Genomic DNA, 128,746 nt, shown 5'->3' with positions numbered 1-128,746 from the left:
GTGTGCACATTTGACTTTGCGGTGGCAGCGCATCAGCTCAGTCATTTGGCCTCAAGGAACTGCCACACCGTCCCACTCTTAACAAGCTGTTGACCTGCTTTTTCCCAGTGGAGATGCACAAAGCTGGGGCAGCGGGGAGGGAAGCACCTTGATATCCAAGGAGATCTTGAAAAAAGTTTACAAAACACACCCTAAAGCAGAAGGAAGACTGTAGGGAGATACTGTGTGGGAAGAAAGCACCTATCGTATTTGCATGCAGGCCTCTCAGATAAGGGCCACAAATCAAATACAGTGGGTTGGAGGAAGATCTGGAAGATTAGGTCAGCTAGGTTCTTTTATCCCCAGGTTTGGGAAGAGAGCATTGGATAATGGTGAAAACAGGAGAGGGAGATGGAAAGTCAGGGTGGAATCCCATGCATGTTTAGACAGAAAAAAGTCCTACAACTTCCAGCATTCCCCAGCCAGCCATGCTGCCTAAACATGCATAGGATTGCACCTTTTGTTGTCTTGCTGCCAAATTAGCAACGGGACAGAAGACCAACGAGGTCTCTCCTTACAAGCTTTCTCAAAGAATTCCTGCGTTCTATAACCCTTTTAGGGTGTAACACTACCATCTCTAACAGCAGCTTGACAGGCTGGACTTAACATGATGGGGCGGGGGGGGGGGGAGAGATTTAATTTGTATACTTCCTGCATGCAAGCTGTTGTTGAAAGCACAAAAGCAAGACCACTTTCAAACAAACAAATTAACAAACAGTAGGTAACCTTATTTGGGAGGTGAGTATGACGATGTAATTAGGACACCATCTCTGGGAGGGAAGCGATATACCAGGGCTGCAGAAATTCTTTCAGCCCGAGGGCCATGTAGTCCAGCATTCTGTTCACACAGTGGCCAACCAGCTGCCCGCGGGAAGCCCACAAGCAGGACATGATTGCAACAGCACCCTCCTGCCCATGTTCCCCAGCCACTGGTGTACATTGGCATCCTGCCTCTAGAACTGGAGGTAGCAAAGAGCCATCCGGACTAGCAGCCATTGATAGCCTTCTCCTCCCGCAATTTGTCTAACCCCCTTTTAAAGCCTTCCAAATTGGTGGCCATCACTACACCTTTTGGTAGAGAATGCCATAGTTTGAATATGTGCTGTGTGAAGAAGGACTTCCTTTATCTGTCCTGAATCTCCCACCAATCAGCTTCATAGGATGACCCCGGGTTCTAGTATTTTGAGAGAGGGAGAAAAATGTCTCGCTATCCACTTTCTCCACACCATGCATAATCTGGAGAAGCATTTCAGCCTTTTAGAATGGGAAAAACTGCACAAGGGTCATAAACCAACAAATGATCCATGGTTGGGGGAAAGAGAATGGAGCCAGGGGAAGGAAGCATGGGCTTCTGAGGAAGTCTGGAGGGCTGGATTTCCGACCCCCCAGCCTGCCCACCCCTGGATCTGAGGTTCTGCACCCCTGCAGTATGCAATGGTTAGAGCAGAAAGGAGTGACAATTCCTTGGACTGAATGCTCAGGTACAAGAGGGGAATGTGATGTATTGGTTAGCCTGGGCGGTAGTTGGGAAAATGTCATCCTGCGACTGGCTTTTCCAAAACTGCAGCTTTGATGACGCCTGCTGGGCATAGCCAGCACTGCAACATTTTGACAATCCTCTTTAAGATTTGGCAGAACATTAAAAGGTTCCTAAATAGAATTTCTAAAATCATGACTTCAAAATGCGCTACCTGCAATGCACATTTTTGGCATTTCCCTATCCTATGATAGGGCAGAAAAAAGATCTATTTCTTAAAAATAAAAATGATTAAAAATAGATTAAATCATATTTTAATGCAAAATATGTCAATGTTTATTTACACTTAACATCTCTTAAAACCCAATTATGACCATCCATCAACCAGACTGAATTAAAGGCTATTAACTCTCTATTTTAAAAAAAGAACCATGGGGGAAAATATCCAACTTCTGAGGTTTAAGCATTACAAATTACACTGTAAATCATGTGTTGGTTTTATTATTGTGGATTAGCAAGTCATCACAGGTGTGAAGATTCTGGAGACGCCAACTTGTATATCATTAGGATCACCCAGAGAGATTATATGGGGGATCCTGTCCTCTTGTTTTGTGCCTCTGACTACCTGAGCTCTGCAATATGCTCAGTTCTCAAATTATGAATATTTATGACTCCACTAACCAAACATAATGAATATTTACTTTCCATCTCATGGTAAACACATTGCCTAGAGCAGGAATGAGCAGAATTCAAGCTTGTGAGATCTACTTTGGTTCTCCCCCCCCCCTTGCTAGAATCCCAAGACCTACCAGCAAGGTGCACAATGGTGGATCATGGAGTGGAGTCGATTTCTTACTGCAGCCTTCCCCAGTGGTGCCATCCAGATGTGTGGGACTGCAACTCCCATAATTCCCAGCCAGCAAAGTGGGACCCACTTCCTGGCCACCTCTTCTTTAAGTGCCTTGAAAGGTTGCCATCTTTCTTCTCAAGAGAGAGGCTGTCAGTCCTTTAACAGCTATATGATGGATGCAAAATCAGTTGCTGGATTTCAATACTGGGAAAAGTTGTCCATCCTGAATTCTGGTCTGCCTTGCAGTGTCTCTTTCAGGTAGAATTCCTGCCTTTTGGGGCATTCATTTGAACCACCTGCTGCATCAACCAACTCAGTGCCCACAGAAAGCCAGCATGTCAGGGAGAAGAGTTAAAGTTTACTTTTCTTCCTGACATGCTACCTTTCTGTTTGCAAGGACTTTTTGACATGTCAGAACATTCAAAACATGCATTCAGAAGCAGAATAACCCTAGGAGGGTCATATCCGAACATATCGATCATCTCTGAGGGGACAGGTGTCTTATGATAATAAATATTTGATAGACTGACTGAGTGGGCAGACATCTTACCTTTCCTGGAAAAAGGTTCCCTTGCATCAAAATCTTCTATTGTTCCTCCCTTCACAACAGAAAGGTGCCTGAGACCCATTTGTTTTCTAGGGTCCATGGTTGGTTTCACCTTTTACTGTTTGTTTATTTTAAAATCTTCTATCCCACCGTTTATCCTAATGGATTCTAGCACAATATACAATTATAAAAATATCCTATGATAAAAACAACACATCAGCCTTCAAGTAACAATGAGACAAGAAGGCAACAATATCTAATAACAGTACTAAGCAAAACAGAAGCAACAAAATCAATTTAAAATGCCTGGGCAAATAAAAATATCTTAATCAAGCGCTGAAAGGTTTGTGGTGTCAGCGCCAGTCAAAGATCCTTAAGGAGGGTGTCCCAAAGTTGGGGAGCTACCACAGCAAAGGCCCTGCTCTTTGTACATACATAACATACCACACCAACTGACGGTACTCTGAGAAGGGGGTCAACCTGGGGATCTTAATGCACAGGCAGGATGGCATCAGATAAATATGATTACTGTGTGCAATTCTTGAATATTAGAGTCTGTAATTTACCAGCTATTATGATTAAAAATGAAGAATGGGAATGCAAAGTGAAAAACCATTACTGCTGCCATTGCTAGACTAATCAGGAACAGCTTAAAAGATAAGGATCAAGCCATTGGCATTTAGAATCAAGTAATGGTCATTTGAGGAGAGCAGGGAGAACAATATGTTAAGGGAATCTTCCCCAGCCATCCATAATGGGTTGTAAAACCTAGCCAGTCCACACAGAATTGGCCATATGCAGTCCATACATAATTGACCATGTACCATAGTGGCTAAAGGTTCAATACTGGCTGGGGAATGCTGGGAATTGTAGGACTTTTTTCTGTCTAAGCATGCATAGGGTTGTGCCCTAAGAGACTGAGCTATGTATTCAAATCTCACCTTCCTCATGAACTCAGTGAATGGCCTTTTGCAAACCATGCTCTCTCAGCTTCAGCATTCCCATCTGCAAAATAGTGATAATGATATTTGAATGAATGAATACTGATCTACCTTACATTATTTTTTCCAAGGGGCATAGCCACATTAGTCTGTTGCAGCAAAACCAACAAAGGGTCCTGTGGCATCTTAAAGATGAATACATTTATTTTTGCGCAAGCTTTCGAAAGCTTATGCCAGCATACATTTGTTTGTCTTCAAGGTGTCGCAAGATTCTTTGTTGTTTTGGCTCACCTTACCCTGCCACCCTTACAACAACCCTGTGTGTATGAAGCGCTTGGAATATGCAAAAGCCCAAAGATTGTTGTTAATTGGTTGGCAGATTCGGGTGGGGGGAGGTGGCAGGAAAGAGAACATAAGAAGAGACATGTAGGATCAGACCAAGGTCCATCTAGTCCAGCAGTCTGTTCACACGGTGGCCAACCAGCTGCTCACGGGAAACCCACAAGCAGGCATGAGTGCAACAGCACCCACCCGCCCATGTTCCCCAGCAATATTCCCCATTGATAGCCTTTATCTTCATGTCCCTTAACTAAGATTTATGCTGACTGTTCACACTAGTAGTCATTGATAGCCTGCTCCTCCAGGAATTTGTCCAACCCCCATTTAAAGTCATCCAAATTGGTGGCCATCACTATATCCTGTGGTAGCGAGTTCCATAGTTTAACTATGCTCTGTGTGAAGAAGTCCTTCCTTTTATCTATCCTGAATCTCCCACCAATCAGCTTCATGGGATGACTCCAGGTTCTAGTATTATGAGTGTGGCACAACATGATGGCATCAGGACACAGGGTAAGTTATACCTGCCTACCGCCAAGGGTGGTTAGTCTGGTGAGTACAAGGGTACAAGGAAGAGGACCTTCTCAGTAGTGGCCCCGCACCTCTGGAATCAATTTCCATCGAAGGTTCGTCAGGCACCTTCTTTGCTAGTTTTCAGGAAAGCTCTGAATTCCCACCTCTTTTTGATGGCCTTCCATTAAGTCAGGGTCATTGGTTTTTATTGATTAGTTTAGTTTTTAATTATTTTAATTGGCAATCTCTGTTTTTATGGATTTTATTGAAACATGTTTGATCCCTGGCATGTCCAGGTAGGGTTGAAAGAACTCCTGCCTGAAACCCTGGAGAGCCACTGCCCGTTAGTGTCGACAATATTGGGCTTAGATAGACCAATGTTCGGACATAGTAGAAGGCAGCTTCCTCTGTTCGGATTTTAACGATTGTATCCACTTCGCAAGGTTTTTGTCTTATACGCTGCCTTGGGAGTGTTCCACCTAGATAAAACATGCCACGGCATGGGAAGGGACCAAAGGAAACTGCTTTGTACCAGGTCACGCTATTCATCCATTTAGCCCAGTGTCATCTATGCTGCCTGGGGCGTAGGATCCTTTTCCACCTGCTTCCAGATCCTTTTCAACTGGAGAGGCGGGGAATTGAAACTGGGACCTTCTGCATGCAAAGCAGGATCTCTTCCCGAGATGGGATGAGAGAAACAGGGATGTTTGAGCCCGCCAAAATTCTCCAAATTTTATTTTGAAGCTTGGTTTAGCTCGTTCCCATTTTCATTTGTGATCTGTTTTTTGGTTTGTTCAAATGGGGAAAGTGTGCATTTCGAATGGAAAAAGTGCACATTTATGTATGCATTTTTCAAAAGTGCACACTTTCTCCCCATTGACTAAAGTGTGAAAGTGTGTATTTAAAAAAAGCTTTGAAATTCACATCTTCAAAAAAACCCTGCCTTTTCCAAACACGATTCCAAGTTCTGGAATGTGTGAATACTTTTCAGGAAAATGCGCTCGTGTTCGGGGTTGTGAATGGGGCATGTTCAGATGGTTTGTGAACTACAACAAAATTCTCATACATGAATTCTGTACTCCTTAGTTATGGTCTCTCACCGGGACAAACATGACACGGGACTGCTGTTTTCTGTGGCAGTGCTGTGTTCCTCTTAACCTGCCACTCCCCCTGAGATGCCAGCCCATTGCCGGTCCATTCAACTCTGCAAGTGCTCCCCCCCTTTCTAAAGAGACTGCCAAAGCTCAGCACACTTGGATGGTTCCATTCCTGGCATCCTTCCTGGGTCAGGGGGTTCTGGGAAGCACTAGAGACTTCCGGGACAGGCCTTGGCATCTGAGAATGGCAGAGCATCCTGTACTTTCACCCTCGATTGGGCTGAGTGGCAGGCACCCTGGGAGTCCCGTTGGCACAGCAAAGCCAGACGAGGGCTTGGGGTAGGTTGCTCAACGGCCTGGAAAAGGCCTTCCAGGTAGGAGCCAGCTTTCGGCCAAGCCGGGATCTGAAGCCAACCCCCCAGGATCCAAACCTGGGAGGAAGCTGTGGAGATCACAGGGCTCCAACAAGTCTGGAGACGGGAAACGCACACAGCTGAGGAAGCAGTTACTTTCTGAGGAAAGGCTTTGGGAGCTTTTCAGTTGGGGAGAGGAGAAGAAAGAAAACAGAAAACTTTCTTAAAAACAAGAAAGAAACCAGTGCTGGACAAATGGACAGAGAATAGATCTATCGATAGATGCGAGGCACTATGACAGGTATACGGACCCTCTGAATGACCTATGTTTCGAGCAAACATCTGGGGAATTGCTGTTTTCCCATCAGACTGTGCCTGTAAGCATCTCGGCTGCCACCGTTGGAAGAGGGACATTGGACTCAGTGGTCATTTGGTCTCATCCAGCAAAGCCAATCGTAAGACTAGATTAGAGCTGAAGCCTGTTACCCTAAGGCCCCCGTAACTTTTCCTTATGCCAGAGTTGGACAACCGTTTTTCAGTCGAGGCCTGCATTCCCTCTTGGGTATTTACTGGGGGCCGCATGTTGACAGCAAACAGGGCCGAAACCAGCAGTGGGCACAGCCAATGCCCAAAGTGGGTGGGTTGCCCTTTTCTCTCTCCGTTTGCCACCCCCTTTGCTCTTTTGTCCTGCCCAGTGGGCTACCAGGGAAGGGACAGGTCACTCTTGCCAGGTCTGAATGGATTACACATAAAGGGCTTTTGAATTTAGGCTGTTCCCACCCCACCCCCACGCCTGATGCTTCTCCTTGTTCTGACCATCAACTTCACACCCAGCCCACCCCATCATCCAACAACGTTCCAGGCAGAATTCATTGCCAACTACAGTTACAACATGCATGATTTAGGAGTGGGGTGAAATTGGAGCACTGGTCGGTCGGTTGCTCGTGGCAACTCGCAGGGGTGCACTGTCAGAATGCATTACGGCGGTGAAATAAGCAGTGTTCACATGCTGGCAGCAGGGGGGTGACCCTCTGCCCACCCCCACTTGCAGGTGGGTTTAATCCAAGCAGCTCCCTTTTGGCCAGGCTTACAGCCAGAAATCCAGCTGAGGCAGGAATGTCAGAAATGTCCTCTTTCATGGAAGGATGGCAGTTTTTTTGTGTTTTTTAACACCCAGCTTTGGAAATGCTCACAATTAATAGCTCACCATTTTCACAAGCCTTAGGCCACACAGAGCCAACATGGATTGTGTTTTATCCATGTGTCTGTTCACATGTGTTCACATGTGTTTTATCCATGTGTCTGTTCACATATAACAGGATACTATTGTTGCATATCGTCGTTGTTTTTCAAATTCTGATATTTTATACTATTTTAATATTATTGATTTAATTATATTTTTAACTTTTGTATGTTTTTATTTATATGTTTTAACTGTACAAGTTTTAAATGTTGTAAAGCCGCCTTGAGTCCCAGTATTGGGGAAAAGGCAGGATATAATAATAATAATAATAATAATAATAATAATAATAATAATATAAAATGAGCTGGGGGGGGTTGGTTGGTCCAGGAAGGGTCTCTCTCTCTCTCTCTCTCTCACTCACCCCCCCCCCCTTACCTCAGTATGCTTAGTTGCTTAAATCAGTTTCCTCATACCCTGCCTCACTTCCATAACTGGCACCGTCCTGAGAGAAAATTGCTTAAAATGACAGAGCACAGCAAGATAAAGCGTGGAAAGGGGCGAGTTTCACTTCCCCTCCTCCCTGCTCATTTTAATGGAAAGAATACACCATTCCCCACTTTATATGGGAATGGGCCAGTCCTGTGGACAGCTGCCCGTCACATCTACTTTGGTGTTAATTTGTGGCTTAAAAGGGAAAGTACCACCGACTTTTCCCTAAAACTTCCACGCCGGGTCGCCTGTTGGTGGCTCTTACTTGCCACAGACAACCAAGACACACACCAGCTCATGTGCCTCTTCATCCTCAGTGTGATACAGCAGGATGAGGCAATTTGAGTCCCAAGATAAGGAACAGACTGTACCACTTTGGACTGCAAGTGATGTTGGGGAATCACTTTTTGCAGAATGCTCAAAAAAAAAGTTCCTGTGAATGGAAAACTAGCATACCAGGGAGGGTGCTGGAGGAGAACCTCTTTTTCTGCTGTACAAAGATATTGTTGCTTTTTACTGGGCAATTGGATGCTACCATTTTAAATTTCTCATAAGGCTTATGGTGTAGTGTCAGCCCAGGGCATTGTGGGAAATCAAAGTGGTGGCTCTGAGACCCAGGCAGCCTGTGGTGATGTAGTGGAGCTCACAGGGGCGAAACACTGGGACTTTTTGATTAGCATGGACAATCACATCTTCTGCCACCTCCTTCAGACTTCCCTACTGCCTCTTCTTATTTATTTATTGCATTTATATCCCACCTTTTTTCCTCTTGCAAGGAACCCAAGGTGGCTTACATTATCCTCCTCCTCTCCATTTTATCGTCACAACAATCCTATGAGGTAGGTTGGTCTAAGAGTCTGTGGCTGGCCCAAAGACACACAGCGAGCTTCCGTGGCCGAGTGGGGACTAGAACCCAGATCTCCTGACTCCCAGTCCAGTACTCTCACCACTACACCACGCTGGCTCTCTGAGCTTAGCTGCAGTCCTCACACTAAGCGGTGGGAAAATGGATTTCCCCAGCAACAATATGTTATTGTGAGCTATCCCTGTTGTAATGCAAAGTATTTTGGGGTGGCATGGCCTTGAATGGGCAATTAAGCCCCATTTGCTTTACAAAAGACCTGCTCCTGGTGGAGATGAAAATTGCTAGAACTGGTTTGTTGGGATGGATCAACACAGCAGCCTGAATTCTTGGACACTTCTTGGGGGCGTGGCTCTGGGGACAGTCACGAGGAGCACCTGCACTTCATGGAATCATAGAATAGTAGGGTTGGAAGGGGCCTACAAGGCCATCGAGGCCAACCCCCTGCTCAGTGCAGGCTGTCCAGCCTCGTCTTGAAGGCCTCCAGTGTGGGAGAGCCCACCACCTCCCTAGGTAACTGGTTCCATTGTTGCATTGCTCTAACAGTCAGGAAGTTTTGTTCAGCCAGAATCTGGCTTCCTGTCACTTCAGCCCATTATTCCATGTCCTGCACTCTGGGATGAACAAGAAGAGATCCTGGCCTTCCTCTCTGTGACAACCTTTCAAGTACTTGAAGAGCGCTATCCTATCTCCCCTCAGTCTTGTCTTCTCAAGGCTAAACATGGCCAGTTCTTTCAGTCTCTCCTCATAGGCCTTTGTTTCCAGTCCCCTGATCATCTTCGTTGCCCTCCTCTGAACCCTCTCCAGTTTGTCTGCATCCTTCTTAAAGTGTGGTGCCCAGAACTGGACACAGGACTCAAGACGAGGCCTAACCAGTGCTGAGTAGAGGGGAACTAGGACTTCATGTGATTTGGAAGCTATACTTCTATTCATGTAACCCAAACTAGCATTTCCCTTTTTTGCAGCCACATCACGTTGTTGGCTCATATTTGGCTTGTGATCGAGAACAATTCCAAGATCCTTCTCACTTCAAAACGTACCACTACACCATTGGTGGCCTGGCACTGATTATAGAGCACTATTGCTCACAGTTGCTGCTAGGTAAGCCTGCCTGGTCCCCTCACCAGGGGGCACTTTGCTGAGCGTCTCCTCAAAGCTGGAGCCAGCCCTGGCTTAAAGGACAATGGTTCATCCTACATTCTGCTTTGTGCAATGGCTAGACCTAAAACGGCATGCATATCTGCTTGAGGCAGGCAGGCATTCACCCACCGACCCACCAAAACAGTGTTTTCATCCCCACAAGCACCACGCAAAAAACACTGGAGAAAACCAATTTAATGTAAACAAACAAAAACAATATTCTTTTCAGAAATAAAATGGGAGGGGCGTCCACTGCAGGGCACAAGCACTGGGAACAGGGGCCCTCTCTGGGCCAAGCGATCTGACCAAACTGTTCGGTAAAACTGCAAATCAAACCAGGAAGGAACTTGACAGCCCCCAAAGTTGGTGTACCCGTGTTGCTCATGGGGTCAGGAACACGATCGAACTGGATCCTTATCCTCCCTGCCAAATACCATTTGGCCCATTTTCTGGTCCCAGAACCAGGGATCAAACTCAGCAATTGTCAGCTCGTATATTCCGTACCTGAGCCACTGAGGCAACAGCGCTTGCCTTCCCTATAGCCGGGGAAGAGCAGCAAGGCCCCATTTGCCCATGTACTTGCCAATCAGGCCAGATGGAGCAGATGTCCTCCCCTCCCGTCTGGACATCGTGCTCCCGTCTGGACATTGTGCTCACGGCTGCCAAAGAAGCCTTTCCTTCCCATGTGACAAGGTTTGCGGTCCTTGGGCCAAGAAGGGTGGGGAGCCATACACCTCCCTGCCTCCTGGCCCTGTGAGGATGTCCGTCCCACCCTGGGGTGGCCCGGGACTCAGCACTCGACGCCGTAGCGGTCAAAGTTGCGGAGGAGGACGGCCAACTGGAGGTGGACGGTGCCCATGGCGCGGGTCTGCAGGCGGTAGCGGTCGGTGCCCGTGTAGATCAGGTCGCTGTTCAGCAGCTGGGGGCCCCCGCCCACAAAGAGCTGGGACAGCTGCTCCTGCCACGAGCCCAACGGGCACCAGGTCACGCACTCCAGCTGGTGGAAGCCCGGGCTGGAAGGCACATGGCAGAAGCCGTAGCCGTACAACTCGGTCCGGCCAAAGGCATCTTGATGCCACACCTGGACGTGGAGCTTGGGCCAACCTGGCAGAGAGAAGGAAAGGGGGGAGAAGAAGGAGGAGGGGGAGGCTTGTTAATATAGCACTTTTAAGCATGCAAAGCACTTCACATCATTCTCCCAGTAATAACAGCCATGTAAGGTATGACAGGGATTTAAGAACATAAGAACCTAAGAAGAGCCCTGCTGGATTAGACCAAGGGTCCATCTAGTCCAGCATTCTGTTCACACAGTAGCCAACCAGCTGTCAACCAGGAACCCACAAGCAGGACACGAGTGCAACACCCACCCATGTTCCCCAGCAACTGGGGTATATAGGCACACTGCCTCTGATACTGGAGGTAGCACAGGGCCATCCGGACTAGTAGCCATGGATAGCCTTGTCCTCCAGGAATCTGTCCAACTCCCTTTTAAAGCCATCCATATTGGTGGCCCTCACCACATCCTGTGGTAGTGAGTTCCATAGTTCAACTATGCACAGTGTGAAGGACTTCCTTTTATCTGTCCTGAATCTCCCACCAATCAGCTTCATGGGATGATCCCTTTGGATTCTAGTGTTTTAAGCGAGGGAGAAAAATGTGTCCCTATCCACATTCTCCACACCATGCATAATTTTGTGGACCTCTATCATGTCTCCCCTTAACCTCCTTTTTTCCAAGCAAAACAATCCCAGCTGTTGTAACCTTCTCTCATAGGGGAGATGCTCCAGCCCTTTGATCATTTCAGTTTCCCTTTTCTGCACTTTTTCCAGCTCTACAGTATCTTTTTTTAGGTGTGATGACCAGAACTGGTGTTTGGCCAGGACGGGTAATTGTAACATTGCTACATCTCCCATGTTCCCTCTGGTGTGGACTGAGAGAACAGGGGCTTGTCTCAGGCCATATAGCAAGCTCCCAGCTGAAGGAGAGGTTTGCTCCATCGGCCACAGGGTAACCAGTATTCCCTAGAGGCAAAGGGACTCCATCTTCAGGGATGAAAGTCTTTGATGCCAAAAATTAATAACTCAGACTCTGCATCCAGAAATTGGCAGGTTTCGCCCATGATTCCTCCAAGGTCTAGGTCTCCCTCCCTCAACACCGATGGGGCACTGGCCTTCTATTACATCAAAAGAGAAGGCCACCCTCTTCCATGGCCTAAGAAGCCCTCATCCCGAACAGGACACAACCTAAGCATGGGTAACTGCGCCTGTCTGTATTCTTCCCCGGCATCTCCTAGAATCATAGAGTTGGCAGGTACCTCAGAGATCATCTAGTCCAACCCCTGCCCAATGCAAGCTCTGCAATGCAGGATGCAGTGACAGCATCCCTGCCTGATGGCCATCTCACCTCTGCTTAAATACCTCTAGCAAAGAAGAAACAACCATCTCCAACAGCCAAACAGCCATTTTTAAGCAGGAATTAAAGAATCTACTATTCTGGCAGGCCTTCCCTTTTTAGAACTCTTGTTATTCTTCGTTGACTCTTGTACACAGTTTTTATACTGTGTTGTTCTTATTGTCAGACTTTTTGTTAAATTGTTTTTAACTTTGCACGACGCCTAGGGTATCTGTATATAGGCGGGTCATAAAATGAATAAATAATAATAATAAATAATCTCCAGAGGCAACCTGGTCCACTGTCAAACAGCTCTTACCACTAGGAAGCTTCTCCTAATGTTTAGCCAAAATCTACCTCCCTGCAATTTCCACCTATCAGTTCTAGCCCTGCCCTCTGGGGCAACGAAGAACAAGTCTGCTCATCTTCCACCTGACAGCCTTTCAGATATTTGAAGACCGCTATCATGTCTCCCCTTAATCTTCTCTTTTCCAGGCTAAACAGACCCAGCAATTTCAACTATTCCTCATAGGACTTTCTCGTCTCTCTAGCAGCCTTTCCCAACTTGTGTCTCTCTACATGTTTTGGACTTTATCTCCCATCATCCCAGCTAGCATGGCCAATGTCAGGTATGCCAGGAGTTGTAGTTCAAAACATCTGGAGGGCACCAGGTTGGGGAAAGCTGTTCTTTGGCTTCCCTTGCTGTAAAAATTCAGGTTTGTAAGCTCACTGAGGCAAGGAACTGTCTTTTTCTCTATAGATTTGTCAACTGAGAAGTCTTTATGCATCTCATCAAGTGGGCTCTAGTCCACAAAAGAATCTGTAAGTATAACGTTATCTGTCTTTAAGGTGCCGCTGAACAATTTGCTGTTTTTGCTGCAAATTTATTTTATTTATTTGAAATATTTTGATACCACCTTTAAAGATTTAAAACTTTCAAGGCAGTTTACCAAATAAAAACATGAAACAGTAAAATATTTATATAGTCATACGATTAATTAAAACAGCATCAAAATGCCATTCTAATACAAATAAAAAAGAAAAAGAACAGGAACAGGTTAAAACCATCACATGTAAAATATGAAATATGGGCCAGCGCTGATCAAAAGTGGACTGAAACATTTTAAAGGTCCATTTAAAAGCACTCGGGGAGGGAGCCAGGTATGCTTCTAAATGCATTGGGGGTAACTGGGGAGGAAAGGCATTCTGCACATGTTCAAAGGGCATTCCCCCTCCACATATTGGCTCAGTTCAGACATCACACCAAACCATGCTTTGTGCTTCCAGGCATACAACTGGCAAACCATGGTTTTGAGATGCTTGTCTGCTTTTATTTTCCATCTGCTAACACTCAGCTTCAGAAGTTCACTCCCGTCTGCACACTGCAGCTATCTTGAGGTGAAACAACAGCCCTGTGATTTATCAATGGTTTGAGAACTCAAAAGTAATGGGCACCACAGTGGTTTGCTTCAAACTGTGGGTTTGATACCCTGGTTTGGCAGCCCCTCATAAACCATGGCTTGTGGGCTGATGTAGGTTCAGACATAAAAACAAACCATGGATTGGTGTGACACCTGAATGCAGCCGTGATGTCCATTACCCTAAGATAGCCTTCCCCAACCTGGTGCCCTCCAGATGTGTTAAGACTACAACTTACATCATTCCCAGCCAGCAACTGGAGGGCGCCAGGTTGGGGAGGGCTGCCCTAGGAACAAGCCCAGAAATTCAAAAGCAGGTTTAAGGCTAAGACCAGACTCAGATTGAAATGCAGAATGTATTTATTCTGTGCAGAGCTATCCCCCAGCTAAAGAAATCTTGGGGCACAATCTTATGGATGTTTAGACAGAAAAATGTCTTCCCACCATTCCCCAGCCAGCAATTCTGGCTAGAATTATTGTTTTTGTTAATGGAAAGTATAGCACTGTAACACCATAACACTATAAAGCTTCTCTCTCTTTTAAAAATCCCTTTCTGGTCACCACCATAATGGGAAAAAAATGTTAAACCAAAATTAGGGTTACTGCATTAATGTGTGTTATAGCACTTTAACAGCATAATATAAAAATTAACACTTTAGCATTGTGGTAGTATAGCACTAGATCTTTCATTTAAAAAATCTAGCTGGAAAATATTTTTAGTGATAAAGAAAAGATTGAGTAAAACACAAAAATGGGGTTGCTCCCAGAGAAGGCTTTTAATGTGCCATCACCCTCCTTCATTCATGGAATTTTACAGGGGATCCAGATTGCATCATTGTCATCCACTTGTAATCCTCCTGGGTTTTCCCACCACTTCTTCCATCTTTTTTTCTTACTGCAGAAAATATGTTAAGGAAGAAAACAATATACTGCACAATGCCTTCTGACCAGTGGAAGCTGGTAGCTCTGATGTCAGTGGGGTGATGAGTCCGCTCCAGATTTCAGTCCGACCCAGGCAGAACTCTAAAGGAGCTATCCAAGGTGCTTTGCTTCTCACTGCTTCTGACTGATAGTGCTAGGAGCCCTCTGTCGGGAAGCACTCAGGGTCACAATGGCACCCAGCACAAAGGCTATAATGAACATGTGCCGAGTTGTCATAGGTTTGCTTTTCCAATACATCACGGCTCAGGTCCAAACCCCACCCTTTAAGAAGGACAGAAGAGTAGTGCAAAGGCATCTGCAACTGTGGAGATTCCAGTCTTCTTCAGATCTTATTTTTAAGAAGTCAGGCTTTCTATGGTCTAAGATGGAAGAACCATGGGGAAGACACAGAATGAGCACAATTGGATGACAGTGTCATGAGGACAACCTGCTAAAACAAGCACGCAAAGCACAGTAATTCCACACTAAGGCCCTTGTGTGGAAGCAGCCTAGAGTTGCAGTTCTCCCCATACCGATCTGGGAGTAGGGACTCATCACATCCAGTGGGACTTACTTGAGACTAAGCACATATAGGATTGTGCTGTGAACCAGTAAAAAGTCCCGGGTTCAAATTGCGCCTTTGCCATGAAACCACAAGAGAGCCTTCGCTTAAGCCTAATGCCAGGGCCTCTGAGCATGTGCAGAGTTCCCTTCCTCAACTGCTGGGGAACTGCAGCCAGTTTTCTTAGGGCATACCAACCCTACAAACTTATATTGTTTTCATTCCACTTTCATTAACTGTCATGGTTTCCTCTTCCACACATCCCAAGAATGCACTGTGCAAATAACAATACTGGCCTCCTTTACAGGGTTGTTAGGTAACACGTGAGATGTGTTTGAACACTCAAAAAGCACTATAAATACTAGATGTGATGTTGACCATGATGCTGCTGAAGACCAGGCCCCTCTCTCCCTCAGAGTCTGGCTCCCGCAAGCTCATCGCCGCTCCCCCCATCAATTTGGTAGTTCATATTTCATCATTAGCCAAAGATTGGCTATTTTTTGTTCATTTGGGTTTTTAAAAAACCTTTCTGCCTGAGCACTGTGTTCCCGGCAATAAAAGGGAACTGGGGAGGCATGATTTATTAATTATGTGGATTCTTGTTGGCCAGGAAGAAAAAAGGCGACAGCGGGAGTTTTTCTGCATCAATCCGCTCCTCACTCCCCTGCCACACATGCACGCGCCTTCCCCAGCCTTTTCTCGCCCCCCGCTTTCCGGTCCAGCCCAGCTTAGCCTGCAAAGAGGCAGTGGAGAAGCCCACGCAAAACAAACCAGCTTTGCAGAGCGCACAAAAGGCAGTGAGCTCCGGCAATTAATCCTCTGCTGTTCTGACCGGCTTCGCAAGGCCGGCTGGTTCCTGAGCTCTTTTGTCTGACGGAGTGTATGATATACATGGATTAATTTCCTTTTATATAGGCAGTTACCTCAACGGTAGTGAGGCAGGGGGTGTGGGGGAGAAGAGGAAGCAAGTGGGGAAATACAAGAAAATAGAACCCGATGGCCACAAAGGCTGGGAATACCAGAAGTGAAGAAGGGGCGGGAAAGAGGTATGAATGCCACGCCTAGATTCATCAATGGCTACGCAGCCTTCCCCAGCCTGGGGCCCTCCAGGTGTGTTGGACTACAACTCCCAGCATCCCCCACTGGGGGATGCTGGGAGTTGTATTCCAACACACCTGGAGGGCCCCAGATTGGGGAAGGCTGTGTGTCCTCAAAGTCATAGAATGAAAAAAGGGGAAGGGGAAGGCTGTGTGTCCTCAAAGTCATAGAATGAAAAAAAGATTAGACAAACTGATGGAGGACAGACCTTTCAACAGCTAGATAGGTCTTCCACATGCAGGAGCAATCTACCCCTGAAGACCAGGAAGGGCAACGAACACAGGGAGATGGCCGCCATTTTCGTTCTCTGTCTTGTGAGCTTCCAGGAGGCATCCAGCCTTCCACGGTTAGAAACCGGATGCAGGGCCAGATTAATCTTTGGTCCGGTCCAGCAATGGCAGGCTCCTTGTGAGAGGACTTTCACACTGTCTGATCATATGATTTGCTTGGGCATCATCCCCCGCCATTTCATGACCACAGGTCAGCTTCAATGAATAGTGCCTCTGGGTAAGTGCAGAGCGCCTTTTCTCAACTGTTGAAGACCTGTTGAAGACCTGCAGCCAGTCTGCAAGCCAATTTTCTCAACTGTTGAAGACCTGTTGAAGACCTGCAGCCAGTCTGCAAGCCAATTTTCTCAACTGTTGAAGACCTGTTGAAGACCTGCAGCCAGTCTGCAAGCCAATTTTCTCAACTGTTGAAGACCTGCAGCCAGTCTGCAAGCCAATTTTCTCAACTGTTGAAGACCTGCAGCCAGTCTGCAAGCCAATTTTCTCAACTGTTGAAGACCTGCAGCCAGTCTGCAAGCCAATTTTCTCAACTGTTGAAGACCTGCAGCCAGTCTGCAAGCCAATTTTCTCAACTGTTGAAGACCTGTTGAAGACCTGCAGCCAGTCTGCAAGCCAATTTTCTCAACTGTTGAAGACCTGTTGAAGACCTGCAGCCAGTCTGCAAGCCAATTTTCTCAACTGTTGAAAACCTGTTGAAGACCTGCAGCCAGTCTGCAAGCCAATTTTCTCAACTGTTGAAGACCTGTTGAAGACCTGGAAGAGCTTCTCCAAAATGGAATTTGGCTAAAGAAGGTTCAGCGCCCCTGCAATATTGGTTTCACACCCCATTCATCACTGTCACGGCCCCCACCCTGCCAAATAATCTCGGCAACTGCAGTCTGGTGGGGATGCTGAGGATTTCCTTAGCCCCACCTCCCAGGCACAATCCCCAGAATTCCCTGCAAAGAGGGAAAAGCGAAGTGTTAAACCTGTTTAAGTCTGGAAGCGTAGCTGCGCCCTCCGAACTAACAGACAGGGCTTCCAAAGACTGTCGGCGATTGCGCTGTGCAGCACTACGGACATGAATCAGGTGGGGATCTCAAATTTACAACACTGCAATAGCAAGGAGCCACGGAGGAAAGGAAAACTGGCGAGTGACTTCCACTCTCCCCGGTGCCAGGGCAGAGAGGGGCAGCCCCTTACCCTGTAAGCCTTTGGCGGCAAAGTGGACGTCGATGGGGTGGGACCAGTAAGCCACATCATCCAACTGGGGGTGGTCGACTTGCGTCTGCCCCTCCCGGAGCCCTGACAGCAGTTTCCAGGCACCACCTGGGAGAAGGAAGAAGAGAAGGAGTAGAAGGTGAAAACCTTTGGTTCGGAATATAGGAAGCTGACCCTTATGAAGAGCCTAGAGAACTGAAAGCCTGGAAGTAAACAGGAAAAAGAAAATGGGAGGGGAGATCCTGTTTCCCCCCAGCTTTTTCCCCCGAGTCTTCTCATCTCTACTTGAGACAGACCTTTAGGGCACAATCCCAGGCACATTTAGACTGGGAAATGTCCTACAGTTCCCAGCACTCTCCAGCCAGCTATGCTGTAGGATTTCTTTTCCGTCTAAACACGCATAGGATTGCGCTCTTAGTCTGTCACGTACCGATCAGTACCATGAGCTCTGACTAGGAGCAGCTTTTCAGGGCTGGGAAATATTGGAGGCCTCTGATACAAAAGCCTTATACAAATCTTTGGTGCAGCCACACTTGGAATACTGAGTACAGTTCTGGTTGTCACACTTAGAAAAGGATATTGTAGAGGTGGAAAAAGTGCAATAAAAGGGCCACCAAAATGATCAAAGAGCTGGAGCAACTCCCGAATGAGGAAAGGTTACATCTGGGACTGTTTAACTTTGGAAAAGGGCAAGTGAGGGGAGGCATGAGAGACGTGGACAAAATGACGCATAGTGTGGACAGAGTGGAGAGGGAGACATTTCTCTCCCTCTCTCATAATATTAGAACCCAGTGGGGCATCCCGTGAAGCTGATTGGGGGAGAGTCAGGACAGATAAAAAGAAGGACTTCTTCACACAGCGCAGTTAAATTCTCAAATTTGCTACCACAAGATGTAGCGATGGCCACCAACCTGGATGGCTTTAAAAGGGGATTAGAGAAATTCATGGCGGACAAGGCTATCAATGGTTATTAGCATGCTTCTGCATACCAGTTGTTGCGGGGAACCTGGGCGGGAGGGTGCTGTTGCGCTCATGCCCTACTTGTGGGTTCCTCGTCGACAGCTGGTTGGCCACTGTGTGAACAGAATGCTGGACTAGATTGGCCTTGGGTCTGCTCCAGCAGGGCTCTCCTTATGTTCTCCCTTGACCTGGAGATTCTCCAGTTCAACACAGTAGCCTCTGCATGCAGAGCAGGTGCTAGGAGCCCTCCTTTTGGGGGAGAAAGATAAGGAAAGCTTGCGGAACCCCGGAAGCTTAACTGTGACTCAATTTGTGCAAGCAAGAGATTCCGGGGGGGGGGGGGTAAATCTGAGCGGAAAGTCCTTGAACCACTTCTCTCCGCACACCGAATCCTAGATGTTGTGAAGCCTTGCAAGCCCTGAATCTGCACTTTCTGTTGACCTTTTGAAGGAACAGAGCCTAGAGAACAGGGGTGGGCAACTTGTGGCCCTCCAGATGTTTTGGCCTGCAACTCCCATCAGCCCTAGCCAGCAGAGACAATGGTGACGGTGGGAGAACCTGTAGCTCAAGACATTTGGGGGAAGGCAGTTTTAAACAGAGATGGCAAGGACTGAACCTGAGACTCTCTGCATATGCTGCTCTCTGAGCTGCAGCTCCTCCCCACCTGTCTCCACTCAAACCCACACAGTCCAGTTCCCCCTCCCAGGATGAAGGGCAAACCCCATGCCTCCCCCTCCCTGTTTCGACATGGCAAGGTACAGACCATAACTCTCCACCAACCTGTGTGGATCCCCCATTTGCAAAAAAGGCTGCTGCTGGGGAATCCGCTGGCTCCCACGATCTGGCCAATCACGTGGACTTCAGCCATGGACCTGCAGAGGGAAGAGAAGTTAAAGGGAAAAGAGACATTGAGCCGAGGGCCGCCTGATTCCAGATCACTTGACAGAGGCTTTGCTTTGCTAAGCCTTTAATTGTCCCGCTGATATTCATGAGTGGCTACTACGTCTCTAGCGTCAATCTTCTGTGCCAAGGGAAGCCAAGTTCAGTGTCCTGGAATAGTACGTTCTGTGACCTGCATGCACATTTGCCATTTGCGCCACAGGTGGACTACTTGTGGCCCTCCAAATGTTGCTGGACTGCAACTCCCATCATCCAGCACCACTGGCTATTTTGGCTAGGGCTGACGAAAATTGCTGCGTAACAACATCTGGAGGGCCACATAAGAACACAAGAAGAGCCCTGCTGGATCAGGCCAAGGGTCCAACTAGCCCAGCATTCTGTTCACACAGTGGCCAACCAGCTGCCCGCAGCAAACCCACAAGCGGGACACAAGCGCAACAGCACCCTCCCGCCCAGGTTCTTCAGCAACTGGTGTACACAACTTACTGCCCCTGATACTGGAGGGAGCATAGAGCCATCAGAACTAGCAGCCATTTGACAGCCTTCTCTTCCATGAATCTGTCCAATCCCACCCCTGACCTATTCAACGGACACCACCGGAGGCTCTGCTCGGTGCTCACACTCTCCCGAACTCTTCCTTGCTTGCACGCTACCCTGCCTTCTTTGCACACTCAGTATCGCGCCCACGCAAACGCACCACCTATCCCAGTCCTAACATGCTATTGGCTGAACCGTATCCTTCAGAACATAGCTGGCGGCGGGATCATGGGAGACGCAGTGCCACCCATCTTCCGGGCGCCAGGCCCGGGTTAGGCTGACCCAAAGGTCTGATTTCGCTAGCATTTCATTAGTTTTACTTCGCGTGGCTTATTAGCTATGGGCTGATGGACCTCTCCGGCTCATAGCCAGCTACGCTGGTGGCCATCACCACGTCTCGTGTCAGCCTCTGAACGAGGCTCCTTTGCACGCAGCCCAGCCATCCCCGGGCCTTTCTCCGTTTGCACGCTCGCCCTCGCACTCACGCACCACCAGACTTCAGTTTTCACACGTTCCGATGTGCATCGGTGAAAAAGGAGGGGGCTGGCGCTGCGGTGAGGCGAGGCGAGGCGAGGCGACGGCGCCCCCATGCGCACGTGCAAAGAACACGAGAACTCGTCCCTCACTCTGCGCACGCGCGTGGCCCGCCATCCGTTCCATTACCTGCGCCTCCGGGAATTCAGCGATGTGAAGTCTTCAGAACCCCACAACAGCGCCCTCACTGGCTTCTGGGCCCCGGTTGCCGCGGCAACCTGGAAGCCCCGCCCAACGCGATAACCTGATTGGTTAGTTGATAGAAAAGGAGGCTGTCCCAGCTGGGAAAAAAGTGCAAGGGAAAGAGGAAGGCCGGCGCTGCCATCTTCAGTAAGGCAACGAACGCACCATCTTGGATATAGAGACATGAAAAGTGTAGAGTCACACATCATCATAATCGTTATCGATACTTCTGGCTTAAAATCGCGTCACTTTTCCATGCCAATATCCAGTGCAAAGCACTTCAGATTTTCTCCAATGTGATGCCAGCGACACCATTTTGGGCCCGCAGAGAGTCATGGCCAATGGCGAGTGTCAATTTTGGCGGAAGGTTATGCTGTGCCGCTCTATACTTTTCCTGTCTCTATTTTCTTGGATGGCTGGGCTATTTGGGTAAGTGAGGTCAAAGAAGGGACTGATCAACAGTACGAGGCGAAGGGGGCCATATTGAGTGTGGCATGAGGGGACATAAATATGAAAGGCGGACGTGGCCCCCTTGCTTCGTGAACCGCCATGTTGAGCGGGCCTCAGAGAGCCGTTCTAGTGCAGCCATGTTGGGAAGGACGTTCCTTCCATGTTGCCTAGGCAACGAAGTCGAGACTTGAAGAGGCACGGGTTCAAATTCTACACAAATCCGGGGGGGGGGGGGGCTCGAGACAAGGCAGCTTAACAATATCAGTTCCATCTGTAAACTGGAGCATCAACTAGGGTTATTACTTTTTCCCTCATGAAAGTTGCTTCCTTTCCTTTAACACCTAGATGTAGGCAGAAACTAATGCAGGTTTTCATATTAAGTCACCTGAATGCTGATAAAAGCTACACCTCTTGAACATCTGCCTGTTGTGTAGTTGCTAAGGGATAAGAACCCTGCTGGCTAAATAAAGAGATAAGATTCTGTCTTAGGGTGGCCAGGTGCCCTATTTTACAGAGGACAGTCCTCTATTTGAAGGTGTCCCCCATTTGGTGGGCCGTCCAGTGCACATCTGGTTTAAAGTCAAAGACCTGTAAGGAGGAAGTTGAATGTGAGCACCTGGACAGCAGACTGAGCAGACAGAACCACAGCGTCTAGTCGATCTCTCCGCTATGGTGAGCTGGCTTGTATTTCTATTTAAAAAATAGTTATTATTTCTAAATTTGCACTGACACATATAAATTAGCATATGGAAATGTTGTGGCAATTGGTGTCCTCTTTTGGAGGGATGTGAAAACTGGCCAGCTTGTTCTGTAGTGATGATATGAAAATAAACACATCTTTTGCGCATTGTGCGGGCTGCTCATAAAGAGCAAGTGGCATGAACAAGATACTTCCAGAGGGTATGGTGGCTGGTAGCACCATCCCACAGCCTCCAGTGCCAATGAAATATCTTTCTCCAGCACCTAGGAAAATGTATTTTCTTACATGTAGATACCCGGAGTCAGTACATTTTTCAGTGTATCACCCAAAGCCAGCTTCTCAACACTATCCGATATACTAATTGTGAGCTCATTCTCTGAGTACTGATTCTTATGTAAGCAAAACAGCATGATCCATGCACAAGAGGGGAGGTATCAGCAGACTTGGGTGAACCCCACGATTTGCAGAAGTACAAAAAAATGTTAAGGGGGGGGGGGATCTCAACAACCCAAACCAGCCCAGTGAGGATTGAGTATGCTCAGTGCCCACAGAACAATGAAAAGAACAGAAAACTGGGTGGTGGTGGTGGAGGAGGAGGAATGGAATGGAACCCTGAACAGAAGCAATCTACACTGCAACATTCTGTTGCAGGTCTCACTAGTAAATTTCAGAATCTCATACTTACATACACATCGCTTGATCCATTTAAAAACGTATCCAGCCAATTAAATAGGCTCTTTTTGGAATATGCTCCAGTAAGAGGGATGCCAAGAACTAATGAGTTTGTTAAAATAGACACAGTACCTATTAAAGAGTAGAAAATAGAAGCATCCTATGCCTGTTTGAGCCCTTAAAAGGGATCTTTGAAGCAGAGAGAGAACTTTTTAAATAGGAATATTTTTGGAATACATTTCCTTAAAACAGGAACATCATATGCCTATTCGTGTCTGAGTAAGGATCTCTGAACTGGAGAGATAACTTGTTATTTCATGGCATTCATCTTTTCATGACAAAGCACAACCCCTGAAGTTAATTAATTGGAATGTTCCACCAAGAGGCGAGTATTAATGGTGTTTGCGGAAGGGTTTAGGAAAGGTCAAACTGTCTATGATGTAAGGCTGAGAGCCTGTACTTAGCCGAAATTGCTGATTGCAAGGCTGCTGCCATCCCAGTCAGCGGGGATTCCAAGTACAGCTCCACTTGGCCCAGGAATTGATAGAACTGGAAGGGCGATTTGTCCAACTTCCATCCCATTCGGTGTTTATTCTGAGAGCAGAAATGGCCTGCATGGGCAAGGATGTCTCACCTCTTGGGCAATTATATAGCGCATGCCAGCAAAAACAGCATCGTCCTCAATCCCTGCCCAGGGGAAGTCCTTTGTCAGAGGCTGGGTTCTGACAATCACAGAGGGAAAAGAAGCCGCCATGGCTTCTTTTCTCCGCCCCGTGTGTGCCAATTACGTGATCACCGTTTCCCTAATTACCCGCGTCGTGGGTTAGTGTGTCATCCGAACCCAGCGAGGTGTGCAGTAGGGGTGGCTTCTAAAGGTTGTGGGGTGGTTTAGAAACCATCCCCACCACACACCTCGTCTGGGTCAGACGATACGCTAACCCGCATCGTGGGTAATTAGGGAAATGGTGATTGTGCAAGCAGCACGTGCTGGGCATCATCTGAATCCGGCCAGAGGTACCGGCTATTTGCAGTGGCTCCTTGTGCACATATTGGCCCATCCAGCAATAAGTGTGTTCGTGTGAACGTGTAACTTAATTCCCACATCAAACATCACTGAAGCACCGACCCCTCTGCGCATACATTCTAGCACACTGCTAAAATCTCTTTTCCACTTGCAGTTTGTTGTAACATTTCTATGTTAAACACACACACAACTCCTTATTATGACTAGTTGAAGAACACACAATGCTACAAAATCCAGTGCACTACCTAATGCTCTACTATTTGTGCACATGCATTTACATACATGTGTACCAGAGATACACACACACACACACACGTAATCACACATTTGTTGTTGTTGTTCAGTCGTTCAGTCGTGTCCGACTCTTCGTGACCCCATGGACCATAGCATGCCAGGCCTTCCTGTCCTGCGCTCTCTCCCGGAGCCTGCTCAAGTTCATATTCATTGCATCCGTGATGCTATCTAGCCATCTCATCCTCTGCCGTCCCCTTCTCCTTTGGCCTTCAGTCTTTCCCAGCATCAGGGTCTTTTCCAGGGAGTTTTCTCTTCACATTAGGTGGCCAAAATATTGGAGCTTCAGCTTCATTATCTGTCCTTCCAATGAGCACTCAGGGTTGATTTCCTTTAGGATGGACTGATTTGACTTCCTTGCAGTCCAGGGCACTCGTAAGAGTCTTCTCCAGCACCACAGTTCGAAAGCATCAATTCTTCGGCGCTCAGCCTTCCTTATAGTCCAGCTCTCACAGCCATACATTACTACTGGGAAAACCATAGCTTTGATTAGACGGACCTTTGTCGGCAAGGTGATGTCTCTGCTTCTTACTATGCTGTCTAGGTTGGCCATAGCTTTCCTCCCAAGGAGCAAGCGTCTTTTAATTTCATGGCTACAGTCACCGTCTGCGGTGATCTTGGAGCCCAAGAAAGTAAAATCTGTCACTGCTTCCATTTCTTCCCCTTCTATATGCCAGGAAGTGATGGGGCCAGATGCCATGATCTTCGTTTTTTTAATGTTGAGTTTCAAACCAGCTTTTGCACTCTCCTCTTTCACCCTCAACAAGAGGCTCTTGAGATCCTCTTCGCTTTCTGCCATTAGGGTGGTATCGTCTGCATATCGGAGGTTGTTGATAATTCTCCCAGCAATCTTAATTCCGACCTCTGATTCATCCAACCCGGCATTTCTCATGATGTACTCTGCATATAAGTTAAATAAGCAGGGTGACAATATGCAGCCTTGTCGTACTCCTTTCCCAATTTTGAACCAATCGGTTGTTCCATGTCTGGTTCTTACTGTTGCTTCTTGACCCTCGTACAGGTTTCTCAGGAGACAGGTAAGGTGGTCTGGTACTCCCATCACTTTAAGAATTTGCCACAGTTTGTTGTGATCCACACAATCAAAGGCTTTAGCGTAGTCAATGAAGCAGAAATAGACGTTTTTCTGGAATTCTCTTGCTTTCTCCATGACACAGCGAATGTTGGCGATTTGATCTCTAGTTCCTCTGCCTCTTCGAAACCCAGCTTGTACTTCCGGTAGTTCTCGGTTCGCATACTGCTGAAGCCTAGCTTGTAGGATTTTGAGCATCACCTTGCTGGCATGTGAAATGAGCGCAATGGTGCGGTAGTTTGAACACTCTTTGGCATTGCCCTTCTTTGGAATTGGAATGTAAACTGACCTTTTCCAGTCTTGTGGCCACTGTTGTGTGTTCCAGATTTGTTGGCATATTGAATGCAGCACTTTAACAGCATCATCTTTTAGGATTTTAAATAGCTCGGCTGGAATACTGTCATCTCCGCTAGCTTTGTTGTTACTAATGCTTCCTAAGGCCCACTTGACTTCACTCTTGAGGATGTCCGGCTCAAGTTCAGTGACCGCACTATCATGGCTATCAGGGACATTCAGATCTTTCCTGTATAGTTCTTCTGTGTATTCTTGCCACCTCTTCTTAATCTCATCTGCTTCTGTTAGGTCCCTGCCTTCTTTGTCCTTTATCATGCCCGTCTTTGCACAAAACGTTCCCTTGAGATCTCCAATTTTCTTGAAGAGATCTCTAGTCTTTCCCATTCTGTTGTTTTCCTCGATTTCTTTGCATTGTTCATTTAAGAAGGCCTTCTTGTCTCTCCTTGCTATTCTCTGGAACTCTGCATTCAGTTGGATATGTCTTCCCCTTTCTCCCTTGCTTTTCGCTTCCCTTCTTTCGTGAGCTACTTGTAAAGCCTCATCAGACAGCCACTTTGCTTTCTTGCATTTCTTTTTCTTTGGGATGGATTTCGTTGCTGCCTCCTGAACAATGTTACGGACCTCCGTCCATAGTTCCTCAGGCACTCTGTCTATCAGGTCTAATCCCTGAAATCTATTCCTCACCTCCACTGTATATTCATCAGGGATATGATTGAGGTCATACCTGAACGGTTTAGTGGTTTTCCCGACGTTCTTCAATTTCAGCCGAAATTTTGCAAGAAGCAGCTCATGATCTGAGCCACAGTCAGCTCCAGGTCTTGTTTTTACTGATTGTATGGAGCTTCTCCATCTTTGGCTGCAAAGGACATAATCAATCTGATTTCGATATTGACCATCTGGTGACGTCCATGTGTAGAGTCGCCTCTTGTGCTGTTGGAAAAGAGTGTTTGCTATGATCAGCATGTTCTCTTGGCAAAACTCTATTAGCTTTTGTCCTGCTTCATTTTGTACACCAAGGCCATGCCTGCCTGTTATCCCGGTGATTTCTTGACTTCCTACTTTAGCATTCCAATCCCCTATGATGAAGAGGACATCTTTTTTTGGTGTTAGTTCTAGAAGGTGTTGTAGGTCTTCATAGAACCGATCAACCTCAGCTTCTTCGGCCTCAGTGGTTGGGGCATAGACTTGAATTACTGTGATGTTGAATGGTTTGCCTTGGATTCGTACTGAGATCATTCTATCATTTTTAAGATTGTACCCCAGTACTGCTTTTCCCACCCTTTTGTTGACTATGAGTGCTACTCCATTTCTTCTAAGGGATTCTTGCCCACGATAGTAGATATGATGGTCACCTGAATTAAATTCGCCCATGCCTGTCCATTTTAGTTCGCTGATTCCCAAGATGTCGATGTTCAATCGATGTGCTGAAATCCAAAGCATGCCAACCATTTCTTTAAAAGCATCCCCCAAAAAGGGACAGGGATTTCCGGAGTCAGGTAAATGAGGATGATTGGAGTATATGTGACACTGCATATGCACACACAAGGACATCCAGCAGCAAGGAGGGGCTCCGGTGCAAAAACCTCTCTGAGTGGCATAGTAAGGGGAAGAAACAACAGGAAGCCAAGAAGCAGAGTCACATTGCTGTGGTGCTTTCCCACTGATTTCATTGCCAGGGACAATTCTGTGCATCTGCTGCGTATGGCAGAGTGCTGGTTGTTGTATATCACAAACGCTAAACTTAAGTCATGTTCATGTGCACAAAAACATATGCAAATTTTGGATTTCCTGGGGAGATGTTCAGGATGTTCATGCAAGCATGTACAGGAATTTGTTCCTATTTTTACCCTACAAAAGGAAGACTGTGTTCAGTAAGGCCATAGCTACAAGTGGATAGTCAGAGCTTCCAGGTCCAGCATCAGGGGATGGCATAACTGCTGAAGCCTACACCCCAACAGGGAGCTCACTTAGCTCCCACAAGCCCTGGACTTGCTGCTCCATCTCTCTCCCTGCTTGTTCACCTGCCCTGCCTTGTTCACCTTGCCTTGTTCACCTGCCCTGCCCTCGCTGTGTAAGCGAGTAGGAACAGGGGCGAGGAGCAGCAGTAGCAGCCACCTGACTTGTCCTCTGGGTGGCGGCAGCATGGATTGGGCACCAAGGAAGAAGGCAAGCAAATGGGCAGCAATAACATCAGTGAGGAGCCGTCCCCCCCGCCGGGCTGAAGATTTTTGGCATGAGGGCTTATCACAACCTGGGGCTGGCCCTGAGAGATCCCCTCTTTTGCTTTCTATACATGAGGTACATTTTCCTCCTGTGATGAAGAAAAACATTCCAGAAAAGCGCTCTCCGCTGTGAACATTCCCAGGAACAATGCGTTTAGGAGTTTATCCTTCCATCTAAATGCAGTCCATCACTCTCCTGCTCAGCACAAGTCAGTTGCCACTTTTATGAAGACAAAAATAAAACAGTCCTAAAGAACAGATAATTAAATATTATTGAGCCATAGGCAGGAAAACAAAATCAATCGCAGATGAGAATGCCAGTAAAACAATGGCAGTTATACCAAGTTATTTTATTTTATTGTTGATTTGGTGTGTGTGTTTTTAATTGCAAACTGCCCCCGAAGGCATCTGCGAGTTGGGGTATATAAATTTAAAAAATGAAAAAGTAACTGTGAGCTTGGCTCATGTGACACATAAGTCAGGTCAAATTTGAATCTCTTGGTATAAGAACATAAGAACATAAGAGCCCTGCTGGATCAGACCAAAGGTCCATCTAGTCCAGCATTCTTTTCACACAGTGGCCAACCAGCTGTCAACTGGGAACCCACAAGCAGGGCATGAGCACAACAGCACCCTCCCACCCATGTTCCCCAGCAACTGGTGTACATAGGCTCACTGCCTCTGGTATTGGAGGTAGCACGTAGCCATCAACACTAGTAGCCACTGATAGCCTCCAGGAATTTGTCTAACCCCCTTTTAAAGCCATCCAAACTGGTGGCCATCACTACTTCCTGTGGTAGCAAATTCTCTATACTCCGCACAGGAAATCGTGTGACACCCCATCGCACATTTTGTGAGCAGAACAGCACAGTGGCTGCCCCCAGGAAGCACTGCCGATCCTCTGTCAGGAACAATTGCTTACCAAGTGATGGCAGTGAGGTCTGGAATTACTACAATATTGCACTGTGCTGTAGTAACTCCTCGCCTCCCGCCCTTTGAAGAGCCACAGGGCCACCCAGTCATCTTTACAGCTCAGCCGCACTCTGTACACTCTGAAACTTCCATCCGTTTACATGAGATCCAAATTGGCAGGAGATTAATAAATGGCTGTGGTTTGGTTCCCCACCCCCCAACTGTGAAATGCAGGGGGGAGGTCACCCTAGCTACATACCACCCCCAGTTGAAATGATGTATTGTCTGGAGCTGGAAGGAACAGCATCAACTTGAATACTTAATAAAAAATAGGAGGAGGGGGAAGGAAAGAAGCAGCCCACTGTCTGTATTAAAGGCCCCTGGTGTTGATTAAACTTTGCCTCCTGCTGTAGATTTCCAGCTCTTGCCACCTGCCTGGCATGGGTTGGCTGCTGGGGCTTTGATAAATGGCTTCTTAAGTGTCTCTCTCATCTCCTGCTAAAATGCTGCCAGGGGCGCTTTCCTGCAGAGCAGTTCCTCGACACAACAGACAGGATAAAAGAAGAGGGGGGAGGGGGGAAATGGAAGCAAGGAAGAGGTCTTTTCCTTCCCCTGTGCCTGTGGAAAGTGTCCAAAGCAGTGGGGGTAAAGGAGGCCAGGACCAGCCTTCCTGTACAATTAACCTGAGCGGTTGTCCAGCTTCGCAATATATTTAGGGGCACGCCAGCGTCCTATGTAACGCTGCAAACGGTTCTGGGACACAGTTGTCTAAGCAAAAGAGCCATGCGAGATCAGACCAAAGGGCATAAAAACATAAGAACACAAGAAGAGCCCTGCTGGATCAGGCCAAGGGTCCATCTAGTCCAGCATTCTGTTCTCACAGTGGCCAACCAGCTGCCTGAGGGAAGCCCACAAGCAGGACATGAGTGCCACAGCACCTTCCCACCCATGTTCCCCAGCAACTGTTGTGCATTAGCGTACTGCTTCTGGTACAGGAGGTAGCATAGAGCGGTCAGACTAGTAGCCATTGATAGCCTTCTCCTCCAGGAATTTGTCTAACTCCCTTTTAAAGTAGTTCCAAATTGGTGGCCCTCACTACGTCTTGTGGTAGCGAATTCCATAGAGTAGCTACTTGCTGTGTGAAGAGGTCCTTCCTTTTATCTGTCCTGAATCTCCCACCAATCAGCTTCATGGGATGACTCCACTGGGTTCTAGTATTATGAGAGAGGGAGAAAAATGTCTCCGTATCTATATGTCTCTCTTACATCGTTTTTAATATTTCTACTTTTTAGCATTACAGCATTTTAACCGAGGACATTCAGAAGAACATCAGAAGAGCCCTGCTGGATCAGACCAAGGGTCCATCTGGTCCAGCATTCTGTTCACACAGTGGCCAACTAGATGTCGGTCAGGAACCCACAAGCAGGCATGAGTGCAACAGCACCCTTCCGCCCAGGTTCCCCAGCAATGTTCCGCATTGATAGCCTTTTCCTTCATGTCCCTCGATTAAGATTTATGCTGACTGTTCACACTGGTAACCATGGACAGCCTTCTCCTCCAGGAATTTGTCTAACCCCCTCTTAAAGCCTTCCAAATTGGTGGCCATCACTACATCTTGTGGAGGTGAATTCCATAGTTTGCTATGTGAAGAAGTCCTTCCTTTTATCTGCCCTGAATCTGCCTCCAATCAGCTTCATGGGATGATCCCTTTGGATTCTAATATTATGGGAGAGGGAGAAAAATGGCTCCCTATGTTCATATGGTGGACATGCTGTCCAAAACATCCCCTTGAGTTGCGTGTTGCGGGAGACACCGGCCTAGGCCAGCCCTGTACACTAGGCCAGCCCTCACCTAATGTGGAACTGTGTGTGTGCGTGCGCGTTTGCACGCTAGTGAGAGGGGGGATGTGACAGGTAGGCAAAGAAATAGCAGGCAGCAGCACCCACAGTAGAGGGATAGAGCAAGCAATGGCTTCATCTCCCTGAACCCGACAGAGATATCCAAAGGATAGATGCTATAAACATTGCCCAATATCAACTGCCCCTGAATTGCACTATATTATAACAATAACTTACATGCTGTTTTGCAGAGCTACACAAGGAAAATAAATACTGCTCCTGCCTTAAGAAGGTTATAGGGCTCCTTCACACTGAGCTTTTATCCTGTGACTGAGATTGCTCCTTCATGGAAGTTTGCGGGCTCTTTACATGACGCCGTGATCATTCAAGGCCTCTCCTGCACTAAATGCCCTTTGTTCCGTTTTTAAATAGATCGCAGATAATGAGCTATCAAATTACCCTGTTGTGTTCCGCTTGAGTTCCCTCTATGAAAAGAGTAAAAGTGGGAAGAAGAGGAGTGAGATCAATGAAAGATAATGGAAGACTCGGATACGGGGAGAAGGAGCGGGAAAGGAAGCACGTGAAAAAGGGGGTCCTTGTGATCCTGCGTTTAAAATGGAAGCAGGAAATCCCGTTTTAAATACAGGATTTTAGGCCGGTGTAGAGATGCTCTCCATCTTCCATCAGAATCATGTCATCAAACCTGTGGGTCACTGACAACCAAGGAGGGAGAAGTCAGGATACCAGCTGGCTCCAATGTGAGCCTGCGCTTCTTTCCTTGGCCCGCCGGCAACGGAGGGGAAACCCCTTTCCAGGTGGCTGGTCCCCTAGGTGCATGTGGAGGTGGCCTCCATGAAAGCATCTTGGCTTCCTCACCCTTTATTCCTCAGTTCCAAGTGAATAGGGACCTCCCTGCCCTTGGATGTAATCTTGCCTGTGAAGCCTCCCCATCAGGCCCACCAAGGCCCTGGTGAAAGTCCCTCCTGCTTCCTGAAGCCCGCCCCACAGGGGTGGGAGTGGGGAATGAGAGATACAATCTAGGCAATGGAGGAAGAGAACTGGGCTCTTACTCTGCTGCCCAGATCCCACTTCTGTCTCTGCATATGGAGAAAAGGGCCTCTTATCTGGGCACGGAGAGGAGATCTGAGCTACGGTGTTTAGCTTAAGCGCACATTCCCAGTGGGGACCCAGGTTTGATTTGGAATGTGCAGATAACACACGAGTGTGTGCACATCCACACTCTCTCTTAGACAGGCAGAGCCAGGACTTCATCTTGGGTGCTAAGAAGGTGTGCCTAATTTCTAACTGGACTCTCTCCAGCCATGGGTTCTTGTTCCACCTTCCTGGGTTCAATTAAGAATGCCTCAAAGGAGCCGATGGCTTTTTTCTCCTTCATGGCGGTCCCTCACACACATGTAGTTAGTCACCGTTTCACTTTCTTGTAAGTGACCCAACTGCGCTTCTGGTGTGTTTCGTTCGAAGGAAGGGCCCTTCAGTGCTGAATTAGCCCAGTAGCTTGTGGTTGTGCCTTTGTAACACTTTTCTTCAGGGTCTCTAAAGGAACTCACAGCAAAGGCCTTGTACAGGGGCAATTAATATATGTCATTTTAATTTCTTAATTAAAAACAATAATAAAGCCCATGTAATAATTTTACATGCACAACAATACACTTATCACCAAAACAATAAAACAGAGCACAGCCCTCCCAAAGTTCTGTCTTTTTTTTAGCTTGAGTCCACAACAAAAATATAAATAAAACTTCACTCTGAAGCTTGATTTTTCTGCTGGCCAAAGAAAGAAAACAAGTCTCTACTCAGTTCACTCCAGCTCCATAGCATTCTTCTGAAAATGGATCAGGATCCAGCAACAGGAACAACTAACTAAACAGCCCTTTGTATAATATAAAAAAAACATAAACAACAAGGAACGCATAGTGTTTTGTAAAAACAAAACAAAAATATGACGCTTTAAAAAAAAATATTCAAAAGGAAACCTCCCTACTAACCTGCCTCAAGGGTTCAGGATCTTACAGAGAGGAGAAAGCAAGCTTCTTCCACACTGCATTTTGGTAACTGCCTAAAATGATGGCCACTGTCTATCTTACTCCTTTATTGAGCATGTGCAGGAATATTCCCACGCAGAATTCTTAAAGAAAAATATACCATTGGGTTACACCTTCCCTCGGTTTTTCAATATCCCATTAAGAAAAAATGCTCACCTTAGCTCAGGGGTGGGGAACCTCTTTCAATCTGAGGGCTGAATTCCGTTCCAGGGGCTTTCAGGGGCCGCATTCCAGTGGTGGGCAGGCCCAAAGGTAGAAGGGTGTGTGTGTTCTAGAATGGTGGGAAAAGGCAGAAAGCCACCCAACTATTGGTGTGTGTGTGCGGGGGTGGCCATCTAGGGAATTGGGATCTCAAGCCTGAGGTTCCCCACACCTGCCTTAGCTGGGATCTTTGGGTGTGACTGTGCATTTGTTTATTTATTTCATTTATTTCCCACATTTCTTCCACCATGGAACTCAAGGTGGCTACATGTGGTTCCCAGGTGGTCTCCCCTCCAAGCACTGACCAGACCCAGACCTGCTTGGCTTCAGCAAGGTGGCTGCCTCATGTGCCTTCAGACCATGTCTTTACAGGAAATAATTGTACTCCCACGTTAGACTCACACTGGTATGCCAATTTCAAATTTCTCACTTGTGTACCTGTATTTAAAAGAAAGTGTGTGCAATCATTACACGTGATGGTCTATAGGCGGCATGCCTGTTTTCCATCGCAGACACAATGCCACAATCGCTGCTTGTCAAGAGTTCCTGCCTGGACAACGATCTCCATCGCTGGTCCAGGAGCTTGCAAAAGGTATGAGTTTTTACCACACAGATGATGGTCAGAGATGGCTTTCTGTCAGGTGTGAGCATAGCAAAATGTGGCAGGAGGGTTATCAAAACTATATCAGCAATTTCCTACCAAAGGACTCTTTCTCGGAGTCTGCATAACAACATGTGATTTATCCAGCGTGATTGTCAGAAAAGGCTTTGTGGCCCACAATTTTTCTTCTGCAGTCCTGGGATATCAACACTCCATGACACTGGCATACCCCCTCCAGCCTACCTTTGCAGTGCTGAGGGCTAAAACCGTTATCTTTTTAAAAAAATCAGAGTTGTTATTCTTACACAGATGAACTCTCTCTCACATACACACACCCTGCTCCCATAATCATTTCTAGTCTTTAGTGCAGTCACAGGTGGTTGTCTGTTGTGTTGAAAATACACTCTCTGCACATGTTCAGGTACATTGTTCTTTATAGCTTCATCAATTTCCAGAGCTAAGCCCTGATGTTCAGAACGGGTTGCAGGACACAAATTAAGCTGCCTCCTTACTTATGCCTGAGGAAGAGTCCTGTGTAACTCACAAGTTTGCTTCTAGCCTCAATTGCTCCATCAGTGGTCTTGTCTGACTTGCTTTATGTTTCTTATTCTTTGGGAACTAACAACACAGTGATTCTAATTTCTCTTTGTTGTTGTTTATTCGGTCAGTCGCTTCCGACTCTTCGTGACTTCATGGATCAGCCCACGCCAGAGCTTCCTGTCGGCCGTCGCCACCCCCAGCTCCCCCAAGATTGAGTCTGTCACCTTCAGAATATCATCCATCCATCTTGCCCTTGGTCAGCCCCTCTTCCTTTTGCCTTCCGCTTTCCCTAGCATCAGCATCTTCTCCAGGGTGTCCTGTCTTCTCATTATGTGGCCAAAGTACTTCGGTTTTGCCTTTAATATCCTTCCCTCAAGTGAGCAGTCTGGCTTGATTTCCTGGAGGATGGACTGGTTTGATCTTCTTGCAGTTCAAGGCACTCTCAGAATTTTCCTCCAGCACCACAGTTCAAAAGCATCTATCTTCCTTCGCTCAGCCTTCCTTACGGTCCAGCTCTTGCAGCCATAGGTTACTACGGGGAATACCATTGCTTTAACTATGTGGACCTTTGTTGTCAGTGTGATGTCTCTGCTCTTCACTATTTTATCAAGGTTTGTCATTGCTCTCCTCCCAAGAAGTAAACGTCTTCTGATTTCCTGGCTGCAGTCAGCATCTGCAGTAATCTTTGCGCCTAGAAAGACAAAGTCTGTCACTGCCTCCACGTTTTCTCCCTCTATTTGCCAGTTATCAATCAAGCTGGTTGCCATAATCTTGGTTTTTTTGAGGTTGAACTGCAACCCAGCTTTTGCACTTTCTTCTTTCACCTTCGTCATGAGGTTCCTCAGCTCTTCCTCGCTTTCAGCCATCAAAGTGGTATAATCTGCATATCGGAGATTGTTAATGTTTCTTCCAGCAATTTTAACTCCAGCCGTGGCTTCATCAAGTCCAGCATGTCGCATGATGTGTTCTGCGTACAGGTTGAATAGGTAGGGTGAGAGTATACAACCCTGCCGTACTCCTTTCCCAATCTTAAACCAGTCCGTTGTTCCATCGTCTGTTCTTACCTTTGCTACTTGGTCGTTATACAGTTTCCTCAGGAGGCAGACAAAATGACTTGGTATCCCCATACCACCAAGAACTTGCCACAATTTGTGATGATCCACACAGTCAAAGGCTTTAGAATAGTCAATAAAACAGAAATAGATGTTTTTCTGAAACTCCCTGGCTTTCTCCATTGTCCAGCGGATATTGGCAATTTGGCCTCTAGTTCCTCTACCTTTTCTAAACCCAGCTTGTACATCTGGCAGTTCTCGTTCCATGAATTGCTGGAATCTACCTTGCAAGATCTTGAGCATTACCTTACTGGCATGTGAAATAAGTGCCACTGTTTGATAGTTTGATCATTCTTTGGTGCTTCCCTTTTTTGGTATGGGGATATAAGTTGATTTTTTCCAATCTGATGGCCATTCTTGTGTTTTCCAAATTTGCTGGCATATGGCATGCATCACCTTGACAGCATCATCTTGCAAGAGTTTAAACAGTTCAGCTGGGATACCGTCATCTCCTGCTGCCTTGTTATTAGCAATGCTTCTTAAGGCCCATTCAACCTCGCTCTTCAGGATGTCTGGCTCTAGCTCACTGACGACACCATCAAATCTATCCCCGATATTATTATCCTTCTATACAGATCTTCCGTATATTCTTGCCACCTTTTCTTGATCTCTTCTGCTTCTGTTAGGTCCTTGCCATCATTGTTTTTGATCATACTCATTTTTGCCTGGAATTTACCTCCGATGTTTCTAATTTTCTGGAAGAGGTCTCTTGTTCTTCCTATTCTATTATCTTCTTCTGCTTCCATGCATTGCTTGTTTAAAAATAATTCCTTATCTCTTCTGGCTAACCTCTGGAATTTTGCATTGAATTGGGCATATCTCCCCCTATCACTGTTGCCTTTTGCTTTCCTTCTTTCTTGGGCTGCTTGCAGTGTCTCAGCAGACAGCCATCTTGCCTTCTTGGTTTTCTTTTTCTTTGGGACATTTTTTGTTGCCACCTCCTGAACAATGTGGCGAACTTCTGTCCATAGTTCTTCCGAGACCCTATCTACTAAATCTAGTCCCTTAAATCTATTCTTCACCTCCACTGCATATTCATTAGGAATATTCGTGAGCTCATATCTAACTGATCTGTGGGTCTTTCCTATTCTCTTTAGTCTGATTCTAAATTGTGCAATAAGAAGTTCATGATCTGACCTACAATCAGCTCCAGGTCTTGTTTTTACCAACTGCATAGATGTCCGCCACCTTTGGCTACAAAGGATGTAGTCAATCTGATTTCGGTGTCGACCATCTGGTGAAGTCCATGTATAAAGTCGTCTCTTAGGTTGTTGGAAGAGAGTGTTTGTTATGCACAGTGAGTTGTCTTGGCAAAATTCTATCAGCCTATGTCCTACTTCATTTTATTCTCCCAGACCATGCTTGCCTGTAATTCCAGGTGTCATTTGACTACCCACCTTAGCATTCCAGTCTCCTGTAATGAAAATAACATCTTTTTTTGGCATACTATCCAGTAGGTGCTGCAGATCCTCATAGAACTGATCTACTTCTGCTTCTTCAGCATCTGTGGTTGGGGCGTATATTTGGATCACTGTGATGTTCAATGGCTTATCCTGAATTCGAATTGAGATCATTCTGTCATTTTTTGGATTGTATCCAAGCACTGCTTTAGCCACTTTATTATTAATTATGAAGGCTACTCCATTTCTTCTGTGGTCCTCTTGTCCACAGTAGTAGATCTGGTGGTCATCTGATGTGAAGTGGCCCATTCCAGTCCATTTCAGTTCACTGACACCCAAAATGTCTATGTTTAATCTTGACATCTCCCCAATAACCACATCCAATTTGCCCTGGCTCATAGAGCTTACATTCCAGGTTCCTATGGTGTGTTTATCTTTAGAACGTCGGATTCGTCGTTCACCACCAGCACCATCGGCTGCTAGCCATCCTTTCGGCTTTGAGCTAGCTGCGTCATCACATCTGGGGCTAGTTGAACTTATCCTCTGTTCCTCCCCAGTAGCATTTTGACCATCTTCTGACCTGGGAGTCCCATCTTCCGATGGTATGCCGACATATCTCTGGTTGTACTGATCCATTTAGTTTTCATGGCAAGAATACTGGGGTGGGTTGCCGTTTCCTTCCCCAGGGATCGTATTTAGTCTGACCTCTCTGCCATGACCTCCCCGTCTTGGGTGTCCCTTCACGGTTTAGCTCATGACATCATTGAGGTGCTCAAGCTCCAGCACCACGACAAGGTAATGATCTCCTTATAGTTACTCAAAATCATTAACAGCCCCAGAGTTGTGATGACTCCATGTTTTTTTGGATGGCAGCTTCCCGAACTGCGGCTTTGCTGGCCCAGATGCTGCAGTGGCACAACGCAGACACAGCCTTGTCAGCAAATTTACACTGGCTACATCTTTCAAAATTTACTGCTTTAAATTCCTTCTTACAGCAGCTGTGGGGAATGGCCCATACAAGCCCCTTGTTGCCTCTAGGGGGCAGTGTGCTGGCATGTCTAAAATCTGGCTGGCTGGAAAGGTTTGGGTTTTTTGCACGGGAAGGGGAAAAAGCTTAAGGTCATATCAGATAATCCCTTTGCAAGGTTTTATCTCCCCCAAAGCATCTTAAGGAACTTCACAGAGCTTCCCCCCACCCCCAGCTTCCAGGCAGAAAAGTAACATTACTTTTCTTTAGCAGCAGAGGAGGAAGATCAGACCACAAAGAAACTAACATCAGTGGGTCCAACTTAACATTGGACTGGGAGGATTTTGAAAGAGAACCCAGGAGTCCTGTCCGCATCCCGCCCTCGATTTGAGAAAAGCAAATCCTGAACCGTTGGCCCCAGGAGAACTGGTGTGGCAGGAAAAATATATCTATTAAACCAAAGCTACCTGCAGCCATCCATCCGTAGAGGAGGCTTCCAACTGCAACTCTGCATGAATGCTTGTTCTGGGTTTGTTGTCCCCTTTCCAGTCAGGGCTGGCACTGATGCAGAATCACGAGGGTGGAGGAGGATGGGAGGCAGGCGGACTCCTCCGAGATGGGAGGTAATTCTTACTCTTTCACATATTCAAAAGGAAAACAGTTTGTGTGTGTGTGTGTGCACATGAACTGTGCATTCAATTTTTATTTAAGAACAAATAATAATAAATATCCCCTTCATGGATCACTGCCTTGGCTAAGGGGCTTGCGTAACTCAGTGAAGCCATAAGCTATGCCATGCAGGGCCACCCAAGACAGACAGGTCATGGCGGAGAGTTCTGACAAAATGTGGGCCACTGGAGAAGGAAATGGCAACCCACTCCAGTATTCTTGCCAAGAAAACCCCATGGAACGTATCACAGGGCTAAAAGAGATGATGCCAGAAGGTGAGCCCCTCAGGTCGGAAGGTGTCCAATATACTACTGGGGAAGAGCAGAAGGAATTTCCAAGTAGCGCCAGAAAGAGTGAAGCGGCTGGGCCAAAGCCGAAAGGACACTCAGCTGTGGATGTGTCTGGTGGTGAAAAGATGAACTTAAGCACACTCTGGGAGAGAGCGGAGGACAGGAAGGCCTGGCGTGCTACGGTCCATGTGGTCACGAAGAGTCAGAGATGACTTAACGTCTGAACAACAACAAAATAATAAATATGCCCCCGCTAACTATGAGGTGTTTGGGAAAGTGTGCTGTAGAGCATGGGTGCTCTACAGCAGGGGTCCTCAACCCCTGGGCCGCGGACCGGTCCCGGTCCGTGGCCTGTTAGGAACCGGGCTGTAGGGGTGTGCGAAACCCCCTTACCTTGGGTCTGCGGGGGTCCGCGGGGGGGGATGTGATCCATCCCCCCCCCCCGAATCCTCGCTGGCCCTGGCCAGTTCCGCTCTGTGGCGAGTCCACAGAGCTGCCGGCCGGCTCTGGCCTCTGGCAGACTTCCGGCCACTGGGACGCAAATGGCGTCTGCATAGTGGACGCCATTTGCATCCCTGTTCTTCAAGTAATAGGCTACTGTTCTGCAAGTAATAGGCCATTTGTGTCCCAGTGGCCGGAAGTCCGCCAGCAAAACCATCCTCCCCTGGTCTGTGGAAAAATTGTCTTCCACGAAACCAGGCCCTGATGCCAAAAAGGTTGGGGACTGCTGTTCTACAGCACCTTGCATAGGATTGCACCCTTAGAATGAAAGGATTCTGAGCCTAGGGATTTGGCTGGAGCTCTGAATAGAGCTCACAGCCCATGCACCCCAAAATCCATACCTGGTTATCCTCAGCTTTCTTCATTTCAGCAGTATAACTGAGGGTGGGCGAAGTCATTTTGTTGTTCCCATTGATGAATACCTGGGAGTCAGAAATCCTTGCTAACTGCAAATCATCCAGAGATCTCCCAGGAGATCCCTCCTCTCCGCCCTTTCTGTAGAATGAGCGTCTGGATCCGATCCACCTCCTTGGAGAGTGACCAGATGCGAAGGAGAATGTTGCTCCTGTGCTTTTCATCGTTGTGCAGAAGAGGGAACTTTAGCCGGTGCAGCTTTCCTCCCCTTTCCCCCCTTCCCCCATCCTGCAGGGAGGGACAATAGCTTGGTAGTAGCGTTCATGCTTGGCACGCAGAAGGTCCTAGCCTCGATCCCTGGCACCGCCACTTAGAGAGCCGCTTACCAGCCAGAGCAAATGATGCAGCAGGTTCGTGTGACAAACTGCAGCCACTGATAAGCACTTTTTGAGTCAACTTAAATGCACGGGAGGGGGCCTGTCTGTTGCCTTGGTCTCTGGGTCATCCCACCTCCTTCCGCTAATCACCAGGGGGGGATAAAACACAGGAGTTCTGACTCCCAGTTTCCAGAAGGCCAGAGGGTGTTAGTCTACCACAGCAGAAACAACAAAGAGTCTTGTGGCACCTGAAAGCCACATACATTTAAATGGCATAAGCTTTTGTGGACTACAGCCCCCTACATTGGATGAGTGCAGGTGTATAGACACATGGGTGGGACGGCGGAATCGTAAACACTGAGTGAAGCCAGAGACAAATGAAGCGCAGAAAGTACAGACAGGTGAGGCTGTTCACACAAGACGCTAACCCACACTCAGTGGTTGAGTGTGGGTTGTTTTGAACCATGGGTTGTTTGTTGAACTGTGAGTTATTGTGTCATCTGAATGCAGCCAGGGTGGCTTGTTAACCATGCAGTGTGGCTTATTATTCTCGAACAAGCCACCTTGAGAACCCATGGTTTGTTATTGGGTTGTTCAGCATGGTTAACAAGCCACACTGCATGGTTAACAAGCCACCCTGGCTGGGTTCAGACAACATGATAACCCACCCTGCGGAAAACATGCTGCGTTCAGACAACATGCTAACCCACGGTTCTACACACAACCCATGGTTCAAAACAACCCACATTCAACCACTGAGTATGGGTAAGTGTCTTTTGTGAACTGCCCCAGTGATGTTACTAACAGTGACCATTCCCAAAACAGGTGTTGGTCATAACGCAAGCTTCCTGGCATTGGTAAGCTGGTTAACATCCATTCTTCCCCCTTCAGCCCAATAGATACTGGCCTGTGACAATGAAAGGTTCCTGTCTTCAAGTCTGTACTACGAACAAGCTTCTAGTCCTCTTGGTTGTAGGGAGGCTTGGAAAGGTGCAAAAAAAGAGGCTTGCTTGTTCTCAAGGGCTGTCTAAGGCCCAGCATTAATCAGTGGGGGGTGGGAGACATGCACACCCTCCAACATTTCTCAGATGAAAACAGGGAAATGCCGGCCACGCCACAATTTGCATCTCAAGGATTGTTGCCTGGGTGGCTGTCTGCAATTATCACACATTGCCAAAGGTTCTACTCTGCCTACTGTATGAATCTCCCCTGCAAGAGCCTGTATTCCACTGGGAATCGGTATTCCACTAATTTAAAACACTGTGACGGTGTTTGCTCTTTGTGTTCAAGGTCTAGCAGAAAAAACAGAATTGTAACACAATAGGTTAGCAGTAGTTCAAACTAGACCTTGGCAGCTGCTCTAGTTACTATTGCAGGCTGTGTTGTGTATGGTGCTGTACAAAACACACCTTTTTTGGAATGTACACAGTGGAGGCTGGTGGCTACGATGTCAGTGGGGCGGTGAATCCGCTCCAGGTTTCAGTCAGAACTCTAAAGGAACTATCCAAGATGCAGAAGCACCTTGGATAGCTCCTTTAGAGTTCTGACTGAAACCCAGGGCAGATTTACTGCCCCACTGACATTGGAGCCACCAGCCTCCACTGGTTCTCCCTTCAAATAGAGGACGGCCCTCTGCAAAGCAGGACACACGGCCTCCCCCCCAATCACTTTCAGCAAGCCATCTCATATTCCATTCAGCAGTGGCCCCCTCCCTCTCTGCCCCATTGAGGCTTATGCCTTTCTGCTTTTCCCACTGTATTTCCATCTTCCCTCTGATCACCTTGCCCGCTCTATGCTGGTGTTTTGTTTTAAATGTATATATGGTTCCAGGCTTTGGGGTTGGTGGGGTTTTGTTTGTTTTAGTTTTTGCAAAGTCCATCATTTAAACTAAATTCAAAAGCGAGACGCTGAGCTGAAACACAGAATTTGGGAGGGAAAAGAGCAAGCCAGGTGGGAAACACCATGTCACTGCTGGGGCGCTCTTGGGTCCTGCTGAATGCACCAAGCCCAGAAGGGACAGGGTGGGGTCGGGGGCTGCAGAGATCAACAGGGGTGGCATTTAGGGTGGGCAGCGGGGTGCTCACCCCCTTCCCTATTTTCTAGCCAGGTGGAATTCTTCCTCAGGAGCGCAGAGAGTTCTGAGCAGCTATGGTTATAAACAATTAAGGGTGCAATCCTATGCATGTTACGACAGAAGAAAGTCCTACAACTCCCAGCATTCTGCAGCCAGCCATGCTGGCCGTGGAATGCTGGGAGTTGTAGGACTTTCTTCTGTCGAAACATGCATAGGATTCCGCCCTAAAGTCACCATGGTTATCAACATACAATAGGCCTAGGTACTAGATGTGCATAGCAAAAGCACAAATCTCTTTGTCTTTCGAAAGAAGAGGCATTTGCGTTCTGCCTAACTCTGATCCTAAGCGCCCCACACTGGTTTTCTCCATGTCTCCCCTGGAGCCATGTGCGCCTGGTAACCTCTGCTATGGGCCATAGATAAAAAAAAAACAGCTATCTCAGTCTGTGCTTGTGTTGTGAGATGAAAGACCCAGGTTATCCTGCTAGTTTTCCATCCTTCCATGCCTTTCTCTCTCTCTTTTTCTGCCTGCAGGGGGGAAACATGCCCTTGAGCATGTGCAGTTTGCCCAGATTTCATGTGCAAGGTCAGCCGTCAAGCCCTCAGCCTAACCTACCTCACAGGGTTGTTCTGAGGATAATACAGGGAGTGCCACGTGCACTGCTCTGAGCTCCTTAAAAGTAGAAATGTAATAAATAAGTCAACTAAATCATATTGTGGCTGCCCAGCTCTGGAGCGCCCTCGCCTTTTCAGAAATTAAGTGCTGCAACTCAAGTCCCCTCCCCGCCACAAGTCAGCTCACTTGGTGGGCTGAAATTTCCCAGTGGGACTGGCAGAAAAGCAGCTGTCGCAATTAGCAGTAATTGGGCTGCGTTTCTGACAGCGTCTGCAGAAAAAACTCACCTCTGGGTCAGGATTGATTGGCAGAATGCAGCAGGCTGGGGGAGGGGAATTGAGGGGTAGCTTTTCCCTGCTGCCCCAAAGGACGCTGGGAGAGGCGGCCCCTGGGGACAGAAGGGCCCTGGAGAAATTGTAGGGAGACTGGTATAAACATAGCCCTCTTGATAATCGGCAGTTGTAGGCCGATTAATGGGGTCAGGAGGATTCAGGAGCAAAGGAAGGCAAAGCAGGGGACTCGTGCCCGTTTAGATCAGTCAATATGAGTATTGCATTAGGATGTCTTGAGTTCAAGTTCAGACAAAGATTCACTTGTAACCTTGGGTATGGCCTGGTGTATATATGCAGCAGGGAGAAGTGGTAGGGTCCGGAGCAGTAGAGTGGGCTATATCACTTCAGTTTCCAGGTGAGGGACTGAATTTTTGGAAATTTTCTTGCTTTTTAAAAAAAATCCATGCAGGTAGAAAGCTAGCACAGCAGGGAACAGGCTGAACTAGAACCTTTCCCTTCAATGTATTAGGTTTTTTTTTTTTTTACTTGATTGGATTTTTTTTAATATGGGGGGGAATTTAAAAAAATGACTTCCCCTCATAGTCCCCTCTACCACCTCATTCTGCTGCATGCACCAACTCAGCCATAAATGACAGTCTTTCAGCCTCAGCTGTGGAAGAGAAATAATGGTGACCTCCCTGCTTCCCCACAGGTCTGTTGTGTGGGCTGAGAGATCCAGGACTGTAAAGCACATTTGTACATCATTATGTAAGCTAGTATAAAGAATCATTCATCCATTCCTCCTAAATTCCCATCCATCAGGTCATCGACATGTCTATAACCCAACGGTTGCGGAGTGGCTAAAAGACTGAGAGCTGTGAACCCTGAAGATTTGGGTTCAAATCTTGCTGCTTTCCATGAAATGAAAGAATGGCCCCAGGGAAGCTATGATCTTTTATGTTTTTGAGGTGTGGTGTGTGTGAGTGTGTGTGTGTGGGGGGGGAGACAGAGAGGGAGAGAAAATTAGGCATCTCTAGCATCAGTTTTTCAAAGCAAACAGAATGCTCCTGGAGTCTGATAGCCAGGTGCAAAAACTCAGCCTCGTGGCCAAACCATGCTTCTCCTCAGTCCAGTTAGTGCGTATAAAGCGGTCCAGCATCCACCAGCCATCAAAAGTCATAGAGCAGGCTCTTTCAGCTTGCAGACTGTACAAAAGCTTCCAGAAAAGGTCATTTTGCTTATTAAAAGAGCATACTTGATTGAAGCTCAACTGCCCCGGGCTGTGTTTGGTCTCTTTTCCACCCACCCGATCTAGAAGAAAGCTCAAAAGCTTCACTGTTGCAATCCAATCTCATGGCTTAAGCATCAAGAGCAGGGAGATTTTAGGAAGTGAGAGTTTTGGGAGGGGGGAGAATACATCTCCTCCCCTTTTCCCAAGAGCCAAAGCCTGGATTAGCTGAGCTGGCCTCCAAGAACAGAATGCAGCAGAAGAATCTTCTCTCATCGGACTAGCCCCTGAGATCACAGCTTCCAGGAAATTACCTTTTCTAGATGTACCTGTTACTGGTGTGTATTCAATTTGTTCAAAATATCTGAGCTTACTTTGCAGCTCCACCAAAGCTGTTGTGACAGTGTACACATTGTGTCCAGAGGGCTTTGCATACATTATTTCCATAATGTTTACAACAACCCCATACAGTAAGTCGACATTTTTATTGCCTGATTGCAGATTGCAGCATCTAATAAGCAGATGCTCTTAGCTGCTACTCGCCCCCTTTGTTAAAAAAACAAATTTAAGGCTGCAATCTTCTGCATGTTTAGACAGAAAAAAGTCCTGCAATTCTCAGGTGTGGAGCGGCCATTCCCCAGCTGGCAACTGGTGAAACATGCACAGGATTGCACCCTAATTTTTTCTGATAAATTCAGGGGGGAAGTTCTGAGGGTTGGGTACAGATGTAGTTATACATAGGGCCATTGATTTAAATGGATCTGCTCTATGTGTGACTAAATCTGGATCCATTCCTGAATGTTTCAGGTATACACAGTAGGAAATGTTGCACTACAGAAGCAAAAGCCATTTGTTTCTAGAAACAAAAAAACAGCACAAGGCATGCCACCTTTATGGAGTCAGCTGGAGCGTTAACAGCCTTACCCAGGCCACCCACTGGAGCACAGACTAGCCACCAGGATAACAGAAGCAGGCCACAGGAGAAACTCCCCCCCCCCCCCCGCCCAGCCCATAATTTAAGGAAACATCACATGTCCAACCTGTTCGTAAACAGCCTGGAGCAAGTGCATGTCAAAAGAGAGGTTCAGGAGGGTGAAAGAAGTGACAACGTTAATTAGATTACAAATCATTTGGCCTTGCTCAGAGAACTCCAGTCCCACAAGGCAAAAAACAGTGAATGAAAATTATGCAGGATAAATGAGGATATTCTACAGAAATAATCGCCAGCTTATAAAGCATTCCTCCAGCACTGTTCGTGTCCCAAAGGGTACTTGAAAGGCAGAGAACAGATCAGGCAAAGCAAACTGGAAAGAAATAGATTATATTAGCAAAGCAAGAGACTGTTAGAAAATCAAATTAATTCTAGAGAGGAAAGGAAATTTTGGAGCAAAATTTGGTAAAATTTCAAACTTGGTCACTCAGATTTCACATATGAAATTTCAGGCTTGAACATTAAAATTTTGGGAAAGTTTGCCTTAAACATTTGAATGCTTAAGGCTCTTTGGCATCTCTGCATTATTTTGAGCTTGGCAGGTATAAAGTATGAAATCTTAAACAGTGCCAGCTGTCAAGAACTGATGCCATTGCATGCTGTCTGTTAAATACTAACTCCATGGCATGTCAGCCACCAAATGCTGTTGAATAACAACAGTTATATCAATATTAAAATGAACAATGAGTGTCAAATTTCAAATCTTAACATAAAATGTCACTCAATATCAAATACTGATATCAAATATTTGGTGTATTGCAACCATCCAGTGAATATCAGACATCAGAATTCCCTAAAGATAATTTCAGGGAGCAAATTAGTTCAGGATTAGAAATACTTGTCTAGTCACCTGTGGGGAGTAAGCATCAGCTCTGTGCAACCAGAGAATGAAGCGGGGAGCAGTTCCATCATCTGCCCAAGGCCCACTCCTGCTGTCCAGACCCCATGAAAGATTCAGGAAGTGCAAGAGCAGGCCCCTTGTAGGCCCCTTCCAACCCTGTGATTCTAAGCCAGCACTTACTGGCTGTGAAAAATGTACTCTGTGTGCGTGGAGCGGCCTGCTGATGGGGGGCGGAATGAATCTTTCATAACAGAGCCAGGAAGGATGAGTGAAGGGCTGGAAGCAGGAGGACATCCGCAGCGAGGAGGTGTAAATGAGGGGGCATCAGAAGATCTGAATTGGGGCAGGGTGGGAAAGAGCCATGAGATGCGCTGACATGGGTGGGGGACGGCGGAGGAGGAGAAGCAGATGCCACTGCCAACTTGCAACAGGGCGTGGTGGCAATGATGAGAGAGAGGAGGGGGAGCAAATGCAGCTGGTGGCCATGCTGGTGAGAAGGAGACTGAGGAAGGAGGGGCCCACTGAGAGAGCCAGTGTGGTGTAGTGGTCAGAGTGTTCGACTGGGACCCGGGACCCGGGTTCTATTCCCCACTCAGCCATGAAGCTCAGTCAATGACTCTCAGCCTAACCTACCTCACAGGGTTGTTGTGAGGATTAAAAAGGAGAGGAGGAGGAGGATGTAAGCTCCTTGGGTTCCTTGCAAGAGGGGGAAAGACAGAATATAAATGTAATAAATAAAAAATAACAACATTGAGGGTGTCTTGCCCGAAGGCCCTCAGAAACCGGGAGTTGGCACTGATAAAGAGACATCCCCAGGAGTTGGGGAGGGGGAGCCACTGGGTGGAACAAGAAGGGCATTTCGTTGTCCCAGCTGGCCAGGCCCTGCAAAACCAGTAAGGAACTGGCACTCCTCCAGTACATAGCCACTGTGTGCAGTTTTCCATCAGACAAACCAGCCTTCCACTTCCCTCACAGCATCTGCAGTGCTTGCTGACATTCTACAGCTCTTTCCCCCCAGCCCCCTCCCCAGGGTTAAAATGTCAGTGGCAAAGGTGCTGTGACATCACAACAACTTAGCCAGTAGCTAAGGCAGGGGTGCCGCACCTGAGGGCCAAATTCCAGGCTGGAATTCTGAGGCTGCATTCCAGTGGTGGGCGGGGCTGAAGGCAAAGGGGGCCAGGCCGAATACCAGAGAAGCCCGCCTTGAAGCCCTTGCTGCCAGGAGCTCAGCTTTGCAGTGGAGGCTGGTGGCTCCGACGTCAGTGGGGCGGTGGATCTGCTTTGGGTTTCAGTCAGAAGCAATCACAACTCTAAAGGAGCTGTCCAAGGTGTGAAGCTATCCAGGTTCTGGCTGGTTCTGACACAGAGGATGGGGTACGTAGGGGCTGTACAGCGTGACGGGAGCCCTTCCAGCCGTATATCAGAAGGAGACATGACAGTCTGGATCCAGTGCTGGCTCCGGTGCCGGTGTGGCTGTAAAACCACTCTGGGTTTCAGTCAGAAGCAGTCAGAACTCCAGAGGAGCTATCCAAGGTGCTGAGCCTACTTAGGGGATTGGAGCGGATTCACACACACCCCCCACTGGCATTGGAGCCACCAGCCTCCACTGGCTTCAGGACAGGCGTTCCAGCCTTTGGGGAAAAATTGCACAAAAGCCAGGAACATCCCCCCCGCCCCGGGACTTGGTAGAAAGGGGGTGAGAGCTGAGCTGGGGCGAGTGGCCTCCCGGAGAGCCCCAGAGGGCCGGATTTGGCCACCAGGCGGGAGTTTCTGCCCCCTCCGCTGAGGAACCTGGCAGACAGGCACACGCAGATGCAGAAATACATGGGGGGGGGGTCACCTCCCCATCAGAACCAGCACCGGCTGCAGACCGTGCGTGGGAACCGCCGCGACGGCTTTCGAGCGGAAGAAAGCGGCCGCCTGAGCGGCCCGGGAGGGCTCCCGCGTGCGAGTGAGGCTGCGGCTGAAGCGGTCCTGCGGGCGGCAGGACGCGTCTGAATCACGCGCCGCGGGCCGCGCGGGCAGAAAAGTGGGTCAGGGTGGGGGATCAGGCAGGCTGGGAGCCGAGAGGGGCTGGGAGGCCGGAGGGCTGGGGGCGCGGCGGCGAGGCGGCTCTCCCCGCCCTGCGCCGCCGGAGGCCCCTCGGGGGACCCCCTCCGCGCTCCGCTGGCTGCCTCCTCCCCAGGCCCGTGCCGGCGGCGGTGCCGCGCGGCAGGCACCCGGGCGCAGCGGCGCTCCTCGCAGGAGCGAGGGCGAGGTCTTGATGCGCGCTGGTAGGGCGGCTCACGGATGCATGTGCAGGGGGGAAAACATGTTTTTTCCTGCACATGCTCGAACAGGAATTTTCCTGTGGAGTGTGGCGTAGTGCAGCCTGCAACAACCCGGCACCCTCCAGATGTGTTGCACTACAACTCCCATGCTGCCTGGGGATGGTGGGAGTTGTAGTCCATCCCCTCTGGAGGGCGCGTAGGGTGGGTGAAAGCTGGCGGAATGGTTGCGAGCAAGCTGTAAAATCCCAGTCGTCTCAGCCACAGCTTTGCAAGGCGGCCCTTGGCAAGCGCCTCTTTCTCAGCCTCGGCCAGAGGGAAACAATGCTACCAGCCCACCTTACAGGGTTGTTGTGAGGATGACAGCAAGACGCCGCATACATGCGAAGCATTATAATCGCCATCCACATGATCAGAAGCTTGCTAGAAACTCATAGAATCACAGAATCATGGAATAGTAGGGCTGGAAGGGGCCTACAAGACCACTGAGTCCAACCCGCTGCTCAATGCAGGAATCCGAGTCAGAGCATCGCTGACAGATGGCTGTCCAGCCTCCAGTGTGGGAGAGCCCACTACCCCCCTAGGGAATTGGTTCCATTGAGTATTGCTCTAACAGTCAGGAAGTCTTTCCTGATGTTCAGCCAGAATCGAGCTTCCTGTCACTTCAGCACACTATTCCGTGTTCTGCACTCTGGGATGATCGAGAAGAGATCCTGGCCTTCCTCAGTGTTGGGGTGGGTGGAGAACGTGTGTTTATAGGACTGGGGTTTTGAGGCAGGGGCGGAAACAAACTGACTTTGGTGGGCAGAATGTAGCTAATAGGGAGATGCTGAGGGGAAAGGCAGTACCCCCCACTCCCTGATACCAACATCTGGGCCCCATGTAAGCCCGAGACTGGAGTCTGAAAGCTGGGTCAGACACCCCCCCCCCCGCCCTTCAGTGCCAAAGCGATGCCAGAGAGTGAAAGAAGCGTCCTGTCTACCTTCCCAGTGATAGTACATAAAGAAGAGGGTGGAAAGGGGATTACAGTTCCATCACCATCCACACCTATTCCGGTCCTGTTGGCTGGTGTAATCTGCTGAGAGAGGGGAAAGGCGGACCGGGGGGTGGGGAGGGGTTTCAAGATCCTAAAATCAGCTTTCCCCAACCCGCTTTTCTCCAGATGGGTTGGACTACAATTCCCAGCATCCCCAGCCAGCTCTGTTGACTCTGTAGTCCAACCCATCTGGAGAGGGGTCGGTTGGCCAAGGCTGTCCCAAATCACTTCACACCCTTTGCCTAAGCCCCTTGTCGTTGTGTAGGCAAAGCTTCACTCATTCCTCCTTCCCTATCTCAGCCGGTGTGCGTGAAAGCAAATTACAAACGCGTCTAACTGCAAACCGGAGAATCTGCGAAGCGGTGCAGCATTAAGGGGAATTTTCCCCTTTTCCTTTTTGCCGTTCAATCATCCAGCATCTCCGCGAAGAGCAAAGGAACCTGCCTGTGGCTGCCAGCTCACAACCAAGCCCCCCCCTTCTTCCTCCCCCTCCTACCTTTCCAGATCTGGGGGCGGGTGGGAGCGGGGGGGACTTCACTAATGCCACCGCGTCTTGGCGGCAGGCGCATAGCTGCTCTGTGCTGGGTGGCCGCACTGCCCTCGACGACGAGGGCGGTAGCCGGACGGTCGCCTTGGCACGGAAAAGGGCAGGGGCCGGCGGGAGGCGCGCGGGGCGATGCTTTGCGCCTCGCCTCCTCCGGCCACCGATCCGTCTTCCGTGGTGAGCGGTGGGCAAGCGGTCAATAGCCGGAGATCCCGGGGTGCCCCCCTCTCCTCACTGCTACGGGTGGCGAGGGCACCGGGGCAACGCCGTCGCCGCGGCCAAGGACTGCTGCCCGCCGCAGGAGTGGAGGAGTCCTCGCTGCCGGGGCCCTGGCTGGCATCGGAGGAGCAGAGCAACTTCACCGGTAACGGGGCGTCGCAGGACCAGGCAGCGATGGGCGGCCTTTGCCGACGGCTGCGGCCCGGCTGGCAGCGAGCAGGAGCTTCCCACGGGGGCACCGGCAGCGAGGGGTAAGTGCCTCCCGTCCACACTTCGCCAGCCCCAAGACCGTCGGGAAGCCGCCGGTGCCCCAACGGAGAACTCCCCCGCGAGCCTCCGGCTGAGCCCCAACGCCAGCCCGTCGCACCCTCGCCGGCACTGCTCCCGGGCTGGGAGCTCCACATCCGCCGGTTGCCTCGACCAGTCTCGCCCTGACCCGGGCCCCTTCGGATGTGCTGCCCTCTGGCCGGGGATGATGGGAGTTGTCGTCCCGCCCATCCGGAGGGCAGCAGGCGGGGGAGGCTGCGCGTTGCCCTGCGCGCGCCCTGGGGCGCCGGGGCGCTGCCGCCCTCCCTCCCTGTCCTGGTCCGCCGCCCTCCTCCGTCCCCGGGCCGACGCTCGAGAGGCGCCTCTGGCCAGCCAGGCCGGTTCAGGGATGCCATTGCCGGGACAGCGGGTTCCCCGGAGCCCGGCAGCGGAGCGGCGTGGCCGAGACCAGGCTTCCCCAGCTGGCGCCCCCCAGATGCGCTGGACTGCGACTCGGCGCGCCGGCTGGCGGACGCCTGGAGTCGCAGCCCAGCCGCTCCGGCGGGGCAGCAGCCGGGGGACGCCGGCTGCGGAGAAGCCCGAGCCACCCGGCCCGGGGCCCGGGGCAGCGGGGCTTCCAGGCGCATCCTCGGGTCCCGACGACGACGGCGAGGCCGCGCCCCTGCGGGCGGGGAGGGGCCTGCCCGCCTCCCCCCGGCTCGGCACCCGCGGAAGGCCGGCGATGCTCCTCGCCAGAACCCCATCTGGGCCGGGGGAAGGACGCCCCGGCCGCGCGCCGCGCCGCGCCTCCCGGCCGAGCCGAGCCGAGCCGAGCCGAGCCGAGCCAGGGGCGGGCGTCTCCGAGGGGGCGCCTCGCGAAGGGTCCGGCCCTCGGCGCGGCCGCGGCGAACGGCGACGACGTGGCCCGCGGCGGGCTGCGGCGCGCGCGGGTCTGCCCGTGGGGAAGGCGGCCGGCACCCCCTGCGCAGGGCCAGCTTCGCGGCACCATCTCCCGGCCCCGCAGCCCCCGAGTGCCGGCCCCCCGGGGCGCATCGCCCCGCGATCCCCAGCCGGGGTGCGTGGGCTGGGGAGCGAGCGGGCAAGGGACCACCCGGGCGCCCTCCCCGCCCTCGGCGCCGGCCCTCGTGCGGGAAGCAAAGCGGCGCTCGCAGCGCGCGGGGCGGGGAGGGAGAGCCGCCCCGGCCGGCCTGCTCTCTTCGCTGCGGCCCGGAAGACACTGCTGGGCACCAGCCTCTTTGACGAGCCCCCTTCCCGGGGGTCTTCGGAAGAAGCTTTCCATACCCTCTTCGGGTTCCTGAGGAAAGGAACACAGGGGACAAAAGAGGGTCTCGGGCAGGGGGGCATGGAAAAGGCTGGGGGGGGGTTGGAAGAAATGGGGGGGTGTCCCTTTGATGTGTTAGTCCAGCTTCCCCAACCTGGCGGACTGCAGAAGTGTTTTGGACCACAACTCCCGTCATCCCCAGCCATGAGTTGTGGTTCAAAACACTTCTGCAGTCCGCCAGGTAGGGGAAGTCTGCGTTAGGTCGCATGTGAGTGTGTGTCCGTGCGTGAGAGAATTTCCTTAGGAGTATTACAAAAGCTTAAGAAGAGCAGACCTAAGATGCATCTAGCCTTATAGCCCGTTTCCAAAAGCAGCTAGCCAGGCACCTTCTGGAAGCTCACAAGTTGGGCATGAAGTGAAGATCACAGCCTCTGTTTGTCTATGTATATGGTATTCAGGGGTACACAGCCATTGTCCACGGAGGTTCCTCAATCTAAGCTATTGTAGCTAATGACAACAGCCGTTACTAAACCACTCCTCCCTTCGTGAATGTGTCCAATTTCATTTGGAAAGCCAACCTCGCCACAGTGGATTTTGTGTGACAACAATGCTGTTGTCATGATGCACTTTCTTTGCCAATTGTGTCGGGGAAGCCCAAATCAGGTTATTTTTTTGCATGTAAGGTTTAGAAATCAGATTGGGCTGAAATGCACCTGCAACACAGATGTAAAAACTCCATTGCCTAAATGTGGACACTTGATTTCTCTTCTGCACTAATACCATTCACACATAGTGCACAGTCAGTGTGAGCATCACCAATGTAAACAGTCTCAAACTGATGTCATTAAATCGCCCCAAATGGATGCTGTAATCTGGGGGAACTCATATGGCAAGCATGGTCCAGTATTGGGTGAATTTTAGTCTTACCCACAGCTAAACATACTGGTTGCTGCTCTGCGAGTTACTGCTCAGAACCAAGAAATAATAACCAGCCAAACCTCTGACTTGCATGGCTGTAACAATGTATGTTCTCACAAGGCCTCTCTGCACATTCCATTATGTAATGTGTGAATGAACAGGTGCTCAAAAACGTGTGCATTATCTAAGTATACACATTGGAGATCTAGGATTGGCCGCATCTCCCCGCAGAGTCATGTAGACCCTGCAGCAAACTTGGGTGTGTTTCAGTGTAATGTATGGAACAGCCCTCCTTATTTTTAAAACCCTATGTGGGATTCCTGGCTCGATCTCCAGCTAAGCAGCCGAATCGAGCACCTGCTTGAAATGCATTTCTGGAGCCCTGCATCCTATATCTGGTTAATTAAAATGCTCAGTTTATTTGCTCTCCCTCACCAGCAACAGGAGGTGAAAGAAGGGAGAGAAAACGGAAGCTTTGGCTGACAAGTGCCGTGCTGTTTTTATGATGTTGGATGTTGCTGATGTTTTCTTGCATTTTTACTTTTGTCAAATGGCCCTGATAATTGTATATTGAAGGGAAGTGTAAAAATCCGATAAATACATAAGTGATCATTGGGCAAGAATTGGATAAGGAAGAGAAATTTTAGCAGTGAGCAAACCCAGAAACTCAATCATCATATTTAGCCTCCCTGGAAAGGGGGTTATTTTCCACCCCCCTCTGCTCACCACCCCTTAGATCAAGGTGGGTTACAGGTGGGGTCTCCAATGTGGTGCCCATGGACACCAATGTGCCCCCAGGCACCTCTTTTAAGCCTGTTCCTCCCGATTGTTATTTTATTTCTTAACATTTGCTTTAATTTTTAAAAGTGTTTTTTTTTTTTACTGGGACACTGGCATGCTGCAAAGCAAAGTGCTAACCTCTTGCAAAATCTTTATTTGGGTTTATGAGGGTGGTTTTATATGTTGGAGCTCAGCCCCCACCTCTGCCTTGTACTTTGGTTCTTCGGCAAGTTACTTTTCTATTAGTCCCACCAGTTTGCCTTCATGGAAACTTTGGTGACCTGCTATGCCCACCATGGCAGTCATTTTATGAACAGTCAAGCCCCTCCATGGCGGCCATTTTGTGAGAGCACTCACAACATTCTTCCAAAATTCAAAGGTTGGGGACCCCTGGGTTACCATACAGCCTTGTTGGCAAGTACATCCTGCAATCCACCAAGCTGGCTGCAGCCCATCACCCAGGTGCCATGGCTCAACCGGTACATAACACGCCACTCTGTTTTCAGAGTTCCAGGCAGGCAGCAAAAGCAGGTGGATTATCGAGCCCATGGCAGCGGTGCCTTTAGTTTGGTGAACCACAACCTGTGCAGGGCAACGTCATCCTCACAACAATAACCCCAATGGGGCTTTGTCATGCTTTCCCTGCATGGACAGCTTTGTTCCATGTATGAAACATGTGTGCAAAAATCCAATCTAAAGAATCACGTGGGCACCACTGAGCATGTGTGTCTGTTTCACTGCGTGTGCACGGCTAACCACTGGATGACAGAAAGGCATGTTTGGGACTGTTGGGAAGCTGTGCTAATTGGGCCACCCCCCTATGGTGCTCATGGCCACCCATTTCAGCCCTGTGCCAATGCCATCATGCTGGAGGTTGTGTTGTGTTGTCAAAGCCAACCCTCATGTGGCTTCCACGCAATGAGGCTGCATATCTCTACACTCAGAGGCATTACGACTGTTTTCTGAAGGCAAACAAGACAGGTAGGATGTTGCCTTCATGAATAATACTCATCATTATCATCATTATCATCATCACCATCATCATTATCATCATCAGAACATAAGAAGAGCCCTGTCCATCTAGTCCAGCATTCTGTTCACACAGTGGCCAAACAGCTGCCTGAGGGAAGCCCACAAGCAGGACACAAGGGCAACAGCACCCTCCTGCCCACATTCCCCAGAAGCTGGTATTGACAGGCCTACTGCCTCCGATACTGGGGATAATACTGTATCTAAGCATCATGACTAGCATCCACTGACAACCTTATCCTCCTTGAATTTGTCTAATTCCCCTTTAAAGGTGTCCAGGTTGGTGGCCATCACTACATTTTGTGGTAGCAAATTCCAAAGTTTAACTATGCGCTGTGTGAAGTCCTTCCTTTTACCTGTTCACCTTCCTGGGATGACCCCACTGGGTTCTAGTATTATGAGAGAGGGAGAAAAATATCTCCCTATCCACATTCTCCACACTATGCATAATTTTCATAGAAGCATAGAATAGTAGGGTTGGAAGGGGCCTACAAGACCATCGAGGCCAACCCCCCGTTCAGTGCAGGAATCCAAGTCAAGAGTGTCCCTGACAGATGGCTGTCCAGCCTCTTCTTGAATACCTCCAGCGTGGGAGAGCCCGCCGCCTCCCTAGGGAATTGGTTCCATTGTCGTATTGCTCTAACAGTCAGGAAGTTTTTCCTGATGTTCATCCGGAATCTGGCTTCCTGTCACTTGAGCCCATTATTCCGTGTCCTGCATTCTGGGATGACTGAGAAGAGATCCTGGCCTTCCTCTCTGTGACAACTTTTCTCGTACTTCAGTCTTCTCTTCTCAAGGCTAAACATGCCCAGTTCTTTCAGTATGTCTCTCTTCATAGGGCTTTGTTTCCAGTCCCCTGATCATCTTTGTTGCCCTCCTCCGAACCCTCTCCAGTTTGTCTGCATCCTTCTTAAAGTGTGGTGCCCAGAACTGGACACAGTCCTCCAGATGAGGCCTAACCAGTGCTGAGTAGAGGGGGGCTAGTAATTCCCGGGATTTGGAAGCTATGCTTCTGTTAATGCAGCCCAAAATAGCATTTGCCTTTTTTGCAGCCACATCACATTGTTGGCTCATATTCAGGTTGTGATCGACAACAATTCCAAGATCCTTCTCGCTTGTAGTGTTGTTGAGTCATGTATCCCACATCTTGTAACTGTGCATATGGTCTCTTTTTCCTAGGTGCAGAACTTGGCATTTATCCCTATTAAATTTCATTCTGTTGCTTTCTGCCCAGCACTCCAGTCTATCAAGATCACTTTGAATTTTGTTTCTGTCTTCCAAAGTATTAGCTATCCCACCCAATTTTGTGTCATCTGCAAATTTGATCAGCATTCCCTGCACCTCCTCCTCCAAGTCATTAATCAAAATGTTGAAGAGCACTGGGCCCAGGACTGAGCCCTGCGGTACCCCGCTCATTACTTCTCCCCAGTTTGAGAAGATCCCATGGATAAGCACTCTTTGAGTCCGATTCTGTAGCCAACAGTGGATCCACCGGATCATTGTTTCATCTAGCCCACTTTGAGCTAGTTTGCTCATCAAGATATCATGGGGCACTTTGTCGAAAGCTTTGCTGAAGTCGAGGTATATGATGTCCACAGCATTCCCACAGTTTACAAGGGAGATTACCTGATCAAAAAATGAGATCAGTTTCATCTGGCAGGATTTGTTCTTGACAAATCCATGTTGGCTTCGAGTAATCACTGCATTGTTTTCAAGGTGCTTCCAGAGGGATTGCTTTATAATCTGCTCCAGAATTTTCCCAGGGATTGATGTCAGACTGACTGTAGTTCCCAGGTTCCTCCTTTTTACCCTTTTTGAAGATAAGGACAACATTAACCCTCCTCCAGTCATCTGGCACTTCCCCCGTCCTCCATGATTTCTCAAAGAGAATAGACAGCGGTTCTGAGCGTTCTTCTGCCAGTTCCTTTATTCCTCTAGGATGCAGGTCATCTGGCCCTGGAGATCTGAACTCATTCAAAGTAATTACGTGTTCCTTGACCGTATGCCTGTCCATCTCAAGCTGCAGTCCTCCTGCCCCTTCAGCCTGCACTTCGCCTTTGCCAGGGGGGTCATAGACCCTCTTTTGGGAGAAGACTGAGCCAAAGTCTTCAAAGTTTTGTATGCCTCAATCATGTCTCTCCTCACTTGCCTTTTTTCTAAGGTAAAAAGCCACAAAGGTTGTGGCCTCTCTTCATAGGGGAGTTGTTCCAGCCCTGTGATCATTTATTTGGAGCTGTGCTCCATAAGCATCAGTACTGCTTAAGTATCAGTACCATTGTTTCCATTAGCACAATCTTTACCAACCTGGCTCCTGTCGTGTGTGTTGGACTACAGTTCCCATCATCCACAGCCAGCGCGATCACATCGCACTTCAAAACACAAATGCCAGCCTCCGAGCGTGTACCAGATGAAGCTGTGAATTCCATCAATTTCCTCCTCTGCCCTCAAGTTGAGCTGTGGCAGATTTCTTTTTAAAAAGTGTGTTTTTTAGTTTGTGCTGCATTCCCGCTGCCCTTGCTTTGGGGACACAGCGGTGGTGAATCATGGCCATCCAATGGTTCAGAATTTAGCATGTTGGCAGGAGGGGCGGGGCAATGAAACTGAGGGTAGAAATGTAGCTAGCGTTCTGGGGTTCTGTCTCCACCTTTGGAGAAAGAAGTGGCATCTGGCGGTTAGTACGAGGTGGGCCTTTATGTGCCAGAACTCCTGGGTGTGAGGCTCAGCGCTGGGACAGTGGTTTTAAGACAGCTATGCCAGCTGGGGGATTGTGGGAGTTGTAGTCTAACCCATCCAGAGGGCACCAAGGTGGGGAAGGCTGGTTTACGAGGGTGGAGAGGTGGGCGCAAACTACTGTGCTTGCTTAGTTCAAGATTAATCCCTGCCATGCCTTCTACATGTGGTTGCGTGCAAGGGGAGCAATTGCGTTCCCTGTTCAAGGGTTTCCCCAATGTCAAGCTCTGGACCATCTCCCATGCAACTGAAAGGGGAGAAGAGACTGCAGTTGGGAAAAACAGGACATGGGGCAGACCAACCTCCCACCCCAGATCTTTGGGACAATAGAGTCAGAGGAAGAATTTCATTACACACACAGACAAGAGCAATACGACAATGGAACCAATTACCTGGGGAGGTGGTGGGCTCTCCCACACTGGAGGCCTTCAAGACGAGGCTGGACAGCCATTTGTCACGGATGCTCTGACTTGGATTCCTGCATTGAGCAGGGGGTTGGACTCGATGGCCTTGTAGGCCCCTTCCAACCCTACTATTCTATGATTCTATAAGGGTTGTCCACAAAGCCTTTTCTCCTACTGCTTACAAGTGAATGGGTCACATCTGAGACCCTGTTGTTCCAAGAGTCTGGGGAAAGAGGGGGCTTGTGCTCCCCCTCTAAGGATTTCCCAATAAGGCTGGAACCCCTAGAATTCCACTGCCCTGGGCCGGCTACCAGTACAGCCTGTTGAATGGGTTGGGTGGAGGTAAGTAGTACACTTTGGTTCCATTGCTGGCCTGAGGCATCGTTGTGGATCTTGCGCTCTTAAACACTCCAGTTACCCTCTGAAGTTTTCTTTTTTGTCAAACAAGCAAACTCTACAGGTCTGGGTGAGACTGTGGTGCCCTGTGGGCAATTTGTGTCAACATGGATATTGCCAAAGAGGGCTGTGATGTTTTGATGTCAAGGCATATTTTGTTTTGTGCGTACATGAGGGGAAATATTTGCGCCATTGCTTTGGCACATTACAGGTTAAACACATGTCCTCTGCTTCACCCTCTTCAATGCCATTTTTCACACACATACAGAATTCATTCTATTTAAAAACACACTCTCTCCCCTTCTTCCACGCATTCCCTGGCCTTCCTATCAATTTTCTCTCCTTTGAAGAAAAGGGGGATGGAGGGGGGAGAGAGATTGAGAGAGAGGGAGAGGGAGAGAGAGGGAGAGAGAGGGAGATTTCCCCAGAAAACCAAGGATGAAGGAAGGAACACCTAGCAGAATATAAAGCAAAGGAATCAGGGCTTAAGATAAATAAGGCAACAGAAGGGAGTTTGGAGAATCAGAAGATGTAAAGTAATTTATTTGTCAAGACTACCGGTAGCCATAACAACTATAGAATAAAATAGATTTGCCATTCAATAAACAAATTGTAGCATCATACGTCATAAAAACAGTCCATCAATTACGCATTCTGCTTCACATTTTCAATGCCTTTTAGCAGCTCTGCAAGTGTACTGGAGTACATTTCTGTACACTGCCCATATTTCTGTTAGCAAGACAGGGTTACAGATATACAGAGAGCACCCAGCCTGGTCTCAGTGAACCCACTTTTGATCATCCACCCCATCGCCTGGCATCAGCAGTTACATGATCAGAGACTTGGAAGCCCACGTCTACCAGCTTGGAAGATGCCTTTCCTGCTAATCCAAGATGAGTGGATCCATTTGCCATCACCAATGGAAATAGGTATTTCTGAGATCAGCTCAGCCCAGGACACAGAAATACCTTTTTTCAGCACAGCTGACAAGCAGAGCCCATTCATCTACCCTTGCCTTTGAGGTTTGAGCAAAAATGGCCACTGCAATTCTAGGGCAGCCTTCCCCAACCCGGTGCCCTCCAGATGTGTTGGATCACAATTCCCATCATTCCCAGCCAGAATGATGGGATTTGTGGTCTGACACATCTGAAGGGCACCAGGCTGGGGAAGGCTGTTCTAGAAGGCTGCGTTTTCATTCTGTACCACATATGAACTTTAAGCCCTCTTGATAATCCTGTTATTTCAAGCCACATGCAGGTGGGAAACAGACAGACAGCCACTGCTGATCCCATCCTGGTCTTCATCCACAGACATTGAAAAAATACACACACCCCTTTTCCTTGGCCCCTATCTGCCTCCTCTCTCTCACACACACCCTGACAAGAACTGCGCCCTAAATGTCCTCTTCTGCCACCCCACCCTATCTGTGACCTACAGTTAGTCAGTGGTCAAGGGAAAAGGCACTCTGTGCATGCTCAGAGGGTCAAGCCTGTCACCACAAAAACAGGCCCTGGTGATCTAATCAAACTGGGGATGCCATGAAGTGGTTAAAACCATAGAGCTGTCTACCTATTTTAGGTAGTGAAGCTTTTAAACGCACACAGAGACATGCACCTTTAAAGTGCCACTGAAGCAGGCTTCTGAAAGGCCAGTTCCAATGCAAGCCCATTTTAAATTTGTGAGATTTCAGAGAATTAGCAGCTTATGCAAATGAAGAGCCCCTTCTTCTCCTCCTCTCTTCCTCCCCCACCCCCCCAGGATAAGTTAGGGGTGTCCTCTGCAAATCCTAGCCCACACAATGCATTTATATATATCTATACCCCACACAGTCAGGATTTTGGCTGGATCAAGACACAGCTCCTCAGCCTGCCCCCACCCCACCCCGCACACACACACATACACACACACTTCTGATAAGAGAGATGAGGCAAATTCCCAAGAGAGACCTGTCAGCTGTAATTGACCAATCGTTTGTGCAAGTCAAATAAAAGGGAGACGTTATTAAATATAGCCAGAACGAACTGGCATATCTCCTCTCAGTTGGATTACAGAGAAAACAGTTCAATGCAATACCTCACAAGGTTTGACTGATCTACCCCGGCTTGGGATTGGGCCCCTAGGTAAGGCAATACCTTTCATTCAGTGTAGAAGCATGCCATCTTTTTGAGCCACATACAGTTCTTTGTCAGGCAAACTACATCGAAGGCCCTGGGTTTGAAGTGGATCTAAACACGCACACTCACACAAAACACGTGGAAGCTCCTGCTGTGGGCTGCAGACCCACATGAGAACCAACATGTCCTCCCCCAACCCACACCGTGGAGGATGTTTCTGCTTACCTGTACATCCCCAGAACTGTAGTGTGGCTCAGAGTCCCTGGCTTGAATCTCACCTTTGCCGTAAACTCACTTGGTGGCCTGAGGCAAATTGCTCTCTTTGCCTCACTCTGCAATATGGATAATACTACTGACCTACCTTACAGGGTTGTTGTAAGGACTACAAGAAGATAATGCCTGTGAAATGCTAGAAAGAGCTATGCAAATGTCAAGTCAGCCATTCCCCAACCTGGCAGCCTTCAGATGTGTTGGATCACAACTCCCATCACCCCCAGCCAGCATGCTGTCTGGGGATGACGAGAGTTGTGATCCAACACATCTGGAGGCCGCCAGGTTGAGGGAAGGCTGTGCTAAGTATGATTAAGACCAAATATGGATCCAGACCACTGCTTTTACCCCAGCTATACTAAGTAATTCCTGGAGTTTCTGTATGACGGTTTCTATACAAAACTGCATCATCTGAAAGAATCTGTCAAGAGTGGAATCCAAGCAGTAGCGGGTCTGGGGATGGCAGCTGGGTCAGATCCACGGGGCACATATTCCCTACCCTTGTTTGAGGAAGGAGGCGATTTCTGAACTTTTCAAGGCAACAGCTGTGGACAGTATCTGGGAAGAAGGAGCAGGAGAAAGAAGACAGAGAAGCGCACTCAAACTGCAGCTGGCTTATCAGTTGCCGGTCACAAATTGTCCAGAACTGGAGCTGCCCTGAGCCGTGTAGAGCTCCTGGAAGTCAAGGACCCCGCAGCCCAGGGTGGTCCCAAATGACCACCAGAGAGGAGCAGGAGGAGGGGGCAGCAGCAGCAACCAGGCACTTGGGCCAGCATGGGCCTGCTGTAGCGCACTGGATGAAATGCTCACTGCAGCATCCTTCCTTCTTATTAAAAAACATGTTACATCACACATGTTTTATCATCAGGGGGTGGCCAGACATGCTTGTCCATGGTTGCAGATAGTCATTTTATTCTTGTTACTTTAAAATATATTATCCTTTTTCTAAAAGAAAATGGCGTTTATTCCCAAGGAAATGTTTTTAGAATCAGGGCAGCAGAAGCAAACTCCGTTTTATTCCTGCATTCATGACAGTGGCACATGCAGTTTAAAATGCGAAACTACACATGCTCAGAGTATTTCTTCTTTTAAAGCTGCATTGGCAAACAGGCCTTGCCGGAATTGTGGTGGAGAAGGGCGAAGATAAATGTTCTTTTTGTGTTTCACAACTGAAATAATACACATGGCTGCCCAAAGGCGTGGAGGGCGTAAGAACATTAGGTCCAGGATCTAAAATTAACTAGCTGCGGAAGAGGGGGAAATAGGAATATTCAAAACCTTCTCAGAACACCTGATGCTTCAGCCAAAGATATCGGGGTTGTGTTGTTGACAGCTGACAGAATTCAATCTTTGATGGGCTCCCAAACTTTCAACAAATTACCAAAAACAAATCTGAAACTTGTTGAAAGTGTGATGGCATCTGAATCCACCTTATGGCCCACATTTTATTGTAAATATGAGAGGATACAAACCCCGGTCATCTAACTCCATTCCAAGAGACTGGAAGGGGTGAGGCGGGTCGATCACTTTATCAAATGTTCTCCATGACCTTCCTGGAGGACTGAAAAAGGGGGAAATCTGGTTCAGGCCTTCATACCACTTATGGTTTGTAGGGAAAACTAGGACTAGTGGCATAGATTAGATTAGATTAGATTAGACTTTCATTAGAGGCTGGCCAAGGGCAAGATGGATGGATGATATTCTGGAGGTGACGGACTCGACCTTGGGGGAGCTGGGGGGTGGCGACGGCCAACAGGAAGCTCTGGCATGGGCTGGTCCATGAAGTCACGAAGAGTCGGAAGCGACTGACCGAACAAACAACAAAAAAAGACTTTCATTTATATGCTGGCTTTCCACAAAGATAATTGTGTTCAAGGCAGCTCAAAATACACAAAGTAAACAACGACTACAATGATAGACAGACAGACATGCCAAGCATTTCAACCACAATATCAACAATACATTTCAAATCATGTCAACATTTCAGTTAGGTCTCACAACAATTCATTAAAAACATTTTTTAAAAAAAGTTTTAAAAAACTTAAAAAGCTCTGCATAAATATTAAAGTCGAACTATACAAAAGCACCATCAACGATCAGCCCAGTAATGGAGGTTTTCAAAAACCCAAAGAATTGTTTGGCAGCCCAAACCCTCATTATTGTCATCACCCTTGACGCCATGGGGTGGAAGACACAAGTCAGCCTTCCCCAACCTGGTGCCCTCCAGATATGTTGGACTACAACTCCCAGCATGCCCCAATGAGGTTGGGGAAGGCTGCTCCAATGGATAAAAAACATGGGATCTAAAATCCCATCTTGTTTCTGCTGCCATGGACAACATACCATGTGGCCAACCAGCCACATGTTATGTTAGATAAGTTATGCCAGCCAGTTTTGTGCCAAAATCACCGAACATTGCAAATCCAGAGTAGTGAATTGAAATACACAAAGATGTGCACACGCACACATGTCTACAAACGTGACAACCTCCTCTTCGAAAGAGCACATTAAAGTTCTACTGTGTGCACCTGTGAAATGCCTAAACCGCCGCATGTGTTCAATTCAGCTGTCCCTGCCAAGAAAAAACCCATGTGGCTGCACCAGATTTCATGGTGCATGGCTTTCTGAGTTGGTGGAGGCCCTGACCGGAATTAAAAAGCCCCCCAAACGGCTTTCTAGTCCAGTGGCTGCAATTGCATTATGGTGATGTGCCATCTGAGAGTGCCAACCGCTGTTCCGTTTCAGTTCACTGCCACAGGACTTGCGTAAAGTTTGCAGGAGGGGGTGACGGGGGGGAGAGTAGGAGGCGACCCAATAGTAGTGAACCACAGTGAGCAAATGGATGTATCCTGCACACACCTGGCGACACCTCCCAAGTCTCCCTGATTTTAAGAGCATTTTGTTTTATTCAACTCTGCCCCTCAACAGGAGGGTGGCTAGATGTCCAATCTTACAGGAGGACAGTCCTCTATTTGTCCCCTATTTTATTTGAAGGCATCCTCTGTTTGAAGAGCTGTCTGGTCCGGCTTAAAGCTAAAGAGCCCTAAGAAGGTGGAAGTTGGAAGTTGCCCATCAAGACTCCGCAGCATCTGGGCAGCAGACTTAGCGCAGACTCACAGCTCACTTGGCCACAGTCTTCCCCTCTATATTGAGATGCACTATATTTCTGTATTAAAATACTTCTACATTTGCATCTATACATATCCATTGATGTATGTACAGTTTAAGCAAACCTGTATCCTCTTTTGATCGCCTTTTTTCGGTGAAGCGTAAGTGGCCACTCTGCTCACTGCCAGTGGCCTCATGGTACCTTTCGAAGTGCGAGTGTGCATCATGACAGTCCCCAGAGCCACGGCCCCAAGGAGAGTCCAAAATGGCAGGCAGCAGTGTTGATCAACAAACTAGTGCTGGCCATTTTCATCTCCACCAGGAGCCGGTCTTTCGTAAAGCGCATGGGTCTGAATTGCCCATTCAAGGCCAAACCACCCCCAAATGCTTTGCATTACAGCCAGGAACAATATATTATTGTTGGGGAAATTCATTTCCTCCCCAATACTATGAGAATTGGAGCTAAGCTCAGAGGGAACAGGGAAGTCTGTGGAGCGTGGCAGATGACATCATCAACCCTGTGAGCCCTGGTTCCGCTACACCATTGCCCTTCCAGTACCCCCCCTCCCCGTTTTATTCAGTGTTCCCAGTGGAGGCTGGTGGCTCTGATGTCAGTGGGGCTATAAATCCACTCTGGTTTCAGTGAGAACCAATCAGAACTCTAAAGGGCTATCCAAGGTGCTGAACCCACTTTGGGGATAGGGTTCAGCACCTCAGATAGCTCCTTTAGAGTTCTGGCTGGTTCTGACTGAAACCCAGAGTGGATCCACAGCCCCGTTGACATCGGAGCCACCCGCCTCCAGTGAGTGTTCCTGCTCTTCTCAGTTTGCCTGCTGTTGTGTCTAAAGTCCCAAGGCTTAATTTCAACCAGGAACCTTTTGTGTTTTAACTCACTGTTTTATAAATAAACCAGAATTCCATTGCAATGTGGTAAACACAGCATATGGATTGACATCGTCAAGATATTTATCATTCTAGTTAGCCCAATTTTCAACAAACATCTTTCTCTGCTTGCTACATTCACACACTTCAACAAAATGTGTTAATTTAGGCCTAGTTCACCCAAACAGCCGGTGAAACAGTAAAGTTGTGCCTGAAAAGTACGACTTCAGAGTGCTGCTGGAAGCTCACATGATTAAAGGCCATATAGCTCTTCCCAACTTTGCAGCAGTGGAAACTGGCGACTCCAATGTCAGTGGGGCAGTGCATCCACTCCAGGTTGCAGTCAGAAGCAGTCATAGAATCACAGAATCATAGAATAGTAGGGTTGGAAGGGGCCTACAAGACCATCGAGTCCAACCCCCTGCTCAATGTAGGAATCCAAGTCAGAGTATCCCTGATAGATGGCTGTCCAGCCTCATCTTGAATGCCTCCAGTGTGGGAGAGCCCACCGCCTCCCTAGGTAACTGGTTCCATTGTCATATTGCTCTAACTGTCAGGAATTTTTTCCAGTCAGAACTCTAGTGGAGCTATCCAACGTGCTTCGCAAATTTAGTTGTAGAAACATATGTAAAATAAAAAATACTGGCTGAAAATGTCATTTTCCCCATTGGCTAAAGCATGAAAATGCACATTGGAGAGGCAGGGGGGGATTTGCACATTTTCACAAGTGTGAATTTGTGCAAATTTGGGAAATTGGAAAAAATCTGATTCCATCAATGAGCAGACAATGGTACAAGATGCAGACGGAACGGATTTTACAAAATCCGTACACCCCTACCCTTAATAGCACCCGAAATCCATCACCTCGTTTTGCTTCTCCTGGCAAAAAGTGGCATCACTCCTGCCAGCTGTTCTGTGTGGTGGCGGCACGCAGCAGCATTTTAGGATCCACACACTAGCCTTCCATCCTAGTGAGCAATGATCTGTGGCGAGAGCCTGTAAGGCCACGAAGTGGAGACGGGAGTTCTGTGGTGGATTCCATATTGCAGGCATTCGTGGGTTTGATTCAGTTTGGAAAAGAGCAGAATCCCACATCATCATCACCGCCATTTAGTTGCGTAACATTTTGAAGTGTTCAAAGTATTTCACATACATTCTACAAGACCAGACTTCCCCAACCTGGTGCCCTCCAGATGTGTTGGACTACAGCTCCCAGCATGCTGGGAGCTGTAGTCCGACACATCTGGTGAGCACCAGGTTGGGGAAGGCTGCTAGAAGATACGGAGGCCTTAAATGCCTTGCTATATTGTTGTTTACATTCCTCCCCCAGGGAACTGAAGTGAAAAAACTGCTCAGACTTATCGAAAGCCAGAAAGGAGAGGCATCCAGATCCTTCCTCCAGGGGATGCAATGGAGAACATCCACGAACTACAGCATCCACTCCTGGCCAAGCCCCTTGGGAAAGTGACTCTCCAGGGTGGGATACTAAGCCGAACAAGTACCCCAGAATCTTCTGGACTGCTCTCCCGTCACATGCCACCTAACCTCTCCTGGCTTCAGCCAGGCTCTGCCGTCCTTCCCAACCAGCTCCTGGATCCCAGCAGCCTGCAGAGGACAGTGGAGCCATACCGTACCCCGGAGCCAACACTGTACTCTGAGCTATGGAAGTCAAGCAACATCCAGGGCTGGAAGAAGAAAGATTATATCGAAACTGCCTTTGGGGACAGCAAGGAAGCTGGAGAGCTGCCTAGGAAGGTGGCCCTTGAGAAGGACATTCACACCATCTGCTATGAAGTGGGTGACACGGAGCTGCCAGACCTCGAGGTAAGGAGCTGGTTAAGAACATGAGAAGAGCCCTGCTGGATCAGACCAAGGGTCCATCTAGTCCAGCATTCTGTTCATATGGTGGCCAACTAGCTGCCCACAGGAAACCCAGAAGCAGGACATGAGTGCAACAGCACCCTCCCACCCAGGTTCCCCAGCAACTGGGGTACATAGGCACACTGCTTCTGATACTGGAGATAGCATAGAGCCCTCAGGACTAGTAGCCATTGATAGCCTTCTCTTCCAAGAATCAGTCCAATCCCCTTTTAAAGCCATCCAAAGTGGTGGCCATCACTACGTCTTGTGGTAGTGAATTCCATAGTTTAACTATGTGCTGTGTGAAGAAGGACTTCCTTGGCTGGCCAAGGCTGCTCAAACACTGGAGACAGAGTGTTTCAAGCAATCACACAATCACGGGGCATGTTTGGACTCAGTACCAGTGATGCGGGGAAATTGTGTGATCCTGGAACAGGAGAATTCTCGCCTCTGTTCCGAACCTCCGGCAAAGACAGACGTTCACACCCATTCTTGAACCACTTGTTTATCACTACCAAACTGTGAGAAGTGGGTGTCTGTGGAGGGTAGTGTTGGCAGCTGTTGACCGGGCCCTTTTAGTTGTCGTGTTAGCAGAGGTTTCCATTGGCAGCAGTTAGCAGACGATTTATCCGTGCCAGCCATGAAAAGCTTCACCAGTTGATTTCTACAGATCGAACACCTGTTACATAAGAACCTAAAAAGACCTGTGTTGGATCAGACCAAAGGCCTATGTGCATCTTCATCCTGCTTCTCACAGTGGCCAACCAGATGACTAAGGGAAGCCCACGAGCAGGACACGAGTGCAAGAACACCCACTTGAGTACCCCAGCATACTGGGGTACCCCAGCAAACCCTCCACAGCCTCCTAAATTCCTCTGAAGTACTACCTCTCGGAAAGGAGCCACTTGGCTTAGGGAATTCTCTCTACCCCCTGCTCCCCGTGCATTTTCTTCTTCCCTCCCCTATCCTGTTTTTTCTCTTCTTTATTCTACCCAGAGCATATCTTGAGGAATTCTTAAAGAGAATTCTTTTCGGTGGCAAGAGAAGTTCTGTACTGTGTTTGACTTTATACAAACAGACAAGAGGGTTTGTTTCTCTCCTCCTTCTCACTCTAACCTTTGAGAAAAGTGGGTTCATGTGGTTGCAGAGAAACAAATCTGGGGCGGTTTTGTTTGTCAGTTGCCATTATCCAGCAATAGGAAGGGCTGTAGCTCAGTGGCAGAGCACACGCTTGGCATGCAGAAGGTCCCAGTTCAATTCCCAGCATCTCCAGGTAGGGCTAGGAAAGAATCCCGCCTGAAATTTTGGAGAGCCGCTGCTGCCAGTCAATGTCAACAATACTGCACTAGATGGACCCAGGGCCTGACTCAGTACAAGGCAGCTTCCTGTGTTCCTCTGAACAGAAAGCTTTAATAAAAATAGGAGTTTGGGGTTTGTTTTTTAAGTGGAGGGGAGATAAATATTGCTAATTTACGCAATCCTATGTATGCCTACTGAGAAGTCCCATTATCTTTAATGAGGCTTACCCTCAGGAAAATGTGCATAGGATTCCAGCACAAGTTACTTTTGCAGGGAGGTTTGCACCCCGATGTTCTGCATGTTTACTCAGAAAAGTCCTGAGTTGCGAGCACGGTACTGCAGGCTTAATACAGTGCCTACCCAATTCTGTCTAATGAATTGACTACCCTTTCAGCTCAGTCCTATGCATGTTTTGTCAATTGTGGGTCTGGGTTTTTTTTTGCATGAACTCTAGCTTCAGTGGTGAGGGAAAGGCACTTAGTATATGCTCAGAGCTTCTCCATAACTTAACCCTAGTTTTGAAAATAGACTCATTGGCTGATTCCTGGTGAAGTCTTGGCACAAATGAAATTATGGGGAGGAAGATACAATGAGTGCTTGTGCATAACAAGGAGGAGGTAGAGGAGAGTTGCACAAAACATCTGTTTTTATGAAGAGTTGCTGGAGGATGGTAGGATGCGGGGGGATGGTTGCATGGAGGGGAACAGAACTGGTAGGGGGAGAATGTAAGTGCTCAGTGGTGAAAGAAAAGCATTCTGCATATGCTCAGAGGCACTCTCTATTTAAGAACATAAGAAAAGCCACGCTGCATCAGACCAAGGTCCATCTAGTCCAGCATTCTGTTCACACAGTGGCCAACCAGATGCCCATGGAAAACCCACAAGCAGAATATGAGTGCAATAGCACCTCCCCAGCTAACATTGGTGAAATGTAAATAAATTCTAGTAATTCTAAATTTGCATGCATGTATATCCTTCAGGAATTTTGCAGGTTTCTTGCATGGGGGACACCTCTAATGACCTGTACATTTTCATATAAATTTACTCAAAAACTGTTGGGGAAGGGATGAAGGGAAAGCAAGTCACTCCTTCCCCCAAATTGGAGAACTCCCCTTCCACACGAACTGCTGCACCTATCCTTCTGCACCTATCCTTCTGAAACTTTGCTTGTTTCTTACTCAGGGACAACTCTAGGCTGTCTGTAATTTTCAGAACAATGGTCCAGAAGGAAAATAGGGAGATAAGTATGTCCTAGTCAAGGCCACCCTTGCACAAAAACCCTTGTGGCTATCATTCTGAAATTTGGCAGACATGATTTCCTCTGATGGGGCAATGAATCCTGAAAATTTTATCTAATTCTTCCAAGTAATAACGATGTCATTGGCAGTTCCCTTTAAAAGAAAATCAAAATATAAACCCTGCACCTATTTTTCTGACATGGGGCAGGTGTAATCCACTTCTAAGGAGTTACTATGCCTGAAATTATCATCCAATACTGACCAAGAGAAAAAAGTTACAGTTTTTTTTCCTAATTTCCTGTGGTAGTCAGCAGGAAGCATAAAGAACCATTTTTCCAAACCTTGACTCAGGTTTGGTGCTGAGCTGAAATGGTCCTACTATAAACTGGCCCGAGCAGAAGCGGGATGTTTTCCAAAATGCTGAATCGGGGTGTGAGTTGAAGTGGGGTGGGGGATCAGTGCACACTTTTTATGTATGTATGTGTGTCATCTATACACACACGCAAGCACACCACACGCACACACGCGCATGCACGCGCGCGCGCACGCACACACACACAGAGGTGCACTTAGACTCGGATATATATATTATATGCAAATTCGTGTTATTGACTTGTGCCCTGGATCTTTTAAGAACCTAGCAATGCCCCTGAACAGAGGCCTTTCTCCTTTTTTCCTGACCATCTGGTAACTGTAGTGGAGAGGGAGGACTTGTATATGGCAAAGACCTCTAGAGGGTGCAATGTGTCTGTGTGTTGGCAGAGAGACAGATTGCAGCCTGCTGCAGAAGGCCAGGTCGCCTCTGGTCAGAGGAAGAGGGTGGGTTTTGGTCCTCACTGAAACAAAATCCACGAGCAGTGTTTTACGTCATCTGGATGGTCACTGTGGGAAACAGGATTGTGAAAGATACGCCTTTAGTCTGATCCAGAAGAGCAATTTTTATGCACTTGGCAAATATTCACACATACAGGAGAAAACTAAGGGGTACACTTGAGGGTAGTGGGGTTGAACCTGTTCCCTGCCCCCAGCCAGAACAGCCTGGGTTATTTCTTAGTCACGGGATGGTGTGACAGAATGCGGCGCGGACTGGCTTTGACATACATAGACCCTTTTTTGCATGCACAGAATGTGAGGGAGCAGCTTTCATCCATATCATTAAATTCATAAACCACTTGGATAAGGATGAATGAATTCAGACTTAATGAACACCCAAAGAACTGCTGCATTCTCTGACAAGGGCACCCAGAATTGTGTTGAGATGGTGACCGAGTGGAAAGAGATTGAACATGTCTGTTAATGGTCAGTACTTCACCAGGCAAACACCTCACAACCCAACCTGTGAGACATCATGTAGGTACCAGAGCACGTTTTCTGGCCCCTGTCAGACCTTCGCAAAGTTTTGTTGTGGCTTTGAGGGGGCTCAGAGAAACCTACTCAAAGGAATGGGGAAGCCACCTTTCCCAGTCCTTACGCTGGTTCCCTGTCTTATTCCGCATTAGTTTCAAGCTGCTAGTCCTTACCTTTACATCTCCCCGCCTCCCTTTACACACCTTGGTTGTTCTGTTCTATATGGGATAGACGTTTTATCAGGGCATTGAAACCAGGCCCTTTACAGACCTGCCTTTTGGTTTCAGACATTTTGTTAGGAACAGCATGAGTTCTGTCTCCAAAACACTGAGAGCTAGCAGCCTTTTTTAAAGACCAGAGATGGAACTCTTTCTCTCTTTCAAATATTTATATCCCATCTTTCCTTATACACTTCAAGGCTGCTAACAAGAAGAGTCATACAAAAACAATAAAAGGCAATAGCTCAAGGCACTCAGTACTCTGTACAAGAGTTGTGGCCTGCACAGTAAAATTGGCCTAGCCCACCCAGCATCCCACAGTGGCCAACCAAGGGTCTTTGGGAAGTTCTGGGAAGCCCATGAGCAGGACAGGAGGGTTGCTTGACCTTCCACAGTCTTGCTCTCTAGCCAGGTGATTCAGAGGCGCTCTGCTTCTCCTACTGGAGGTAACTTATAGCCATCATGACTAGCAGCCAATGATAGCCTTATTCTCCACGTTTTTTGCCAATGCAGACATCGAAGTTGGTCGCCGTCACTACAATAACAGTCCATACATTGTGCATTGTGTGAAGAAGTCCTTCCTTTTGTCTGTCCTGGGTCTTTCCTTTTGTCTGACCTGAATCTCCCCCTACTCACTTCATCAGATGAGCCCAGGTTCAAGCGTTGCAAGAGTGGGAGAAAAACGTCTAACTGCAGTCTCTGCCCCATGCACCATTTTATAAACCGCGATCACATTGTCCTTTACAGAGTTCCGGAACAGGATGCTATTAATGGGATGAAATGCACCCATTTAGGGCTCTTTCCTCAGGGGCACGAAATAAATCCTTGTTCTCCCCTTCTGTCCCTAGAATGACTCATCAAGTGACAGCGATACCGAGAGTGAGAGCAGTTTCTCCATGCTGCTGCCTCAGGATTACCTGGGCCTGGCCGTCTTCTCCATGCTGTGTTGCTTCTGGCCACTAGGCATTGCTGCCTTCTACCTGTCCCAAAAGGTGGGTGTCACTGACAGGGAGAAGAGAAAGCTAGGAGGGCCACTTTTGGGTGGAGGCAATGGAGGCTGGTGGCTCCGATTTTGGTGGGGCTGTGCATCCATTCTGGGTTTCAGTCACAACCAGCCAGAACTCTAAAGGAGCTATCCAAGGTGCTGAACCTATTTTGGGCATAGGGTTCAGCACTCTCAATATCTCTTTAGAATTCCAGCTGAAACCCAAAATGAATTCACAGCCCTACCGAAACTGAAGCCACCAGCCTCCACTAGGTGGAGGGAGGGCAAATTGTAAAGTCACAAACAAGGGGAAATCAACCCTCAACACATACGCTAAATTTGGGGACTCTCATATCCGGTCTCTCTTCAAGCTCACAAGAAGTGGGGTAGGGTGGGGTGCAAATAGGGACTGAGGATGCAAGGAGCCCAGATACAGCAGTCAAGGAACGGGCTGCAAGTCCAGTGCCTTTGGTGATGTGAATGCTGGAATACATTAGTTTAAAACAAGTTGTCTTTTGTTTTTATCCCACCCTACACTCAAGGAGTGAAGAAGGGCTTTGTATCCTTGCAAGATGGGTCAGGCTAAGAGGAGCCTCTGCTTTCATGGGCCAGGCTAAGAAGAACCTCTGCTTTCATGGGTCAGGCTAAGAGGAACCTCTGCTTTCATACCGTTTCTCACATGGAAGTGTTTTCCATATAGGAAACATTAATATTTGAAGTGGCCATATTCAATCAGCTGAAGCTTCTTTAGAAATATCCTAAAATACATCACGTCTGATGGAAATCATGGTTGTCTCAATCCACCCTGAGGGGGCTTGATTATCAGGCAGCACCATTCCCTTTCTCCAGAACTTAAGGTGCTTCCAGACAAGGCTTTATCACACCATCAGACTGCTTCATTCACAGAATTTGGGTGTGTGCACGTGCGTCCAGACGTCATCATCTTTAACTTGTAATCCTCCCGTGTTTTCCCACCGTTTCTGCCATCTTTTACCTTACCACAGCAAATCCATTTAGGAGAAAAAGATGGAAGAACTGCACGATGCCTTCTCATTGGTAGCGCTAGGTCTGGAAGCATCCCTTACTTGAGAGGGGCTGAGCTCGGCCCCGGAACCCTTTTTTGATGCCAGATTTTCCCTCCTCAAGGAATAAGAACAGCCGTTAGGAGTTTTCAGGAATTTAATGGAGATGTTGCAGGTCGGGGGCTTGAGCCCCCACCCCTGAAAAGAGATTGATTTGCTGCCTTTCTCCCACTTCCCTCTCTCCACAGACCAACAAGGCGTCAGCCAAGGGGGACTACCCAGGAGCGTGGGCGGCTTCCCGCCAGACCTTTGCGCTGGCCGTCCTGTCCATCATTCTCGGCATCTGCACCTACATTGGCGCTGTGGTGGCCCTCATTGCTTACCTGTCGAACAAGGCCCCCACCTAGCCAGGTCCTCCTGCCTCAGTGGAGACCCACACTCGCCCCTTCCCCGGTTGGGGTGGGAGAGGGTGTGTGTGTGTGGGCTTCATGGAGTTAGCACCTGTGTCCTGATGTTGGTTTTGTCAAACAAACAAACAAACAAACAAACACAAGCCACCACAGCCACCTTCGACTCCGCTCAGCAACCCCTTGGACCAAAGAGGAAATGGCTGTGAATGTAGTTACAGGAGGCAGGAAACTGGACTGGGGAGCGGCAAAGGTTTGGGAGGCAAGAGGGCCCAGGCCGAGAGAGGAGCTGCGCCTCTGCTTCCAAGAGCAATGGGTCGGGGTGTGGGCAGCTACCTGAGCCAGGCAATTTTGCCGTCAGTGCCCCTCCAGTCTGGAGAGAAGGCAGGCTCCCCGGTGAAGAGATGGCACCATCCACCCAGGCACGTGTCAGAATACTTGGGATGTCAACTACCTGGGATTGTGGTTTTCCATGGCAGGAGATGTGGGGGACGCTGCCTATGGACCAAATGAGCACTCCGAGTCTGCCCACTGCCCCCCTGCTCAGAGCCCTCCCTTCACTCACAGTGTCTCTTTGTCACTCCTTTTATACTGAGCTCCTCACCGGGCCCAATTCATTACGGTCTGAGATCCAAGGGTCATGCACTCCCCCTGCCCTCAATAAACTGCCAATGCACTATGTCTCCTCCTGTGCCACTTGCTCTTGAATTTTCTTTTCTACGATGTGCTGATGCTGACAATGCCATGGCTGCACTGCTGCGGAGGCAGGACGGCGCGCTCTGTAGTGTGATGGGTGGAAAACCACCCCTGGGGGTCATGTCGGGCTGAGCAAGGAGGTGGGGCTTTAACTCCGTGCTCCTTCTATCCTGCCCCCACCCCCACCCCAATACAGCATCTCTCTCTTCTGCTTGCAGAGGATGTTGGCATCCCAGTCTGGCCACCACATATCCTTGCATATCTACTTCTGTGCTGTCTTGTAAGGACGCACGGCATCAGGCACCGGAGCGCGCGCAGCCGCTGTGACCACAGGAACAGGGTCAGGCAGTGTGGCCCTCAGCTCCAGGCTGGTAAGCCGGTCAACCCTTACATTTATGCTACAGGGGCAAGCGGCGGCTCTGCCCAGGCACACTTTATACATGCAGCAGAATGACAGCCATTAGCCACGGTGGCAAAATGAAACCTCCACATCTTGGGGGAGTCTATCTCTGAATATCAGTCACTGGGGACAAACAGCAGGAGAGGAGGCTTCCAGCTCCAGGCCTTGCTTGGAGCTTCCTGGGAGATGCATCTGGCTGCTAGTCACTATTGGAAATAGCAACAGAATCTTGCAGCGCCTTAGGATGGAATCCTATGCCTGTTTAGACAGAAGGGTCCTACAACTCTCAGGGCTGGCTGGGGAATGCTGGGAGTTGTAGGACTTTTTTTCTGTCTAAAAATGCATGGGAGTACGTCCTAACTTACAGAATTTGTTAGGGCAAGATGGGGTGATGGCCACTACTTGAGATGGCTTGAGAAAAAGTCCTATAGCTCCCAGCTTTTTCTCACTACTTGAGAAAAAGTCCTACAGCTCCCAGCATTCCCCAGACAGCATGGCTGGCTGGGGAATGCTGGGAGTTGCAGGACTTTTTTTCCGTCTAAACATGCATAGGATTGCACCCTTAGACTTAACTTTATGTTGGCATAAGCTTCCGTGGAGACTGCTCACTTCATTGGATGCATCCAATGGACAGTAACTGATGCCAAAATAAATATGTTAGTCTTTCAGGTGCCAGAAAACTCTTTGTTGGTTTTGCTGCAAAAGACTACCCTGGCAACCCCTCTGGAAATGGTTGGAAATAGGATGGCTGGACTAAACAGACCCTCATCCAGCTGAGCTCTTCTCTGTTTAAAGGGTAAAGCATTCAAGGTCTGGATTTTACTACTTCAGGCTGCAGGTGGTGGGAGGGGTGTGTGAGACCGGAGACGGGGACTCAGTGCATGTAGAAAAACAGCATGCCAGGGAGAAGGCAAAGCTGAACCCTTTTTTCTGACAGTCTAATTCTCTATGTGCAGCGGGTGAGTGAAGTCAAATATCCAACCCCCCATCCACCAGCATCCGGAAATGGTAAAATCCAGGAAAAGCGTTATCACTCAGTTCTACTGCACGTACAAACTGGATCTTGGAACGGGGCCTCCCTTTTTTTGTCCTCACTCTCCCCACCCACCAACCCAGGACACGCTTCTTTGTTCTCTCACTCTCCTCCAAAGCTTCCATGAATTATTGAATGTCCTGACGCTTTATCACATATTTATGTGCGGTCCCCGGCCTGCTTCTTTCTAAAGCTTTAACCATCATCTCCATCTCAGCTCAGGTGGAAAGAAAAGAAAAAAAGAACTCCACACTGGGACCCTTTGGGGCCCTGTTGTGATCTGTGTGGATAATGTAAGAAGCAGAGGCAGCTTGCTTAAGGAGGGGGAATGGGGGTGGGGGAGAGAGAACAATTCTAGACTGTTCTCAAAAAACAAAACAAAATGCAGCTTGGTTTTTGGATCAGCTACTTGACTGCAGTGAACTGTGGTGCTGGAGGAAAATTCTGAGAGTGCCTTGGACTGCAAGAAGATCAAACCAGTCCATCCTCCAGGAAATCAAGCCAGACTGCTCGCTTGAGGGAATGATATTAAAGGCAAAACTGAAGTACTTTGGCCACATCATGAGAAGACAGGATACCCTGGAGAAGATGCTGATGCTAGGGAAAGTGGAAGGCCAAAGGAAGAGGGGCCGACCAAGGGCAAGATGGATGGATGATATTCTGGAGGTGACGGACTCGACCTTGGGGGAGCTGGGGGTGGCGACAGCCAACAGGAAGCTCTGGCGTGGGCTGGTCCATGAAGTCACGAAGAGTTGGAAGCGACTGACCGAATAAACAACAACTTGACTGCAGACCATTATTTTCAACTAGATGCCGAAAGGTCTGAAAGAGCTCAACGTTTCCCAAATCTGTCTCCCTCGCCATGGAGAGGAGGGCAAGGGTAGTATCCAATGTTACTCCTACATAGAGTAGAGCCATTGAAACTTACATTAGTCACAATTAACTTGTCCCATTCATTTCAATGGGTCTACTCTATGTAGGACTAACACTGGATACGACCCCAAGAACTGGAAGAGGATAAAGCTCCCAACAGAATGCAAATGCAGCCTTATTCCTTCACCTTTGCCCCTCCCAGCACAGACGCACAGCCCAACCGGATGCCCTAGGCAGACACACTTTGAAACAGGGAGTGTCTGTTACTTATCCCCAGAAGCTGGTATAGAGGTATACTGCCTCTGTACAGGGAGGTTTCATTTGTATTTCCAACGTTCAGGTGTGTGTGCCATTCCTTGTGCAGCCAAAACGGTATGACATAGACACAGAAGCGGGGAGCATCTGCAGGGCTTCAGGGAAAAGTACAAAAAGCTGTAGACTTCGATTATTTTTTTTCCTAACAAGGACCAAGTGCACTCAGTGCTCACAGATTGACGACTGGAAGTTGGGGGTAGAAGAATGTAAAACCAGGTGGGAGATCCACAGAATGGATTATTCTGGAAGAGATACATTGCCATGAATATTAGCTTTGAATTGGCCTAATCCCATTTTTAAAAAGCCATCTCAATTAGCGGCCATCACCACATCTTCCTGTAACAAATGCTGTGAGGGCACAATGCTATGCATGTTTAGACAAGAAAAAGTCTTACTACTCCCCCAGCATTCCCCAGCCAGCCATGCTGGCTGGGGAATGCTGGGAGTTGTAGGACTTTTTCTTGTCTAAACATGCACAGGAGTGTGCCCTTGGTCTCTTAGCCGCTCTGCTACTGTTGGGTTATAGACGTGTCGATGACCTGACAGATGAGAATTTAGGGGGAATGGATGACTGATTCCTTATACTAGCTGGCATAATAATTTTAATGCACAAATGTGCACAATCCTGGATCTGTTACCCCACACGACAGACCTGCGAGGTAGCAGGAAGGTCAGCATTATTTCTGTTCCACAGCTGAGGCTGAAAGAGCGCAATTTATGGCCGAGTTGGTGCATGCAGCAGAATGAGGTGGTAGAGGGGACCTATGAAGGGAAGTCAGTTTTTGAATGCTCCCCTATAAGCATGCATAGGATCGCACCCTTAATTACATGCTGGTCCACGGAACACCAGTTGCTGACTCCTAAGCTAGAAACACAATTTTGTTGTTGTAGTGAAAGCTTAGATTCTCTGGGTGCTGAACACGAATACTTCAGTGTTCGATTTTGGACTGGTTCAGCCAAGATTTCAGAGGCAGGAAATATACACAGCCCAGCCCATCTTTTCCTCTGGTCTCACAAAGTGCTCAAAAGGCCACTGTGGGTCCAAAGCACTCAGGAAGCTGGGCTGCACCCTTCACAGAGGGCTGTTTCCCCTGCAGCGCTGGCTTCACTTGGAGGCAGATCACCAGGCTGGCATAGCCAACAGTCTGACTCAAAGTACATGACAGACTTTGAAGGCAGAGGGCGGAATTAATCACTTAGAGCACCCCTTCCAAAAGACAGCAGGAGTCAAGCAAGCGACAATATCGCCCTAGGCAGCATTCAGAGATGGCAAGCCAACAGTCGAAGCAGAAAAAGGGCAGAAGTGGGGGTGCACTGGCTGCATAGGGGCTAGGCCCTAGAAGGAAGACGCATCCGCTCTTGCATTTCCCACCTAATGAATAAAATGCACATTACAGGCCGCTCTGAGAATCAGAGAGCCTTTGGGGGGAAAGAGAGGAAAGGAATTCAAATGAAGCCTTCCTAATTGAAAAGAGTCGAAAAGGCCTTGATCTTCTCTCTCAAAAGAGGCCTGAATGATAGGATTCGACTTGGATCCCCCACAACAGTCACCCCTTGCTCCTGCCCCCTAAGGTCTATTAATTAAAATATCTGTGTTTTTCCCCAAGGTGATGTAGAAGTAGAGGTGGCAGTGATGGGGCAGAACGGGTGAAAAATAATCTAATGCAGCCTGATTGAATATTCATTGTAGGAAATTGGAGGCAGAGGGTATAGTGATTGGGAACTCAGTCTGTTTTCTGCTATGAAGAAGGGGAGATGAGGTCACCCTGTCCTTTAAGGGGAGAGGAAGAGGAGGAGAGTGTGCAGGCAAGAGAGGGGAAAAAGAGAAGGTTGTCTGAGTGTGACCGTAAACTGCCCTCCTGAAAGCAGCCGGGATTTTCCAGAAGGGCAGCTGGTTTAAATAAGGAAACGATGAAGACCTCAGAAAGCACCAATGGGGGAAATAAAAAAGATCATTTCATCAACGCAATTAGGCTCATTAATCAAAGCAGGCTGTTTGCTGCTTACCAAGGCAGCTGGTGAAGGTTAACAGCGCGGTTAGAAATCGAGGAAGTGAACATCGGGGGAGTAAAGAGTTCGGGGAGGGAGATGGGGAGGGGGCAGCGTGCTTGCCAATGATTTAACGGAAGTGCAGCCCCATAGGTTGTAACTGACAATGACTTGATGGAGATGAATGATATGACTTAGAAAGATGACACGATAGTAGTTCACTGGAGCTGCCTCCTGAAACATGGAAGCCAGCACATCGCACAATGTGAGTACAGGACCTGGATTTCTTCTTCAGAGATTCCACGGACACAGAATTTGGAACACAATACCTGATTTGGATTGCTGAGCAACCCAAAGGAACATTTATTTTATTTTAAACATGTTTCTAGTCCTCATCACTTATATATATGATGGAAAGCATGCAAGCTGTGCTGGAAAACAATCTAGAGCTAAAGAATGGCTCTGTAGGCAACACAAAGTGGTGAGGTTGATTGATCTGTGGTCAGCAATGAGGTTTTCAGAGGGCAAGGATATTTCGAGGAGACAGCTGGGAGGGGATTGGTCAAATACCATTTCTGTAAGCCACCCCCCGCTCACTTCCCTCCTTTATCAGTGGCCACAGCTGCTGCTTCCCCCCTTTCATGTTCTGCCACATGTCCCCGTCCCCCACCCCAATAGCTGTTTCAAGCACCTCATTCCGGAAAGGAAAATGAGGAGAACTTGAGGCAGCAATCCCTGGAACAAGCCATTTCCCAGGAAACCAAATTTGGCCAAGGGCTCAACTGCTGACCTTTCCCTTGAGCTGCAAGACTCCAAGTTCAAATCTCAGCTCAACCAATGCCCTCACTGGGTGGCCACAGACAAGCAAAACGCAACCCCGTTCTCCTAACAATCCAATGGTGTGCCACTGCAAGGCAAAAAATTTATTTAAAGATTAAAGGTGCAATCCTGTGCATATTTAGACTGAAAGAAGTCCTACAACTCCCAGCATTCCGCAGCTAGCCATGCTGGCTGGGGAATGCTGGGAGTTGTAGGACTTTTTTCTGTCTAAACATGCACAGGGTTGCACCCTAAGTGTCATACACAAGGGATTATTCATCGCCCCAGCTCCAGGTTGACTGGGGTCTCACATAGAAAGAGGTACGCTTCTGTACCTAAGATCCAGGAACAGCCCTTTGAAGCAAGGAGTTCTATCCCCCAATGCCCCAATTCCTTCTGCAGTTTAGGGCTGGAGCATCTAACTGGGTCTAGGAGCACCTGGGGGAGTGGGGACAGGAGTCCTTTGGGAAACCCGGTTTTCTTCCCTTCTCACTAATACATTGCCGCATTCTGAGGCCGGCAAATGCAATGAAGAAATATCTGCCAAGCTGTGAGTGGATTCCGCTTTGGCAAGGGCTATGCTCTCACTGCTGTGGTTGCCAAACTGCAAAATTAAAAACAAGCAGGAAAGTTCCGCAGAATATTAATGAGCGGGGGGGGGGGGGAGATGACACAGAGCCTTGTATCTCCATCCTATCTCCATCGTATCTCTAGGCCTGCATCAGAACGACAAGAGGGTGGATGCAGGTCCATGCGGGGGGGGGGGGGGGAATCTTGTGCAGGCTGTCCCTGTGGACTGCAGAGGGACAACTGAAGCCAAGAAGCCAAGCCAGGGCTGAGTAAGTAACCTAGTCAGGAGCCTAGTCCTGAGACTGCAAGGCTTGGGCCATGATTGGGACATGGGTGGGGGCAGCGCAGACAAGATGGTCACAGCCAAAAGGGGAGCTCTAGAGCCACACCTCAAGGGCATTTTACAGGTGGGGAGGCAGACAGTGGTTACTGATTTCTTCATCCAAGGCCACAATTACCCACCCTAGCTCAGCTTTCCCCAAGCTGGTGTCATACAGATGTGTTGGACCACAACCCCCATCATCCCTTACCAGCATGGAATGATGAGAGTTGCAGTCCAACACATCTGGAGGGCGCCAGTTTGAGGAAAACTTTCCTAACCGTTGTGCTTTTAAAGCAGCTAGACTAGCTTACCTATTATTGTTATTGTTGTTATTATTATGCCGGTTGTTATAAGACTGCCAGTGTGGTGTAGTGGTTACAGTGTTAGCCTGGGACTCGGGAGATCCGGGTTCTAGTCCCCACTCAGCCATGAAGCTCACGGGGTGATTTTGTGTCAGTTGCTGACTCGCAGCATAACCTACCTCACAAGGTTGCTGTGAGGATAAAATGGAGAACAGAGGGACCATGTAAGCCTCCTTGGGTTTATTGCAAAAGGAAAAAAGGCAGGATAGAAATGCAGTAACAACAAAAACAACACTCAGAGTGGCATCCAACCCTTCCCCATTTTATCTTCACAACCCTCTTACCTAGATTAGACTGTGTAACTGACCTAAGGCCACCCAGTGAGCTTCATGGCTGGGTGGGGATTTGAACCCGGGTCTTGCTGGTGCTGGTACTAGTCAGACGCTCTGACCACTCCACCTCACCGGCTCACTGGTTTGCAGCACATTCGGGTAGGTGAGAACAGAAATAACAAGAAAAGCAGTGTGTTTAAAGACCACAAAACTACTATTTCAGGCAGAAGAGAAATCAGAAAGGAACCATCTGGACTCGCAATTAGGCCAAAGATGAGATGATCCCCTGACAATCTGTGCAGCAACAACGGCTTTTGTTGGAGAAGGAAAAAAACGTGCACCACAAAATATAACAGAAATGCCTGATCCGGGGGAGGGGTGGGGTGCCGCATCATATAGTGCAGCCTTCCCCAACTGGGTGCCCTCCAGGTGTGTAGGACTCCAACTCCCAGTATCCCCCAGCCAGCACAGTGGTAGGGAGGGGCAGGTTAAACAGCCCGCTTTTCTAGTACCCTGCAATCCGAACCTGCTCCACAATCCCAGTTAACAGCCTCCGATCTCACCGCCTGGCGTTTTATAGAACAAAGGAGGTGCCCCAAAGAAGGCTGAAAGGGGGTGTGTGCGTGATCCCACTCACGCCACTCAGTCTTCATGAACAGCCAGTCTCTCTTCCATTCCACTCGGTGGTGGTGGTGGAGTCACCACTTGGAGTACTTTCTGCAAGAAGAATCCCGGTAGAACTGAAAGATGGCGTCGGCGGCTTGCTGGGAGGTGGCAATGCATCGTTGAAGCTGCAGGGATAAGGAAAGGGGAGGTCATTATGCCCGGAGGGAAGGGGTCCCTAAAGGTCAGGCAAAAGGGCCTTCCGAAAGGAACATGCTACCACCCCGTGGCTGCAGCATTTTCTGATGTTGACAGATGGCAAAGATTCTGTCCTCGTGAGCCTCATCTATCTTAACGGCAGAGGCATTCTTGGGGCGGGGGGAGAATGGGGACCTGCAGTCAGCGTCAGTGCCCTCCCCAACCCACATTTTGGTTTGTTCCTACAATGCACTGGATTGGAGCTCCATGTTCCATATGATGGAACTGACAAATAGCTCCCTAAGGAGATCCTTACACAACCCCTGATTTGTGGGAAATTATCCCCGCTAGCTTCTCAATCCATCTCCACGTCTCCTCCCACCCTTAGGAATACATTTCAAAAGCACCCATTCATCATTCACGTCTACATCTTCCAGTGCATACACAGGGATGGGAAACTTGTGGCCCTCCAGGCCTTGTGGGACTGCAACTCCCATCATGGCTCACCACTGACTATGCTGGCTAGGGCTGATGGGAGTTGCAGTCCAACAAGTTCTGGAGGGGCCCTAGTACATAAAGTGCTCTACAACCGTGAGCTCATCTTCACAGCTCCCCTGTGAGGTAGGCTAGGCTGAGAGACAAAGAGAGACATACTTATCCAAGGCCACCCCATCAGTTTCATGGCTAGTAAGGATTTGGACCTGTATCTTAAGAACATCAGCAGAGCCCTGCTGGATCAGACCAAGGATCCATCTAGTCCAGCATTCTGTTCACACAGTGGCCAACCAGCTACCCACAGGAAACCCACAAGCAGGACATGAGTGCAACAGCACCCTCCCACCCATGTTCCCCAGCAACTGGTGTACACAGGCATACTGCCTCTGGTACTGGATGCAGCACATAGCTATCAAGACAATTAGCCATTGATAGCCTTCTCCTCCAGGAATTTGTCCACCCGCCTTTTTAAGCCATCCAAATTGGTGGCCATTGCTGCATCCTGTGGTAGCGAATTCTGTAGTTTAATTATGCACTGTGTGGAGAAGTCCTTCCTTTTATCTGTCCTGAATCTCCCACCAATCAACTTCATGGGATGACTCCAGGTTCTAGCATTTTGAGAGAAGAAGAAAAATGTCTTCCTATCCACGTTCTCCATGCCATGCATAATTCTGTAGACAGCAAGGTTATGCTCAAAATCCTACAAGCTAGGCTTCAGCAGTATGTGAACCGAGAACTACCGGAAGTACGAGCTGGGTTCCGAAGAGGCAGAGGAACTAGAGATCAAATCGCCAACATTTGCTGGATCATGGAGAAAGCAAGAGAATTCCAGAAAAACGTCTATTTCTGCTTCATTGACTACGCTAAAGCCTTTGATTGTGTGGATCACAACAAACTGTGGCAAATTCTGAAAGGGATGGGAGTACCAGACCACCTTACCTGTCTCCTGAGAAACCTGTATGAGGGTCAAGAAACAACAGTAAGAACCGGACATGGAACAACCGAGTGGTTCAAAATTGGGAAAGGAGTATGACAAGGTATGATATTGTCGCCCTGCTTATTTAATTTATATACAGAGTACATCATGAGAAACGCCGGGTTGGATGAATCACAGGTCGGAATTAAGATTGCCGGGAGAATTATCAAGAACCTCAGATATGCAGACAATACCACCCTAATGGCAGAAAGCGAAGAGGATCTCAAGAGCCTCTTGTTGAGGGTGAAAGAGGAGAGTGCAAAAGCTGGTTTGAAACTCAACATTAAAAAAACGAAGATCATGGCATCCGGCCCCATCACTTCCTGGCATCTACAAGGGGAAGAAATGGAAGCAGTGACAGATTTTATTTTCTTGGGCTCCAAGATCACCATAGACGGTGACTGTAGCCATGAAATTAAAAGACGCTTGCTCCTTGGGAGGAAAGCTATGGCAAACCTGGACAGCATAGTAAGAAGCAGGGACATCACCTTGCCGACAAAGGTTTGTATAATCAAAGCTATGGTTTTCCCAGTAGCAACGTATGGCTGTGAGAGCTGGACTATAAGGAAGGCTGAGCGCCGAAGAATTGATGCTTTCGAACTGTGGTGCTGGAGAAGACTCTTACGAGTCCCCTGGACTGCAAGGAGGTCAAATCAGTCCATCCTAAAGGAAATCAACCCTGAGTGCTCATTGGAAGGACAGATACTGAAGCTGAAGCTGAAATATTTTGGCCACCTAATGCGAAGAGAAAACTCCCTGGAAAAGACCCTGATGCTGGGAAAGATTGAAGGCAAAAGGAGAAGGGGACGGCAGAGGATGACATGGCTAGATAGCATCAGCGATGCAATGAATATGGACTTGAGCACAGTCTGGGAGAGAGTGCAGGACAGGAAGGCCTGGCATGCTATGATCCATGGGGTCACGAAGAGTTGGATACGACTGAACGACTGAACAACAACAACAACTATCATGTCTCCCCTTACACTCCTTTTTTCAAGCTAAATAATCCCAGCTGTTGTAACTTTCCCTCATAGGGGAGATGCTCCAACCCCTTGATCATTTTAGTTGCCCTTTTCTGCACCTTTTCCAGCTCTACAATATCTTTTTTTTTTTTTTTTTAGGTGTGGTGACTAGAACTTTACACAGTATTCCAAGTGTGGTCGCACCATAGATTTGTATAGGGGCAGTATGATATTGGCAGTTTTATTCTCAATTCTTTTTCTAATTATGCCTAACATGGAATTTGCCTTTTTTACAGCGGCCACACACTGGATTGACATCTTCATTGAGCTGTGCACCACAACCTAAAGATCTCTTCCCATTTTGGTTCAAGTGCAGCCCGTCCCTCTTGTACAGGCTCAGCTTGTCCCAAAACTTTCCCAGCACCTAACAAATCTGAACCCCTCCTCCCGGCACCACCATCTCATCCATGCATTGAGACTCCTGAGCATCACCTGTCTAGCTGGCCCTGCGCGTGAGCAGGTAGCATTTCAGAGAAGGCCACCTTGGTGGTCCCGGATTTCAACCTCCTGCCTAGCAACCTAAATTTGGCTTCCAGGACCTTACAACTACATTTCCCTACATTGTTGGTACCAACATGGACCACGATCACTGACTCCACCCCAGCACTATCTAGTAGGCTATCTAGATGGCACATGATATCTGCAGCCTCCACACCAGGCAGGCAGTTCACCATGTGGTCTACATGCCCATCACAAATCCAGCTGTCTATGTGTCTAATGATCAAATCTCCCACTACCACAAGCCCCCTTCCCCCTGGAGGCACATCCTCAGTGAGAGGATATTTGTTTGTCTTCCGAGGAATGGGTCCCTTCTAAGGGACCATTTTCTTCTTCCTCAGGATGACACCCTCCTTCCCCGAGACCCACATTCTCCATGACAGCAGAGGAGCTGTCACCCCAGGAGTGGGACACAACTAATAGTCCCTGAAGATCTCATCCATCAACCTCTCTGTTAGCTTCTTCAGGTCAGCAACCTTGGCCTCAAAGGAACGGACCTGTTCCCTGAGAGCTAGAAGCTCATTACACTGAGCACACACCCACGACTTCCATCCAGCAGGAAGATAGTCGTACATGTGGCACTCAGTGCAATACACTGGATAGTCCCCACCACCCTGCTGGCTTTCTACCTTCATAACTGTTTGTTTATTTGGGTGTGTTTTCCCTGGAAAGTTATTTTTTTTACTAAAAGAAAATAGGGAAATTATTTATAGTGATTTATTTTCAGTTACTTATTGTGAGTACAGAATAAGGAGGAAAGAGTTGACTGCCCTGGCTTCCTCGCCCTGTTGCTAAACTAACACAGTTGCTTAACTCGCTTGTTTGCCGACGCTTTGTCACTGGGGCTCCTCACGCTTGGAGAGCTGGCTCCCTCGCAAGAATACCTCCTTGTACAGATAGGCCCAACTGCTGCTGCAGTGAATTTGATTGGAGGGCCTCGTTTGGAAAGCAAGGGAGGCTGTGTGTGAACTCCTGACTGGCTTTCAGAGGCTGGGAATGTAGGTCAGTTGGCCCCCCAGGGAATGGCGATTCCTATTTAGGAAGGAGGACTGAACAACTGTGGATGGGAGAGCTATTGGGGGAGATCCTCTAATCGATGGGTCGTTGGAGGGATCAGCAGACAAAGGGTAGGTGATTTGGGAAGGCTGTCACTTGCAAGGTCTGGATTCTTTTTCTGTGTGTTTTTTAAAACTTAAAATGATATGCTGAACGTTTAAACTTGCTTTATTTGGTCAATTGCTCTTTAAGGCCTAAAGCCCGAGCCTAAACTGGGGCCAACCTGAAGCTAGCCTGCATCTTCCAACATCCAACCCTGTTCCCCAGCTAGGCATTAGATCATCTGATCAGTTGCAGCCTGTGTGGATGGCCTGCTAGGAAGACGACTCTACTGCCCAATAGAAGTGGCCAAGTTTGAGGATGACACCAAATTACTTAGAGTGCTTAAAACAAAAAGGGATTGTGAAGAGCCCCAAACGGATCTCTCCAAACTGGGAGAATGGGCATCTAAATAGCAAATGCAGTTCAATGTAGGCAAGTGTAAAGTGATGCACATTGGGGCAAAAAATCCCAACATCAAGTATAGCTTGATGGGATCTGAGCTAGCGGTGACTGACCAAGAAAAATCTTGGTCATTGAGCTGTTGTGGTGGACAGCTCAATGAAGATGTCAACCCAGTGTGCAGCCACTGTAAAAAAGGCAAATTCCATGTTAGGCATAACTAGAAAAGGGATTGAGAATAAAACTGCCAACATTATACTGCCCCGATACAAATCTATGGTGCGACCACTCTTGGAATACTGTGTACAGTTCTGGTCACCACACCTAAAAAAAAAAGATATTGTAGTGCTGGAAAAGGTGCAGAAAAGGGCAACTAAAATGACCATGGGGCTGGAGCATCTCCCCTATGAGAGAAGGTTACAACAGCTGGGATTATTTAGCTTGGAAAAAAGGAGTGTAAGGGGAGATATGATAGAGGTGTACAAAATTATGCATGGTGTGGAGAATGTGGATAGGGAGACATTTTTCTCATCCTATGAAGCTGATTGGTGGGAGATTCAGGACAGATAAAAGGAAGCACTTCTTCACACAGTGCATAAACTATGGAATTCGCTAGCACAGGAAGTAGTGACGGCCACCAGTTTGGATGGCTTTAAAAGGGGGTTAGACAAATTCCTGGAGGAAAAGGCTATCAATGGCTACTAGCGTTGATGGCTATGTGCTACCTCCAGTACCAGAGGCAGTGAGTCTATGTACACCAGTTGGTGGGGAACATTGGGGGGGGGGGTGCTGTTGCGCTCATGCCCCGCTTGTGGGCCCCTAGTCGACAGCTGGTTGGCTACTGTGTGAACTGAATGCTGGACTAGATGGACCCCTGGTCTGATCCAGCATGGCTCTTCTTATGTTCTCTATCCACTGCATTACACTGCCCAGTAGGAACAGGAATCTGTCAGAAGCCAAGGGGCTGGTACCCTGTAAGACAGGCACTGATCTGCACCACTGCCCGTGCTCCAAAGCTTCTGTTCAAAAGGAGGGAACTGCAGGTAGTTTAGTCCAGAATACTAATGCCCATACCAGAATCCTCCTTGTCCTGGTGATCAGGTGACTCTGGAGAGCCAATTGCATGCAATTGCCTTCTATATAGCTTTGAGATGGGCTGCACTTCCTCAGCTTGGGCAATGCACTGCTGAGGGAAGACATCAAGCAGTACTTCTCTGTGCTTCCTGCCTGTTGCCCCCTCTGTAACCATGGAGGGCCCAGCTCCAGAGGACGGCCCCTTCCACAGACCCCCTCGCTTGCAGCCCCCACCACCGGACTCCTTCTGCTGCAAGCTGGCCCTCAATTCTGACCTCTGGCAGATTAAAAGAAACCAACCGTGGATAGAAAGGAACAGAAGAAAAGTTACACGATGAAAGGAGCAGAGAGGCAAGAGAGGGAGAGGCGAGAGAGAGGCATGGAGCAGGAGCTACCAAAGGGATAAGCAATAAAAGGCTTCCCCTCAGAAAACAGATGCAAAAAGGGGAAAAGAAAATGCTGGCAGCCAGCTTCAAGCCACCCACCAGCTCCCTTGGGCCAATTAAACCCCAGCACTGCTTTTTCCGCTGCCTCTGTGAAGAATCAAGGGGTGACAAGCCACCACACTCCCCCATTCGTTCCTTCTGTCCTAATTAGTCAATTTATATGTGAGGGGGAAGTTATCAAACCCCCCCCCCCACACACATACAAAAAAGCAGAGCCAGAGCTCTCTGCAACCCCATGTCAGACAACCCGCCCGCCCGGGACTGTCAGGAACTGTCAGGCCCGCTTAGGACTTCTCAACTCAATTACTGCTAGCGCATGGCACGGCCAGAGAGCACATGGCGGCGGCGAGGCCATGGTACACTGGGAGGCAACAGTGCCTGGTAATTGATTTACACACGGCAGTTCCCTCGCCTCCGCTGGGTGCAGCGAGCGGGAATGTAGACAAACAACTACAAATAGGGAACCAGCTCCGGCCTCCTGATCAACACTACATGGCATCAATCTTCTGGTGAGTGCATAACACGGACGCAGTGGTGCAGGCAATGCAAGCTCCCTCCTTTGGCCTGTCCTGCTCGTTCCATGGCTGAAGCATCTCTGGCACAATACTGCATGGTGGTGGTTCTTGAAGCACCAGGCAGACCTCCCTCCCGGGGGAGACGTGAAGAATTTTCAGGAGAGCCTCCCCCCTGCCCCAGCTTCTTTTGCCCACATATCCTCTGCGCACATCTTGATTTAGACATGACATCAGCAGCAGGGCCCAGCACGCACATACAAAGGGGATCAAAATTCCACATCGAAGTTACCCAAATTCCATGCCAAGCCAAGCAGAATTATGTCACCTGAATAAAAGGGAGTGTTCAGGTTTGCATCGTCTTCCCTCTTGTTTTACATAGGCCTTTCCTAACCTGCCCGCCCTCCATCCATCCAATATCTATGCCATCCAACAGCCAATGTTCCCTGCGCATTTCACAGTATGATAATCATACAAAGCCTTTACATATTTAAGGCAGTTTAAAAACAAGTTAAAAACAATTTACAATAAACTAACAGGACCTGATAAAAAACTAAAACACACGACCATATTCTCTCAAATGCCTGGGAGAAGAGGAAAGTCTTAACCTGGCACCAAAAAGATGACAATGTTATCACCAGACAGACCTCAGATGTGCTGGACTACAGCTCCCATCATCGGAGTTGTAGTTCAACACATCTGGAAGATGTCAGGTTGGGGAAAGGCTGTTTTACAGGAATTGTATTGCAGTTTTCAATATTCTCCACGATTTATTCCTGCTCATGACTAGGCACTGAAGCCCCCATACACAATCGCTGCAAAATGTATTCGGCCCTGGGCTTCTGAAGTTTCATCAAGCATTCACACACTTTCAAACCTATCTCGGCAACAGTGAGGACTAGAAGCTTGCTTTTTTCCTTCTTCTCCTGCCACAACGTGAAATGAGGGCTGAATTCTGCAAAGAGGGGAGCTTGGGGGAAGAAAAGGGGTGGGTCCTTCGAAAGGACAGGCCTCTGCCTCCATTCTCTCACTGCTGCTATCAACATTCAGGGAGTAGAAAGATGAGACTACACTACAAAGCAGGGATAGGGAGACATCTTTACAACAGACCTCGTATCAATAAAAGATTAGCTTCCTACCTCCCCCAGTGTCTAATGCCTTTCTCTCTACCCAGCCAGCTACTAGCCCCAAAGCTAATACAAATGCAGCGGTGGTGCAGTTGGAGAGACCCACTGCAGATCAGGTTGTGACCCACTAGTCAGAGAAGGCTGTGCTGAAAAGTGGGGCGGGGGGAGGGGGATGGAGTGATAGTTCCTGGCAGAGGAGTACAGCAGAACACAAGAATGGCGCATGATGCCACAAAGGCAAAGGAGGTCAATAGCAAATGGGCAGAGAGCAAAGAACAAATGGGCAGACAGCAAAAAGGGGGCAGAGGGCAGATAGACACCTGAGTGATGGTGAACTTAAAACGTAAGGTCCAGCAGCTTGAAAATGACTGAAAGGAGGATTGGGATTCTGTCCATAGACCGAAGGCAAAAGCTGATGTAATCTTAGCAACAGGAAATAAAATGAATCCTACAGCCAACCCAAACCAAGCATTCAAGGCTTTTTCCTCCCACCCCTTCCAATTTAGCTACTGTACCGTTTGCCATTAAAATGCAAGGCAATTTAATGGAAAGCTGCCAAGTCTGCCTTCAACAGCGTTATCAGGCGAGTTCAAAAGGCTAGTTTTAATTTCCTGCCTGGCCTCCTTCAGCTGGCCTGACAGGCCTCTCTGGGCTAGGCTGGTCTGCTGCCAGTCTAAATAGGGGCCAAAATTCATCCTTGGCACTGTGTTGGGTCATGTTGCCAACCAGAAAGCAAGTCAGAGACCTGGGGAGAGGACTCTTCATTTAAAATGTGGGTTAACGTAGCCTCAGCCACTCTGTGCCACTCAACACCAGTCTGCTTCCATACAAAGAGAAGCAAAACAGCAGCAGACGCTCCTGGGCGGTCCAGAATATGCACAGGCTCAGACGCTGGCAGACCTCCAAAATAAAAGGAGGGCTGCCACAAAAAATGTTTCTTTGGAAGTCTCCATTCCCATCCGCTTCCAGAACTACTAGAGGAGGGATAAGAAGAACCCAAGAAGAACCCGGCTGGATCAGACCAAAGGCCTGCCTCGGCCGGCATCCTGGGACATGTCAGTGGTAGAGCACATATATAGGGCTGCAGCCCAGTGGTAGAGCGCATGCCCTGTGTTCTACCACCTGACGCGCCTTTGTAGGCAGGGCAGAGCTAGCCACTTCAGATCCAACTTGCTCCCAGCAGGCTGCTCTTCTCTCAGAGTCAGGCTAGGCTAGGCAAACAGTTTCAGCCCTTACTCCTGGGCATGATTCTTGGTAGCTTTCAGGTGATTTTGGATTCTTGCTGAAGCTAAGTACCCATTCATCAGTCTTCCCTGGTGGGCCCCAATCAGCTAACACGCCCCACGCCAATACCACGGAAGCACATTTATCTGCTTTGAGTGACACAAAAGCCACCGCTTTAACAGATGTTTTCCTGCCAACAATCACCCGACAGGGAGCACGAGCAGCTACAACCTGGATGGTCTGTGGGGGGCTCAGCTCTAGCTCTGATCCACATACACATTTTGCCTACATGCTCAGGACGAGTGGCCTCTCCCCTCCCTCTCCTTCATGGGCCAAGGGCCATTTTTCTCATGCAGCCACCTACAAAGTAGATTTCAAGTTCCGCTGCAGAAGTCAACCAAGCAAAACCTGACTTGCCAGAGCTGGAGTGAGGGGAGGAAGAATGACGACACCAGGGGACCTGGCAGCTTTAAACTCCTGCAACTCAAAATGATGGGGAACAGCATCCTCCCTTCCTCTCGACCCAGTGTGGCTTCCAAGTCAGCACTGGCCTTAGCATGCAGCCGGTGTCTCAAGCTCCTGCCAGGGACAGAGGTAAATCATAATCATTTATTGTGTGCGCTCCTGCTGCCTGTTGCTCTTGCGAGAGAGGAAACTCCTCTGGCAGAGGCCCTGACAGCTGCTGATGGATGCTGGCTCTGTGTGCCATTCATTGCAGCAACCCACCTTCTGCAATATGGGAGAGGCTCACAAAAAGAAGGCGGGGAGAAGGGGGAAGACTCACATTGCTGATGGTTACATGCCTGGGTGAGGTCACCCTGGGGGAATAAAGTGGCCTGGACACCCTTTCTGCCCCATGCATTTTAGGATTCTTTCCCAGGATATTGCAGAGGCCCAGTGCGAGTTACAAATTACAGTATGTCTGTCCCAATTTGCTAAAGGATTGCATCAACAGGAATCCAAGGCAGGAAAGACTTGTGCTGTGGGCAGTAGCAGCCCCACCATGGAAGGTTTTTTCCTTTAATTCTCATGTGGGGATGATTATCAAGGCAGACTGCAACTTCAGAGGAAAGGGTTGGTTTTTTCCAAATGCTGCAAGAACTGCCAAAACAGATTTTTGGAACTCCATCTTGTTGTAAATATTGCCGTGTGTGTGTGTGTGTGTGTGTGTGTGTGAACTGCTGATGAAAAACAATCCCACCTACACTTTTCTCTTTGCATTTTTCACACCATTGCAAATTAATTTGCAACTGAAGAGGAACTACTAATTTGAGATGATCTGGGAAAGCGGGCAAATTAAGTGAAGAATTTGTTTTGAGGGGATTTGGATGGGAAATTAATTGACTTTGCCTTCTGTGAAATGTAAATAAATCCTAGTAATCATTTCTAAATGTGCATATAGAATGATAAATCAGCATATGAAATTGAATGCATATTTGTGTCCTGTGAGCCTGGGCCCCAAATCTTTTAAGTGTCTAGCAATGCCTCTGCACACACCAGTTTTTCAGCCTTCAGCAGAGCTTACAGGTGTTAGAAAGGAGGTGTGAGGCTTCAAGTTTGCCAGGAAGTCACCTGTCTTGACCTAATGGCTATGCCCGCCAATCCCAAAGGTGTGGAGAGCAGTTGCAATCACTCAGTGGTGGGGAAGCCTACCCTGCATGTTCACAGACCCCCAAAAAAGAAAGTGGTACAAACATGGTGGCCCCCAAGGTGTGGAATTCCTGCTGAAACAGATGTGGGATGAGATGGTCTTTGGTTTGATGCAGCAGAGCTGTTCTTATGTTCTTAGCCAGACTCCAAGGTCAAAAAACATACACAACAAACCAAGCAGGAAAACACATTAGAGCAGCTGTCTCTTTTGCCACTCATCTGCTGGGCTGCAACAGGTAGGTTTCTCTTCAGGTGAGTAAACTGGCAAATTGTTCTTTCCCTCCTCTCCACAATTCTTCAGGGTATACCAGCCACCCCTTACAATCTACCAGTGATGCTCTGCTTCAAGTTCCTTCTAAGGTGAAGGCAAGGTTGGCTAGTATGAGGGCGCTTCCAGACAGAGGAATCCTAGCATAAACTATTAAAAGGCAGTGTGCAGTTATGCTGTCTTTTCTTCTTTAGTGGTTTTTCCATGGTAAGAAAAAAGATGGAAATCATGGGATGGTTACGAGTGGAAGACATCATCATCATCGGGACCTCCATAAAATTCCACAAATGAGGCAAGGCAATTGCACAATAAAAGCTTCATCTGAAAGTACCTAAAAAATGCAGAGCATTTTCTGTTGCAGTCCATAATTCTGGAACAATTTCCCACAGGAGGCATTTCTGGCTCCCGTTCCATCTGAAGGGACGTTAAGGCCTCTCTCTTTTTTGCTGCTGTACCTTCAGTAGCTCAACTATAAAAAATGCTTTGCTGCTCTGCCATGTTTTTTTTTTTCCAGTGAATTCTGTATTGTTTGGTTTAAAATTGTCTTATGATTTTTAGTACGTTGCGACCTGGCTGTGTTTCATTTTTGCATGCACTTCTTTGGCAAGCTACACCAAAAAGTGGCATGTATAAGACATTTCTTTAAATAACAGTTCCACGTAGAAATGATTCACTTAGAAAATACGCCTTTCCTTAGCATCCTCACTCAGGGCACAACCGATTGCCAGGGCTTTGTGTATGCCACAATTCTGTTGGGAGTGCAGAAGTAAAAATACAAAATGTGCTAAAGCAGCCTTCCCCAACCTCGTATCCTCCAGATGTGTTGAACTCAGGGCCAGTGTCACATGTAGGCAGGGCCCACTGACAAGATCCCCTTGGAGTTGCTTCTCCTCTTCACCATTGCAACCTGCTTATTCACCTACCTGCTGCTCTGGCCCAGACAACGGCGGTGCCAGAGAAAAGGAGGAGCAGTAGATGCCGCTGCCTACTTGCTCACTGGTTCCCTGCCTGTCAAGTAAACAAGTGGGAGCAAGGAAGAAAAAGCAGATGAGGAGCTGGTGACAATGGCAAGGAGAAGGTAGGCTCACTGAGGGAGGGGGGCCATTGAGGACACCTTGCCCAAGAGCCCTCGAAAATGCTAACCCGGCACTGGTTGGACTACAACTTCCATTGGGGTGGCTGTAAGCCATGGTGGCTGGGGATGATCGAAGCTGAAGACACATTTGGAGGGCACTAGGTTGTTGAAGGCTGGGATACAGGATGAAGAAATCAGCTTTTTGGTGCGGTTGCTATAAAAAGCCACGTTTCGAGCCTTTATGACTGCAGTCACAAAGATATGCTTGGAAGTGTGTGGGTGCTGCCTACTGATATCTCATGCACTGATTTACAATGGTTGGGGAGCTTCAGCGCTCTGTCGCTCCTCCATGCTTCTCTCTGTGATTTGCAGAAATCAGAATTATATGAAGTAGAAGAAAACCGCAGAATTATGCAAAGTAAGAAAAGGTGCACATTTTCCTATTATTTGCATAATTCAAAGAAGTTGCAGAATAGACGTTGTGTATGCATATACATCTTTACATATATTGGTGCAGAACTTTCTTGTTGCTTTCCCTAAATGTGTGCAACTTGATTCACTTGTCAGAGACATCTGAAACCATCTCCTTGGTGGGTATCTTTTGCAAAGCGTGCCTTCGAAGACCATCCCCTCCCTTAGCTTGTGGCATACCATGGTCATACTGGCTTATGTGGTATACTTTGTAGGGGCTGATGAAGAACACCCCCCCCCCACAGCAGTATTATCACCACCTTGAAGCCTTACTATTCTATCAAAGGAACACTCAAGCTCAGAGAAGTCTCACCATACGTTAGAGCAGACTTCCCCAACTTGGTGCCCTCCAGACGTGTGGACTACAACTCCCATCATCTCCAGCCAGCATGGTCAATGGCTATATTGGCTATGGATGATAAGAGTCCTGCACTTCTGAAGAGCACCAGTTTAGGGAAGACTGTGATAGAACTCAAGGAGAAATATTGTTTTTATTTATTCATTTTGTTGTCATCCTCTCTCGCTTTTTAAGGCACTAAACTCATTAGAATTCACCCCAAAAGAAAAAGCAATTTCCCCCCTTCTCGTGACAGAAACACTTGTCTAATTAATGGCGCCTGGCTGCCACCTCCGTACAATAGCACATTAGTGTTCATAATTGTTCCTTTAGAGCAGGACGGGCTCAGTGTTCCAAGCCATTTGGCAGAGACGCGGCAACAGTAATGAAAAACGACTCCACGGCCCTCGTCTGGAATACTAAGAGGCTTTCCTAAATGGATGGGGGGGGGGGGAGATGAATTGAATCAACCCCCTGCATCTTCACATGCGTTGCTTACCTGCAGCCGATACCCCTATTCTCCCCCCACCCCCGTGGATAAATCCCGTCTTCCCTGCCACGGAAAGCAAAGGAGAGGTGATGGATGGGGTAGGACAGCTGGTCTGGCCGATTCAGACGGATACGTTCAATAAACGTGACTGGCGGAGGCCTTTGCGAGCCTCCCGCCAAAACAGGCTGTCAAGAGCAATTTAAGGAGAATGGAATAGGCTCTGCAGATTTAGAATATGGAATTGCTTCAGTCACCTGAGGCAGCCCGCCGACAGCGTGCTCAGAAGGGGCACAGAGCCTTGCTCCATCTGTACGGCACTCGGCCTAAGGGAGGTCAAAACCTCAGTGCAACCACACACACAAAACAGCCAACAGACGCGCGGAGCAGGTCCCTTAAATGAATTCAGATACAATAAAAGAGCAGTAACAGAGCCAGTTCTAGCCTCTGCGGCTACATTAACATCCGTAGCTGGTTCAGTCCCCTTTCTCTCCTTAACTGACAATAAAGGCCACGGATTTCTAAGGTATGCATGCCACTGCTACTGTTGATTCCAGTGGCTGTGTCTTTCTTTCCTGTTAGGGAAAAGCACCGCAAAACAAAAATTCCACAGGCAGCAATACTAAAACGTGATAATTGGCGAGAAGGAAGCTGGGCCCAGGGCCCTATGTGGTGCCTAGCTGCGATATCTCATCCAGGCCTCTGTTTCCGTGGTAACCAAACACCTCCATCTTAAGTGTGCCACATAACCCCACCGTAAGGTGAGGCAAGACAAAACCATCACACAAATTTGGCTGAAGGAAAAGGAAAATGCACCCAAGGGGTATGAGGGGAAAACGGTCATACTTTCCCCCAATGTACAAAATCCAGGTTGTATATTGTAAGGTCTCACATAAATCATTTCTTAAAAAAGGTATTGGCAGAGCAGGGCACTTCTGTGACTACAGGTTTGACTCCAGCAAGTCATTTTTAGGTTCATCTGTAGGTCTCCTTCCTAATTTCTTTCCTCCTGCAACCCTCTCTCTATGTCTTGTCTGTCACACACAAATACACGCTCCATGTTATTTTGAGTCAAAGCAGGTGCAAGGGGAAGACTGCTTTCCATTTTTCTGCCGTTTTACTCAACAAGCTCCCTCAGAAACAGGGTCAGAAGCAGAATGCCTCATGGACTTTACCACCTTTAGAGCCCCCCGCCCCGAGTCAAAATCCTGGCAACTGTGATCCACAGCCGGGACTACACATATTCCAGACAGTTCTGTGCCACGGTAATCTCAAGCTCCGCACTAGGACAAGAGGAATTCTGCACACATTATGCAAATTCAACAAGTTTACATGTCATTTATGTATTCTGCATTATTAATTCTGCTTCTGCTAACCAGAGGAGTGGGACAGACCAATGCTAGACACCAGAACCCTGCCCTGGTCACTAGAAATCCTGCTCCTTGCCCACCTTCTGAAAGTTCACTAGGCATTTCAAGCCTATCATAGGAATCCTAGCAACTGGAAATTTGCTTCTCAAAACCTGAAATTCACAGAACAATTAATATTATATCTAGCATCTAACGCCATAGGTAAAAATCCAACCTAAGTTCTACTTAGAATAGATCCATTGAAATGAATGGGACTTCAGTTAGCCATGACTAATTCAATGGGTCTATATTAAATAGGACTAGTGCTGAATTTTATCCCATTTTTGCACACCACAATTACAGTATACTCATAGCTGTACTCACAGGTACCACCCGATGTAGAAATTCCAGGTTGGTAGTTACCTGCCAAGGCAGAGTTTAATATCATCTGCACCGCAGCAGAACAGAGTGCACTATCATTCAGTATGACCTGGGCACCCTGAGAGAAGGCAGAAGAGGAGGACAGAAGGCCTGGGAGCTCATGACATTAGCTACTGGAGACCACCAACAGCATGACACAACTGTGCTTTAAAAAGACTATTTTGTAACTTTTTTTTAGTATGTTAAATTGTGAATCACCTTGGATGCCTTATCAGAAAGATGCTATATAACTGCAATAAATAAAAATAAACAAGCATGCAGAGCAAGCAGGTGCTAAAAACTTTTTTGAAAATGTCTCAGAGTGCAGCGCGAATAAGGTAGCATAACTGGGGATGGATCAAAGCAGCCAGAAGAACGAGGAATGAATCCCAAATGGAGCATGAATGAGAACGGAATTGGGAAGTCACTTAATGCACGTTGGCCACTTAAAAGTTTCTGGCAAAGTGATTCTGTGTAGAAAGTTGTTCGCAGCACCAGGCAGCAACTAGTTTCCCTGGAAGATCAGTCTGAGAAGGAACCGAGAGTGACAAGAACTACAGGATTCCTTCTTTCTTGAATGTATTCAGTGTTGTAGGTAAACAGGCAAAACTACCATTTTCCTCCAAAGTTAAATGTACTGTGCTTAAATTTGACATCCCATGTGTCTCTCTACAACAGGGGTGGGGAACCCCAAGCCCAGGGGCCAAAATCAGCCTTCCTGGGGTCCCAATCCGGGCCTCCAGAGTTTCCCAGATAGCCACGCCACTGTTCTCCCAACCTCCAATTGTTTGGTAGTTTTGTGCAGTTTTCCCTCCCATTCTATAAGGTTGAAATGCTTAGGCACTAAGAGCTTTAGGGCGCAATCCTACACATGTTTAGATAGAAAAAATTCCTACAACTTCCAGCATTCCCCAGCCAGTCATGGCAGGGTGAGGAATACGGGGAGTTGTAGGACTTTTTTCTGTCTAACATGCATGGGATTGTGCCTTTAAGCTACAATATTCTGGAATGTTTAGCTTGCGGGGGGGTATTTTGGTTCCACCCCTTTTGCCTTTGGCCATGCCCACCCCTGGAACACAGCCCCAGAGAGCTTCTCCAGAACAGAATTTGGCTTTAAGACGAAAGTTGTTTCCCCACCCCTGCTCTACAGCTAAAGTAAATGCCCCTAAAGTAAATGACTTTGAGAAATGTCACAAATAAATACATGTACAAACTTTGACAAAGATTTTGGATGTGGAGAGGTTTAATACTATGACACTGTATTAATACTATGACACTCACCTGTTCCACCGAACACGTCCCCTTTGTGCTGGACATCAGCACCTTCTTCTCAGTGCTGTCAATGGCGAATGTCAGAACAGCTGTGGCTTCCTGGAACAACGAACACAGGCCTCTTGTTGACACAATCAAGATCCAGAGGCAGTAACCCTGTCTTCCCCAGCCGGATGCCCTCCAAATGTTTTGGACTACAACTACCAGCATTCCTGGCCATTCGCTGGGGCTGATGGAAGTTGATATCCAAAATGTCATGAGGGCAACATGGTAGGGAAAGCTGCTGTAATCCGCAGCCAGCTCCAGAAGGTGGCAAAATGGTGGCAGAGGCAGGCAACAAGGCAGGCCCCAGCCAAATATTGTGGTTAGAGCAGGGGTGGGCAGAAGGTAGACCTCCAGATGTTTTGGACTTCAGCTCCCAGAAGCCTCTGCCAGGATAGCCAAAGGTCAGGAATGTTGGAAGTTGAAGTCCAGAACATCTGGTGATCTACCCTCTGCTCACCCCTTGATTAGGGCATCCAAAGGGGTATGGAATCATCACAGAACCACCAGAACATAAAGGTAGCCTAAAGTTTTGAATTGTATTATGTCTTCACGAGCAATTGGGCAGAATCCTGCTTGCTAATTTCACCTGGTATCTCCACAAATGAAAGGTCTAATTGGCTTGTTTTCCAAAACAAAATAATGAAAGCTGGTAATTCCGGAGGGGCCTAGAATATCCCTCGGGGGGAAAACCCCCCCAAGCTCCAGCCCTACCCTGGTAGCAAGCGAGGACCCTGGAAGGCCAGAATGGGACGCCAGGATGCCTGGTTTTGGCACCTGGGCCCGAGGTTCTAAACCTCTGGCTTGGATCAGCACTAAAGGCCTTTCTCTAGCCGTAAGAGGTGTGACAGACAATAACTGAATTTGGATATCTCCCACCTCTCAATTGGAGGCATTTTTGAGATACGCCATTTTCTGTGATAGGACTATGACTGCAGATCGTCCGCTGCAAAAATGTCTACTTGGCACTTACATGGTTACTGTTTGGGCACCCGGCAAATACTATTTTATTCTCTTGGTCTTGGTCTTTCTGTTCAATTTTCTGCTGGCTGAATCTGGCTGATTAAATTGGATTTGTTTGTTCAAGTTTTGTTATCTTCCTGCTGCTGTTGTAATGTTCAGTGATTTAACACATACTTTAGTTTTTGCTGCTGAACTGGTGATTTACTTTTTTGTGATTGGTTTTTTTAATGTCTGTTTATATTTTGTAACCTGCTTTGAACACTAATCAATTTACAAATAAGGAATAGTGGGAAATAAGTAATAGTGGAAAAGTGAGGTATAAATGTTTTAAATAGCCAAAAAGAGGCTCATGATTAACCATCTGATTGTACCCACAAGGAGGGTGACAACGGACTGAATGTTTTAGAAACATACTTTCAGTTATCTAGGTTCAGTCAGGGACTACAGATCCAGGGTGTTGTTATGTATTAATGGAGAAAATAGAACATGAGAAGAGCCCTGCTGAATCAGACCAAGGGTCCATCTAGTCCAGCATTCTGTTCACACAGTGGCCAACCAGCTGTCGATGGGAAACCCAGAAGCAGGACATGAGTGCAACAGCAACCCATGTTCCCCAGCCACTAGTGTACATAGGCTCACTGTTTCTGGTACTGGAGGTAGCATAGAGACATCAAGACTTGATAGGCTTTTCCTCCAGGAATGTATCCAACTCCCTTTTAAAGCCATCCAAACTGGTGGCCATCACTACATCCTGTGGTAGTGAATTCCACAATTTAACTATGTACTGTGTGAAAGTTTTATAGGGCTGGGGAAACTCAGGGCTGGGGGCCAAATCCTGCCCTCCTGGGTTCCCCACATGGACATGCCCCTTCTCCTGGCCCCTCCCTTTCCCCCAGCCACTGAACGTTGGGTGGTTTCCCAATTTTTGTGCAGTTTTTTCCCCATTCTAAAAGGCTGAAATGCCTCTCCAAAGGCTTAGCCGCTGGTAGTAAGAGCTTTAAGCTACAATATGATGGGGAGTATTTTGGTTCCTCCCCTTTTGCCTCTGGCCCCAACCACCACTGGAATGCGGCTCCTGAGAGCTTCTCCAAAATGGAATTCAGCCCTATGGCTGGAAAAGGTTCCCCACCCAAGATATGTCTTGAGTAGGTAGTCCATGTCACTAGAATAGCTGTTCCAAGAAAGCACCAAACTGTTTTTTCAGTTTTGCTTGCAAATGGAATTCTAGAAGGAGATGGAACTTTGCATCTACTTAAATGTTGAATAAACTCCCCCGATGAATGTATTCGAAACACATTGGGAATTATTCATTAAGTTACTCTTGCACCTAATTGGCTTCACCTCTTGGCTTTTCCCCAGGCATTACTGGTATGGCAAGGGGAAAAATTGCCCTTGTTATACAACGGACAGCTGGGAGGTACTTGCTTTTAAAAAAAAGCTTGCATGATTCATCCCAGTGCTCAACCTGCATGCCCCACCCTCTCCATCCCCTGGTTTTAATCTCAAAGTAACAACTCCAGTTGGCACAAACTCAGAACACCAGGGGGATAAGGCAGTGTTTGTTTCAAAATAAGCGATGCATTACAAATGGCACTTCGTACCGCAGCAGGCCAAACAAACCATTTAGCCCAGTGGTACTGAGAACTGCCTCGCTCACCGGGAAGGCTCTGTAAGAACGGGGACTCCGCTGCCCCCTTTCTTTCTGAAGAAAGCTTGCATGAGAGGCGATGCTCTTGGCAGGCTGGCGGGAGGGACACAGAGCCAAACTGCAGTTGATTAAGGACAGTCCTGGGTAGAGAAGGCAGCTGGGGATGGATTGAATCTGGCGGCCGAGAAACGAGCAAAGCCATTAGGAAAGGCAGTGAGGATCAGGCAGCTGCGAGGGTGCGGGAGGAGAGAGCTACTGACCTGCCAGGCCACAATAAGCTATTACCCGCCAAGCAGATAAAGGAGCTATGATTGGGCTGTGTCCCTTTTGCCACACCTGGGACCATGCAGACCTCACACCAGCAGGATGTGTAACAGGAACGGAGCCGATCCCTGAAGGCCAAGGACGCCCTCTCCAGTCACACGTGCAAGTGGAAGCCAGAAGCCCCTGGACCCCAAAGGCTCCACGCCCCAACCTCACTCCCCTGACGATGCCAGGAGAGCAGCCTTCCCCAGCCTGGTGCCCCAAGATGCCCTTGGCCATGCTGGCCAAGGGTGTTGGGACTTACAGTCCAGCACAGCTGGAGGGTGTCAGGTTGGGCTGGGCTGCTGGAGAAAGTCCTGGCTCCTGCCCTGCTTGGCTTTTTACTTGACTGAACAGGATCCTGTCAGAGAAGGCAGCAAATTAACCTTGGCCTCCGCATGTCACATTTGAGAACACAAAAACAGTGCATTCTTCCCTCCCCATCAGCGCACTGTTAATTCGATATTATTAATAATTATTATAATTATTAACTTATATCACATCTTTTCCCCTCTTGCAAGGAACCCAAGGCAGCTTACCTGTCCTCCTCCTCTCCATTTTATCCTCACAACAACCCTGTCAGGTGGGTTAGGCAGAGAGTCGGTAACTGGCCCAAAGTCACCCAGCAAGCGTCATGGCCTGAGTGGGGACTAGAAACCGGATCTCCCAAGTCCCAGTCCAATGCTCTAACCATTACACCCCACTGTTGACCTCTGGAACTCCCTGCCAACAGAAAGAGCAATGGCATTCAGCCCCCTCCCAGAGGAATCCAGACACCCACCTTTTCCTGCTTCGCCGTGGGGTCTAGGATGATGCTGCCGTCTGAATCCAAGGCACACGTCACTCCACAGAACAAGGAGTTCATGGGAAGCCCTGCATCCATCAGGCCCATGCAGGTGGCATTCAAGCAGCTTGACAGGAGCTGGGGGTGGGGGCTTTATTAAGGAGAAAAAGGACACTCCGGAGGGACAGCGCTCGATGGTCCATTGCTGGCTCCAACAGAGGCAGCAGGAAGGAGCCTGCATATGCAGCAGTACTCAGCCTAGCACATTTTGCTAGGGCAGGGACGGGGAAAGCGTGGCCCTCCTGATGTTGTCAGACGGCAACTCCCATCAGCCCTAGCCAGCAGGTCCAAGGGTAAGGGACAGTGGGAGCTGTAGTCCAACAACAACTGGAGGGGCCCCAGTCCCTGTGCTAGAGAATTGGGGAAGGCCATCAGCCTCATGAAAAGCAGCCTCCCATAGTCGGAGAACCTGAGAGAGGATTCCCCAAACTGCAGATGGGATATTCCACCAATTCACTGTCGCAGCCGCATGGAGAAGAAGTGCAGAGAGTCACTCAAAAAGGAACATGAGAACCGTATGCCAGTTCTCACCTCTGGGCCAAACAAGGCAGGAGGCACAGAAACGTCAAGTCCAAGCCCAATCAAGCATGATAGAAGCGATGACAAGTAAAACCTGCAATTGCCCCCTTTCCTCACTCCAGGGTAGCCAGCATCTCAGAAGAACATTTCGGGGTTCAACATCCACCTGGTGGCAGCGGAGTGGCAAAAAATTCCTATCTGCAAGATCCATTTGGTTTCATAAACACCTGCCTCTCCCCCATACTCACAGCCTGGCTCCAACACCCAGCCTATCCACTGGACTAGTAACTTTTGTGGACTTAGAAGGTTGCTTTAGTAACATGAAAACTGCAAGTGAGTTGCTAAATCCTACTGGGCCGCTAATCAATAACAGCAGCATCTGATGTGAACATGCCAATCACAAAACGCTCTCCGCTTCAACTCCAAGCCTTCTGCATCACTCCTGGGAAGGAGTATCGGCAACACAGCAGTGACTAACCAAACTGGGGAGGTGGGGGCAGCTGTGGGACACCAGAGAACAGCTGGAGTGGGAAAAGCAGCCCTTAAGGAAGCCCAAATCCTCTGGGTTTACTTTGGATCCAAAGGCACACGTTCCACTCAGTCCGTAAAGGGGTGACGGCTCTGCAGGGATGCCTCCTCCTTCAGGCCAGAGGAGGAAGCCCCGCTGAGTATTTCTAAAAAGGTCTGAGCCATGGGGAACGTCCAAAGCATCTCTCGCTCCTGGTATCCTGCATTTCCAGGTTAATCAGCCGGCATCGGCAAGATGGAAGTGAGGACTGGCAACTCTTGGCAGCCAGTGCTGAGTAGCAGAGGTGACAAGTCTGGGGGGGTAGGGGGAGAGACAATCGGAGGGAAGATCTCAGAGCCTTGGGAAGGGTGGGCTGAGAGCCAGGGCTCCTGACAGACCCATGGGGGGGAAGTGACACATAGGGGTACGGGGACCAGTGGTGTAGTGGTAAATTTCGAAGTGCAGGTGCTCATCATGACGCTCCCCAGAGCCACGTCCCTGGGGACAGTCCAAAAGCGCAGGCAGCGGTGTTGATCCATACCAACAAACCAGTTCTACCAGTTTTCCTCTCCACCAGAAGCAGGTTTTTAAAGAAGCAAATGGGTCTCAATTCCCCATTCAAGACCAAGCCAGTGCAATATACTTTGCATTTCAAGAGGGATCGCTATATTGCTTTTGGGAAAAGTCATTTCCCCCGAGAGGGCATGGGAAATTCAGGGCTGGGGGGAGAGAGATGACATCAGTGTCCCTGCTAATAAAAAAAGTGCTGTCGCTGCATCTCTGTCCCACTACACCACTGATGGAGACCGAAGGAGGGCATCAACACAGGCACCAGAATACCCAGGTTCCCCCAAAAGCTCTGGAAAAAGGACAGAGAAGAGTTGCCCCATTATGCCATGGGGCAAACCAGCCTACCCCTGTGACCAGCCAGCCTGGGAGTTGGCACCTATCCTGCACTGCTGGCACCCCACAGCATCCAGAGACACCTTGTTGGACCCAACGCCAAAGGTAGCCCAACATTCTGCTCCCAACACTGGCCAGCCAGATGATGCCCCATCAGGGACGCTCACCAGCAGGGCATGGCGGTGAGAGATGGCCTTTCCCTGGGGTTTGCCCCAGCACCTGGTGCTTAACAGGTAAACTGCCGCTGAACATGGAGGTTCCATCCAGCTGTTGTGGCTAAAAGTAGCCACCAAATATTGTTATGTTACTGTACAGATCTACACTGCATGCATGCTCAGGTCCACAAGGAGGCACAGAGGCCAGGATGAGGCCCTGATGGTTACCCCACACAGCAGGAGATGGTGCAGGGGGCATCAGCAGTGAGAAGGAAAGAGGTGGAGGGCCAGCAGGCCTGTGAGAAAGATCCCTGTCCCTCAGTGGTGAGTAGTTAGCTGGTGAGCCTGGAACCTGGGGAGGGCTCGTTCCGTTGCCCTGGGAGGGCACTGCACATTCTTCACCCTTCCCGGGCAGCCAGAAGTTGCACCCAATAATATTTTACTTTAGATCTCAGATACAGGATAGGCCCATAACAATGACACTAGGGGTGTAACCCTATGCATGTTTAGAGAGAAAAAAAGTCCTATGACTCCCATGCTGGCTGGGGAACGCTGGGAGTTGTAGAACTCTTTTCTCTCTAAGCATGCAGCCCTAAATTGTGCCCTAAATGTACAAAAGGGTTAACATGTGAGCACTTTCCAGGAGCTTGGAGACTAGGCCACAAAGATGCCCTGTAAAGCTACTACAACCCAGTGGGCTGAGTGCAAGACATCTCTGTGCTTAGTTCAAATTCCATCTCCACCACAGCTTTCCTAGATGGCCGCGGGTAAGTTGCTACTCCTCGTATGGGCCATTTCCCAGCTCTTGCCTCTGAGAATTTCTTACAGCTAACAAGTTGAGGAAATTATTATCCATCATTAATGTTAAGGACAGAGCTGGTCAGGAATCTAAATGAACGAAGCCCAATGAACTTTACAACAGGAAGGTTCTGTGCTTCCCTTGCCAGGCTGCAGCGGCCATGAAATCAGCCAGACCACCTCAGCCCTGGCTGAGCAAAAGGGAACGCCATTCTCAAACCGAAGCTGAATTAATTATCTGAACCATTTTATATTCAGATTTAATAAAACATCACGGCACCCAGAATTAATCTCTGCCATACCACGTGTGACGCTGGGGCAGAAACACCAGCGTTGGTGATTTGTCACAAGACACCAGTTAAATTGTGCCACTCTGGAATTGGTGGAGGCCTCCCTACGCTAAAGATGACCCTGTGCGGCTAATTGTGCTGAGACGCCCATCATCCAGGGACTCCAGTTATATCCTAGATTCCCCTCAAAAATCTGGTAGAACTGGAATCTGCTCAGTAGGTTACCGATCAGGATTACTTATCTGCAGGGCTGGGATAACTTCCCAGTTCCCACCACCAGGTTCAAATTAAAGATCCTGCCCCCATCCTATCCCACAAAGCCCCCAAATCCCTGCATCTCCACCTCACACATATCCGCTGTATTTCAACAGAACTTTCTGGAAATCTAGTGTACTTACGCAACTGCGCAGGGAAATAGCATCACACAGATGTCATGAGAGTCTGCAAAAAATAAAATCTAAGGTAAACAAAAAGGAGCTGCATTAAAAAGAGAGAGAGATCAGCTGCTCTGCTGACGAGACATGTTCCCAGGAACATGGGAAGGAGATGTTGACAAAAGGCAAAGCTGTATGGTACACAGGCGTGAGAGAGAACCAAGATGCTCCCGCATTTCGCCAATGATCCTTGTGAAGAAGGGTGGATATAAACCAAATAAATCAAAACCAAATCAAAACCAAATCAAAGGCTATGCCCATTCCACAATCCCAAACTCCTGCCTCCAAACAGAATTGCTGCGATCAGGCAGAATATGGCCCCATTTCTTTCTGCAAAGTACCTGGCAGAAACTAACCTTTCATTAACGACTCTGGGTTTGTCTGATTTTTATAAGGCTCAGTACCAGTAACAACTGCAAAACCTGTAAAATGGCAGCCACATCCAAGACCGACAACATGATTTAATGGGTCCACAGCTAAGCCCTCCTCCTCCTTAACCCACTTTGGCCCAGTCCAGGCGCTTTCTAGTATCTACATATTTGTAGTTTCCATCCACGTTCAACAGCTGCTTATCGCCAGAGGCAGATTAACACAGTCAACGGGAGCCACATCTCCCCGAGACTCTATTTTAGTTAATGGCATCTGAGACATATGGCCTGTGCGCGCGTGTTTTTTTTAAAAAATTGACTAGTAGAAAGATTGCTTTTAATTATATGGCAGTAAGTGCAGTATTACAATATTTATTTTTCCTTCTATAATGTCCTGCCACCAATGCTGGGGGTCAGCAGTGGACAGCTCCTCAGCCAAATCTGGCCAACTATATGATGGGATCTGGCTCCCGGTTATTAGTTCTCTTCCTCCTACCTGAAATAGATTGAGGGATGTGATGGAAGGCAGGGGACAGAAAGAAAAAGAGAGAGAGAGACTGAACTGGTTCGCACAGGACAACATGGTTTGTCGTGGATTATTTAACCCATGATGAGCCACGGCGCCCATGGGTGCCACTCTGCATATCCAACCCCCACCTGGGGGTTGTCATGTTTGCATGTGTGAACTTGGTGAGTGTGGGTTATGCGAGGGTTAAACAACCCTCACATAATCCATGGTCTGTTCTAGGGTTATGTGACGTTGTTTAACCCTCGCATAACCCACTCTTGCTGTGTTTGCACGACATAGCAATGCCTGAGTGGGTGTTGGATAAGCAAAATGGTGGCCGTGCGCACCCCGCACACACTTCAGTCTCACCGTGCATTAAATGACACAGACTGGAGCGTGCAAGCGAGATGAACAACTCTCTCCATGACTGCCCCAGTGATTCTGCAAAGGGACTTCCAAGGAAGAGAGACCTGGGTACCCACGGAAGAAAGCAATGGACTGTCCTTCTCCCATGTTAATTTCTCTCTTCCTTCCTCAGATTCAGCAGGCCGGGCGAAAGAGAGGGATCAATTTGCAACCCCCCACTCAAAGCTGGACACCTGCAAAAGTAGTTGCTGACCAGGGTGTTAACGGAACAGAAACAGAATTTAACATGCAAACAGCTGCTAGTCAATGTGGATGTGTCTGAAGACGCCCCCCACCCCCAGCCTCCCTGGGGCTTTGGCTCCAGAATTGTTAATCTGCCTCTGCACATTGCAGACAAAACTAGCTCCCTAAAACTGGTCCGCATAGCCTAAACCTGCCACTTTTGCAGCGCTGCTGCCACCTGCTGGCCTCAATCCAGCATATGCACAAAGCTTTTTATTTCCCTCACCAGCATGGAACATGTAGGGTGCAATCCTATGCATGTTTAGGCAGAAAAAGTCCTACAGCTCCCAGCATTCCCCAACGAGACATGCTGGCTAGGGAATGCTAGGAATTGTAGGGCTTTTTTTTCTGTCTAAACATGCATAGGATTGCACCCTCAGAGGGCAGAGGTGGGGCGGGGAGAGAACTAGGTTGCCCCAGAAGAGGAAAGGAGAGCTCTTCCAAGAACTGAACTGAAGCAGCTTCAGGCTCTCACAGGTCACTGCGCCAGTCAAGAGGGCTGAGAGGAGCGGCTGAAAACAGGCTAAGAATCAGCACTACCTATCACATTTATATCCCGCCTTTTCCCTTCTTGCAAGGAACTCAAGGTGGCTCACATGGCCCTCCTCCTCTCCATTCTATCCTCACAACAACCCTAGTGGTGTCTAATGATGCTGCCGCCACCTCAGCCATTAAAATCTTTTACCCCAGTCAAGTCAGAACCTGGAATCTGCTCCAGCCACCCAAGTCACAGTCATCTTTTGTCAGACACTACACAAAGAGAAGATGAGTCTCCTGAAAGCAGGTTAGAGCAGAGCCTCAGCCCCATATAAAGGCCCCCCACAGGGAATCCAACTTGTGTAGACATAGATGTAAGGCAAGGGTGGGCAACTTTGGGCAGTCCAGGGACCAATTCCCCCACCCCAGCCCTTCTCACAGGCTGCACTCTTGCCATGGCACTGACAACCCCGCAACCCCCCCCCCAAAAATTATCAGCATGAAATCAAGCTTAATTTGTCCTTAGTGAGCCTCTGTAGTCACTACAGAGGCTTACTAAGGACAAATTTAGCTTGAAAACAATTTGGCAGCAAACCACATATTTTTTCCCTTTTCCTCTTTGATTTCTGGGGGGCGACAAGGCTCAAACTGGGGGATGGCAGAGGCCACATGCAGCCTGCATATTGTCCACCTCTGATCTTCAGTTCAGCCCGTCTGACTCAGAGGCACAGTCTTGCCATGTCCCGGGTGAGGGCCAAATGCCCCTGAAGGAACAGCACCTGGGCTTCCCTGCTCTTCCCCCAGAATCAGAAATGATGCTGCGGCTGAGCCCAGCTGTACCTCAGGCCCTTCCTGCTCATCACCTCAGTAATCCTTACAACAACCCTAAAAGGTACCACAGTAGTAATTATACCCATATTACAGATGGAGCAGAGGAAGACTGAGGAAGATTCAGGTATGTCAGGAAGCTGCCTGATACTGAGTCAGACCCTTGGTCCATCTAGCCGAGTATCGTCGACACTGACTGGCATGCAAAGTCAGTGCAGGCAAAGCAGGGGCTCTACCACTGAGCTATGCCCCCTTCATGTTCTGTAGGAAGCCACTCTTTATCACACTTATTTCCAGGGTGTTGTTGGTCAGGCAAGGAATTCTGGGTAAACGCAAAGGAGAACTGTGGGACACCCGGCACAAGAGTTCATGCCGCTGCGGACAAATTGCACCCTCAGCATTTCCTGCCTTCTTGTGCATGAACGCAGGACAAAGGTGTTCCCTAAACTGTCCTGCAGGGATTTTCATGCCACAGAACACCCCCCTCTCCGCAAAGTGTGTGTTCCAGGGAAAGGATACAGAGCCAGCATCTGTGACTACTTGAAGCACAACTGTAATAGAAGAGCGGGGATGCAGCATGCCCAAGATCACCGCCTCACACGTCTTCTTGATCATCTGTTCCCGGCTTCTTTCGAAGACACCTGGCAGGGGGTGGGGAGAAAGGAGAGCTGCGGATGAGCCACAAGCGAAACAGAGGCTCAAGGGAATCCTCCTCTAAAACAGGGGTGGGCAACTTGTGGTCCTCCAGAGTTGCGTCTACAACTCCCACAATCCCTCACTGTTGGCTATGCTGCTAGGGCTGATGGGAGTTGTAGGCCCAAACATCTGGAGGGCCACGAGTTGCCCAACCCTGCTCTTAACGTATTATTAGAGTATTATAAGAGTACTGGGTTCTAGTATTATGAGAGACGTTTTTCTCCCTCCCTCATGATACTAGAACCTAATGGGGTCATCCCATGAAGCTGATTGATGGGAGATTCAGGACAGATAAAAGGAAGGACTTCTCCACACAGCACATGGTTAAACTACGGTATTTGCACAAGATGTAGTGATGGCCACCAATCTGGATGGCTTAAAAAGAGGTTTGGACAAATTCCTGGAGAAGGCTATCAATGGCTTCTAGTCCTGATGGCTCTGTGCTACCTCCAGTATCAGAGGCAGTGAGCCTATGTGCACCAGTAGCTGAGGAACCTGGGCAGGAGGGTGCTGTTGCACTCAAGCCCTGCTTGTGGGTTCCTGGTCGACAGCTGGTTGGCCGCTGTGCGAACAGAATGCTGGATTTGGTGGAGCCGTGGTCTGATCCAGCAGGGCTCTTCTTATATTCTTATTGTGGTAGGAATTCACACGTAAGAACTGACTCATTGGATCAAACCACGACTCAGCTGATCTGGTGCTCCATTTCCAAGCAGAGCATGACAGCGATGGCCTTTGCCCCTATAGTACATCCTTAGCATCAGGTCTTCAGCAGAAGGGTGCCCCTGCCCATGGAGGTTCCATTTACAGTCAGGGCCAGAAATATTGGAACAAGGATAACTGTTTTGGCAGTTGGCCTCTGTACACCACCACATTGAAGTTGAAAGGAAACACACCCAGATGGGAGCGAAGTCAGGACTTCCAGCTGTAATTCAAGGAGCGAGACATAAGTGGGGCACTAACCCTTCAGGAAGTACAGCCAGTGGCATACACACACACCCATCGTTGGTGGCCCATCAGTAATGGAGCGAATGGCTGATAAGCAGCATCATGGCCAGGTGTGGCCTGTTTCCTGGGTACCCCATGACCAGTCAAGCAGATTAAAGGCCTGGAGGTGGTTCTGAGTGTTACATCTGCATTTGGTAGCTGTTCACTGGAACTCCCAACATGAGGTCCACAGAGGTGTCCATGCGAGTGAAGGAGGCCATCATTAGGCTGAGGAAACAACATAAACCCATCAGAGAGATAGCAAAAATGGTGGGAGTGGCCAACACAACAGTTTGGAACATCCTGAAAAAGAAGGAATCAACTGGCAAGCTCAGCAACAGCAAAAGGCCTGAAAGACCACGGAAGACAACTAAAGTGGATGACCGCAGAATGCTGATCATGGTGAAGAGGAACCCTTTCACAACATCTAGCCAGGTCAAGAATGCTCTTGCAGAGGTAGGCATGTCATTGTCAACATCTACAGTCAAGAGACGGCTTTATGAATGCAAGTACAGAGGCTTCACAACAAGGTGCAAACCACTGGTAACGCTCAAGAACCGAAAGGCCAGATTAGCCTTTGCCAGCAAACACCTAAAAAAGCCTGCCCAGTTCTGGAATAAGATTCTTTGGACTGATGAAACCAAGATTAACTTGTACCAGAATGATGGCAAGAGAAAAGTATGGAGAAGGAAAGGAACAGCTCATGATCCAAAGCATACCACATCATCTGTCAAACATGGTGGGGGCAGTGTTATGGCATGGGCATGTATGGCTGCCAATGGAACCGGGTCACTGGTGTTTATTGATGACCTGACTGCTGATAAAAGCAGCAGGATGAATTCTGAAGTGTATAGGGCTATACTTTCTGCTCAGATTCAGCCGAATGCTGCCAAACTGATAGGACGCCGCTTCATATTGCAGGTGGATAATGACCCAAAACATACAGCAAAAGCTACCCAGGAGTTTCTCCAGGCAAAGAAGTGGGATGTTCTTCAATGGCCAAGTCAGTCACCTGATCTCCACCCAACAGAGCATGCTTTTCACTTACTGAAGACAAGACTGAAGGCAGAAAGACCCACAAACAAGCAGCAGCTGAGGGCAGCTGCAGTAAAGACCTAGCAAAGCATCTCGAGGGAGGAAACTCAGCATTTGGTCATGTCCATGGGTTCCAGACTTCAGGCAGTCATTGACTGCAAAGGATTTTCATCCAGGTATTAAAGGCAATGCTGAAGTTTGAAATGATGTTGGTTTGTTCCATTACTTATGAGCCACCAACGATGGGGGGGGGGGTGTTATGCCACTGGCTGTCCTTCCTGAATGGTTGGTGCCCCACTTTTGTCACACCCCTTGAATTACAGCTGGAAGTCCTGACTTCGCTCCCATCTGGGTGTTTCCTTTCAACTTCAATGTGGTGGTGTACAGAGGCCAACTGCCAAAACAGTTATCCTTGCTCCAATATTTCTGGCCCTGACTGTAGCTATCACGAATCAAAGTGCAGGGCTCTTCGGGGGAGACCAGAAAAATCCCTCCTGCCCTAGGGCCTAAGAAGCCCCAGCAGCCTCCATGCTGGCTGGAGGATGCTGGGAGATGAAGTCCAAGACATTTGTAGGGCACCAGGTTGGGGAAATCTGGTATAAACCGTCCCTTAGACTCCCTGTTGCTCAACAGAACACGGCAGTAAAACTTTTTCTGACCTGTACCACTTCAGCATGCAGTGTGTGTGTGTGTGTGTGTGGGGGGGGGGTTACATGTATGAACACCTCCCAACAAATTAAAAGTCCTCCCTTTGTACAGAAAAAAACCTTTAACAAGCAAAATTATTCAGTCTAGCCAACTCCCTATACGATTATTTTTTCTACGTACAGGGAAGATTTTGGCCATACGTTGGGGAAAGCACTCAAAATATGCAATCCCCCCCCCGCACCTGAAATGGTATAATCCAGGAAATGCCTCTCCATTGAGATCTACCCCAAGATAGATCATTTTGAGCAACAGCTAATCCTAATATAGTGGCTCCAACCCAACTCTATTATTGGTTACTGTGTTGACCCCAAAGGACAGGAGAACCACAAATAGGTATCTTCTACTGGACAGCTTCAAGTAAGCGTAGAACTATGCAAGCTTCCAAGTTTCACAGAACTCTTAATTCTGACAAAGATTGTTGTGACAGTCAAAAGCTAGCCTAATAAAAAGATCATGGCACTTCAGAAACCACTCTCTTAAGGACATAGAACCTAAAGGCACAACACTCTAAAGTGCATTCTCTTCCTGTTTTAATTCCATCAATTTTGCAGATAAGGTCAGCAGCATTTTCTTTTCTTTTAAAAAGCCTTTTTTGTTGCCACAGAAAGAGAAATAAATTATTTTGTTTCTTAATTTAATTATTCACAGCAACCCCTCCTCCCCCGGAGGTTTCACAGGCACTGAAAGTCTCAGTGGGTGGAAAAAAAGAAGGGAGATTTTTTTTTTTTTCTGATGCCAGCAATTTCCTTTTGTGAGCTCCCTGTGGAGGGAACAAGATATCCAGATGGCATCACTGCAGGATTCCAGATGGCCCACTTGGTTGTGGAGATAACAACTCGCTCACCTTTTGATTGCGCTAGTTTTGGGATGGGGGGAACAGTGAGTACGCATGCTGAATTTAAATTAGAATAAGATGGAGACACAATGGATGCTGTTTGGACACAATGCGAGACCATGGTTTGGGTTTATGAGAACAAGCCCAGCCTCCTTGCCCCCATGCCTCGCACACTCCCTCCCCACACCCTTTCCATTTCTGGCACAACCACAAGTAGAAGAGAAGCCTAACCACAGTTTAGCATGTTGACCAAATCCTAAACTGCGGTTAATTTAACTGTGATTACTCAAAACAACCTAGCTGCCTAAACTATGGGAGCATCTGCACACAGAGCAGGTGTCACGGGTCGGAATGGGCAGGCACCTGCGGAGGGCCCACAGCCCAGCAGGAGCCCACTGACAAGAGCCCCCTGGAGTTGCTCCTCCTCTTCATCCTTGCAACCTGCTTGTTCACCTCCCTCTCGCTCTGGACCAGGCAATGGTGGTGCAGTAGATGCTGCTGCCTCCTTGCTTGCTGGCTCTCTGCCTGCCTGGCAAGCAAGTGGAAGCCATGATGAGAAAGAGGATGAGAAGCAATAGCAGCTGGTGACAATAGTGGTGAGAAGGGAGACTCAGGGAGGGAGGGGCCCACTGAGGGCATCTTGCCCAAGTGCCTTCAAAAACCAGGAGCCAGCACCATTTGCACATAAAGATAAGCCAGGAATCCTGGCTTAATAAACCACAGTGCGAACGAGCTACGTGTTTGTGCGTACAGTCTGTTTGCCGACGCTTTGCTCCTCCCTTCATGTCAGCAGGTAAACAAACCAAGAAGGCGACAGATCTGTGCGATGTCCATTATAGATTATGGTTAAGTGCTCCCAAACAAGTCAGGATGCATAAACCAAACAATGTTGGTTTAAAGCTGGCTTATGAATCCTTAGCTTGTTTCTGCTAACTGTAGCCAAGATAAGCCACAGTTTGTCTGGGTTTGGATGACCATGATCTGCTGTGTTGGTTGCAGCCTTAACCCACCCTGGTACTCTTCAGATGTGTTGGACTACAACTCCCCTAATTCCCAGCCGGCATGGCCAATGGCCAGGATCCTCCCTTGCATGGAGCTCTTATGTGCGTAGAGCTGCCTTGCACACTCGCCAAACGTGCAGTGGGTGTGGAGGTGCACCCAGCCTGTGCATCAGCAGCATGGCTAGATCGCATGACCCCGCAATGCTCTCACACATGCTTTAACTGTGGAACTCCCTCCCTAGGGAACTCCGTCATGCCCCCTCTTTAATGAGCTTCCACCGTGCATCAAAAATGTGGCTGTTCAGGCAGGCATTTGGGGTGGGTTAGGGTATTTTAGAAAATGTTTTTATTGTAGAAGTTTATTGTTTTAAACTGTTTTATTATATGTTGTAAATTGCCCAGAGTGGCTGGGTGACCAGCCAGATGGGCGACTAATAAATTTAATAAATAAATAAACAAACAAATTAACTGCACTAGGTTTGTCAGATCCCCTCTTTTGGATCTTTAACTCCATCTTGAAGAACCACCTTCACCCATGTCAGCTTTCCCACACTTTAAGATCAGAAAGAGAGGCCATTCTCATTTGCCCACCCATGAGAGCAGTCAGGTGGGTAATCACACATGAGTGGGCCTTCTCTGCAGTGGCCCCACACTTTTGGAACATGTTGCCATCGGAGGTCTGCCATGCTGCGTCATCACAGGCTTTTAAGAAGGCCTTGAAAACATGTTATTTTACCATGGCCTTCTCCTGGTATGACTGCTACTGGTGCTGTTACCGCCGTTGTTGTTGTTGGTTCTATTGTTGGCTTTTATTGTTGTTTTTATTGCTTTTATGTTTTTATCATTTTTAATTTTAACTGTTCTTATGCATTTTATTGCTGTAAGCCACCCTGGGAGGATTTTTGCCCTGAAAGGCGGCCAAGAAATGTTTTAAATACAAAAATAAAATTAAAAAATCTCCCTCACAAGGAAAATCATACTCAAAATGTACCACATAAACAAAATTTTAAATGCTATACAAATTCATCTGAGCGAACACAAACATTAACAAGGGAACATATGCACCACAATACCATCTTAGTGCTAAACACTAACTTTGGGGTTGCAAGCGCCTGGGTCAAACCAGCCCCCAAAGGGGACCACATGAGAAGGTTTGCTATGCAGGAGTTCCTCACCTGGTAGGCCCACTTTGGGTCTGAGCAGCACTTCCAGAGTAGCTTTATCATAGATCTCTTTGCTGACCTTGACCTCTGTAGGCCCGTACACGCCAGCAAGCACCGAGGTGTCCCCTGAAAACAACCAGAAACAAGGAAAGGGGCAGGCATGAGCATGTGGCCCAATTATAGCTACTTCTCCACATGAAACCCCCAGTCTTTTGGGGGACAGGGGTGCAGACTAGGTGTACTGAATTCCTATTAATTTGAAAAACCAAGTAAAATGGTTCACCAGATTAGCCCCTGCAGCCTAAAGAGCAAGGTACAAAGATGACTCCCTCCCACAGTCCACCAAGAAAGGATGGAAATGAGGAAAATACTCTTAAGGCCAGGTAAAAAAAAATGTAGGAGTAGCCCAGTAAGTAGCAAAAACATCCATATTGTATTTCAACTGAATTAAACAGGAATTCTGTTGAATTCTGTGATTCAACAACTGAATCACAGGAATTCTGTGATTCAGCCCAGGGGGAGTTTTATTATTTATTTATTTATTTGTTGCATTTATATCCCGCCTTTTTTACTCTTGCAAGGAACCCAAGGCGGCTTACATTATCCTTCTCCTCTCCATTTTATCCTCACAACAACCTTGTGAGGTAGGTTGGGCTGAGAGTCTGTGACTGGCCCGAAGTCACCCAGTGAGCTTCCATGGCTGAGTGGGGACTAGAACCCGGATCTCCCGGCTCCCAGTCCCATGCTCCAGCCACTACACCACACTGGCTCTCACTGACTTTTGCTACTTATGGAAGTGTTCCTGCTCTTTTTAGCCACCCATGGAAGAATCAGCAATGGAACATGATGAACAAAAGCAGGCCTCTGAGCATATTCAGAGTGACATCCCTCTCACAATGGGGTAACCAGAACATGCCACATACATCAGGGAGGAAGCATCCGAGAGAATGCCAGACATGTCTTAATTCAACCATTCTGAGGATAACCGCACAGAGCACAACTCTCTCCTAAAAAAAAAAAAAAAAAAATGAGGATGGGATGGATACACTCATTAGGGTGAAGTTAAAGAAACCAACTGAGGGCAAAGATCCCCAAGGAGGGCTAAGAATCAAGCTATGGGGAGAAAAAGGGTAGGGCACCCAGGAAGTTCCATGAAGTGAGGGAGAAACTCCTTGGCTCCCACAGGCTGAGAATAACAGAAATGCTTCCAGGGCTCCTAAATTAGGGGAAAGAAGACATTTTTTTCCCATGGCCCCAGCAGGTTGGGGGAGTTGCAAGAGCAGGAATGGAGAGCCTGTGGCCCTCTGGATATTGTTGGGTTACAACTCCCACCATCCCTGACCATTCTTCACACTGCTGGGAGTTGGAGAGCAACAACCCCTGGAGACCAACAGGTTTCCCAACACCCCTGTGCAAGAGGGAAGAAAGACCAAAATGACATTTTTAAAGGGCTCCAGATACCCTGGAAGTCTCTGACTTGCCATGTGATCCTATCAATATTTACGGGGGGGGGGGGGCGGCGGGACGCAGAACTCCCACTGACCACAATGGGATTTATCTCCCACCTCGGACTGCAGTTTAAGGGCACCATCCTATACAAGTTTAGACAGAAAGAAGTCCAACAACTCCCAGCATTCCCCAGCCAGCATGGGGAGTGCTGGGAGTTGTGGGATTTTTTTTCCTGTCTAAACGTGTACAGCGTTTCGCCCTAAATTCCCGTGCCCCCTAACCCCGGACAGAATGAAGCTAAGGCTACAGCCACTCAAGAAATGATGGCTTGTGTTCACAGGCTGCAGAGGATCTCAGCCTCGGCTCAGATTAAGCCAGATTTTTAATATAAAATTAATATAATTAGTATAAAGGGGGAAATATAAAGGCGGAGTGGCGGGGAGAGAATATTAAACCTCTGGAGCTTTGGCTGCGAAACGAGCCTCAAGGTGAAGACTGGAGACGCGCGTCCCAAACGGAGTTCTAGTCCGCAGGAAGGAGGAGCGAAAGGGCCGCCCAATGCAGAGAAAGATCCGGAGCAGCAGGAACGTGGAAGAAGGGAGCCGAGCGCGCGCGTTTGGATCCCGGGCAGCGGGGATATAACCCTGGGCGAGGGGCGGCAGGCCGGGGAGGGAGAGGCGGAGAAAAGCCACTGCTGACCCTGCATCCACGAAGCGGAGCCATCAGGGCGGGACAGCGGTCCCTGCTCACACAGAACCCGACGCAGCGCAGGGAGATCCCCAGACTCGAACCGCTTCTGCTCGCTCTCCATGCCTCTGACCCACCCACGTGGATCCCCCTGGGCTCTTCCGGATCCGGGGCTTACGCATCAGTTTGACGGGGCCGGCCAAGCCCCGCCTCCTCTTAAAGTGATACCCACATCAAGCCACACGCAACATTTGTGTATTGTATGTATGCATGTATACATTAGATACATTAAATACATTAGAACTGTATTTAGTACAGTTCTAATTCCCCCAATAACTAAAGTTCTTTGGGCGGATTAAAACCAAAATGCAATTTTTAAAAACAGTTAAAAATATAAAATACAAAACAGACATTTAAAATAATAAAATGCAATAGAGCTACATGCTGTTTTGTGGCAAGTTCTTGGTGGGGTGGGGATACCAAGTCATCTTGTCTGCCTCCTGAGGAATCTGTATAACGACCAAGTAGCAACGGTAAGAACAGACCACGGAACAACGGACTGGATTAAGATTGGGAAAGGGGTACGGCAGGGCTGTATACTCTCACCCTACCTATTCAACCTGTACGCAGAACACATCATGCGACGTGCTGGACTTGATGAAGCCAAGGCTGGAGTTAAAATCGCTAGAAGAAACATTAACAATCTCCGATATGCAGATGATACCACTTTGATGGCTGAAAGCGAGGAGGAGCTGAGGAACCTCATGACGAAGGTGAAAGAAGAAAGTGCAAAAGCTGGGTTGCAGTTCAACCTCAACAAAACCAAGATTATGGCAACCAGCTTGAGTGATAACTGGCAAATAGAGGGAGAAAACGTGGAGGCAGTGACAGACTTTGTCTTTCTAGGCGCAAAGATTACTGCAGACGCTGACTGCAGCCAGGAAATCAGAAGACGTTTACTTCTTGGGAGGAGAGCAATGACAAACCTTGATAAAATAGTGAAGAGCAGAGACATCACACTGACAACAAAGGTCCGCATAGTTAAAGTAGTGGTATTCCCCGTCGTAACCTATGGCTGCGAGAGCTGGACCATAAGGAAGGCTGAGCGAAGGAAGATAGATGCTTTTGAACTGTGGTGCTGGAGGAAAATTCTGAGAGTGCCTTGGACTGCAAGAAGATCAAACCAGTCCATCCTCCAGGAAATCAAGCCAGACTGCTCACTTGAGGGAATGATATTAAAGGCAAAACCGAAGTATTTTGGCCACATCATGAGAAGACAGGATACCCTGGAGAAGATGCTGATGCTAGGGAAAGTGGAAGGCCAAAGGAAGAGGGGCTGACCAAGGGCAAGGTGGATGGATGATATTCTGGAGGTGACGGACTCAACCTTGGGGGAGCTGGGGGTGGCGACGGCCAAAAGGAAGCTCTGGCGTGGGCTGGTCCATGAAGTCACGAAGAGTCGGAAGCGACTGAACGAATAAACAACAACACGCTGTTCCCCTCTTAACTTTGCTCCTCCCTCAAGCTCCAGTCCATGCTGGCTGGGAATTATGGGTGTTGTACTCCAACACATCTGGAGGGCACCAGATTGGGGAAGGTTGCCATAGATGCAACCAGTCAGTTGGCTGTCAGATGCAACCAGCTGCCTAGTCCCCAAGGTGAGATGGTAACACTGGTTTGGGGCTGTACCGCTTGGACTGCAGGTGGAGAAGCATATGATTCAATGCTTCTCTGTTTCAAAAAACATGAATAACTCCTTATGCATAGCCTAGCACCTTTTCCTTGGCATGCCTTTTTTTTTTCTACATGCAGGATTTTCTTCTTTTCTTTCGCTGTTGGCCTGAAAGGACACACAATCGTGTGAGTTCCCACCTCAGTCTGGAGTTGTGCAATCCAGAACTATCATCCGCTGTTTGTGAAATGTAGGCCTTAGTGGTGATGAACACCTCTCCACCCCGTGGACAAATAGTTACGAAATGGATGCCCATTCCTACAACCAGTGAAACGGAAGAAATGGGGAAAATGGGGGTCCCTGGGCAGCAAAAGAGGAGGACTGGAGTGGGGTTGAGGGTCATAATTAAGAGGAGGGGTTTATTTGTTTATTTATTTATTTTGTACCCTGCCTTTCTACCAAAAAATGGCACTCAAGGCATCTTACAGGCATAATTTAAAATTGATTAAAACAATTAAATACATTAAAATACTAAAAAAGAACCATTTCAGAATACACTTTAAAAAAAAAATCTTAAGACCCAGGCAGGTTCATATGGGAGCCAGGGCCTGCAGGAGAAGCCACCACCATCACCGGGGAAGAGGCATGCCTGCTGCTGCTGGGCCTGCTGCTGCCGCCGCCACCACCACCACCAGGCCTTCCCTGTGGACTTCTGCCTGGCAGACCGCCAGTCCCTGCAGGACCAGGCCCCCAGGTCCAGAGCCAGCTGTGCTGCTCCACCTGCCCCTCCCTGGAGGGGCTACATAAGCTGGCTGGCTGAGGTGGCCTGGGAGAGCCAGGGCCTGCAGGAGAAGCCACCACCACCACTGGGGAAGAGGTGTGCTTGCTGCTGCCGGGCCTGCTGCCGCCGCCGCCACCACCACCACCACCACCACCACCACCACCACCACCAGGCCTTCTGTGTGGGCTCCTGCCTGGCATTATTTTTAAGGGGATTTTTAATTGTTTTGTTTGTTTGTTTGTTTTTCTGGGGGATTTTGTTGTGTTTTAGGGGTGGGTAGCCTGCCTGATAGGCGGGACCGAGGGGGCATGTGTCCACCTGATGGAGGCAGTGGGGGGAGTGTTGGGGGCCAGAACATACCGAGGCTGGGCGGCAGGCGCTGGCGGAGCGCTAGGGGCAGGCCATGCCAGGTAAGGGGAACAAGGGAGAGATGTGTAGTATCTGTCCCCTGCTCCGGGCCTGTCCAGAGCCAAAGGATGGCTGGGGGAGGCGTGACCCCATCTTCTGGCCTTCGTTTGCTGCTCTGCAATGCCAGGTCTGTTACCCAGAAAACCTCCCTCATCCATGACATGATCCTGGATGAGGGTGCAGACCTGGCATGTATTACGGAGACCTGGCTGCCCGAGGCTGCTGCTCCAACCCTTGTAGCCATGTGTCCAGCCGGATTTTCGTGTGCACAGCAGCCGAGGGCTGGGGATCGGGGAGGGGGAGTGGCTGTTATCTACCGAGAGTCCTTGGACTTCACCAGACCCCCTCTCCGGGAGACCAAGGTTGCTGAGTGCATATACTGGAGGTTGGGCCCGAAGGGCAGTCTGGGGATTCTGCTCATGTACCGTCCACCCCGCTGCACGACTGACTCCCTGGCCGAGGTGCTTGAGGTGGTCTCTGATGTGCGTGTGCAGTCCCCTAACTTATTGGTGTTGGGGGCCTTCAACGTACATTCGGAGGCCATCCTCACAGGAGCACCTCGGGACTTCATGGAGACCATGGCCTCCTGGGAGCTGCACCATATTCTAACTGGGCCCACCCATGTAGCCAGTCATGCACTAGACCTTGTGTTTGTTTCTGGAGAAGCGGGGAGTGATCTGAAAGTCGGGGGTATATCCACCACCCCCTTGTCATGGTCAGATCACTATCTGGTGACGTTGGACTTCTTGGTCCCACAACCCCTCCGCAGGGGTGGAGGACCCATTAAAATGGTCCGCCCCAGGCGTCTTATGGATTCAAATGGATTCCTGAACGCGCTTGGGGATTCTCTGGGGCACGCCAACAGCCACTCGGTCGAGACCCTGGTGGGTGGCGGGAATGCCGCAATCACTGGGGCATTAGATCGGGTGGCTCCGAAATGCCCTCTCCCCTTGAACAGGGCTCAGACTGCACCATGGTTCAATCTGCGGTTACGAGCTCTGAAACAGGAGGTGACACGGCTAGAGTGCCGGTGGCAGAAGTCTCGCTCCAAAGACGATCAGACACAGGCTAGAGCTGTATCTTCAGCCTATCATGTGGCGGTGAAGGCAGCAAAAAAGGAATATTATGCTGCCTCTATCGCGTCTGCAGAGTGCTGTCCCAGGAGGCTGTTCCAAGTGGTCCGGAGCCTGGTCGGTCCTGTGGCTCCGGAACCACTGGAGCATTCTAAGGCCTCCTGTGAGGCCTTGGCAAGGCACTTTGCAGATAAAATTGATCAGATTAGGTGTGTTACTCTGCACACTGTGGATACAGTTAGTGAGCAAGAGGCGGCCTGTGGCAAACCGGTTTTGTGGGATCGGTTCCAGCTTCTTCCTCCTGATGAAGTGGACAAGGTGCTTTCATCTGTAAGGCTGACCACCTGCTTACTTGATCCTTGCCCATCTTGGCTCATTATGGGCTGCAGAGAGAGACTGAGTGAGGGGATCAGGGCGGTGGTGAACGCCTCCCTTGAGGAGGGAGTGATGCCATGAGCCCTCAAGGAGGCAGTGATAAGACCGCTCTTAAAGAAGCCCTCCTTGGATCCTCAAGTTCTGAACAACTTTCGCCCAGTCTCAAATCTGCCATTTTTGGGCAAGTTGATTGAGCGGGTGGTGGCAGTGCAGTTGAAGGCACACTTGGAAGAAACTGATTATCTAGACCCATTTCAGTCGGGCTTCAGGCTTGGGCATGGGACAGAAACGGCCTTGGTCGCCTTGGTAGATGATATGAGGAGGGCTCTGGACAGGGGTGAATGCTCCTTCCTTGTTCTCCTTGACCTCTCAGCAGCTTTTGATACCGTTGACCACGGTATCCTCCTGGACCGCCTGGAGGGGTTGGGCATTGGAGACACCATATTGCAGTGGTTCCGGTCCTTCCTTTCCGGCAGGTACCAGAGGGTAGCACTGGGAGAGGAGGTTTCGGACCCGTGGCCACTCACTTGTGGGGTGCCACAGGGTTCCATCCTCTCCCCGATGCTATTTAACATCTATGTGAAGCCGCTGGGGGCTATCATCAGGAGGTTTGGGGTGCGATGTCATCAATATGCGGATGACACGCAGCTCTACCTCTCATTCAAATCTTCACCAAGGTTGGCCGTAGAATCCCTGTCCAAATGTCTGGAGATGGTGAGTGGCTGGATGGGGAGGAATAAGCTGAAGCTGAACCCTGACAAGACCGAGGTACTTTTGGTGGGAGACAAGAGGAGGCTGGGGGATGTTGACCTGGTGTTGAATGGGGTACGGCTACCCTTGAAAGACCAGGTTCGCAGCCTGGGGGTCATTTTGGACGCCCAGCTGTCCATGGAGGCTCAGGTGTCAGCTGTGAGCCGGACAGCGCTGTATCAACTCCATCTGATATGGCGGCTGCGCTCCTTCCTTCCCGACCATCTGCTCCCATCGGTATTACATGCCCTGGTCTCCTCTCGTTTAGACTACTGTAATGCGCTCTACGTGGGGTTACCCTTGAAGACGGTTCGGAAACTGCAGCTGGTACAGAACGCGGCAGCTCGCCTGATTAAAGGCAGCCGCCGGTGAGATCACATCACTCCAGTGCTGAAGGAGTTGCACTGGTTACCAGTTGTTTTCCGGGCCAAATTCAAGGTGTTCGTTTTGACCTTTAAAACCCTATATGGTTCCGGCCCAGCCTATCTTAAGGAGCGCCTCCAGCAGCACCAGACAGGCTGCTTAACAAGATCAGACTTGGATGGCCTTCTCTCTGTCCCATCAGCCAGGACAGCTAGACTGGTGGGGACAAGGGAGAGGGCCTTTTCTGTGGTGGCCCCCACTCTGTGGAACTCCCTCCCTAGGGAACTCCGTCATGCCCCCTCTTTAATGAGCTTCCATTGTGCATTAAAAACGTGGTTGTTCAGGCAGGCATTTGGGGTGGGTTAGGGTATTTTAGAAAATGTTTTTATTGTAGAATTTTATTGTTTTAAACTGTTTTATTGTATGTTGTACATAGCCCAGAGTGGCTGGGTGACCAGCCAGATGGGCAATTAATAAATTTAATAATAAATAAATAAATAAATAAATAAATATGGGTGAAGGTGGTCTTTTAGGTAGCTTGCTCCCAACCCATATAAGGTTTTATAGGTCTTAACGTACACTTGGAATTCTGCCTGGATTATTTTCTCTCCTCTGCATTCTCCCACCACCAAAACGTGTGAACACAGAGAGAACATTTTTCCTATTTGGGCTTGTTGTTGTTCAGTCGTTAAGTCGTGTCCGACTCTTCGTGACCCCATGGACCAGAGCACGCCAGGCCTTCCTGTCCTCCGCTCTCTCCCAGAGTGTGCTCAAGTTCATCTTCATTGCCTCAGTGATGCTATCTAGCCATCTCATCCTCTGCCGTCCCCTTCTCCTTTTGCCTTCAGTCTTTCCTAGCATCAGGGTCTTTTCCAGAGAGTTTTCTCTTCGCATTAGGTGGCCAAAATATTTCAGCTTCAGCTTCAGTATCTGTCCTTCCAATGAGCAGTCAGGGTTTATCTCTTTTAGGATGGACTGATTTAACCTCTTCGCAGTCCAGGGGACTCATAAGAGTCTTCTCCAGCACCACAGTTCGAAAGCATCAGTTCTTCGGCGCTCAGCCTTCCTTATAGTCCAGCTCTCACAGCCATATGTTGCTACTGGGAAAACCATAGCTTTGATTATACGAACCTTTGTTGGCAAGGTGATGTCTCTGCTTCTTACTATGCTGTCTAGGTTTGCCATAGCTTTCCTCCCAAGGAGCAAGCGTCTTTTAATTTCATGGCTACAGTCACCGTCTGTGGTGATCTGAGAGCCCAAGAAAATAAAATCTGTCACTGCTTCCATTTCTTCCCCTTCTATATGCCAGGAAGTGATGGGGGCAGATGCCATGATCTGAGTTTTTTTAATGTTGAGTTTCAAACCAGCTTTTGCACTCTCCTCTTTCACCCTCAACAGGAGGCTCTTGAGATCCTCTTCGCTTTCTGTCATTAGGGTGGTATCGTCTGCATATCGGAGGTTGTTGATAATTCTCCCAGCAATCTTAATTCCAACATGTGATTCATCCAACCCGGCATTTCTCATGATGTACTCTGCATATAAGTTAAATAAGCAGGGTGACAATATACAGCCTTGTTGTACTCCTTTCCCAATTTTGAACCAATCGGTTGTTCCATGTCCGGTTCTTACTGTTCCTTCCTGACCCTCGTACAGGTTTCTCAGGAGCCAGGTAAGGTAGTCTGGTACTCCCATCTCTTTAAGAATTTGCCACAGTTTGTTGTGATCCACACAATCAAAGGCTTTAGCGTAGTCAATGAAGCAGAAATAGATGTTTTTCTGGAATTCTCTTGCTTTCTCCATGATGCAGCGAATGTTGGCGACTTGATCTCTAGTTCCTCTGCCTCTTCGAAACCCAGACAGTACTTCCAGTAGTTCTCGGTTCACATACTGCTGAAGCCTAGCTTGTAGGATTTTGAGCATCACCTTGCTGGCATGTGAAATGAGTGCAATTGTACGGTATTTTGAGCACTCTTTGGCATTGCCCTTCTTTGGAATTGGAATGTAAACTGACCTTTTCCAGTCTTGTGGCCACTGTTGAGTGTTCCAAATTTGTTGGCATATTGAGTGCAGCACTTTAACAGCATGATCTTTTAGGATTTTAAATAGCTCAGCTGGAATACTGTCATCTCCGCTAGCTTTGTTGTTAGTAATGCTTCCTAAGGCCCACTTGACTTCACTCTCTAGGATGTCAGGCTCAAGTTCAGTGACCGCACTATCATGGCTATCAGGGACGTTAAGATCTTTGCTGTATAGTTCTTCTGTGTATTCTTTCCACCTCTTCTTAATCTCATCTGCTTCTGTTAGGTCCCTGCCTTCTTTGTCCTTTATTTCTTTGCACAAAACGTTCCCTTGATATCTCCGATTTTCTTTAAAAGATCTCTAGTCTTTCCCATTCTATTGTTTTCCTCGATTTCTTTGCATTTGTCATTTAAGAAGGCCTTCTTGTCTCTCCTTGCTATTCTCTGGAACTCTGCATTCAGTTGGATATATCTTCCCCTTTCTCCCTTGCTTTTCGCTTCCCTTCTTTCCTCAGCTACTTTTAAAGCTTCATCAGACAGCCACTTTGCTTTCTTGCATTTCTTTTCTTTGGGATGGATTTAGTTACTTCTTCCTGAACAATGTTACGGACCTCCGTCCATAGTTCCTCAGGCACTCTGTCTATCAGGTCTAATCCCTTAAATCTATTCCTCACCTCCACTGTATATTCATAAGGGATATGATTTAGGTCATACCTGAATGATGCCTTACGATGCCCTCATAGACACGGGGGCCGCCCTGTCCATCCTCCCTCTTGCTCAGCCACCAGGGGGAACAGGAGGGACTACCACCATAACGGGCATTGAAGGGAAAGCCGCCCGGCTGCCTTTGTCCCGACCACTCCTCACAAAGATTGGAAACACCCATTTAGAGCATGTGTTTATCTGTACCCCCTCTTGTCCGGTGGCATTATTAGGGAGGGACCTATTGGCTAAACTCCAACTCGAGATTGCATTTACCCCAGATGGGAAAATGGAGGTGCGGCTCCCCAAACAGCAGAGTAGCAATTATCAGATGGCACTCTTGAACGCCATACCAGAACCCCATGCAGAAAAGGGGGAAGAATGGAAACAGATAGAAAACTGAGTTAATCCCCTGGTTTGGGCTGGAAAAGGAGGGGCGGCCCGCGCCAAGACAGCCGCACCCTACAGAATACCTCTTAAACCAGGAGCCAGGCCAGTTAATGTGAAGCAGTACCCCCTATCATGACAAGGAAAAATTGGACTGCAGCCAGTAATATCAAGACTGCAAGAAGAGGGACGCCTAATCGAGGTAATGTCCCCCTACAACACCCCCATCCTCGCGGTATCCAAAGGGGAAGGAAAAGGGTACCGACTTGTGCAAGACCTCTGCCTCCTCAACCAGCAAATAGAAGCCCCCTACCCTGTGGTGCCAAACCCACACACTCTCTTGACAAAAATTCCAGAAAGCCATGAATGGTTTACTGTCATAGACCTGAAGGATGCTTTCTTCAGTATCCCACTGCATCCAGACTCGAGGCCGTTATTTGCCTTCCAATGGGAGGACCCAAGAGGCGAGGCCAAGGTTCAACTAACATGGACAGTGATTCCCCAGGGACTTAACCTATCGCCTGTCATCTTTGGCCAACAGATTCAGAAGGATTTAGGGCCATGGATCCATCAACACCCTGAGATAAATATCTTGCAGTATTGTGATGACCTCCTAATTTCGTCTCATACCAAGGACGAATGTCTAGAAGGGTCGATCTCCCTTCTAAATCATCGGGCCGAAGGAGGCGACAAGGTGTCCAGAGAAAAAGTGCAGCTAGTTCAACAAGTCGTGAAGTTTCTTGGATATCAACTAATGAAAGGAACACCAAGCTTGAGCCAAGACAGGGTTGAAGTTATCTGCACTTGCCCTGCTCCCTCCTCTCCTCACGAGCTACAGGCCTACCTGGGACTGACTGGGTTCTGTCGATTATGGATCACAGAGTATGGAGAAATAGCGCGACCATTATATGAGGCGTTGCAAAAGGACAAACTAAAGGAGTGGAGATGGACCAAAGAGATGAATAAGTCTTTCCTCAGTCTCAAAGCTGCCCTTGTGAATCCACCTGCCCTGGCTATACCGAACCCCAACCGGCCCTTTAGGCTTTATGTACATGAAAACAAGGGGATAGCTTCGGGGGTTCTCTGCCAGAAGAAAGGGCCGGCCTGGAGGCCTGTGGGATATTACTCCAAGGTCTTGGACGTTGTGGCAAGGGGCTGGCCGAGTTGCCTTCGAACTGTGGCAGCTACAGCCCTAATCAACACAGAGGCAGAAAAGATGACTATGGGAGGACCCACTGAAATTTGGGTCCCCCACAGTGTGCCGCAGATCCTGGGATCCGGAGGAGGAAGCAAATTCCTCAACCCTGCCAGGCACTCCAGATATAAGATAAGCCTACTCCTGAATGAGAGCCTCACCTTTAAAGCATGTTCCAGCTTTAACATCGCTGCACTACTGCCAATACTCCAGGGCCCAAATAAGCCCGGACCACCTGACCATGATTGCCTTGAGATATTGGACTTAGATACAAAAGGCTGACCTGATCTAGACGATGAGCCAATTGAAGAGGCTGAGGACTTGTTTGCTGACGGGTCCAGTTACATGCTAGACGGAAAGCGGTATACAGGAGCAGCAGTTGTCACTCAAGACAAGCATACATGAAGAACGGCTACCGCCACATTTCTCCGCCCAGTCTGCCGAATTGGTGGCCCTAACAAGAGCGCTCCAGGCCGGAAAAGGGAAGCGAGTTAATATCTACACTGATAGCAAAAACGCTTTTGCCATCGTAAACGCCCGTGGGCAATTATGGAAGGAAAGAGGCTTCCTCACGGCTAATGGATCCCCGGTGGCCAATGGGGGCCTAATAGTAGATCTCCTTGATGCACTTCAACTGCCCCTACAAGTGGACGTCATCCACGTCTGAGCTCACGGAAAAGAGAAGGAGGACAGATGGAGAAAAGGAAATAAAAAAGCAGATGAGGCGGCAAAGAGGGCAGCCCGAGAGGGAGTTCAAGGGGTGTTCCTAGTCATACCGGGGCAGGAGGACCCACCCACATATTCCTCCTCTGAGTTGCAGATGGCGCAGGAACACGGAGTATATCCTCAGGCCGATGGGTGGATCCAGATGACAGATGAGAGGTTACTTCTACCACAGACATTGCAGAAGGCCGTCTTAGAGAGTGCATCACTCCCTCAGACACCCAGGGGCCTCAGCTATGATTGAGTACTGTAAAAGACTGTTTGTGTCCCCAGGTTTGACAGTCCGCGCCCATCGGCTAGCATCAACTTGTGAGATCTGCCAGAAAACTAACCCTGCAAAATCGCCTCCTCCACCCAAAGGGGGGAGGCCTTGGGCATATTATCCCTTCCAGAGGGTCCAGATTGATTTTGCTGAAATGCCACCTTGCAGGGGTTACAGATACCTGCTTGTCATTGTGTGTCAAATGACAGGATGGATAGAGGCATTCCCATGTAAAAATTGCCAGGCAAAAACTGTAGTCTCCAAACTATTGCAAGAGGTAATAACAAGGTTTTCTTTGCCCGAAACTATAGAGTCAGACCAGGGTTCGCACTTTACTTCCACCGTTACCCAAGGGTTGGCCCAAGCTTTGGGGATAGATTGGCATCTCCATTGCCCCTGGAGACCCCAGGCGAGTGGCCAAGTTGAAAGGGCCAACCATAGCCTCAAGGAAACTTTAACTAAGCTCAAGAGAGGGGTTAGGCTCACGTGGGTTGAAGCCTTGCCCGTCGCTCTGACAAAAGTTTGAAGGATGCCCAGAAAGGGGATAAAACTTTCTCCCTTTGAATTAATGTTTGGATTTCCCCCCCAGGTGCATCGCGGAAGAAGGGAAGAGGTTAAATGGGAATTGGGGGATCAGATGTTGAGGGGGCAATTAACTACTCTGCAGTCTGTTCTCTCACAGCTACGAGCTTACTCTGTGCCGTTCCAGAGGCTACCGTTCGATGCACCAATCCACCGATTCCAATCAAGGGACGAGATGCTGCTGAAAAAGGGGAATAAAGAAACTCTAAAGGAGGGGTGGGAAGGGCCTTATTTAGTGGGACCTACTAGTCACTCATGCGTAAAACTTGTAGGATCAAGTAAGTGGACCCACTGCAGTCGAATAAAACCTTTCCGGAGGCCCCTGTCTCCTCCTGTCACCCAGAAAGAACTCACCCGGAAGCTGCCAGGGACACAGGCGAAGAGATCAACCAGGAGCCACAATCGCCTGTTATTTACAAATTCCAACACTTGGGGGAAGCTAAGGTTCGACTCAGCCAAGCCTGAGATTCAGGGGGATTGCCTATTGACAATCAAGGTATTCATGTAATTGAGGCAGAAAATCCCGTATGCTGACAAGTGATTGGGAAAATGGAGTGGTTCTGGGTCCTAGCACTGTTTACCAATGGGGTAATGGGATCAAAGCAATCTTGTTGCCAGGAAGGGGGAAAAATAGTCTTCAGAACCTCTCTAGGGGCAGAATACTACAAATCCATGAAGTCTATCACTTGCTTAGGAAAGAAGGTTTTTGAGATACAATTGACCAAACCCTACATCTATTACACTGGTAGTCAGAGAAGCCAATTATCACTAGGGGCCAAAGTTTGCCTTACTAAGGGAGGGCAGTGGGGATTAGATAAATGGAGCCTGCCGCAGGTCCATCAGACCATTAAGCAAGCTGTGCAGCAAGCCGGGTTAACTCCTGCAGCCCCACGTCCGCAGCCCTTAATAGAGGTCCCAGAGATGGAAGATCGCCCCTGGAAAGCCCGGCTTGGACTTCAAGTGGCCCAAGATACTGACAATGTATGGTTAGAATGGGTAAAGTACACCGCCAAATCCTTGAACAAGTCTGATTGTTTCGTGTGCGCAGCTGGGAGATCTGTCACCAAGGTATTGCCCTTCCCTTTAGGCTGGGATCAGCCCTCCCTCCTCACTTGTATAATCTGTTTGTTCCAGCACTCCAATGCATGGGGGGATAAAAGCTGCCAGAGCCTTAATAAACTCCCCCCCCCCAAGAGGGAGGATCGCGTTGTACCTCCCGTGGCTTCCATAGAGGGATGGAACCATCCTGGGTGCATCTCTCGGGCCCTTGAGGAAGATAGTATTTCATTAGGAAACCTCTCGACCTGTACCAACATCACCACGTTTGCTAATGACTCTTTGCCGATTCCCCGTGCTGATCTTTGGTGGTATTGTGGAGGGTCAGAACTCTTTGAGACCCTTCCCTCAAACTGGTCTGGAATCTGTGGACTGGTCCAGCTTGCGGTCCCCTTCTCCATCGCCTTCCACCCGTCCCAGCAACCCACTCACCGCTGCCAAAGATGCAGCACAAGCCCCGTTGACAATCAAATATACATAGATTCGATAGGAGTCCTGAGGGGGGGTCCCAGTTGAATTCAAGGGAAGAAATCAAATAGCAGCAGGATTTGAATCCACCCTGTTTTGGTGGGAAACCATAAATAAAAACGTTGATTGGATTAACTATATTTACTACAATCAACAGCGATTCATAAACTACACCTGAGATGCCATAAAAGGACTAGCCGAGCAGCTAGACGCTACTAGTCAAATGGCCTGGGAAAATAGGTGTGTCCTTGATATGATGCTGGCAGAAAAAGGAGGGGGGGTGTGATGTTGGGTGGAAGGTGCTGCACCTTCATCCCTAATAACACTGCTCCTGATGGCACAGTGGCAAAAGCACTACAAGGTCTTACCAACCTATCTGAGGAATTGGCCGAAAATTCTGGGATCAGCAACCCCCTCATCATTTGGCTAGAAAAGTGGTTCAGCAGATGGAAGCATTTGGCAGCTTCCGTCCTTATC

General features: G+C 48.5%; 3 protein-coding genes and 1 pseudogene across 9 annotated transcripts; 2 read left to right on the top strand and 2 right to left on the bottom strand.

Moving 5' to 3' along the window:
- Nucleotides 1-10,002: 10,002 nt before the first annotated feature.
- B9D2 (B9 domain containing 2) lies at nt 10,003-20,847 on the bottom strand. 4 transcript variants are annotated; one of them, XM_084814962.1, is made up of 4 exons: nt 20,591-20,847; nt 19,445-19,536; nt 17,687-17,812; nt 10,003-10,931 (listed from the first exon to the last, which is right to left on the bottom strand). In XM_084814962.1, exons 1-4 carry the CDS (start codon nt 20,689-20,691, stop codon nt 10,618-10,620), a joined length of 633 nt encoding a protein of 210 aa, XP_084671088.1. In that variant the 5' UTR covers nt 20,692-20,847; the 3' UTR covers nt 10,003-10,617. The 4 variants fall into 4 exon arrangements, with proteins under 4 accessions (XP_084671088.1, XP_084671087.1, XP_084671089.1 ...); XM_084814961.1 differs by having other exon boundaries at nt 20,765-20,847; XM_084814963.1 differs by having other exon boundaries at nt 10,005-10,931; nt 20,051-20,622.
- A 28,429-nt stretch (nt 20,848-49,276) lies between these two features.
- Nucleotides 49,277-72,697, top strand: TMEM91 (transmembrane protein 91). The gene is made up of 4 exons (XM_084814959.1): nt 49,277-49,725; nt 64,964-65,457; nt 70,443-70,586; nt 71,850-72,697. The coding sequence occupies exons 2-4, from the start codon at nt 65,044-65,046 to the stop codon at nt 72,006-72,008; spliced, it is 717 nt and encodes a 238-aa protein (XP_084671085.1). The 5' UTR covers nt 49,277-49,725; nt 64,964-65,043; the 3' UTR covers nt 72,009-72,697.
- EXOSC5 (exosome component 5) lies at nt 60,640-115,584 on the bottom strand. Of its 4 annotated transcripts, none has more exons than XR_014785012.1 (7): nt 115,467-115,584; nt 113,331-113,444; nt 107,416-107,537; nt 100,398-100,538; nt 96,670-96,759; nt 80,297-80,450; nt 60,640-61,448 (listed from the first exon to the last, which is right to left on the bottom strand). XR_014785012.1 is itself a non-coding variant. In XM_084814957.1 (7 exons), the coding sequence occupies exons 1-7, from the start codon at nt 115,576-115,578 to the stop codon at nt 80,358-80,360; spliced, it is 768 nt and encodes a 255-aa protein (XP_084671083.1). In that variant the 5' UTR covers nt 115,579-115,584; the 3' UTR covers nt 79,555-80,357. The 4 variants fall into 4 exon arrangements, 3 of the variants coding, with proteins under 3 accessions (XP_084671084.1, XP_084671083.1, XP_084671082.1); XM_084814957.1 differs by lacking the exon at nt 60,640-61,448 and adding an exon at nt 99,882-99,977 and having other exon boundaries at nt 79,555-80,450; XM_084814958.1 differs by lacking the exon at nt 60,640-61,448 and having other exon boundaries at nt 79,546-80,450.
- Nucleotides 115,585-128,492: 12,908 nt separating this feature from the next.
- Nucleotides 128,493-128,746, top strand: part of LOC146337596 (2-oxoisovalerate dehydrogenase subunit alpha, mitochondrial-like) — a 6,867-nt pseudogene continuing 6,613 nt past the window's right edge.

This window comes from Heloderma suspectum, chromosome 10, assembly GCF_057233095.1.
Source record: "Heloderma suspectum isolate Gila_16-S chromosome 10, 16-S_ref, whole genome shotgun sequence".
NCBI classification, from domain to species: domain Eukaryota; kingdom Metazoa; phylum Chordata; class Lepidosauria; order Squamata; family Helodermatidae; genus Heloderma; species Heloderma suspectum.
The sequence above is the reverse complement of the archived record's forward strand: the minus strand, read 5'-3'. Positions and strand labels throughout refer to the sequence as shown.

Coding starts and splice junctions, on each gene's coding strand:
- B9D2 (XM_084814962.1), bottom strand. CDS start 20,691: ATGGGGGCGCCGTCGCCTCGCCTCGCCTCGCCTCACCGCAGCGCCAGC. Junction 19,537..20,590: donor GTGAAAACTGAAGTCTGGTG/GTGCGTGAGTGC, acceptor TTCCCTCTGCAG/GTCCATGGCTGAAGTCCACG. Junction 17,813..19,444: donor CAAATGGGGGATCCACACAG/GTTGGTGGAGAG, acceptor TCCTTCTCCCAG/GTGGTGCCTGGAAACTGCTG.
- TMEM91 (XM_084814959.1), top strand. CDS start 65,044: ATGGAGAACATCCACGAACTACAGCATCCACTCCTGGCCAAGCCCCTT. Junction 65,458..70,442: donor CGGAGCTGCCAGACCTCGAG/GTAAGGAGCTGG, acceptor TTCTGTCCCTAG/AATGACTCATCAAGTGACAG. Junction 70,587..71,849: donor CCTTCTACCTGTCCCAAAAG/GTGGGTGTCACT, acceptor CTCTCTCCACAG/ACCAACAAGGCGTCAGCCAA.
- EXOSC5 (XM_084814956.1), bottom strand. CDS start 115,578: ATGGAGAGCGAGCAGAAGCGGTTCGAGTCTGGGGATCTCCCTGCGCTG. Junction 113,445..115,466: donor CTCCGCTTCGTGGATGCAGG/GTCAGCAGTGGC, acceptor GGTTGTTTTCAG/GGGACACCTCGGTGCTTGCT. Junction 107,538..113,330: donor ACCCAAAGTGGGCCTACCAG/GTGAGGAACTCC, acceptor ACCCCCTGCCAG/GTGTCTTCGAAAGAAGCCGG.